At 36.8% G+C, this 144,179-nt stretch overlaps 2 protein-coding genes across 4 annotated transcripts; one reads left to right on the top strand and one right to left on the bottom strand.

Moving 5' to 3' along the window:
* The first annotated feature begins 38,045 nt into the window (after positions 1-38,045).
* Positions 38,046-65,534, top strand: SACS (sacsin molecular chaperone). The gene is made up of 7 exons (XM_018087642.2): positions 38,046-38,141; positions 41,078-41,163; positions 44,786-44,897; positions 45,033-45,179; positions 46,446-47,928; positions 50,837-50,928; positions 53,974-65,534. The coding sequence occupies exons 3-7, from the start codon at positions 44,882-44,884 to the stop codon at positions 65,532-65,534; spliced, it is 13,299 nt and encodes a 4,432-aa protein (XP_017943131.2). The 5' UTR covers positions 38,046-38,141; positions 41,078-41,163; positions 44,786-44,881.
* A 6,173-nt stretch (positions 65,535-71,707) lies between these two features.
* Positions 71,708-141,087, bottom strand: SGCG (sarcoglycan gamma). 3 transcript variants are annotated; one of them, XM_018071285.1, is made up of 8 exons: positions 140,996-141,087; positions 125,586-125,783; positions 115,673-115,774; positions 111,411-111,498; positions 98,391-98,510; positions 92,507-92,579; positions 74,529-74,652; positions 71,708-73,034 (listed from the first exon to the last, which is right to left on the bottom strand). In XM_018071285.1, exons 2-8 carry the CDS (start codon positions 125,778-125,780, stop codon positions 72,861-72,863), a joined length of 876 nt encoding a protein of 291 aa, XP_017926774.1. In that variant the 5' UTR covers positions 125,781-125,783; positions 140,996-141,087; the 3' UTR covers positions 71,708-72,860. The 3 variants fall into 3 exon arrangements, with proteins under 3 accessions (XP_017926774.1, XP_017926776.1, XP_017926775.1); XM_018071287.1 differs by having other exon boundaries at positions 125,586-125,780; XM_018071286.1 differs by lacking the exon at positions 140,996-141,087 and adding an exon at positions 139,098-139,174.
* Positions 141,088-144,179: the final 3,092 nt, after the last annotated feature.

The following is a 144,179-nucleotide window of genomic DNA, read 5'->3' as shown; positions in this document are numbered from 1 at the left end:
AAACACAGTGCAATGCTTCTAGAGGAGACCTAGAAACCTCCCTTGTTCAAATCCATCAGGCATTTGCTGCCTGTGAGGCACAAGAGGGAAAAGTAACTCTGAAGGAATGAAAATATCAGCACACCTATTAGTGGTGGTGCCCCATGAAATAGTTTTTTCTTGTATACCCATCTTAGGTAACTAACACAAAGGAAGCTTTTGGATCTGACATTTTTGATGGGATGAGTCTGCTAGTCTCACTTTGGGTGAAATCACAGGCCGTTAGGAGATATCATGAAGAAGCTAGAGTGCATCTGAGCGCTGGGTCTGAGGCCTGTGAGAGCAACAGAGGTAGGGATGTCAGTACGGTCTTTATTTTATTTATTGCTTTACTTATTATTTTATTTTATCATCGTATTATTTATTTATTTTCTTAGAGAACACTATCTAACATCTACTATCCTAAGAGAGCCTACCCTTCCTCGTAAATAAAAATATTCCATGACAAATGAAAAGGAGACAGATAGCATCACTACAAAATTGTCATGGAAAACTGTCCCTGTGCATGTTTTGACATGCAATGCAGCCAGTTCTCACCCATTTGCTGATGCAGAGGCACTTTGGGCAGTTACATATTGGGAGCAGTAATACCATAGCCAGGCTGTACCAGGCCCTCTGTACTCCTGGCAGAGGTCAGCATGACTTCAGGGCTCTCTGTGGCCCATGGCTATTGTGGCCATTGACTGTCCCTTTCTGTTTTGCCTTCTACATGTTCATGTAGCCAGATAATAGGTAGAAGAAGAGAAAAAGCAAGGCCAGTTAGAATCAAAATCCTAAGAGAAATCCTTCTTAGGGTTGAGGCATTTCTGCCAGTCATGGAGAAATCTGGGCTTCATCCTCTTGGGAACAACCACCTGAAATGACTGTTTTGAGCTGTCTAACTGATTTCAGGGGAAGGGGGAAGGGAAGATGGAGGAGGAAAGGTGAGAGAAGAGCTCCATTTATACTTAATTAGTATGATATACTAGATGTCAGAAATAAAAGGCCGCTGACTTGTTAGTAGAGCCTGAACACACTAAAACATGAGAGAAACTGTAAAATGAGAGGGAGTAGCTCTTGAGCCAGACAAAAAGCACATAAGGGAAGACTCTATGAATAAAATTTTCCCCATGAGTGAGTTGTCTGATAGTGAGGCCAATACACCAGTACATGATGAAATGGGAGGTGAAGACAAAGCTGGTTATCAAGAAGTTTGTGAAAACTGATTTAGGAAAGTTTTTTGAGAGGAAAATTCTTCTTAATTTTTTGCGCAAGGATCTATTTTGCTAAAAAAATGTGAAATGGGGAATAGCCACACGAAAAAGGAAAAAAAAAGCATGAAAAAAATGAGCATTTGTGAATGAGAAATTAATACTATCCAGTAGGTTAAAAACACCTGCTTCCTGGCTATCCATGGCTATTGCTGATGATCGGTCATTTTTCTTTTCACCTTCCTTTGATAAACAAAGGTTTAATGTGTTCAAGGTGAGCATTGTTTTTCTAACCATAGGACTTCTCAGAATCTGTTTTCTGCATTTTCTTTGCATCCTGCTTGACTGGGACTAAATCAGAATCACATAGAATCTGGTAAACAGCTCTCACTAATAACTTCCCATTTTCTGTCCCCTGTTGATCACACTTTCCTTCTTCATGGCTCTACTACACCAGCAGATAATGGTTATCAATAACCTTTATAATAATTATGATTATCAAGATGAGTTGTAGTTTTTGGAAAGAAACATACTTATAAATAAACAGAGAAAATGACATTATATTTATTTATTTATAGAAGAACACATAATATAGGATGATGTGCATTTTATATCATATATCTACTTTATTTATTACAATAATTAATAATATTTTCTCTGACTGCTGGATGGAGGCAGGGTGCACACTGTTGACAGTGCAATGACTCATGCTCCCAGTCTGTCTTCAAAGCCCACTTTGACACCCTTCATTTCACACAGCCTGCTCTTCTGTCCTATCATGATCCCTGGCAAGCAGGTACAAGAGAGAAAGATGAGAGAGCTCTAGAATGTTGTCCGAGTCTTTACTTATATCTGTTGGGGTGTCTGGAAATTATTACATATGGGTCTTTTCATCTTTCTCTGCTGGGTGAGTATTTAAATTGTGAAAAATAATGTGTTAAGCATGACTCTACCCTGAATGTTGATCACAGTGATTAATGCTAGTTCATGTCTACCTTACACTCTGTGTGATATCATGTTTAAGAAGGTGTTAGCTACCACTGCTTAGCTGAAACATCTTCTTATGTAGGAAAATATCATTTATAAATAAATAAACCAAGACTGGGAGTGACATAGCTCTGAGCTGATTACTGAGGAATAACCTACAAAAGCACAAAACTAATTCTACATAGTTTTTCAAACACTTCCCATAAAGCTCTTCCATGGTAAATAAAGAGAATAAGTCCATAGCAGGAAAAGCTGTATCAGTTATTTCCATCTATGTTCGCCAAAAAAGAGAGCAGGAAAATCTCCATGCTTGCATTCTTCCAAATGGAAACTACACAGAGTTGCTGCCTTGGAGTGAAGTATTTGTAGAAGAGGAGAGGAAATGAAGAGTAAAAATTACTAGGGCCTAGACATCTTTAAAAATCAGTTTGTTTAACAACTCTTACATGAAATACCTGAATGACTATCCATGCTTGTAATGTCAAACTCCTTTTTTTCCCACAGGGCTGGAAAGCAACTGATGAGATAATTTTTCAAAAAGAGTTCCAAACAGGGAGCTGAGGACAGGACACTTCCACAAGATTTATAATAAAGAATAAAATTAGAGGACACATGAATGACTGTGACACTGTGAAAAAGTCAACATGAATTTTTTAAGTGCAAATCACACCCCACAAGAATAGAGAGGAACAGCATATAGGGATACTGGAAATCTTGTCTACCTAGAGTTCCACAGGCATTTGTGTTCACTCTCAAGGGTTTTTAAGGAATTTCAAGTGGTCACGGGATAATACTGCATGGATATCTGGAGAGTTGGTTAAAAAATAGAAAATTCAAAGCTGCAGTAAATGGTCAATATGGATATATGAATATATAGAGAGTACATTGAGTGTGTGTGTGTGTATATATATATGTATGTATATGAATGCTACACAGTTTCTAAGAAGCAGTGTAGATGCAATTCTTAGTCGAACACTGATGGTCTGAGCACTACAGCCCAGCTATCTGCTGTGATGTGGCTTCAAACTCCTCTAAGTATCTGCTTCTACAAAACTAGTTCTTCATGGCCTCACCTCTCCTGGTGAGGAGTCTCCACCAGCGAATCTTCCATGGTCCCTCCATCAGTGTTGCCCAGATTAATCATAGAAAAAGCCCATCTTCCGAATTTGAACACTTGGTGTCAAAGCCAACTCTTCACATCAGCTGTTTTCCACCTGCCTCAGAACTCAGGGCTGTGCTGCACTGCAGTAGTTAATGCATCCACTGCCCTGGGCAAACAGGGTCAGCCAGGCTGCACGGCTCTGGCTGCATGCCATGGACTGACTGAGCTGGCATTTAAGTTTTAGTCATAGGGTGAACACATTTCATCCTTGTTTTAATTTCCCTGCTTGGAATTCTTACTTGATAATCCAGTCTTTTTGTGACTCCTCCTACCCAGACAATATCCTAAATTTTCCATTATCATGGCAGCACAAATGCTCCAAAATATATTTTTCTTATGATTACATGAATGTTTGAAATATACATATACATATTTCGATGCTGAAAAGTATAGTTAATGAAAAAGCAGGATGTCAAGATAATCTGAGCCTAAATTAATTATCAAAGGACTATAAAATTCCACACCATTGGTGGTGCTAACACTAATAGCCAGGGCTGGCAACATGCTAATCACTCTGGCTCTAGAAGACCAGACTGGTATTTTAATCACACAAACGCTAATTGCCTGGCCCTGCTGGCATTATAATTGTTATGGCACTAATAGCCTGGGCAAGATGGTATTTTAATCATCCTGGATCACAGCCTAAAAATGTTAATTTATAACATTTCTGTCTTTTTATCAAGGTTAACAAGAGGTCTGCTGTAGATATGATCAATTACAAAATGCAGAAATCACTATTTTAGCTTAAAAGAGAAGCAAATCAGGAGTCTTAGAACTCAGAGTACTGGAGACTTTTCAGTTAGAACACTGCTTTCCCATATTTCTTCTTTTTTTTTTTTTAAACTTCTTTTCCCTGCAGCACCTTTAAACCACATGTGAGTCACTTGAGACAGCTGGAGCAGGCTGTGCTGAAGAGTTTGCTGTTCTAAGGATTACAGTGATCTTACTACAATATCCAGCTAATGCAGTTTCATATATTTAACCTCATAGGATTAAAATCCTCTCACTATTGTTGATATTTTAAGAAATGAATTCAGATTGTCTACAACTCAGCTTATCTTCAAATGTTACTAATTAGTTATCTGTTGTAAATTCATTGACTTCAAAGAGCCTACCTAATCTTTGCTGTTACATAGTGCAGGTCACTAACAGATGGTTTTATGGCTAAGCTTCATTTTTATCCCCTTTAATTGGAGATTGGGTATGCTGGGGGCTGGGGAGACAAATTAAACAGGAAATTTCTGGTTTTCCTCCTACAGCCAAGGAGTGTGATCTTGCAATGCCTGGAAAAATCTAGCAAATTTGTGGAGGAAATAGAGCTTTCTCTATAAAAATTAATTGTGGTCAAGATTTTGAATTTTGTTTTGTATTTCTCATAATGGTTGGGATGTTGGGTCACCTCTTTTGAGATTTTCCACAAAGTTAAAGAGCTCCCTTGTAGCTTCTGGGTCTACTACTTAGATGCAGTACACTGCCACTTGAGTAAGATTTCAGCTTCCCTCATTATGGTGGTGGCGGTGGGCTGCATCTGGATGATGGAACCATTTGTTCATCCTGCAACGTGATATTGGCCCCATGTGTTGCAGGATGAGTAACAGCACGTGTTTTTGGCTGCCTCCAGCTCAGAGTTGCCCACTGGGAGCCCAGCCCTCCTCCCACACTGCCATGGCCACAGTCAGCAAGTGTCCAAGGGACAGCAGGGGACGTACCCTGTGCCTCTTCTCTACAGGCATTGTGCAGAGGCTGCCAACATCAAGGGTGTTGTGTGACATGAGGTGTCCCATTTGAGGAGGAGGGAAGTGAAGTTAAAGAAGTGGAGAATTAAGAAGAATGGTTTTGGCTGAAGGAGGAGGCAGGTGAACTTTATAAGGCATCGGCGACGAGGGCCACCCATTTGAGTAGCTGGGTGCACTTTACTTGTGTCAGCACCAATAAAAGTCATACCAAACTCAGTAGCAACAATGAGCCTTCTAACTATACTTGATTTTCACAGCTGGGATGCTGAATGCATCAGTCAAATACTTCTTTTTGCCTTTGTTTTAAAACGTCCCTTGAGGGGAAATTTGCCCTTCACCTGCTTCCCACATGGGAAGCCCAGCTGCTCTTTCAGGCTCAGTTTCCAAACACAGGGCTGCCCTCAGCTGACATTCTTCCATAAGAAGATTGCTAATAATGCTAGTAGTTCACAATCTATTTTCACTCTAGGAATGGAATTTCAAATGAGGACTTTTTATGCCTGCTGCTTAAAAAGGATTTGAGCTCTTTGTGAGAGGATGCTTTTAAAGAATTCTCATTTCAATGTCCTGTCCCCCATTGCCTCCTATCCTTGTGATGCTTCCTGTGTCATCTGTGGCTTCATTGCCAGCACCTGTGTGGATTTTTTGTCTGCTTTCGTTTAAGCAGGGCTGATGCCACCCTACTGGCCTATGTGGCCAGCATGGCCACGGGCAGTTGCAGCTGACCTGCTCGGAAAGGTTGTTCTCAGCGTGCCACTGCATCGGAGCCAATGCTTTCAGCAGCTAAACTTAGGAGCAACACGACAGCTGTGTGAGATCATTGTGCTGCAGGAGCTTATCCAGCAGGGCAATGTTTTGGAGACTGGCACTGCATGTTTTCCTGGCTAAACAGTCTGCTCTGCCTGGTTACAATGTCCTTCTGTTTACTTCAACTTAGAGAGGATTTCTTACTGTGCCTTGGTTAAAGCTGAGATGTGATGACCAGAAAAATGTGTTTTCCTTGATCTCTGCACAACAAAAAGAAATACTGTAGGGCCAGTATTGTTGCTTACTTATGCTCAGCCGGTCTGGACCTTTCATGACTAAATATAAGGATGGTGGCCTCTTCTGATAAACTGGTTGTGATAACACATATAATTTCGCTTACTAGCAGATGAACTTTAACACGAAACAGGATTCTTTTCCTTTGAAGTTTAATATTTCCTTTTATGCAATGCTGCAGAAACCTTTTAGTGCTTTAACCTTCAACACGAGAGAAGTCAGCCCCAGCTCCTTGGCAGGAAAATAGTTTTTTTTAACCAAAAACAGCAGTGTCATAGTAAAGTCCAGGAATTCTCTGAGTCCTCTGTCTGTACAAAGCTGCAATAGCACTATGTGTTTGCTTTCTCTGCCTCCACAGAAATTAAAAATTTCACAGAATATTCTGAGTTGGAGGGGACCAACAAGGATCATTGTGTCCAACTGTGAAGTGAATGTCCCATACGGGGATCAAATGAGGATTGATACTTTGGTATTATTAGCATCATGCTCTAGCCAACTGAACTTATCTCAGGGTACCCTGTAGAGAACCTGTTTCTAATGCATTACCTGTGCAGCCAAGGACTGCAGAGGGAAAAGAGAGCTCCAGACTTCCTAGAAATCCCTAATCTCACCCTTTCAAGTCCTGAAGCTCTTGTGAAGTGCTATGTTAGTGCAGCATTTTAAATGAAGACTGGCAGGTTGGAAGGATGTATTTCTGGCTGTGGGCTGCTGTATCATGGGAGAAGGACAGCACTGTACACTGACAAGTGAAATTCAAAGAAACACAACTGGCAAGATTAGAAGAGCTCTCAAAGGAAAGGTTTTTTGGTTTTTTGGAGGACAACCTGACAGGTTAACACAGGTGACTAAGGTGAGAGAATGAAATATCTTAGAAATGCCTTAAATTCCGAGGTCTGCTTTATGCAGTAGATCACATGAATAGGAATATGAATGTGAAGTACATAAGGAGATGAGTGTCTAAGTTCTAAAGATAAGTGTGTAAGCACTAACAGCTACCTGTGCCAACTTGGAAAAGAGAAACCAAACTCAGATGCCACTGGTACACACAGATTTCTGAGTCTTGATGTAACCAACACCAACAAAATTAATTTAAGGCCATCCTAAAGAGTGTGAGCATAACATGCTGTTGATAAAGCAGAACAGTAAAGGTATTTACTAAAGCTGCTATACAGACACAAGTTTTCACAGGGGACTTCTTCAAATTGCAAACATTTAAAATGTAAATGTTCTTTGACACAGCAGGGTAGTTGAACCATGAAATAAATAGGTAGAAACCCTGTTATTTCTATTGAATAAGCTGAAAAAAATGCAAAAAGTGAAGAAATATGCAGCAAAAGGAAGTAAATTTGAATTAAACAGAGACAACCACAAAATCGGATCTATTACAGGAAATAGTTCAAATACATGCTATACCTTGAGTAGGCTCTCCTAAAATTGTGTTATTTTGGCCTTCTGTCTCGGTATCCTTACCCGTCTGTTGACTATCCTGTGCCTGCAGTTTGTATTGTGCTCCTGAAATACTGAGGTTAGTCAGGATCATATCACTTTAAAAAAAAACCCAACACACAGACAAAGAAAGAAAAAAACAGGCTGGGAAGGGGGAGCTAAAGCCTCTGCTGCATTGGGCTGTTTGGATACATTGGCTGCAGCAGTGGTCACGCATCCCTCCGCAGTCTGCTGATTTCGCAAAAGAGGGAGGAAAGGGTCGTTTTGCAGTCCAGATGCTGTCAAACACAAGCAATCAATGGAAGAAATGGCACAATGAACAGACAAGCATGTGGAAGCAGTTTATGAAGAAATAGTTAAATACCGAGCTTTGTCCCGGCTGACGCTGTAAGTATGAGCTCAACAGCAGATCCTGTGGTCACTGCAGTTGTTTGTGGGAGATGTTTTAGCACCCCGATGCTTTTAGTTCTCACAAGTAGAGAAAGCATTGACTGTGACATGTTTCATAGTGTATTTAGGCAAATAACTGTATTGTATGTCTCTCTACAGAATTTTTGAGTGACTCACAAGCTGCAGTGCACTGGTAGGGTGGGTAAAGAATAAGCACATGAGCTTATTCTCCTTTCCTGATGGCTTATCTGGGCTCTGCTCTATAGATATGCTAGCAGATTGCTGCAGTACCACCCTCCTTGTGCAAAGGCCTCTCGCTGAATTTCGGCTCTGCCTTCAAGCACTGCTATACACAATGCACTTTTTCACACTCCAATGGCTGACTTAGCTTAAAAAAAATTCCTAGAATTATTTGTTATACAAATTTTCTTCATGCCAACTGTTCTATTTTAAATTCTTCTTATATGTGCAGTTGTAGAAAGCTTATGAAATTCCAGTAGCTTTGTGTGTTACCATCGGGAGACTAGTTCTTAACATAGCTCTCCCAAAGAGAGTGCCAAGCATGATTTATTACTTAAAGGAATGAACACTTTTCTGTCTTTGGTCTGTTGCTAGCTGAAGTAATTGTATGCATTTTTAAATGTAAACATTTTTTCTTGTGGAAATCCAATGTCTTGCTCTCTGGCAAATGCTTTACTGCTTTTTATTCTACATATGCCCTAATGATCTAGTACAGCTTTAAAAACAAGTAAAAAAGCAGAGCTAGAGCAAGTTTACTGCACTGTGTTTCTCAGCAATTTTTTGGTAATCAGACAAAATTTTTTATTGTAGCTAAAACTATGCATGTTGGCAGAGCTAAATAATGAGGTAGTGAGTATTTTTCTTGTTATTTTATAAGAATATTATTTTTGCTCTAAACTGGAGAATATAATCTATTTGATGTCCTCTACAGTTGTACCTTGGTACTTAACGCAGCTTCTGCAGAAACCGCTGGGAGACCTCACTCCAGTGCCAGGGGAGGTAACAGCGGGGTAGTTGTGATGAGCAGCCTGTGCTGGGGTGTTAAGGCGGATGAGTAGTTGTTGCAAGGAGGAGCCCTCTTTTCTGCATTTCTTTTGGGACCTGGCAGAACTGCAGCTCCTGATGCCAAAGGCTGCAAGTCGATACACACTTCTGCCCCTATCACGCTGTTCACCTCACTGGGGATGTAAGGCAGAGCCTTCCTCACACTGAGGAATCCATAGGGAAGTTTTCCCTTCATTGCTTTGGGAGTTGCCCTCACCTTACATTCCCAGAGGTATTAAACTTCCATCAGCTGTCTATTCTATTTGCAAAACAACTTCTTATTGCTTGCTACCAGAAACTCAATTATAAGAGGCCAAATTTATCCCTTAATGAGTTTATAGCAAATTACTGTTACCTAGGGAGCACTGTGGCAGCAAATGTGAATGCTGAGGCTGTGTTATTGTCAATGTTCATTCTTGACCCTTCCTCTCCCATATCAGGACTGTCACCCTCTCAACACGAAGCAGAGTCTCTGGCTGGAAAAAGCCTTTTCAAAGATTAAGAAAGTAATCATTTGCATTGTCATGTGTTATAAGAATACAAAAATAATACAAAACCTCAGTCCAACATAGCTAATTTCTGTTCCCATACTGAAAATATGCAGAACTACAACATAATTTAATTAGATAAAATTGTTTTAAAGGCTGCTTGCTGTTATGTAAAGACAGTGGGAAAAGTTCAGCTCCTGTGTACTTCCATTGTTTTCAGCAGAATTATACTGGGGTGAATTTGGCATTTTAAGGGGCCAACTCAAAAACCTTTTCTTTCTCTGTCTCTCTCTTGATTGTTTTCCTGTTTCTCAGATGTGATTTTGTTATGACCTCCAAGGCAACAGGCCCATATTTATAAAATGTAATTCAGCATATCTAAGATGCCCTAGTTAGGGCCACGTTTGCCTGAGGCTCCCTGTAAAGTAAATGGAGACATAGCAGCACTTCCAGAAAAGCTGATACACCAGATATCTAAAACTAGCCTGTGGTCATTGTACTTCACAATGTTTGGGGCTGCTTGGACTCTACTCTCAAAAATAGAGTTTCTAAAATACAGGATGAGTTTTTATGTTAAAATATACAAAATGGTAGCATTTTCTCGAAGACTTTAAACAGTGTCTAGCTGGCTAGTTTCTATGAACCCTTGGAATAACACACAGAAATGAAAAAATGCATGTCGGATTTTGAAGTATTTGAACTTTCGGCAGACTTAGTCTTTTTTGAAATATGTGTCAATTCATTCAGCAATATTTTTTGTTATACATGCAATTATTCAGCAATTATTTCTGCCTCAGCTAAGGAATATAACAACTTACACATTACTTTGGAACAGTAGGGTCACATTTTTCTTCTAAGTGTGTATTTAATGGATATATTTGCATTTTAGAAGTATTGAGTTAAATCTTTAAATGGGATGGTCTAGTTCATTAGCATTTTTCATCTTCCTTTTGATTAGTTCAAAAGAAGATGGTAATTGTTTGGAATTTTTTAGGAAGTATGTTTGTTGGTTGTGATGGAGATTCACCAGAGCTGTGTGAGAAAGGAAGGTTTTACATTCCCTGCAGAGACCTACATGTGTTTATGCACAAAAAAATGTACAGCCATGAAGGTCAGACTAGAAATAAATGAGGCTTAATTATCTTCCCTAAAATTACCTGTAGAAACTTTCTCCACCCAGGTCAAACCAAAATAAGGTGTAATTTCTGATAGGTGATGATTATTATGGTTATGACATGATGGGGCAGAGGTCCTCTGGTGACCTCTTAGAAGGGCATGAATGTGCCTTGGGCTCCTCTCAGTGGTAAAGTTTAGTTTCTTTTTTCTTACAGCAGAATGATACAGCTGGTTGCATATACCAATCACCACCTACTTGAGATAAGACAGTTGGTGGAAAGTAGTAAAAGTCAAAGCTTTAACCCTCTGGTCTCCCAAAAGGAAGGAAATAACAATGCTAGTACTTAAATCATCAGTTTGTCCCAGTTTTGTCTGGAATTGAGTTAATTTTCTTCCTAGTAGCTGGCACAGTGCTATGTTTTGGATTTAGTATGAGAATAATGTTGATAACACATTGATGTTGTAGCTGTTGCTAAATAGTGCTTACTCTAAATAATGGACTTTTCAGTTTCTCATGCTCTGCCAACAAGGAGGCACACAAGGAAGCTGGGAGGCAGCATGGCAAGGACAGCTGAGCCAAACTAACCAAAGGGATATTCCATATTCATGCCCAGTATATAAACTGGGGGGAGGGGCCAATCACTGCTTAGGAATAAGTTGGCTATTGGTCAGTGGGTGCTGAGCAGTCGTGTTTTGCATCACTTGTTTTGCTTGGGTTTTATTTCTATCTCTATTTTTGTTGTGTTCCTTTGCATAACAATATTATTATTATTAATATTATTATTTCATATTTTAAGCTGTTCTTATCTCAACCCATAGGTTTTACCCTTTTTTCTGATTCTCCTTCCCATCCCACTGGGGGAGGATGGATGAGCAAGCACCTGCATGGTACTTAATTGCCAGCTGGAGTTAAACTATAACAGAGTTTTAGTTAAAGCTTCAGTGAAGCAAAAGGAACAGCTTATACCTTGCTCTTTTAGGACAGGCTAATTTACTTGTCTGTCTCTTCATTAGTTATATATGGTACATTGTGGAGCTCCATAGCATTGACAGCAAAATAATTGTCAGATTTTAACTAACGTAAGCTGAGATCCTGGGGAATGTAATAGTAGCTTCAGAGTGGTCTGATGTGCTTTACAAGCAGGCACCAGCTGTCACCGAATCCTGTTCTGTAAAGTTATTCACACTATGAAAGAAATTGCTAATGTTAGATGTTTGGAGACCTGTTAGGAGAGAAGGGGAATTGGAGGACCCTCAATTCTTGCTTATGCCACTTGCATTTTCCCCATAAAATGCCCACTGTAAACCTTCCCCTTTCTCTTCAAATTTCTCCCTCATTGTTCTTTGTCTCCACCTCAGGGCAATTCCTACATGAATCACCACTTCTGATCAATTCTCACGAGGTTTTTCATAGCAGTACTGTTCCCAGCCTGCCCCAATCCTACAGCAGCATCTTGCATTTCTCCTATTCCCCAGGCCACAGATGCATTGCTAAATAGGAGAGTGAGGGAAGAAGAAACTGCTCAGAAGCGCAGACAAGCTCATGCCTGCATGTGCTGAGCCAGGTTCTCTGTTAGAGCAGTCCATGGATGACATATGGAGCAAGTAGTGCACTGGAGGGCAATTTTTGCAATGTAGAGTGACATGGAGTCTCATTCCAAGTGCTAATAATTTTCAGCTCATTACCTTCATGTTCATATTGGACTGGCATTGGAAACGCTTGCCTGGGTCTTGACATTGGTTTGTGTTATCCCACTCTGTGCCAGGCTGGATCTCAGCATAACGGTGTTGATCCACCACAACAAATTGGATTTAAGAGCTGAAGAACTTAAAGTGCTTTCTGGTTTGCTTTGGTTACTCCTGACAATGCTGAAAAAGATCTCTTTGAAACATACTGATTGTTTGATGTTTATACAATGTATGTATATGCACACAGGGACATCCCCCAAACAGCAGTAGTGTTGTGGAAAGCTCATCACTTCGGGACATACACAATCATATACAATAAATTATTTGTTTGCATATGTTAGTAAACCCTCTCCTGCTGCAGAAAAATGGATCATTAGATCTGAAAAAGCTTTTTGATTTCTTCTGTGAGAGATCCACAAAAATGGATTTATTGCAGTTTCTCATTAGCTGTGACAAGGATGATGTCAGACAAGTTGTGCATGCCCTGTCCTATAAATAATAAATGAGAAGGACCCTGTCTCCTCTTTCTCTAATGGATTAATGTTATAGCTGGATGGAAAAGGCACGAGCTTCCTTTATGGAATGTAATGGAGCAGCAAAATTGTTTAGACTCTGTTGAGTGTATTTATCTCAGGGGCTCCTGCTTGTCCCTTTATCTTGATCTCTGGGCATCTCTCTTAACACGTTGTAAAATTCTATTAAATGGAATAAAAATGAAGTCTTACAGATTTATAAAAACTCCAAGAAATAACACAAAAAAGTGCTTGTTTTTTTTTTAGTCAACACAAACTCTGTAATATAAAAATCTTCCAAATACCCTTTCAGCATGGCTTCCTATATTAATTATTATTGTAGCAACTCCAGTATGAAATGTGCTTCTCATTTCTTTCTTTCTATTGCAGTGCTTGCAAAGAGAGCTTTGTTGTTATAAGCTTCTTATTAATCATAATTATCACTAATAAGGTGCTGTTTAATCAAGTAGTTCAAAATACTCTGCAGACACTCGTGAATGCAACTTTATTTATGCAACCCCTGTTGCTTAATATAGCTCATTGTGAATAATGTTATTGCTGTTTTATTTGTTAAAATGTTCATATTCAGTCCCTTGGTCATTTTCTTTCAGTGTTAATCCACCTTTTTAGCATTTTGAATTGGGGGCAAAAAAAGCGCATTGAAAGAGCTCTTAAGAAAGTAATACCTAGAACTGGGTATATTGTGAAGCAATACAAGAAAAGGAAGAGATGTCAAATCATGGGCACACCAAATCTTGGCAGAGTTCTAAGAATATTTTTCAACAGCAGTTGCTGTTGTGAATGGCACCTGCTAAACAAACAGGTGATATTTCAGTGCTTTCATACTGTTTTGCAACATTTGCAAATGACTTATGTATTCTCAGCTTTTAAAATATTTCCTTTCCACTGTCTTGGTATGCTGATTCAAGGCAAATCTCTGTGTTAATCTCCTTGCTTCTGCAACATTTGGCATTCCTAGATGAAAATATGTCCCAGTTTAGATACAAGGACTCCCACTTATGAAGAAGAAATTAATAGAGATGAATTCCCTGCTTAAGAGCATACTGCTCATAGACAGAAAATGCCATACCATTTGTCATCAATTCTGGCTTACAAAGAGCATAGAGGTAAAACTACTACTGTTCATATCTATCAAATTCTATCCACATGTGTATAAGTATGCAGTGATCATAATAGTCTCTTCCTGCTTTTTTAATTAAAAACTAGGCTTGGAGGAAACGAAGAGAAAAAGAAAACATATTAATTTTTTATTAATATCAGTAAATGGGAAAAAAAATTAACCATGCAGCAAACACATCAGAAGTATTTGTCTCTTGGTCTTAATACCCTTTGCCAGGAAGATGAAAAGCACTCATCAGAGGTCATTTCACTCTTGAGTGTGATGCAGCTCCCTATCCTTTGAAGGAAAGTTTGGCTGGCTGCTATGTGGAATTGTTCTGGAAAAAGAAGATAGCCTGCAAAATATTCCCCACTTCTATCTTATGGACCTGCCTCTCTCCTGGACACGAGTCATGGAGGCACTCAGGATTAAGTCTGTGTCAGTAACTTTATGCTATATAAAAGTTTTATACAATCTAACTAACCATCATCTTTTATGTCTTTTGGCCTAAAATGAACCTTGCTTCCTCTAAGCTCCCACAAATCTCTCAAGACCACTGGAATGTTACAGGGGGCACAGAGGACTGTGAAATGGGTTACCTGAGTGTGTGGCCAAGATCTAGCCTGATTCTGGTCTTGAGCACACACAAGCCAGTATGTATCTGATATGCTGGATTTTGCATCTAGGGTGGAGTGATGCCAGGAACAAGAATAAACTCTGAGAGGAGGGGCTGGAGAGCAGCTCTACAGAGAGGGATGGGGATGCTGGTCAGCAGTGAGCCCTGGCAGCCCGAAGGGCAAACCCCATCCCAGTGTACATCAAACAGCATCGCCATCTGGGCAAAAGAGGGGATTTTCCTGCTCTATTCAGTGTTGATGTGGCCTCACCTCAAGTACTGTGTACAGTTCTGGGCCCTGCAGTTTAAGAAGGATGTGAAGGTACTAAAACGTATCCCTCATGCATGTTCTTCTCCAGCACTGTGAAGCTGATGTCTCTTTTTGGTTGGCTGATAATGACAGTCTCTAATGGTCCCATGTTGTTTTTTCAGGTTAACCTCTCAGAATTTTCTCCCACAGAAGTTCATAGGTTGACACTTGATTCTGATTTGAATCAAGTGAGGATGATGAGGAGGCACTGTGCAGCTTGTGTCTGAAACCACATCACACAACATGGTCATATGCCCCTACCAGCTGGTGCTAATGGGAAGGAAATTGTAGTAACTTTTTTCTCGTCTCTGCCTTTCATTACTGTCCCTTCCAAAAATATCTTAATGAACTCTACTTTCATAATGAAATACTAAACCAGACAATCTTTCAGCTACTTAAGTGTTATGCTAATTCCATGTTCTGCTAACAGGTACTGTAGGTTCTGTTTCTAAGACTGGTTCTGTGTTTGGTACTGGGGTGTTGTGACTGTCATTATTAGTGGAATGGGAACTGGCATGAAGAGAATTTTCTGAGATACCAGGGAAGTCTCCACACTGCAAGCTATCAATTTTTTACTCAAGTACTCTAATAACTAAACATAAAGTGTTAATCACACATGCCAGACAAGCCCTAGATATAAGATATTGTAAATCTGATGCTGCCTGGTTGACCCTGACAGGCACAATATTTTGATGGTTTAGTCTCTGCAGCTGAGATGGCTGGACTTGAGAGTTCTTCAAGGCTGGAAGCTGGAACCAAAGAGGGCTTCTTCTATCTTCCCCAAGTGCTACTGGGTATTGCTGGAGCTTATATACTTTTCCATAGGTCAGGATAAGTCTGGTCCAAAGTAATATTTTCCTTTCTCTCCTCTCCTCACAGGTCTGACGTCTTCATTCAGGCGGCTGTGACATATCTGTAGGTTCCAAATTATGTGATTCCTTCTAATAGTTGCCTTTATTCTAGATTTGATACTACAGTGCTACTATATCAAACAAACAGCTATTACAAAATATTTTGTTCCCTAGCCTAAATCAGACAGTCCGGTGGTATGTCTGGGTGCAAGGCAAAATTGATGTATTTTGCTTTTTTACCTTAAGCTGGGCCCTCTTGTGGTATGCTCAGGTGCAAAACCAGAACAAAATAACCAACATCAACACTGAAATTCCCTACCAGCTGACTGGACAATAGTTAGCTTCTTTTTTAGGAGACCACACTAAAACAGTTTTTGACTTAATGTATCCATTAATTTTTGGTTTATATACTTACACTTAGCAGATCTGAGACGCATGAGTGCACTACCGATGATGCACAAAGGATCTGCAGTTGTCCAGATCACTTTTTCCCAGTATATAGTACTAACCTCTGTTTGATTTAGTAAAGATATTTCCTACTAAACCTGCAATTTCATGTTCCAGAGTTCTTGGACAGAGATAACCTAATTTCTTCCAATTAGAGTGAGTTAACTTTAACTCCTAGCTCATTTAGGGAATTTCAGTTTCTGCACTTTTTTTTCTACTAGCCATGCCATCTTCGTTCCCACGTTGAATGTTAAAAATAAAAGTGAGTGCTACTTGCCTTTGTTACTTAGCCTCTGTAATAGGCTGTGAATGAGGCTTTCTAAGTAAAGAAGCCATATCTCAAATGTGCCTGGAAATCATTTGGAAGCTGCTGCAGAGTAGGAGATGCATATTTTGGTGAAGTAGTACACTGCACATAGTCTGCAGTCCATAAGTGCTTTGAAAGTTTCTGACATGATGAATCAGAGCTCAGTTTCATCAGATGCAGTTATGGCAGCAATACACTCTTGTCTCACCTGGAGATCCCTCAAACCAGGGCTGTCTGTATATCTCATACCTCCTGAAGAACAGAATGACTTGGCAGGCTCATAATGTCATCAAGATCCCTTCATCATAAGCTTTCCATTAATTCAATGTGAAGAAAGGTTCTTTACAAGAGTAATTGAGGACAGGATAAGTATTAGGAAAAGGTTTGGCTTCATTAATGCTCCTTTGAGAGTTGCTAATGAAAGTATTGGGAATATTCTGTAACTGTACACTTGAAATTTTCTCCTCAGGCTTTTGTCAGTCAAACACAGATTTCTGAGTTGTAGTCTAAGAATTTCAATTTACCTCAAACCTTAAAGAACAAGATGCTACAAAACACATTCATACAGTCATTCAACCAATCACATTTATGTATGGCTTACACAGCTTAGTGTTTTGTGGCTATCAAGATTTACTGAATTCAAATATCTGTAAACAAAAGAGGGAACCTCCATACAGTAATACAATAATAAATACTCATTTAACAAAAGAAAAAAAATATTTTGACACTTGAAAAAGCTTTTTTTCTCAGGACTTTCAAATCACTATGACAACAAATTCTTTCCAATCCTCATTGCAATCATAAGAATAATGTTGGAAAAGACCCTGTACTGTCTAGAAGAGAGAAAGTCTCATCTAAGAACACAGCTACTCCTAGCAGCAGGCTAATATCCTTCCTTCCTGGCCATCTGTGCTGCAAGGTGAACAAAGAGGAATATGCTAGGTCAGATACTACATTGATAGCATACAGGGAACAGTGATGCCTAAACCAAACATAAATTCATTTTACTAATTCAAGACAATTTTTTCTAAACTTCTGAACCCATCTGCTCTTAAATGAAATGTTAAAGTAAGATCAATACCAAGATTTGATAGCTAACCCCTTCACTTGAAGGTAAAAACAACAATTACTTTAAATACAATGTGTGAAAAGATAATTTTCCACATATATGTATTAATTGTGATAATTATTTGGAGTTTAATTTACTTAATAAGTCAGAAAATTTCCTAAGTATATTTTTTCTTCTTTAAACATTTGAACATAAACAAAGACTCAATTATTTTTGATTATCTAAAACAACTAACACAGGTATTCTGATTCAGTATACTTCAGTATACCTAAGCCTGAACTGCCTGTTAGTTTACATTGTAGGAGGCCATGCACAAAGAATTCTGATTCGAAGATTAGGTATCCCGAATTTAGGGCATGACTGATCCAACAGTAAATGAATATTTTTTCTAAGTTCATCTTCAGAATAAGTTCATTTACTGTTTCATCTTAAGCGCATGTCTGCAAAGTGCACTTCAGGTGCACTCCAAGACTCTGTGTATCTGTTAAAATGGTTTTCTATATACAGCACAGTGTAGTGCCCTTATCCAACCGAGAAGGGTATTTGGTTTTCCTGGTATTTCAGCCATTAGTAATGTCACAAAACAGTAATCAAGGTGTGAGTTTTCGAGCTTACTCTTGAAGAGAAGTGCTTGAGGGACATATTTTTGTAGCTAAAAGAATGATTTTAGCAATCCAAACAAAATCTATTTAAAAGAAAAACATGGGGAAGAAAATCCATAAAGGTACTCACTTCCCTCCCGGTGGAATCAAATTTTCAGAGCATTAGACCAACTACTTTTCCTTCCAGCCCTGTATCACTTACAGAGACTGACTTCAACAAAACCACTACTGGCGTAATTATTCTGGAATTTTAGTATTTTCTGTATAAGGGCTCAGTTCCTATCTTTTCCTTCATCTGGTTTCTCATCAGGGACTCATGAGACTGACACCCCACTGCTAGATAATTCATAAATTTTTGTATTGGCAAGTCTGGACAGAATAGTGTGTTTCAGATACTAGAAGTTAGTGTTCAGCTTGGACTTAGTGTACCCTGCTTTGGAGCTAGAAGAGCTTATAAATTAAGCTGTATATCTCTAAATTATATCATATTGGGCAGTCAAGTCATAACTCATATTCCTGCTATTTTTTTCTCAGCCTAATAGCCCTATTGTTTATATGTTTGTGACTGCAGAGTTCTTTAGGCTTCTGTATTATGGTTCATAGACAGCGTCACTTTCCCATTTCATTGGAAAGCCTGTTAAATGGTTCAGAACTAACACTAAGCACAATGGTTCTCCTTCTGTTGGTCCTTTTGTGTGGCATCCACTGCTTTCGGTTTCAGAGGAGAGGGCTTAAAATCTCCACATTTCTGGAGAACAGTGGTGAGGTTTTAACCACGTGGCTCTTTCCCTCAGTTTTGTGGGGTTTTTAAAGCCTTTTGCTCCAGCTGCCATGTATTGCTGCATGCAGTCATACTTCTTGAGTCCCCTTTTCCATAAGTGAATTATTGCGGGTCTTGTGTTAAGCACATTTACTTGTTGAGAATTGTGTTTCCTTTGTTCCTCTGAGAAAGAAACGGATGAAGGTGGTACAAGACATTTTATTTTTGTTTCATTTAACTTAGTCTTATTCTTTAGAGCAAGTATTGTACTTTTTTATGCCCCTGAGACTAATTTCCTCAACTTCATGGCTTGTGATAAGAGCCAGCTGATGCACCCATGCAGCACTGAGCTGTGAGGAGATACTGGTTTCATCCTAAGAACAATAGGGCTGTCAGCTCTGCTTGCTGTTATACGGGGTTATTATTGTTCTGCTGCTTCTGGTTTTGGAGCTAGCAGCTGCTCTGTTTGCTCAGGTAACTCTGAACTCTTTTCCAGGTGCATCCATACCAAAACTACTACTTACCATTATGGCCTTACTTCACTGTTTGTTGCTGGAGGCTGTCTTCTCTCTTTCAGTAATAAAGAACTTTTCACAATTAGTACATTGCAGTGACTGTCAGATGACCACCATGCTGTGAGGCAAAGAACAGGAGAGGTGGTTCATTCAGCTTGAGGGCACTACGGAACCTTGCTGCAGATCATAGTCATAGAATGGTTTGGGTTGGAAGATCATCTAGTTCCAACCCTCTGCCACAGGCAATGACACCTTTCACTAGACCAGGTTGCTCAGAGCCCCATCCAACCTGGCCTTGAACACTTCCAGGGATGGAGCATCCACAACTTTTTTTGGGCAATCTGTTCTAATGCCTCACCACCCTCACAGTAAAGAATTTCTTCCTAACATCTAATCTAAACCTACTCTCTTTCAGTTTGAACCTATCCCCCTTGTCCTACAAGACCTACATGGTCTTGTAAAAATCCCTCTCCACGTTTCTTGTACTGGAAGGCCGCAATAAGGTCTCCATGAAGCCTCCTCTTTTCCAGGCTGAAAAATCTCAATTCTCACAGCCTTTCCTCGTAGGAGAGGTGTTCCATCCCTCTAATCATCTTGGTGGCCTTTCTCTGGACTCACTACAACAGACTGATTGTCCTTACTGTGGGGGGGACCCCAGAGCTGGATGCAGAACTCCAGGCAGAGTCTCACAAAAGCAGAGTAGAGGGACAAGATCACTTCCCTCAACCTGCTTTTGATGCAGCCCAGGATACAACTGGCTTTCTGCGCTACAAGTGCACATTGCTGGCTCCTGTCCAGCCTCTCATTCACCAGCACCCCTAAGTCCTTCTCAGCAGGGCTGCTCTTGGTCTGTTCATCTTCCAGCCTATATTGATACTGAGAGTTGCACTGACCCAGGTTCAGCACCTTGCACTTGGTCTTGTTAAACCTCATGGGATTCACATGGGCCCAGCTCTCAAGCTTGTCCAGGTCCCTATGGATGGCATCCTGTAGTTTCAACCCTCCTGCTGTGGGCCAGGGACACCTTCCACCAGGCCAGGTTGCTCAGAGCCCCATTCAACCTGGCCTTGAACACTTTCATGGATGGGACATCCACAGCTTCTCTAGGCAACCTCTTCCAGTGCCTCACCACACTCAGTAAAGAATTTCTTCCTAATATCTAGCCTAAACCCATCCTCCTTCAGTTTAAAGCCTTTCCCTTGTCCTATCAATACACACCCTTGCAGAAAGTCCCTCTCCAGCTTTCTTGTAGGTCTCCTTTAGGTAATGCAAGGCTGCTATAAGGTCTCTCTGGATAACAGACCTTATCATTGTTTTGAACTTGCCTGGGACTCCAGTGTGTGTTCTGATGAGCAATATGTCTGTGCTCTCATCCACACTCATTCTGGTGCAGTTTTTTTCTTCTAAGTCTTGTGGTTTGATTAGGTGCTAAAACTGCCTAAATGTAAACCAGTCGCAATTAATTCCTATTTCCTTAATAAATCACTTTTCTCAAGTATCTGCTTGGGTGCCTGGTTCATGCAGCTAAGGTCAAATACAATGCCGGATTTGTGAATAGCTTGGCAGAGTCTCCTGTGCTTTTTTTTCTTCTCACTCCCCATGTGGCATATAGTTCCCAGCTCAAGGTTAGTTGGGATTTTATTTTGTTTGTCAAACTTACTGCTGTTCTAGGAAACTGTGGCAATTATGGAGTTGCTGGTCAATGATTATATCAGTCTATGCTGCTCTTTCTGTTGCTGGTGTGACCTTGGAAAGAGTAGGCAAAAACTTACTTTCTTCAAAAAGTGACTACATTTGTCCTGATTGTCATCTGTTAAATATTTTTATCTTTGTACATATATTTCTGATGTTTCTTCAAAAAGAAAAGATGCCTATTGTGCAAATGCATCACAATCATCACACTCTAAAGAAAGAATCACTTTTGTGATTCAAAGTTGAATTTGCTACACAAAATCTGTCTAGACAATAAACACATTAAGGACATATCTATTTTACTTCCAACATTTCTAGTTTGCTGGCACATTATTATATTGCACTCTATCAGGTCCATCTCAAATTTCTGCAGAACATCTACCTGAGAAGCAGCTCTTTACATTTGTGTGTTACCTGCAAATGTGTGATAGTCTTGAATTTAATTGGATAGAAATGCATTTTGAACTCAGATAGTATACTTGTGTGCTGACAGGAAAAATTTGTATTTAAGAGGCATCTGTCTTTTCAAAATTTTAATACCTGGACAGTCTTTTTCTTCAAGGTTCAGCTGCTTTCTTTGGACTATGTACCAGTCCTTGTTATATTTGTAGTGAGTCTGGTCTAGGCTCATTCAGACCTACTTCTACTATTGCATGGAGTAGGATCCAAATCATGAGAAATAAACCTGTCATAAGTTCCTGCCTAATAAATCCAGGAGTAAGCTGAATTCAGTGAAATGGGGGAGCCATTCTGTGTTTGTAACGATATATGGGAGTTATCCCTGAGATGACTCCATACTATTTGAGATCAGAGATTAGACCTCAGGCATATTTTATTTCCAGATTGTTCTGCCTCTCTTGGCATTCATTTGTCAACCTTCAGTTCTGCCAGATATCCTTGCTTTTTCCTTTTTAAAGGGACACTTCTCTCATGCTAAGCAGTTTAGCAGAGTGCAAGTTTTATTTTGTGTCACTGACACATATCCCTGTACTTACTGGTAAAACCATTATTGGTAAAACCAAAATTATGTCATATGTATGAGATATGAGTTGTACATTTCCATTCAATTTACAGTTTACTAAGAAAGCAGTTTTGGAGGAGAATGAAATGTCCTATAACAAAATACTTTTGTTCCACCCCATTTACACACGGACTGTTTGTACCTATGGTACTGAAAGGAGCCATGATTAGGGTGAGGTAGTTGTACCACAGCATATCCTTGAACCTTGAAGACAAATGCTAGGTTCAGTCAAGGTTACCCATGAATGCAGCAGATGGATGGGGTATCTTTCGCTGTGCACATCCCACTAGTGACTCAGCTATGCTGCAGCTCTGGTCAGCTCAGCTTGCTCTCATGCTATGCTGTTCACAACTGCTTTCCTGCTTGAGGATATATATACCTCCTGTTGTTGTGGACTTGTTTATTCCAACAGAAGTTACCATAAGCAATAATGTCTTGTGATCAAATTGTGGTTTTAGACTGTATAAAACATCAATTGAGCATTAGCTACTGCTTGCTTTGTACACAATTTTTTTCCTCCAAACTTTGGATTGTGTTCAGTAATTCTGATGGCTCTTGTATGCTTCCCATGCTACTGGATGGACTATTAACAGTTTTGATCTAGTTACTGTGAAGGAAAGAAACTAAGTATATGTTTCATTTAGACTGATCCTAATATTAAAAGGGTGGATGAGGAGTGAACAGATAGATAATTGGACAACCAGTAATAGTTTTAGAACAGAAATTTCTGGAGCAGTATTAATATGCAGCTACCTGATTTGCAGGCAAAATTAGGTATTTTTGTAGCTACATCTGTGGCTCCTACCTAGAACTAATCACAGGTATCCACAAAATTGAAGATTGTTTTTACGGTTTGACTGCTAAACCTCCTCCACCAAAATTCAATTAAAGACAGGCATAAAATCCTGCAGCAAAGGTGTTTTCTTTTAAAAACTAATAAATCCCACAGTAGAAAATTGGTATAGGCAATGGTTGTAACTGGGTTTTTTTCCAGGAGAAATTTATGGTTGACTGTACTCATAAATTCAATGACAGTATGTTCTCAGATGCTGCAGCTCAATATCATATAAAACCATAAGGTAACCTGTGTGACCAGCTCAGGCACAGAAGATGTGTGAGGTCAGCAAGTTAAGTGTGCCAGGATAAATCTGTATCTGGTATCTGACAGCCAAGTTGGCTTTCTTTCTTACCGTGGGAGACGACACAGACGTGACTGTGTTGAAATCTTTCTAGGATTGTAATGTGATCTGGTAGCAAACTGACAACACCTTTTGGTCACATCTATGCTGGCAAGACCAAGTGCCTTCGAGGACTATTGGAATTGTTTGCCACTCTAGAGATGTCATTTCCCACTGTGATGTAACTTGCTCTTCTGCTAGGCAAACTGTTTATTCAATTAATGATTTTTAGGCTGTTTTCAGGTAGTTCGGGCCTATCCATTTTCTGAACAAGGTGTCATTGTCAAAAATTCTAGAAGATATTTTTCTTTTCCTGGATGTGTCACTACCAAGAACAGGTAACATATCAAGGGGCAACATAATAAAGGACAGTGTTTGAGAGGCCAAATCTAGAAATAGAATGGAGTCTGAGAAAGTGTGTCACTCACTAATTGTGGAGGGGCTGTCTCTTAGTCATAATTAGCTTTCTATTATAGCATATTTTTCCTTTATCCTTCTTCAGTGCAACTGAAGCTGCTCAAATAACTTTAAATGTTTTTCATGTGTGATTTTTTAATGATGCTTTAGGGGAATCAGTATAAGATGGCTGGTCTTCCAACTGTGGCTGCACATGTAGTTCCCTTAAGCCTGACTTCCCACTGCTGCCAAAACGCCTATTCTTAGCAGCCTCCTCCCAACTGCAACTCATTATGCAGCAGGGCTGTAACCTTTTTGTTTTCTATGAAATCATTCCTACCTGAGCAAATGGGGCTGGACTTGTAGGCCCTTTGCTTAAGTCTTTATTACTTAAGTGTGACTTCATATGGACTTTTCTTTGGATTACGAGCTAGATATATATCACAGCATCTGCAGAAAAAAAATTAGATTGAAACCATTTAGTTTATTATACTAAGTTAAATTCTTCATGATTCTTACTAGAGTAAGCATGCATTCAGAATTCATATACTTTGACATTTCATTTACTAACTGAGTAGGTAAAATCGTTAAGTATTAAAAAAAAATAGTCAAGTCACAAATTCTACTTCCCTTTCTTTCATACCGGTTGTGTTTCAATATCATACTTACACAGTAAACTAATTCATCTTTTGTCATTTAGCCATAGTTGTTTTCCTTTCTGGGTCAGGAAAGAATGTCAGTGCATTGCTGTTTGAGGAGGGACATACGCAACTGCACACAATGAAAAGACTTGCCAACACTGTCAGAGGCTCAGAGAAGGATTTACATTTGCACAAATGTAGAGCAATAATGGAACACCACTGTTGTCCTCCTAGCTCTCTCAAACATACCTTCCTTGGGTACTAACTTATAAAGTATATTGAGGTATACTGTTTTCTGCAGCTTGACAGCTCATGCCTTGCCTCACTTATACACTGTTCTGGTGCTATAAAACCCAGTGTATCAGCTTGAAAGAAATAGTTACTAAAGGTATGAGCAGCATAGAGCAGATGTTGATTTATATAGCTTAGGAGTGGGGAATTAGCTGGGGAGAGTTTGAATCCTCCCAGTGGAAAGTCATTGCAAGCTAGTTAATCTCTTTCCCTAGCTGCAAGCCATTTGAATAGAAGGGCAGAACTCTTCTCCATAAATATTCTGCTCAGCCAGTTATTTTCCTTGATAGCATAATTTTATGTCAAGACTGTAATATATATCGTAGAGCAACATATATCCTAGAATAATTGCCCACTGTACTGGTTTTAGCTGAGATAGAGTTAATTTTCTCCCTAGTTGCTAGTACAGCACTGTGGTTTTGAATTTAGTATAAGAATAATGTTGATAATACACTGATATTGTAGTTTTTGCTCAGTAGTGCTTACTCTAAATCCAGGACTTTTCAGTTTTCTGTGCTCTGTCAGCGAGGAGGTGCACAAAGGAGCAGAGCTGGGACAGTGGAGCCAAAGTGGACAAAGGGATATTCCATATCATAGAATGTCAGGCTCACCATATAAACTGGGATGTATTGGCCATGAGGGGTGAATCGCTGCATGGGCTGGACATTGGTCAGTGGGCGGTGAGCAATTGTTTTGTGCATCACTTGTTTTCTTGGGTTTTATTTCTGTCTCTCTTTTTGCTGTATTCCTTTGCATTACATTATTATTATTATTATTATTATTATTATTATTATTATTATTATTAAGCTGTTCTTATCTCAGTCCACAGGTTTCGCCTTTTTCCCTAATTCTCTTCCCTATCGCATCGTGGGTGGCTGCGTAGTGCTTAGTTGCCAGCTGGCATTGAACCATGACACCTGTTTAGTCAGTGTACTTACAGCTATGTGTTTGTCATTGTATTGACTGTATATATTAAAGTGGAGGAGAAGCAGAAAATTTCACTGCTCTTTCTCAGTTCTCCATGTGCTTAAAAGTAACACACAAGGCAGTTTATAATTAGTATCATGACTCACTCAATACCACTAACTGCAACTATGCCCTCAAAGGAAATGACTTTTTCATACCGTTCTGTTCAATTCTGTTTTGTATTAATAGCCCTCCCATTTTCTCATGTGTCTCTTCTTCTAGAACTCCTGAGCTGATATTAAGAAGTGTCTTCTAGCAGGTGTGAGTCAGACCTGTGGGCTTCACAAATACCCTTCCAACTGTGCTTGCTTCCAGAAAAAAAGGAAGACGAAGAGGCAGCAGCTTCCAGAATTCCACTCCTTTTCTAGAAGATAAATATAAATCAATTGCACAAGAAGATAGCCTGAATTCAGTTAAAGAAATTAAACTTGCTTTCTGAGATCTGTCCTGCTACGCCTGTTTCTGATTGTAAGACAATGGTCTTCTGTGAGCACTTAAGAAAGTGGCTTTAAAAGAAAACTGGAGAAGTGGCAGGTGGTGAAGCACAGAGACATCTTGGATAGATCAAGGATGAAGTGAACATTGAGTGGACTTTCATATGCTTGGGCTTTCTGCTGTCCACTGAAGACATGCTAAGCAAAAAAGATTAAAAATAACTTTCTAATTAATAAATCCAAGGTCTACTTCATGTTCCTATCAAGAAGATACCAAAGAAAAAGAGACAATGGAGATCGAGGATAAGAACAGGTAAAAAAAAATTAAATTCTGAAAGAATTTACTGTTAGGCTGGTATATTCTTGCTCAACCCTGCATGATCAGAATTTAAAGAATGAGTCTGATACTTGCCTAGTGTTTGTACAAAATTGCTACTTTTAAAGGTGAAATTAATTTCTTAAGTAATAGATAGGTGCCAGGTTCTGCAGCATTTACTTATGAATTATCTCTGAGAAATTAATGAGAACTACTTGAAAAAACTAATCACACTTTTGAGTAATGGATTCATAGTCTAACTTTCAATGTACACATACAGTCTCCACTGAAGCATTTTTTGAAGACAAGTGAAAGTTTCTTTCCTGTATTTGCCTAACTCTGAATTCAACATATTGTTTTACCAGAATGAATCTATAATCTTGTCAACAGCTAAAAAGCAAAGCAAGTTCTTCACATGAACAATGTCTAAACAAATTTTATGAGATAAATGTTTAGTTGTTGTAAGTTACAACATGTTAAGTTGTAATTAGAAGTGTTCTTATTTTCTGTCAGTGGGCTTGCAGGAAGAGGACAGCTTCCACCCTCAGCCTTGCAATCGGCAGAACCCCCACTGATGGGCAGCTCTGTAACCTACAGGCTCCATTTTTTTCCTGTGTGTTAAGAAGGCAGGCTTTGCATTGTGGTACACAATTGTTAGCAACAGCTGGCTACTCTTTCAGGATCTGTTTCACTGGCTTCCTGGGTAATTCTGTGAAAATTCATGGAAATTATGTATTTCCTTTGCCAGATGACTGTGGGATAGAAAATCTGAGGGGTTGAATCTCTCTCTTTTTCTTCTTGTTACTTAACTAGGCCCTTCTAATGCAAATTTTATATATCTGGGAATCTCTGAGGTTTAGGCAAACCATCTGTGCAGCAAGGTCTTCTATAATCCAGTGACATATGAAGACCTTTGTGAAGACCTTTGTAAAGACCTAGTCAGATGGTCAACGTGGTTGGTAGCAAGGACTGAACTGGGACCAGAAACAAAAGTACAGAACTAACATGGACAAGAGCTGGAAAGTATGGAATGTCCCAGATTGAGTCGCAGGGCCAATATTAAAGATGGAGACTGTGCATTGGACAGAGGACAGACTTAATAAATCATCAGAGCTGTTGCCAGCAAGAGGCAAACAGGCTTGACACATATTTGGCTTCTATGTGAGTGGCTCAACCTATTCTGCTAAAAGCAGATTTCTTGCACTGCGAATTATTCTTGTTGCCAACAATTAAAAATTCTATATCAGTATTGACATTCTTGGATACTATTAAATGATGGGCTTTGTTCCACCAAGATCACCAATGACAAATATCCTGTCGTGTCAGTTATGTAGTGATTTTTGCTCATGCAGTTTATGGGGTTTTTTGCAACTCTCAGTTAAACTGAGTTTCCATTAGACTATGTAGTGATATTTCAGAAGCCCTTCACTGTATTTCTTTTTAATTTCAGTATCATTCAATTACAAAAAAAAATAAAAGATTTCAAAAATTTTTGTACAGTACTTTACCTAAGCTTTAATATCGATATCGTACCCAGCTCTTTTTAAAGGTAACCAAGTGTCAGTTTTCAAACTGACAGTTTTCAAACTGCCTCTGCAGGTGTTCTGTTCATTGTGTCACTGTCCTCTAACTTTGCAGAAAACTCCCTTAACTTCTACATTTCCTGCTTCTCTTGTGTGCAAATATGCAGAGATATGCCAAGGGACATAATGTATCTCTTCTGTCACACTGACAGAATTGTAAACAACAATTATAGCATTTATGAAAGCCATTAGCCAGCTAATGTAATTTTGACCACGTATTTCACTAAAATAGTCAGGATGTCTTTATGTCTTATCCTTACTGAAGCTACAGGCTAGCACACACTCCCTTCTGAAAATACCACAGCTGCCTCATGCTTTGTTTCAGCTCCATCAAACTGAGCCAAATTAACTCAGTTCAAATAGTACAATTTTATTAAATTGAGTGATGGCATCAGAACTGGGGTTAGGGGTGAGTGTGGAAGAAGTTCCATCAGTAAATTGGAAAGAAGAGTGAAATGCAGTGAAGCTGTAAGAAGCCTGTAAGTACTTGATGTCTTATCCCATGCTACTTTATGCAGGACAGGACATGTAAACACAGCCTCTGGTTCCCAATGAACAATGCTGCAACTCTTGTGTATGAGGTTAGTGTTTGGAGGAGTATTTACTTGTAGCTATTGCACCTGTATGGTGGGACTTGTCACGCAACCCAGGAATCCCTTTCACTTCCTCTCTGTGTTTTCCCAGAAGAGGATGCCCTTTGTTCTTTCTTCCCCTTTTCCTCCCTTCCTCTCACTAGGCCTTACATATGGCTCATGTTTCTTCTTCTGTGCCACCCGTCCTTCTGTTTCTGAAGGTTAAATTGTTGCTTGTATTTCTGCATGGAACCCTGTTAAGAGGGAGAGAGAACTGATACAGAGGTGGAAAAGAGCTAGGGTTATCTGATGTAGAGACACTTGCAGAGGATCTTGAAGTATCTTTTCATAATTTAAGAAAACTACTTGTATTTCCTTCTGTTTGTATTTCCTTCTGTTTGATATTCTAATTTTCTCTATATACAATGGGGCTCTGTTCACTGCTATCTAGAAAATATTATGAAATTTTGGAGAATGATTAGATGCAGTATTCAGAGGTAATAGGGATCAATAAATACTTCTTAAAATATTTTATACGTCGGTAATCTGGGGCCATTTTAGTTACTGAGTGGATTTTCCTCACTTATATGGAAAGATAATAGCTTCATTAAGTACTCTGGAACTGAAATAAGAAAAATATCTTAAGGTTGTACGGGGAAAACCCCCACCTTTGATAAGCTGATGACTGTGTGTCCTAAATGGAAGCAAAAAACCTAGGCGCCTACATTAGGCACTGAAATCAATTTGCAGATTTAGGCATTGCTTTTTTGATGTTTCAAGGTTAAAGTGGGTGTTCTAAATCTAGCTCTTTTGTTGGCACCAAAGGACAAAATAAAGTACCACCAGTAATTTAACATATTGCCTATTAAAAAATGTATGCCAACAGCAACTCTTGCAACACTGTAGTCCCTCCGAATGCAATTCTCTAAAGATCAACTGAGGAGTTTATTTTTATCATTTGGTTTAATCTTTTGCATAATTTCAAATCCCAAGCATTTTGTGCTGGTATTTTGTTATCTGTACCATCCAGAATAGAAAACTCTGTGATTCTTAGCAATTCAAATTCGTGGAGTAATGGTTACTGTGCTATAGTTAAGAGTAAGTTTAGGCCCTCTCTTCGAGGACTTAACCTAAAGTAGTCTTTTCCTAGAGGTGGATCTAAGAAAAAATTTTATTTCAGTATTTGAGATTTTGAAATCCTATCATTTATTTGTGCCTTCTTGCTCTGCTCTTTATTTGTAAAGAATAAACTGAAACAAGTTTTATAGTTCTTTTAAGTACTTTCCATTAGCATTTGCTTAGTGCCATCAAGGAACTCACTTGAACATTAAAGCAAATAACTGAGAGATCAAAATCCTCAGATGAAAATAAGTGTCTATTCCTGGCCTCTGTGCCCTTTGAACTTTTGCTTGGTTTTAGTAGTATTCAAAAATATCCTGCTCTGTTGATTTTGACATTTAGAAACTCATCAGCTTGAAAAAGGAATAAAATGATACTTTCTTCCAGTTCTTTAATGTTTGATTAAGCCCTGATCTTAACAGATATTTTGCTTAGAAGCTGCCAATAAAGGTTTCACATGAGGAATGCAGAGTAAAAATCTGCAGAGTGCAGATTCAAACTCACCGCAACAATCTAAAATAAAATAATTTCATCAAATTACTTAATTTGTGCAATAAATTTTAGGGAAAAAAACCTAGATATTTTGTTTGAATCAAACACTTCACAGGCCAGAGTTGTGGTTTGTTTTTTGTTTTTTTCTGCTAATGGAGCTATTTGAATATAACAGAAACTGTCCAGTAAGGGGTGGCTTGCCAATGACTGGCACATGTGTCATCAACAAATGGTAGGTTTACTCTCAAACTTCTTGAAAAGGTATTAGTAAGCACAGGCAGAGCAAGTTCCTGGCACTGACTACAGACCAATGCAATCTGTAACTTTTGACTGCCGAGAAATACATACAATGTAATGTTTAGAGCATCTGTTTTTAACACTTAAGGAATTGATTTAAGAATGAAGGCGAGCGCCTGCTGTGTCATGGAACGTTTTGCTTTCATGTTTGGTGTGCACTGCCTCAAATCTAGATGTAGCTGTTGAGTCACTGCTACTTGCTGCCAGCACTGCAGAACACTACTTGCTGTGCTGGAAGCCACTCTGCTGCAGCGGGTTTCCTCTGGTATTACTGACCTAGGCATGTTTGTTTCTTATCACCCCCCACACCTCTTTTGCAGGCTCCATTCCATCTTTCTAAGCATACTGGCAAGGAAGGAAGGGACTTGCATCCATTTTTTTCTACTACTGCAAGCTTATTTTAAACAATTGGAAAGATGAGGTGACTCTGCAACACAGAATTTTCTGTTTTTAAGGAAATGTCACTATGAAAATGGCTTTAATTTCATTTTATAAAAGTACTTTAATGTTGCAGAGACTCTTACAATTTTTTTTTATTCCATGTCCCTACTTTATGAGTTATATGACTTCATTCTGAACCAAAGAGAACTTTTGTTTATAGCCTCAGGAGAATTTTCCTTATGTATTTTTAAATCTAAATGCTGTTCTGCTTGGAAAAGTGATTATAAAAATGTTACTATAGGAATTTTCATATATCATATTAAAAAGTTCTCAAATCAGTACCAACCCTTACATATCTAAAAGTTGGGATTTTTTTCTAACTACCACGCCTCCAAAATTCCTAACTGGTAAGGTCAAATGACTTTTTTTTAGCATTGTCATACAAAATCATTATTAGTAGTTCTGCATAACAAATTTGTATGTGATACCTCTAAACTTCACTAAGATTACTCAGCGTCCATGTTTTCCAAAGGGTTAATTGAAATAAAAAAAAAAGTGTTGGTTTGTTGGTTTTGTTTTGGTTTTGTTTTGATTTTTTTGTTTTTATTGTTGCAAGAATCTGCAAACTGGAATATGTACACTTTTTTCAGTCAGATAGAATAACTTCTATATAGTCAGTTTTCTAGTATATTTTTATTTAGATATCAGGAAAAATAAGGTTTATAAAGGTCACTGTCATAAGCTGTAAAAAGACAGACTTTAGTAATAGATAACAGGATATGTATAAATCACTCTGTAATAAGAAAAAGATTTATGTTCTACTTTTCTTGCCAGATGAATGGCCAGGATGTTACTGACAGAATCAACATGGTAATTAAGGAGTGGCTGTAAAGTCCAATTAAGTTTCTGCAAACAGGTTTCTACTGGAACTGTACTTGGAATACTTCTACTCTCTTCTCCTTTTTTGTAAACTTTGAGAAGAGCTCATTTGCCCCCATTCTTTTGATCTGCTATCAGTATTGGTGTTCATTTTCCTTATCTTTGTTACTGAAATCATCAAATGCTCTTGTTAGGAGACAATGCCACGAAATTGGTAATTTTGGCATCACTGAAACCAGCAGGAGTCTTGCTATCATCAACAGCAACATCTAGACAATAAATAAAATGGGACTGGACGCCAGGGAAGGGGGTAGAATTCTAAGGGTAAGGGACATAGCACATCTATAGGGAAACACAGCATGTCTAAAAGTCTTAACAATCTTTAGCCCCAAACCAAAATGTCCTTGTCTGTTCTGCTCGTGGAGAGTTGTCCCTGGTTTATGAACCTTGCCTGACCATTTTCCTTAAGACTGATAGTTACAGGTATTAGTTATAGTAGTTACAGGTCAAAAGTGTGCCAAGGAGCACGACAACAATTAGTGTGGATGGTCAAAGGGCAACTTCGGAACACATGTCCTAGTCATTCTTATTTTTTTAATACAGTGGTACTAAGAGAAGAAACATCTTGCTTCCATCTGGATGGACAGAAAAAAATACAGATCAAGGACAGAAATTATTAAAAAGTAAAAACAGAATAAAAAACATGCAATAAAGGAGAGGCAAATGAAGTATGTCCAATAGTAAATGGAAATGAGACATTCAATCCTGACAGTGCCAAACAGTCTCTCTTGTAACAAGGGGATCAGATTCATGAGCAGAACAGGTATGGCTATTTTCCAATAGCTCGGGAGTACAACTCCTTTACCCAGAACCTTGAACCTCCAGTTCTGTATCACCAGTTCTTTCCAGCTCTTACCCCTCTATAACAGATGTCACATCCTAGTCAGAATCAGTGGTACACAGTTACTTTTCCTCCAATATTAATGTTAAATCATCACAGGACAGTTTGTGAGTATTGTCTTGTCATGTGATATGACATAGATTGGGGAACTTCAGCCTATCACTGATAGCAGGATTGTCTGTGCCCCTGAATGCATCCCACCATTTGAGAAGTTTCTCACAGAGAGGTGGCTGACAGTTCAGATAGCTCTGTTTTCCTCCTGGGTCCTCTTCAAACCATTGTTCATGCTTCATAAAATGATAAATCACTTCCGTGATCCCAGGCAGAGAAGAGGAATTAAATTTTGCCAGTGTGTCTTGGTGGTTCACAACTGGTCTGGAAACTATTTTAGCAGCTGATATGGATGGAACTGCATTTGGTTTCAACTCCTTCCATCTTGCCCAGTCATCCACGTTTGTGCTACACCCTTCTGCAGGTATCAAGACTTGAAAAGATAAACATTAAGAGATTAGAAGGCAGCCTTCTCATTCCTTTGGTATGAAAAATTCTGTGATGACAAACTCTGAAGGGGATGTAACAAAATGGAAAATTAAAAACATGAAATGATAGAAAAATGAACAAAGTCCTAAACAAAAGCAAAAAGTTAAAACCATCTTGTTTGTGTTAAAATAGTTCTTGTGTTATTTCTGGTGAAAGCAGGATCCACAAAATTTCTAGCATTTTCATATAATCCTGTAGAATTCGATAAACAAATATTACTGATCAATGAAATCATATGTTGCAGTCCTGGAAAAACTGTCTACTAACTGTACTGTATTGGATCCTGATCCATCTGGCTTTTTTAAGCTGCCTTTTTTTCTTAGTTTGATACACTTACTGAAAAGATTCATTCTGTCTTTTCCCTCTTCCACAGAAATTCTGTTACCTTTGGCTGCCAAGTAGCAGTTTTAAATCCCTGTCACCGAGTAAAGTCATAAATGTTTTAGTTTGGTAAGGGACTGGAATTAAGGCCCTGTTGGAATGAAATAGAACTGTTGGCTGTACGTCTGTAGTCTATTTTTTTGCTCAAAGAAGGAGGATCATAAATATTGTTTCAAGTCAGTCATGGCTAAGCCTTCAAATATCCCAATGAAGAGTGCTTCTAGACAACTCATGCTAGTCCTGAGCTCCTCTCTAAGTGGCAGGATTTTTTGCGCTCTCTCATGTGAACCTCCCAAGCTACAGTTTGTTGCCATTGTCCTTTGTTAGTCTTCAGTACTAAGGAGATCTCAGTTCCATTGCCTTTGTAACTGCCCTTCAGATATGAAGGATGTTACCATATGGCACTTTATTCTCCTCATTGGACTTAACTAGCCCAGCTTCCCCCATATACTCCTTGTAGGTCACATGCTAGCCCCCTGACCATGTTAGACTGTCTGGGTTCTGGAACCGAGTAAGCCAAAACCACCACATTCTGGTCACAATATCCAAGATCCAGCCTCAACAGCACTAAGCAGAGGCTCACTTTCCTTGATCTGCAGGTCATTCTTTCAGAGGGAGCACACTGTTGCCTCACACTCAGCCTGGTATTCCCCAGCTCCTTTGAAGCAGGGCTGCTGTTCAGCCCATCACTGATGCACAGCCCATGATGTCAGGCATGGAACTTTGTACACAATGAACTGTGGTATTTCTGCTAGCCCACTCCACAAGTTTCCCAAAGTGCTCTCTTAACTCACTGGGTTCACAGGCAGACTAAGGCTCAGTTTTCAGGACTGAAAGCACATTTCTTAAATCTCAAATGATATGACTTACCATACACCCTGTGAGAATAGGGCAGTGTGTATGTCCTATGACAGGCTCTCCGACAGAGACCAGAAAAAGTATCTTTCCTTCGGTGTTTTGCCTCCTTGATAAACCATGAGGGTTATCAGCTGTAAGTTCTTGTGCTCCATATAGTGGTGCCTGAATGCTGGGAATTACGTGAAATACCAGCGTGCTTCCCTGCCGAAGGAGGGATGCGAAAGCAGTAGCGCCTCATGCAAAGCCGTAGCCTTTCCCTCGCCCTGGGCGAGCGGGCTCTCTCGCCCGAGGGCCCTGGGCACCGGGCCCGCGGGAGCCTGCCGCAGCGCCGGCGGAACCGGAAACCCCTCTGCAGGCCCTCCGCACCCACCCTGCGGCTCTCGGGCGGCACTTCCACCCGCTCCCACCTCCCTCCGCCCGCTCCCTCCTGTCACCGCCTTGCGGGCCCACCCCTTTCCCGTCCGGGGAGCGGCGGCGGGTACGGTCCTTTGTGTGCGCGGTGGCGGGATTGAAGTGCGGGATGTGAGTGGGGCCGGGCGGCCGGGCGGAAGGCTGCGGGACCCGCTCCGCTGCTCCCTCTCGGAGAGCGGGGCGGGACTCTCCGCCCATCCTACACGCCGCGGGTCAGGCGCCCCGTCTCGGGCCTGGGTACCCGAGGGGAACGGCGGGCGGCGGCGCTGCGAGCCTTCTCAGCTGGTGTGTTGCCTAGTTGCCGCACGGCTCGGCCGCGGGTACCGTCCTCCATGACGCTGGGCTGCAGGACCAATTCGAGCTGCCGCGTCCGCGGCCGTGAGGGCACGTGAAGAGCGATCGACGCGGAGGCCGGGCTGCCCCCCGCCGAGCAAGCGGCTGTGGCACCCGCGGCAGAGAGGTGAGCGGGGCGCGGCGGGCCGGGCGGGCGCCCACTCTCCGCGCTGCGGCGCCTCTCGCCCCGCTGTGCTGCGGGAAGTCCCCGCCCGGCTGCTGCCGGTGCCGTGCCGGGGCCTCTGGTGCGTGGGCAGAGCGGGCTGTGCGGGTCACTCGCGGGAAGCAAGGATGTCGAGTGGAGGAGCAGGTGACCCTCACACCGCTCTTGATGGTGCCAGCTTTTATTATCCGAGTTTTTATGTCGTGATTTTTTTTTTTCCCCCTCTGGCATTATCCACGTGTTTTATCCTAATTTCTTTGGGGGGAAAGGGCTGTTGTTAGTGAGAGCAGAAATTTCACCTGAGAGTGCTGATGTGCTTGTTCTGCTTTCCTGTCAGTCTGGCTAGTTTCAAGAGCAGAGCTGACATCACCGTGAGAGGAAACTGGCAAGTTAAAAATTGCGATCTGGGTATAGGAGAGAGAGTCGAATGAATGAAGGAATGAATGACCTTGTTCCGTTGAAGGCATCAGCCTGGTGTCAGCATTTCAGTACTGCTTGGCATGCTTCTAGCCGTGCTCTTGGGAAATGGGAACTTGGAGATCTTGGTGGGATGAAGTGAATAGAGGCAAGAAAGGGAGATAGAGGAGGTTGCAAATTACTGCTAAAATAGGTGTAAGGAGACTTGCAGATGCATAGAGAAGAGAGAGTGGCCTTTCAGTATATAAAGTGGGCTTATAAGAAAGATGGAGAGAGGCTTTCTACCAAGGCCTGTAGTGACAGGACAGGGGACAATGGCTTTCAACTGGAAGAGGGTAGGTTTAGATGGGGCAAAAGGAAGAAATTTTTTAGGATTAGGGTGATGAAACACTGAAGCAGACTACCTGGAGAAGTTGTGGATGCCCCATCATTAGAAATGTTCAAAATCATTGGATGGAACTTTGAGATCTGATCTAGTTGCTGTTGGTGGGGGGTTGTTGTACTGGACTACATGATGTACAAAGGTCCCGTTTCAAGCCAAACCATTCTATGATACAAGGAAGGATATAGATGTTAGTTGTACTGCTCAGAAAGCTTTTAAGAACTATATGGGGAACACAAGTAGTCTTTGAGGGCTCAGGTTTGAAACAAACTGCTTGTGTAGTTTATCTTTTGTTTTCTTGCCTGGTTTTGTGTGTCCTTGATTTGTTCTCTCCAGACCTTCCTGTTTTCGGAGGAAGAACGCTATATCACTTTCTAAAATTTGTCTGGAAGTGAAGATCTGACTGGCACAGAAAACTTATCTTTTGCAGGGAACAGTCAGTAAACAGACTGTAATAACTATTCTGATTTTTTTTTTTTAATAATAATAAACTACAATATATACGGTAATATGTGGTCTGTACTGTAGCAAATTCAAAAATCCTTTATAAACCTTTGGACTCCTGTTTACTGGGATCAAATTATTTTTTAAACTTCTGAGTAGTAGAGTATTCATCAGTAAATCTTTTTTTTTCCATTGAAACTACTATGTGCAATTTGCAGATATTAAGTAAAATCCAGTGTCTCTTTCTCTCATAGTTCCTTGCAGTATTAAACTATTAATTTTAATCTGTCCAATGTCCTGGTGTCTGGTGGTATTTTGGTACAAAAATTGTTCCCGAGAAAATGTGGTTACTCTATCCCTTTAACGCTTGGTGGTGGGTTACAGCATTCTGTGGGGCTGTTTTTTATTTTAGTGAGTCCTGAGTAGCTCGTATACCCAGTGTCAGCTATGTAATGTCTTGAGACAAGACTAGCACAGGTACAATATTTCTGTAGAAACTTACAATAAACACACTGTTGTTGTAACCACTACTTAAAGTGGTGTAAATAAAAAAGAATATATTTTCTTGCTAGTGTTGTTAAATAATGACTACATACTAGGACTGTCTTTTGCTAATTAAATATAATTGGATTGTAAGCATCTACATCTGTATAAACACCAAGTGCTTTCTAGTGATTTGTTTTTACCCATCGAAGTGAGGTAGTAGTCCTGAACTTCGCTGTAAACTGAGACTAATGTAATATAATTTCACATAATAAAATTTTTAATATAGTTTGCTATAAATGGAAACTAATATGATTTGGTTCAGTTTCTAATTAGCACAGTGCAGCTGTTATTATGCATTTGTTGTTGTGGCATGCAGGGTAACATGTCGTATATGACTATTTTAGCAACACTTCGTTTATGACTGGGACATGCATGATACAAAACTAGAATTGCAACAAAACAATTATGTGCTATGATTACTAAGTAGTTTCCTCAATGGCTGTTAAGGAATATGTTTGCCTCAGTTTCTTTATGATGTTCCTGGTGAGTCCATTTGATGTTGGACTACATGACTGTCAGTGGGCCCTTCAGCCTTAACCGTTCTGTGATAGGTCTGCATGTAGAGGTAGTGGGGACATGGGACTTTCGAATTCTTCAGAGGTGTTTCTGTGACATACTTTTGTCTCTACACATTGTGTATTGACAGCTGCTTTGAGCTGATACTGTTTAGCTTACAACCCCTCTGAAACTGCATAACCATATGTACTCCTGTGGTACCCACACTATGTACTTCCTGTATATGTTTGTTTTCTTTATGGGCATGCACCTTAGAACAATAACTGCTTTAGTTGTATGCTTCTAGAACTTCCCAGAACGCAAAACTTTTTCAAACGTAAAAACAGGAGGCCATGGCTTGCTCTTAGTATGCTTCTGTGGGCATTTTTTTCTGCCTGATTTGTTTTGGTCCTGTTACTAACAAACTGAAACTTCTGGTCAAGATATGTCTTATTTTGTATTTCAGTTGTCTGATGGTACCAAGATTGTGGATCTTCAGAAGTCTCAAAATCAAATTTTTTTGAAGCTTCAGTCAAAAGGGTTGAAAGGAGGAGGTATGGAAAATATTTGTGTTTATAAACTGAAAGCTCAAAGCGTTTTCTAACATAATACAAAGTTAATTAAGTTTTTGTCTTCTTTAAATGGGAAGCAATTATTTTTCTGCTTCAGGAAAATTAAACTTCTTTTTATAAATGCCTTGGTATTTAATTTTTTTTCTTTGTAATGTGTAGAATTTAGATTATTACCATCCTTTGGAATCAATAAGACTTGTCTTTCAATAACGTAATAGCTGCCTTATCTCATATAACATAAGCTAAATACCTGAAAGCAAAAGAGATACCAAAAGTATGTCTTTTCAATAGCCACCATGTAAGAAAGCTCTTGATTTCTTGTGTAGTTTTAGGTTTTTTCTTTTTGATTGTTTGTTTTTCTTTTGATTCTGCATGTTTAGTTACATTTTTATTAAAAAAATGCTACAGGTGTATCACTTTGTATGGTGTCTTGTTACCTGATTATCTTCAGAAATGCTCTTATTAAATCTATAATTATTATTTTACTTGATTACTAGCATTACTATTCTTCTAACAATAACTTTATTGTAAGGCAATGAAATAAATACTAATGGGATGGTAGGATGAAGAAAGAAACCCTTCTTTTCCTGCAGATATTTTATTTGTGTCACCAAATGTATTCCTTAGCCTGTGCAAGCCATGAATGTACTGGATTATTATTTTCTAGTGGCAGAGGGAAGTTTGTATATTAGCCAGAAGTTCATGTTCACATTCTTTAGAACTTGAAGTGATTAGAAACCTATGACAATGGACTTCACGGTTCTATGACATCAAACATTTTTCTTTCTGTCGTTCTCAACTGTTTGCTCTGAATATGTTTTGCTATGTGTAGGCTGTGATAGACTAAGTAAAGAGTTTTATTTTCTGCTCAGAGCTGTTTTTTGCCATGCAAGTATATGGAGAATATAGTGTAGTAGCCCTAAGAAATTTTCATGGGAAAGAAAAACTGTTGCTGTTTTTTGTGCCTATGAATGAAGTATTTCGCTGTGAGATTTTCTAAGTGGATAAGCAGTCTGTGTCTAGATAAAGTGCTTGACTTTTTCTGGTCCACAATTCTCATGTAAGTCAATTTAAAAGATCTGAAGGCTTTAGTATCAGCCTTTTGTGTTTATTCTGGAGTCTTTCAGTTCAGAGATTTTTCCCTCCAGCAGATGAATTGAGAAAGGCCCTGAATTTCCAACTTGGAAGTGCATGGTCAGCAGGGCCAAGCACATTGATTGCGGAAGTACTCTGAAGATCACCCATGTCCCCTTTGTGTTCATTCATTGCTGGTGACTGTCAAATAATACATAATCTTTTCATATGATGACAGAATAATTCATGTTGGAAGGGACATCAGGAGGTCTCTAATCCAGCCTTATGCTCAAAGCAGGGTCTTCTCTGAGGTCAGACTGGGTTGCTTGAGTTTGGAAAGCCTCAAAGGATGGAGACTGCACAAACTCTCCAGGCTCCTGTTCCAGTGCTTGACTGTCCTTATGGCGGAAAGAGTTTCTCATTCAAATTTGTGGAACTAGTTTTGTGTTAAATATAACCAGCTCTAATATTTAAGAAAATTCAGTTCAGCCTTTGATTGGATGAAGTAAATCATGATCTCTAGCCAGAGTAATTGTTGTGAACATGCATAGAGCAGCTCTGCTCTTAGACTGAACAGAGAACAAAGTCTACGTTCAGCTCAATCAGTTGAAAATTACTTGTCTGTTTGTGTGGTTCCCATGGTGAAATGTGTTGTTTAAACGCGTCCAGCCTGCCCATCTTAGATTTAGAGAAGATCAGTTTTTTTGATTTTAGATAATTTCTCCTAAGAAAAGAAACACCCAAACTTTCCTACTGTTTATCAGTTCACTTTCTTTCAGAAGTTTGCATATTGCATGGTGACTTTCATATACTTCCGTATACTGTAAAAATAACAAAAGTTATAAAATACTTCACACACTTTCAGCTGTGAGTTGCAATTTCTTGCATTTTTTTCAGTTGATGCTATTAAGGTACCTTAAAGACTGACACTAGAAAATTTTAAAGAAAAAATGTTTGATGTTTTTCTTGTTTCTTTCTCAGCAAATAGAATTCTTTATCTGTCCCCTTTTTTCCACACTACTTTTTTTCCTAGTGTTTTATTCCAGAATATATGTGTGCTTTTGAATCTGTGTAATTCATAAACACATATATATGCAGAAGGGAGGGAAAGAAAGAGAGAGAATAATTACTTGTTAATAACTTCAAAAGGAAGCCTCGTTAGATGCTTTCTGTGTGGGGATTGCATCAGTACTGTTTGTTTGAAGCACATATTTTAGAGGTGTGGTTTAGGGAGGTGCTCCTTAGTCTCAGACTGGAGTTTGAATTGAAGAGTATTGAGCTTTTTGTTTTGTTTTGTCTTGGAGCAGATGTTCATTATGCTTGGACTCTTGTCACTCCAGGGTTAAGCCCAGGCAACACCAAAGCTATCACAAGGCCCATCCTCATGGAGTGTCAGAACAGGAAGTGTATACTAGACTGTGCCTGTATGTAGCTGTCAAATCACTAGAGATAAAAAAGTTAGAGCCACTGCTGCCCTGGAATACTATCATGCTACTTAAAAGTAGTAGTCATTTAGAAATTGCTACCTTTGGACATCAAGCAGTTGGAGATGTGGTGTAACTGTTGCAAAGACTTGGCCCCCAAATTTATTTCATGTAGATATGAAACAGCATGTTGACCATCAGCATCAAGACTGCTATTTTGATTTTTTTAATAGAAAGATTTATAATGTAGTATTTTCACAGTTGGTTTTGGAAAGGCAAGATTTTACAGTAACAGGCCTGGAGCAATTTAAAGAAATTATTTAAGTTCCCAGTAATTGTTTAGGATTTTTTTTTAATCTGATATTAAGTTCATAGTTGCATAATACACAGCTTATTTTTTTTGTTACTTGTTTGTTTTAGGTCGTTTTGGACAAACAACTCCACCACTTGTTGATTTTCTTAAGGATATATTAAGAAGATACCCAGAGGGAGGACAGATTCTTAAGGTATATGACAAATGGTATTTTTAGCAGTCATTTAATATGCATGGCATAATACCATTAGCCATTAGTTTAATGCTTTCCAGTGAGTCTTGACCTTGTTGTATCTCATTACAGTATAGGAGATACATGTTTCTAGTACAGGAGATACATGTTTCCATTTCTGTGGGCAAGGCAAAGAGAGTTATGTGTATTATGTGTGGGCTTGTTTTTGGTTTTGTTTTTTTTTAAATGTTTCTGAATTTTCTTGTCACAGATGCCATTGTAATTTATTTTAAAAAATGAGATAAAACATAGATGTAATTAAATTGGAGACTTCATGGTGTATTTCATATGAGCAAGCTTTCTTAAATTGGAAATGACAACATTGATTTAAGCACTAAAAATTGTGTCAGTGAAAAGAATGGTGAACTGGTAGAGGGGAGTTCCCCTCACTTTACTTTAGACATGGCTGGAGCACCTCTCCTGTGAAGAAGGGCTGAGGGAGTCAGGGTTGTTCAGCCTGGAGAAGGCTCTGGAGAGACTTTGTTTTGGCCTTTCAGCATACAAAGGAGGCTTATAAGAGAGACTTTATATCAAGGTCTGTAGTGACAGGACAAGGGACAATGGTTTTAAAGTGAAAGAGGGCAGGTTTAGATTAATAAGCAAGACAATTTTTAGGATGAGGGTGGTGAGGCACTGGAGCAGATTGCCCAGAGAATTTTTGAATGCCCCATCCCTGGAAGTGTTCAAGGCCCAATCTAGTGGGTGGCATCCCTGCCCATGGAGAGGGAGTTCAAACTAAGATGGTTTCTTAGGTCCCTTCCAAAAAACAAACCATTTTGTGATTCATTCTGTGATTCTGTTATCTTCATAGGTCCCTTCCAACCCACATAATTTTATGATTCTATCGTCTCAAAAAATACACATAATTCCAAATTCATTAAGTCCCTCTGTGGGAAAGTCTAGGACCTGTAGAAGGTGATTTGTGTGATTTATCATAGCTTCCTGTGCTAATGTCTGAAAATAGCAGTTTGATTTTTTGCCTTTTTTAAGAACATCTGGAGTGATTAGTTCATAGCTGGATGTTAAACTTCTCATCTGGCATGCTTTATCACATTGGTGGTAGGAACTTAGTTTCCTTAGTGTATGGGAATACTAGGTTCTAACTAATGGGATTTAGTACAGATATATCTATTTATCTATATGTACATACAAAACACACAAATACAAATGTTGATAGATCATGATAGTTCCTAATGTCTCATCTTCTTTGCAACCATGGAACTGGAAGCTGATTATGTTTAGTGGGAATGCTGAAGATAAGCATATCTTCAATTTTGGCAGACTGCCTCCTGGATATGTTTTGAGCAGTGTCTGTACGTAGGAGGGGTGCTTACATTTTTATTGTTTCCCAGTACTAGGTATATCTGTAAGATGCATTTGAATTGTGAAGGGTTCAGACCTGCTCGACGGTTTAAATCCAAATTTTCATTCCAACATGAAGAAATAAGATAATGTCTTTAGAAATCAGATGGGTAAATCTAGAAGTAGAAATTATCCTATTTTCATGGTTTACAATTTAGAACTAAAAGATTGTTAAGGAGAGATTACTACTGGTAATTTTACTGGTACCTTAAAATTTATTTCACTGTTTCAGTTCTTCAGATACAATGCTGTTACAGCTAGCTGAATGTAGCAGATACCCCGTTTGCCACAGCATGAATACAAGTCTGACTACATGGTGGTTTCCATACTTAGTATTTAATATTTCTGGAGACTTTGGGCTATCTTTCTGTATTTCAATGAATGACTGCCATGATTGTTCTTTTTTAAGAAGAAGAGTTGCATGGGTTTTGTATTTAAATACCTTGTAGTGGTTCTTTAAAAATTTATTATTTACACTCAACTGTGGGTATATTTCTTGCCATCTCATAATGATTCAAATTTATGTAGAATTGACAGTATAAACAAAACCCAGTATATTTTAGTTACTTAAGTGATATGCATTTGTGGTGGCTGGATGCCAGGTGCCCACTTGACTGGGCGCCAGGTGCCCACCCGGCCGCTCTATCACGCCTCTTCCCAGCCAGACAGGGGAGAGAGTAAGATGGAAAACAACTTGTGGGTATGGATAAGGCAGTTTATTAAAGCAGAAGCAAAGCAAAGCGAAAGATAGCAGGGCTTATTCTCTACTTCCCATGAGCAGCGATGGTCGACCACTCCTGAGAAGCAGGGCTTCAGCACACATAATGGTTCCTCAGCAGGCAGCCTTTGCAGGCAATGTGTTCCCTCCCAGGATCTTGCCCTCGATTGAGGAAGGAATATTACAGTGCTGATGCTGTGCTCAGCAGTAGCCAAAACGCTGGTGTGTTATCAACCCTTCTAGCTACCAATGTGAAGCACAGCACTGTGAGGGCTACTATGGGGACATGAACTCAACTCAGCCAGACCCAATACAGCGTTGTAGACTGAACATACTGTCACAAACTGTAAAATCAAAGGGTTATAGCTTTGAAACCAGATAACAGTGAGCTTATTTTACTCTCAACAGTCTATTTGAATGCAACCTAATCTGAAATACCTGCTGCTAGTTGATGCATATTTTAAGTAAAAGTTCATCTTGCTGTGAAGTCTTTTATTTTTTATGCATAATCAAATGAAATTTATGGTTCACAAATACATTGCATGTGATATATCCACATAACTTTTCAATTCAGCTGAAATGCCAAGCTTGCATACACCCACATAAACATACACACAAGTGTGTTGTGTATGCGTGTTTATGTGTCTAGAGCCCTGATACACTGTGATGATTCAATGTAAATTGTGTGAAGCTGTAATCCTGTAGGTATTTATAATCATACTTATGTGTCTGCTATTGATGAAAATAGGACTGGATAGGCATATTTTATTAATAGTCATGTTTACAGAACTAGTTTACTGGCATTTTTGTTTTCCATAGCTGTCACCACTATTAATACCATTTAACAAATACTCAATCTTAATATAAGCCTCTTTCCAGTCTGTGGGTTTCATTTGACAGGTGAGCTGCTCTGTTGGCTCATGACTGAGAGAGTAACTGGTCAGAACTGTTCTGCAGCCCTTTACTTGAGGAGTTTTAGAAGCACTGTGGCTTTTCAGTGGTTGGTTCATACTGTGAAATGTTAACTTGAACGTAATTCATTTGATATAAAGAAGAGTGCTGTGCATTGCCTTCTTATGACTTGTTGCTTCTCTGTTGCTGTACAAGTGTTTTTGTGGGCTTAACAGTGAACTTTGATAAATTAAAAAAAAAAATCTTTTTTTCTTCTCACAAATGTATTGTTTTGAGACTTGTACAGCTCTGATTCAGGATAATATGGTAGTAAAAGTTTAATAGCTTCTCAACTTTGTAGCTGCTTCTGTGTGGTATTTGAGCTCCAAATTCAAATCATATTTATAGTATTTGTCTGAATATTCATTTTATAATGAAGCCTATTGTTGTTCAGATAAACTGAATAAAATTATTTTGGTTGAAAAGTATGAAAATGATTACACTTCAGATAATCGCTTATTATTTTCTACTGTTTAAGTTAGAAAGCCATTGCTATAATATGTACAGCATTACTGCATCATACTTTGTTTTGTTGTTTTTCTTCTGCCTCAGGAACTGATACAGAATGCAGAAGATGCTGGTGCCACAGAGGTTAGGTTTTTATATGACGAAACTCAGTATGGAACAGAAACTTTATGGTCAAAGGACATGGCACAATATCAGGGTAAAAATAATTTTTGTAAAATTTGGCCATTATTCTTCAATATGCATGTCAGTCCTGTGAGTTCATTTCCTAGAAATTTTAAACAGTAAATAGTTTTATTCTGTCATCTTTTTAACACTTGCCTATTTATTAAAGGACCAGCATTTTATGCGTACAATGATGCAATTTTCACCCCGGAGGACTGGCATGGTATACAGGAAATAGCAAGAAGCAGGAAGAAAGATGATCCTCTCAAAGTTGGAAGATTTGGAATTGGCTTTAATTCAGTTTATCATATAACAGGTACTCTCATTAGTTACTTTAAGATGAAAATGTTGAAGTTTTAAATTGTTTAATTACCTTAGATATTCATCAAACATTTAATATTATCTCTATAGTGCATTTTAAAATTAGATCACTGGCTAAATTCTCTTAAGAAGCATTCCTGTTCTAAAATCCTGTAAGATATCATTTTGATTTTGAAGGTTTTTGAAGGAAATTGTTTGTTCTAGTAACGTCATTATGTTATTATGTACTTATACTGAAATGAACATTCCTTTACACTGGTATTTCAGTTATGCACTGCTGCTCATTTTGTAGAGGCCCATAATATGGAGTAGCTATATAAGTAGAAGTGTGAAAGTTCTCCTTACTAGACTGAAATTTTTTTGCAGGTTTGTTGTATAATAAGCAGTGATTTTTATTTAATGTTAGAAAGGATATTATGTAATAGAGGTATATACACATTTACACTTGAAAGAGATAGTACATACTGTTTCACAAGTTGGTAATATTCAGTCTTGAAACCTGTTATTCTCTCAAAATGTTTTACTGCTGTACAGAAGCAGCATAAATTGTGCTTACACTCTACATAGTTATAATAGTATAGGATGAGGCAATTTTTGCTGAAATAACATTTTTAAGTTGCAAAGTGAGTTTGTAAGACACAGGATATTTTTTTAACAATATTTTACTTAGCTGAACATGAAAAAAATTAATACGTTCAGTGGTTTGATAATTCTGGGAATTTATACTTTTAAGTGTACAGGATTACTGTTTGCCAGCCTTTGAGATGTTCAGAGTAGGAATCCAATAGAATACATATTTAGTAAATTAATTTGGTTTTCTTTTTCCTTGAAAATACTGGAAGCATAAAAGTATAGAGTCAAAAGAAATTGTACTTTCCGTTGCTCACTGTCTGCTAGAATTCAAATAGTTGATTGAGTATTTATATATTTAATTGCATAATAGGAGTGTGCTTGTTTTGTCTTTGTCAGTAAGCACTGAGTTATCAGAATGTTATCAGAATGATAGAATCATGTAGATGGGAAAAGACCTCTAAGACCATTGAGTCCAACTGTAAGCCTAATGGTACCAAGGCCACATCTGCCCATCTTTTAAATATGTCCACAGGGATGGTGACTCAGCCACCTCCCTGGGCATTATACTCAGTTCAACACAGTTTTGTAACATTTTTGTCTCGCCCTTTTAAAAATTTGTTCCTTAAGACTGTATTTTTAAAGTATGTTGGTTTAGGATTATTAATAATTGTTGTTTTTATGTATACAGATGTCCCTAGCATTTTCAGCGGTGACCAGATTGGAATGCTTGATCCCCATCAAACCCTTTTTGGACCTCATGAGTCGGGCCAGTGTTGGAATCTAAAAGAAGATAGCAAGGAAATAAATGAACTTACAGACCAGTTTGCACCGTTCATTGGTGTATTTGGCAGCACTAAGGAAACCTTTAAGAATGGAAACTTTCCTGGTACCTTTTTTCGTTTCCCTCTTCGTCTGCAGCCTTCCCAACTGAGCAGCAATGTTTATGACAAACAGAAGGTTTTGGAGCTGTTCGAATCCTTCAGAGCAGATGCAGACACAGTATTGCTTTTCTTGAAGAGTGTTCAAGATGTTTCGTTGCATGTTAGGGAAGCTGATGGAACGGAGAGGCTGGTTTTTAGAGTAACTGCCAGTGAGAACAAGGCCTTGAAACACGAAAGACCCAATTCTATCAAAATCCTGGGAACTGCAATAAATCAGTATTGTAAGAAAGTTCCAAGCAATAGTATAACTTGTGTGACATACCATGTAAATATAGTTGTAGAAGATGAGAGTGTTAAGGACGCACAGAAAACATCTTGGTTAGTATGTAATTGTGTAGGTGGTCGAGGAATGTGTACAGAGCTGGATTGTTTAGCTGATGACTTGAAATTTGTTCCTACTATTGGAATAGCCATGTCTTTATCAACTAATGGGGAGGAAAATGGAGCTGTAGCAGACTTTTCAGGAAGAGCATTTTGTTTTTTGCCTTTGCCTCCAGGTGAGGAAAGCAAAACTGGACTCCCTGTTCATGTTAGTGGTTTCTTTGGTCTCACAGACAATAGGAGGAGTATCAAATGGCGAGAGCTGGATCAGTGGAGAGATCCAGCAGCTTTGTGGAATGATCTTCTTGTGGTAAATATAGTGCCAAAGGCATATACAACCCTTATTTTGGAAGCTATCAAACGAATGGAGACTGAGAAGAATTCGGATTTTCCATTGTCAACTGAAAGAATTTATAGGTTGTGGCCTGATGAGAGCAAAATCAGGGTACCCTGGAAACCAATTGTAGTACCTCTCTTTAAAGAGCTGCTCCAGCATACAGTTATTTACTCAGTGAGTAATCAGTGGATAAAGGTGGAGCAGGTGCATTTTTCTGAAGTAGATGAGAGTTTGGAGTACACACAGTCTGTTCTCAACTACCTCCAGAATTCAGGGAAGCAGATTGCCAAGGTACCAGCAAATATTGCTAGTGCAGTGCATCTTACTATTTCTACTGCTAAAGCTGTGAAAAAAGTCACTCCTGCTGTAGTACGGCAAGTGCTAAGGAAATCTGGACACAGTGGACCTGCTGAAGAAAAGCTTCATCTTTTAGAATTTGTGCTTTCTGATGGAGTCTACAGTGAACTGATTGGATTGGAGCTTTTGCCTTTACAGAATGGGAATTTTATTCCTTTTTCCTCATCTGTGTCAGAACAGGATGTAGTTTACATAACCTCAGAAGAATATCCCAGGTATGCTTAATATTTGTAATACTGTGGGTTGGGTTTTTTTAAATTTGTATGTTAAAACAGCTTCAGACTGTTATTTGCTTATCAACAAACAAGGTATGCAGCAACCTGTATCGTAATGAAATAATGCACAGATAGAACTCAAATTTCTGTGTATATATATATATGTTTGTGTGCATATGTCTCATTTGAAAAGTTTGACAGCTATTTGCCATTATAACTTTATAAAAGAATTGTGTGATCTAGACTTTAAGGGAATATGTCAGGATACATTTCAAGTTTGCTTTCTTCTGGGAATTATAAATAAGAGGAGGCTAGAAACATGGATACTAGAAATTACATTAAATAAGGTAATGATAAGAGCTTTTATTAAACCTAAAGCTTGGGATTACTTCAGGCTTTTTTTTTTTTTTATCACAACACTCTTAATTTCAATGAAGGGCTGGTTTCAGGAATTAAGCAGATACTATGATGAAAAGAAGAGGACTTGTCTTTTACATCTGCTCTCCTTTTGTTCTTTCCAGTCTCTCTCCAATTAGTTTTTTTCCATGCTTATTTCCCACATGCATCAGTGTTCCAATTTAGTTCTCATTTCATTAGACAAAAAAGTTGCACTGACATTGGAGAGGGGATAGCAAAGAGCAGGCTAGCTGGAATAAATGAGCTTGGGGTCACTGAGGAGAAAGCACAACTACTGCTTTTTATGTCTGTACTGGATTATGCAGATATTAAATACTTGTTAAGTCTGGACCAGTCTCCAAGTGATATCTAAAGAAGTACTGCTTGAAGTCACTCAGACACACCAGAGGCCTTATTGTTCCTCCTTACAAAGCGTTGCCCACATGTATGTTCACAATGACCCCTCCTTCTCCTTTATCTCAGAGTTCCACTAATTTCCAAATCCTCTGTTTGAGAGAATGTGACACTTGGTGTGTGTTTTGCTGCTTTTACTGCTCTGTAGACTGTTTATTAGGAAGTAGAGGTGGGCTGGAGTGTGCCCAGATTGGTATTATTAAGGTAAAAAGTACTCCAAGTGAGGTCCTTTTGTAAATGGGAGTTTGAATATATATATAGACAGCAGATCTTCAAGAAAAGCAGTTGGATGTAGGCAACTTGTCTTTCCATGTTGCTTGAGAGAAATTTGATTATATTCAGGTCTGCTTCTGCTCTTTTCCTGCTATATTCTAAACAGAATCACAAAATGAGTAAGGTTGGAAGGGACCACAGTGGGTCATATGGTTCAGCCTCCCTTCTCAAGCAGGGCCATCCTTGAGCACATTGCACAGGATTGTGTCCAGATGGTTCTTGAATATCTCCAGTGAGGGAGACTCCACAACCTCTCTGGGCAATCTGTTGCAGTGCGTGGTCATCTGCACAGTAAAGAAGTTCTTCCTTATGTTTGGGTGGTACTTCCTGTGCATCAGTTTCTGCCTGTTGCATCTTGTCCTATTGCCTGTATCCTTGGCACCACCAAAAAGAGCCTGGGTCCATCCTCTTGGCATCCTCCCTTCAGATGCCTGTATACACTGATGAGGTCCCCTCTCAGTCATCTCTTCTTAAGACTAAACAGACCCAGCTCCCTCAACCTGTCCTCTTCAGAGAGATGCTTCTGTCTCTTAATCATCTTTGTTGCCCTCTGCTGGACTTGCTCCAGAAGCTCCATAATCTTAAACTCATAATCATAACCCCACAATCTTTCTTGCTCTGAACAATTCAGGTTATTTGTCAGGGGATTAAATCTACTCAGAGCCTGTGATTCTAGTGCCTTTCAAAAAAAAAAATAATTCTCTAGCATCCATTGTGAGATGATTTATCTTTTGGTGTTCTTTCACTTTGTTACTCCTTCCAGAAGTTAAGCTAGTATAAACATACCCATAATGAGACTAACAGCTCTGCTTCAGACTAGTCATAAAATACTTTTTTTTGAAACTTAAATGATACCAGTATTTCTTATTCAGTGCATGTTATGTTGGTAATGGACTTGATTTGATTAGTAATGGAAAACTGATAAAAAAGCATGTTATACCAGGCATAAATCTCCTTGCTAGCTATGATAAAACAGAAATTTGAAACAGTAATGCTTTATTTGCCTCTAATCTTGTTTACATTAACTATCTTTAATTCTAATGTTTTAAGTATGATATATTTCTTATGTTAGATGTTTTAAAGCACTTTCAATTTAGGAGATTGGCTCTTTGCTTATTTAAATTTGGAGCCTGCTAAGAAGGTGAAATAAGCTCTTATGAATTTCTTTCTGTTAACACTGTGGAAGGACAAGATTCTGTGTTTGTCTGTGTCTAACGAACATATCTGCTGTCAGAATTAAACTGGATATTTATTTTTGACTTCAGGAATACCAAAGCGCTAAAAACCTATTTAGTTTTAAGTGCTAAAGTTATGGAAGAGCAGGATGAGACTGACTCTTGGCACAATAATTTTAACTATTGACTGCAGATCTTTTGAAATCCACATATCTGTGTGAAATCCTAGAATTATGTTTTGCATTTTTTGTATAGTTTCAAACAGAATTTCTAAGAGACATAGAATAGTAGGTGCTATTTTAGCTTTTCTTGTTTTGTTATTAGAATACAAATGGGTGAAAATAGTTTTCTAATCCCAGTTTTTCTATGAAAAGAAGACTTACTTAGACTTGGTTTGAAAAGAAGAATAATTGGAAAGATTAGTTTCTTACGACTCTCTGCTTCTAAATGTATGATTTTTTCATTTGTCAGAAAACACCTAGTGAAAGCTCTGTTCTGTGTAAGTGATTGCTTTGCATGTTCCTGTTCTACCATGGTGATTCCCATGCTGGTAATGTCTATGCAGTGACATAATAAATGATGCCTTGCTAAAATGTGGGGGGTCTTTTTTTTTCTTTTTCTTTTTTTTTTTTTTTTCCGTGATGTGCTAGATCACTCTTTCCTGGCCTGGAGGGAAGGTTACTCTCTGATGACCTGAAGCCTGAAGTTCTCGCTTCTTTGAAAGAAGCTGCCAAAAGCCGGGGTAAGGTGTCTTTTGTATTCTCTTCTAGTGAAACAGATTTAGTAAAGCATGCGTTCAAGGATTAATAATTATATTTAAATAGTATTCTTCCACTTAAGACAGTCTTAATTCTTTTTTGTATTTGTAGTATTTGCCTTTGCAATGTGTTTCCTGAGTCTTAATTCATAGTTTATGGTTGTGTCAATGTGCAACTACTGAAATGCTTCCAGTCATGATCAAAAGACTTGGTGAACCAGTTTGCTGCATCTATAGATAAGATGCCTCTCTATTTAACTGCCCACACAGTTAAATTTTTTTGGCATCCATTCTGCTCAGTTTGTCTGCATTTACCTTTTCACTCTTGTGATTCATTATGCATTGGATTGGTAAATTTGAAGCCTGAGTCTCAGAAGTCCTTTCACGTAAACACAATTTGCAAACCAAGTTACTCCTCAGCCTATTTTTAAATAATATTAGTATATGGTGAACTATTCTTCAGTGTCTAGAAAATGTGCTTTTCAGGAAAAGATTCTTGTCTTTGGGTTTTTGTTTTTTTTTTTTTTCATTGCTTGATTCTTCAGAATTATTTTTTAGACTGAAGACATTAGAACTAGACACAGAATACTGTAATTCATTGTCTTAATTTGCTTTTCATGATAACTTTTATCATGGTCTTCAGTCATTCAGTCTCTATTTCTTCTGTCTGTGTTCTGACCTTTTTTCCCTTTCAGTTCTTTATGTTTTCTGTTTATCATTCTTCCTGTTCACTTGTAAACCTCCTCCTTTTTCCATGTTTTGATCATTCCTTCATTATCAAAACTAATAGAAAAATAAGGTAATTCTGAGGCAAGACAATAAATTTTTAAAATATGGCAAAGATTCTGTGGAAAAATTAAAGGGATTGAGAGTGACTTGTTGCATAAATTATAATGTGTAAATATTTAAAAAAATATAAAATGTATAGAAGATATGGAATTGATGCTGCAACTTTTATTGAATATGGAAGACAGTAAAGAAAAACTTTCTTTTAAAAAGCAGAATTGCTTGAATACATCTTAAACAGAAAAAGCAGAAATGAAAAAAACCCCTATTAAACCAATTCCTTGCTGAGTTCTTCTAGGACATTCTTCCACTTCCAGGCTTGGTCTCAGAGTTGCAATGAAGTCTATCAGTTACTGGGAAGATTTTTGGTCACATTTAAGGTCTTGCTTTTGTCTCTCCTCTGGCAGATTCTTTGAATGACATTTTTCTAGGGACTTGTTTTTGGTAATATTCCTGTCATTGATTGGAAGATCATAATTTGTAAATAAATATGGCAGTTATTCTTCTAAATCTTCTAGAAATTCTTAAATATTTTTAGTTAATCCTTCGTGAGATTGTAGTGGCCTGCTTTTCTCTTCATTCTATGTCCTCCTAAATTATTCTTCATTCTATTATTTTGCATAATTGTGATGTACAACTGCACTGCCATAAAAGTTGTCTGTTGCAAATAATAAGTATTTTAAGATCACATGTGTAGTTTTTAAAACAGTAATTTAAACTTCTCAAATAAAGGGATTTAGGTTTAGCTTTTAAGTAGATTCTTATTTTTAATCTGTGTACTGTATTTTTCTAGTTAATAACTGTTCGCATTTAGTGTGTTAATGTGTAGCTCACAGGATGTTTTCTAAAAATGGATTTGATTATATTCTAGCCCAACAGCTTCTCTGGGGATTTTCAGGTATGGTTATTAACTGAAGATGTATTGGTTTGGATTGAAGCTTGATATTTGTGTGAATTTGGTGATTAGCTATTCTCGTTACCCCAACTTTCTTGTATACAAAACTTATCAAATAGAGCTGCCAAGAGATAGCAACCAAAGATAATTATAAAAAGAGTTCTAAATACAGTGGAGGGGAAAATGCATATTGATGAAGAAAACCTTATAGTTATGTCACATGGAAGTTACCAATGTTTTCATTGGTTTATTTATATATTTCTTTTAATAAATTCATATGCAGGAAGATTTCCAGTATTTTGAGATCACATGTGTAGTTTTTAAAACAGCATTTTAAACTTCTCAAATAAAGGGATTTAGGTTTTGCTTTTAAGTAGATAGTTATCTTCTTGGGTCACTTCTGCAAGTTTTTCTCACTTTCACAGGGCTGATGTGTTGCCTGTGTTTTCTGTTCAATAGAACTAACAGAACCCATAGCTCTGTAGGCATGAAGTAAAAGGAAAAAATATTTTTCTGAAGGATGTCTCTAATTGATCTTAATCTTTATTTGCACTGTTGCTTTTAAGGAAATGGCAGTGTTATCTAGATGGACAAAATCTGAAATTCAAATAGATGTCTTGCTTCCGTTTCTGTCATTGTTTCTGATGTTGTTGGGAGGTAGTGGTATTTTTATAGCCTGTGCTGTTTTCTTACGCCCTGAAGTCCTGTAGTTTTTAAGTATAAGCTGTTCTAATGATGATTAAGACAGGAATGTAAAGATGTATTTCTTTTAGTGAGGACTTTGATAATAAGAATAAAAGCTTATACATCTAGACTTAGTTTCAGCACTTCCTGCACAACTTGTAAGTTTTAGTGTAAGACCAGCTGCACTTGAGCCAGTCTTTGCTATATCTAATAAATAATCTTTCAAGTCTATTCAAACATTTGCAATTAGAGACAAATAATGATTTTTATTTACCAGTAGGCAAATAAGTAGTGTAAAACATCAACTAAACAAAAAAATGTTTGAAGCTTCAACTTCAGTACTAAATCTCTAGTTGCTATGTATGCCTGAAAACTCTTGTGTTAAACTAACAAATGTAATAACATACTGATAATTTTCAATTTTTTAAATATTTTTATACTAATATGGAATGTATTTGCTTTTAATTAACTCCCGAAAGCAAAGGAAGCTGGTATTTGCAGTCCTATTTAACAAACAGGGTTTTTTCCACAAAAAGGCAGGACACAAGATTTTTTTAGATTTTTTTCTTTTACTTATTTTCCTTTTTCTTCTTCCCCCTGAAGCACTTCGTTATGTAACTCTGCTCTGTGATTTTCACAGCTTTGCCCTTTTGCTGTATTTTCAGGGAGGCCGTGTACTCAGCTGCAGCTTCTGAACCCAGAGAGATTTGCCCGACTCATTAAAGAAGTTATGAATAGTGTGTGGCCTGGGAGAGATGTGGTGGTACAGTGGTATCCAGGTTTGGAAGAAAAAAAGCACCCATCAGTTTCCTGGCTTAAGATGGTCTGGAAGAATCTATATATACATTTTTCTGATGACTTGAGTGTGTTTGATGAAATGCCGCTTATCCCCACGACGCTGCTGGAGGAAAATCAAACATCAGTGGAACTGGTTAGATTTAGGAATCCATCACCTATTGTTCTGGAAGACGAATCTGAGACTCAGCTCCCAGAATATTTAGCTGATATTATTCAGAAAGTCGGTGGAGTTGTACTTAAGAAACTGGATATTTCTATCCAACATCCACTTATAAAAAAATATGTGCATCCACCATTGCCAAGTGCTGTTTTACAAATAATGGAAAAAATGTCCTTACAGAAACTATGCAATCAGGTTGCGTCATTCCCCCCAACACATAAAGATGCTCTTAGGGCATTCTTAGCTAGTTTAACGGATGCAAGTGAAAAAGAGAAAAGAATTATTCAGGAATTGGTAATATTTAAAAAAATCGAGAAATCATCTGATGAAAGTGTCCCTGTTTTTACAGGACTGAAAGGTAGTAAGGTATTGCACCACACTGCCAAAATTCCTCCTGGTCTAAGATTTTCTGTTCCAATAATTGACAGCAGTGATGAAGCAACTATTCGCTTAGCTAATCTACTGAAAATAGAACAGCTAAAAAGCACAGATTGCTTGAAGTTTGTTATAGAAGACATAAGAAGTGATTTTTATTCATATGATGAAACAACACAGATAATGCAATGGGTTCTTGAAAATCTGACTTTTCTTAAAAATGAGAGTACAGATGTGATAGATTGGCTGACACCACTAAAGTTTATTAAGATTTCACCAGAAAAGATAATGTCAGCAAACGAACTTTTTGATCCTGAGGTAGAACTTCTGCAACATTTGTTTTATGCTGAGGAGGAAATTTGCTTCCCTCCTGTTATTTTTACATCATCAGATATTCTTCATTCACTGAGACAAATAGGCTTAAAAAATGAAGCCAATCTTGAGGAAAGTGATATATTGAGAGTGGCAAAAAAAATTGAAAATTTGCATGCTGACTCTAACACTAATCATGATTTACTGTTAAGAAAAGCTAAAACTCTCTTGATGATTTTGAACAAAAACCATATGCTGCTTCACTCATCTGAAACAAAAGCTGCAATGAAAAAGATAAAATGGATTCCTGCATGTAAGGAAAGGCCTCCAAATTATCCCGGATCCTTAGTTTGGAAAGGAGATCAATGTAATCTCTGTTCACCACCAGAAATGTGTGATCTATCACACGCCATTTTAGTTGGTTCCTCAGTTCCTCTTGTGGAAAATGTACTGTTGGATATAGAAAAAGCACTTGGCATCCCCACCAAGCCCAGCATAAAAGCAGTCTTGAAACATTTCAAGGTGGTTGTTGATTGGCATAGTTCTAAAACCTTCAGTGATGAGGACTATTATCAATTTCAACATATCTTGCTTGAGATTTATGGATTTATGCATGATCATCTAGAAGAAGGCAAAGAAGCTTTTAAAGCCCTGAAATTTCCCTGGGTTTGGACAGGTAAAACCTTTTGTTCTCTCACACAAGCAGTAATAAAATCAGTTCCTGATCTTGATCTCCAACCCTATCTACATTATGTGCCAAAAACTATGGCAAAGTTTCACCAGTTGTTTAAATGTTGTGGTTCAATTGAGGAGTTAACCCCAGACCATGTTTCTATGGTTATTCAGAAAATATATCTAAAGAGTGAGCAGTCTCTCTCAGAACAAGAGAGTAAACAAAGTCTTCACATTATGTTGAGCATCATAAGATGGCTGTATAGCAATCAGATTCCTGCAAGTCTGCACACACCCATGCCGCTATACAGTTGCAAACTTCCTTATAAACTTGCAATGAGGCCAATTCATGAGTGCTGTTACTGTGACATCAAAGTTGATGACTTAAACGATTTACTTGAAGATTCTGTTGAACCAATAATTTTGGTGCATGAAGACATACCAATGAAAACCGCGGAGTGGTTAAATGTCCCATGCCTTAGCACAAGACTGATTAATCCAGAGAATATGGGATTTGAGCAATCTGGGCAAAGAGAGCCTCTGACTGTAAGAATTAAAAACATTTTGGAAGAATACCCTTCCATTTCAGATATCTTTAAAGAACTTCTTCAAAATGCTGATGATGCTAATGCAACTGAATGTAATTTCCTGATTGACATGAGACGAAATATGGATATAAGGGAGAATCTTCTGGATCCAGGAATGGCAGCATGTCATGGTCCAGCTTTGTGGTCATTCAATAATTCTGAGTTTTCCGACTCTGATTTCCTAAATATAACTCGCTTAGGAGAGTCTTTAAAAAGGAGTGAAGTTGACAAAGTAGGAAAATTTGGACTGGGATTCAATTCTGTTTATCATATCACTGATGTTCCTATTATTTTGAGCCGTGAGTTCATGATTATGTTTGATCCAAATGTCAACCATATAAGTAAGCACATCAGAGATAAATCTAACCCAGGGATCAAAATCAATTGGAGTAAACAACAGAAAAGACTGCGAAAATTTCCAAATCAGTTTAAGCCATTTATAGGAGTTTTTGGTTGCCAGCTACCACTGACAGTAGAATCTCCCTACAGCTACAAAGGAACACTTTTCAGGCTGTCCTTTAGGACTCAGCAGGAAGCTAAAGTGAGTGAAGTGAGCAGTACATCTTACAATACAGCAGACATTTACTCTCTTGTGGATGAATTTAGCATTTGTGGTCATAGACTGATAATATTTGCTCAGAGTGTAAACTCAATGGTTTTGAAATACTTGAAAATTGAAGCAGATGATCCTGGCGTGGCACAAGATGTTGTCACTATCAGAAAAAATCTGTGTTCTTCTAAAGCCTTGACTGCACCAAATGTAAGTGTTTTAAAGGAAGCGGCTAAACTCATGAAGGTCTGCAGCAGTAGTAACAAAAAGCTTCCCACTGAAACACCAAAGTCGTCATGTATCTTACAGATAGTAGTAGAAGAATTTCATCATGTGTTTAGGCGGATTGCTGATTTACAGTCTCCACTTTTCAGAGGTACTGAAGATGATCCAGCTTCTTTCTTTGAGATGGCTAAATCAGGACAGATGAAAAGATCAGCTGATGAATTGCCACAGAAAACAGTAGATTCAACAACATGGCTTATATGTTCTTGCATGGATGTTGGAGATGCTTTGAAATTTTCTTTACATGAAAGTGGACGAAGACTAGGTCTGGTTCCCTGTGGTGGAGTAGGAGTGTTGCTGTCTGAAACCCAGGATCAAAAGTGGATTGTGAAACCTAATTGCAACACCATAGGAGAAGTATTCTGCTATTTACCTCTGCGAATAAAAACAGGCTTACCTCTTCATATAAATGGCTGCTTTGCAGTTACTTCGAATCGGAAAGAGATATGGAAAACAGACACGAAAGGAAGATGGAATACAGTATTCATGAGGCATGTTATTGTAAAAGCCTACATAGAAGCCCTTTGTGTTTTACGTGACATGGCAATCAATGGTGAGCTAGTTGACTACAGTTACTGTGCAGTGTGGCCAGATCCCGATTCAGTTCATGATGATTTTTCTGTTATTTGTCAAGGATTTTATGAAGACATAGCTCATATGAAAAGCAAAGAAGGGATTAAAGTGTTTTCTGATGGTTTGTCTTGGGTTTCCATGAAGAATGTAAGGTTTTTAGATGACTCTATACTGAAGCGGCCAGATGTTGGGCCGTCAGCCTTTAAGATCTTTCTGAAGTACCTTAAAAAAACTGGTTCCAAAAATCTGTGTGCTGTAGATCTCCCATCCTGGGTAAAGACAGGATTTGAAGAAGCAGGATGCAAATACATATTATTGGAGAACACCTTCACTGAGAAACAGTTCTTTTCTGAGGTATTTTTCCCTAACGTTCAGGAGATTGATGCAGAGCTGCGTGATCCTTTGATGCGTTACGTTCTCAATGAAAAAGTTGAGGAGTTCTCAGGAATTCTTCGTGCTACTCCATGTATTCCCTGTTCATTGGATGGACATTCATTAGTTACACCATCAAGACTGATCCATCCTGAAGGAAGAGTTGCAAAGTTGTATGATGCTGAAGATGGAAGATTTCCTTATGGTACCACTCAGGATTATCTTAACCCTGTTATTTTGGTTAAACTTGTTCAGTTGGGAATGGCTAAAGATGATATTTTATGGGAAGATCTGATAGAACGTGCAGAGTCTGTAGCTGAAATTAACAAGACCGATCATGCTGCAGCTTGTCTCAGAAGCAGTACAATATTGAGTCTTATTGATGAAAAACTAAAATCTAGAGATCCTAGAGCTAAAGAATTTGCTGCAAAATGTCAAACCATTCCTTTCCTTCCTTTCCTTAGCAAACCAGCAGGTTTCTCGCTGCACTGGAAAGGCAGTGATTTTCAGCCTGAAGCGATGTTTTCAGCAACTGATCTTTTCACTGCTGATCATCAGGATATAGTTTGCCTCACACAACCAATTCTTAATGAAAATTCCCACTCTTTTAAAGGCTGTGGTGCTTTGTCATTAGCTGTCAAAGAATATTTGGGTTTACTGAAGAAACCACCTGTTAATTTAGTCATAAGTCAGTTAGAAGAAGTTGCAAAGTCATTTGATGGAATCACATTATATCAAGAAAATATCACTAATGCTTGTTACAAGTATCTACATGAAGCAATGTTAGAGAGCGAATCAACAAAAGCCATGATAATTGAACAGCTGACAAACTGTAGTTTTATTTTGGTTGAGAATGTGTATGCTGATCCAAAAAAAGTGTCTTTTCATTTGAATTTTGAAGCAGCACCCTATCTCTATCAGTTGCCTAACAAATATAAAAATAGTTTCCGTGAGCTGTTTGAAGGTGTGGGTGTCAGACAGGCTTTTACAGTTGAAGATTTTGCTGCAGTTCTTGAATTCATAAATCAGGAAAGAGGGACCAAACAACTAACTGAAGACAGCTTTCAGCTCTGTAGGAGAATAATTAGTGAAGGAATATGGGGCCTCATTAGAGAGAAGAAGCAGGAATTTTGTGAGAAAAAGTATGGTGATATTTTGTTGCCAGATACTCGTCTTGCACTTCTGCCTGCAAAATCGTTGTGTTACAATGACTGCCCATGGATTAAAGTTAAAGACACAACTGTTAAGTATTGTCATGGCGATATTCCAAGAGAAGTTGCAGTGAAGCTTGGAGCAATACCAAAACGCCATAAAGCTTTAGAAAGATACGCATCAAATATCTGTTTTACTACCCTTGGAACAGAATTTGGCCAGAAAGAAAAATTGACAAGTAGAATTAAAAGCATTCTGAATGCATACCCTTCAGAAAAAGAAATGCTGAAAGAGCTCCTTCAGAATGCAGATGATGCAAAAGCTACAGAGATCTGTTTTGTGTTTGATCCTAGACAGCATCCGGCCGATAGAATATTTGATGAGAAATGGGCACCACTTCAGGGACCAGCACTGTGTGTTTACAACAATCAGCCTTTTACAGAAGATGATATTCGGGGAATTCAGAACCTTGGAAAAGGTACAAAAGTAGGAAATCCCTGTAAAACTGGACAATATGGTATAGGTTTCAATTCTGTTTACCATATTACTGATTGCCCGTCTTTCCTGTCTGGCAATGATATACTTTGTATTTTTGATCCTCATGCAAGATATGCACCTGGTTCAACATCAACAAGTCCTGGCCGCATGTTTAGAGATTTAGATGCAGATTTCAGAACACAGTTCTCAGATGTACTGGACCTCTACTTAGGAGATCACTTTAAACTGGATAATTGTACAATGTTTAGGTTTCCTCTTCGAAATGGAGAAATGGCGAAAGTATCAGAAATTTCCTCCGTTCCATGCTCAGATAGAATGGTCCAAAATCTTTTAGATAAGCTGCGTACAGATGGAGCAGAACTCTTAATGTTTTTGAACCATATGGAAAAAATTTCTATTTGTGAGATAGAAAAAACAACAGGAGCACTGAATGTGCTTTATTCTGTACAAGGCAAAATCACTGATGGAGACAGACTGAAACGAAAGCAATTCCATGCATCTGTGATCGACAGTGTAACTAAGAAAAAGCAGCTAAGTGAAATACCTGTGCAACAAATTACTTACACAATGGATACTGAAGACTCTGAAGGAAATCTTACAACTTGGTTAATTTGTAACAGGTCAGGCTTTTCCGCCATGGAAAAGGTATCCAAAAGTGTAGTTTCAGCCCACAAGAATGAGGATATTACTCTTTTTCCTCGTGGTGGAGTAGCAGCTTGCATTACTCATAATTACAAAAAACCCCATAGAGCATTCTGTTTCTTACCTTTATCATTAGAAACTGGATTACCTTTTCATGTGAATGGACACTTTGCTCTGGATTCTGCAAGAAGAAACTTGTGGCGTGATGATAATGGTGTTGGAGTAAGAAGTGACTGGAACAGTAGTCTAATGACAGCACTGATAGCACCGGCCTATGTTGAACTGCTGATTCAGCTGAAGAAACGGTATTTTCCAGGTACTGATCCTACAGTATCAGTGCTGCAAAACACACCTATTCATGCTGTGAAAGACACTTTAAAAAAGTTTTTATCCTTTTTTCCAGTTAATAGACTTGATATTCAGCCAGATTGGTATTGTTTAGTGAAAGCAGTTTACAGTTGCATTTATGAAGATTTGAAGCGTCTCTTACCTGTTATGAGAGCTCCAAATGTTGATGGTTCTGATTTGCATTCTGCCGTTATCATCACATGGGTTAACATGTCTACTGTGAACAAAGGCAGGCCATTCTTTGACAATTTGCTACAAGATGAATTGCAGAACCTCAAAAATACAGAATACAACATCACAACACGGAAGACAGTGGCTGAAAATGTTTACAGACTCAAGCATCTACTCTTAGAAATTGGATTTAATTTGGTATATAACTGTGACGAGACTGCAAATCTTTACCACTGTTTGGTAGATGCAGATATTCCTGTCACCTATGTGACACCTGCTGATGTCCGATTATTTTTGATGACATTTTCTTTTCCAGACTCTAACTGCCACATTGGAAAGTTACCCTGTCGTCTTCAGCAGACAAATTTGAAACTCTTCCATAGTCTAAAACTCCTGGTCGACTACTGTTTTAAAGATACAGAAGAAAATGAAATCCAAATTGAGGGTTTGCCGCTCCTTCTTACGCTTGACAACGTTTTGCAAGTTTTTGATTCAAAGCGACCAAAGTTCTTGACAACATACCATGAACTGATTCCATCTCGCAAGGATCTCTTTATGAACACATTGTATTTGAGATACAACAATATTCTGCTTAGCAGTGAAGTAGCAAAAGTCTTTGATATCAGAAGTTTTGCTGAATTGTTATCATCTGTGTTGCCTAGAGAATATAAAACTAGAAATTGTATGAAATGGAAGGAAAACTTTGCAAGTGAATCTTGGCTTAAAAGTGCCTGGCATTTTATCAGTGAGTCTATAAATATTAAGGAAGAGCAGGAAGATATGCAAGCAAAATTTGACAATGTTGTTGACACTCTGAAAGACTGGACTTTGCTCCCAGGTGTAAAGTTTACTGTCTCAGCCAATCACCTTGTTGTGCCAGAGTGTGATGTTTTACTGCCTCTCAGCATTATGCACATAGCTGTTTTTCCAAATGCTCAAAGTGATAAAGTCTTCCATGCTTTGATGAAAACAGGCTGTATTCAGCTGGCACTGAACAAAATTTGCTCTAAAGACAGTGCTTTAGTGCCTTTGTTGTCAGGACGTACGGCAAATATAGATAATCCTTCAAGCATTCTGAAAGCCATACAATATATGGTACAGACATCAACTTTTAAGACTGAAAAGTTAGTAGAAAGTGACTTCGAGGCTCTTTTAATGTACTTCAATTGCAACTTATGTCATTTGACATCTCAGGATGACATTAAAATTTTAAAGTCTCTTCCATGTTACAAATCCATTAGTGGTCGATACATCAGCATTTCGAAATATGGGACGTGTTATGTCCTCACAAAAAGCATCCCATCAGTAGAAGTAGACAGATGGACACAGTCAACTTCATCAGCTTTTCTTGAAGAGAAAGTGCATTTGAAAGATTTGTATACTATGCTTGGCTGTGTCTCTGTGGATGATCTTGAAGTGTACTTGAAACATCTTTTGCCAAAAATTGAAAGTCTGTCTTATGATGCAAAATTAGAACATTTGATCTACTTAAAGAATAGGCTAACTAGCATTGAAGAAGCCTCAGAAATGAAAGAACAGCTGTTTGAAAAGCTTGAAAGCATTTTGATCATTCATGATGCAAGCAATAGGTTAAAGCCTGCAAAATATTTTTATGACAGGACTGTAAAAGTCTTTGAAGTTATGCTTCCTGAAAAATTCTTTATACCTCAAGATTTTTTTAAGAAGCTAGAGCAACTTACAAAACCAAAAAATCAAGCTGGATTCCTTCCATCATGGGTAACTTTTCTACGACATATTGGATTGAAATTCATCATTTCACAGCAGCAGTTACTACAGTTTGCTAAGGAAATCAGCATGCGAGCAAATACAGAAAACTGGTCTAAAGAAACACTACAGAATACTGTCGATGTCCTCCTTCATCACATATTCCAAGAAAGAACTGACCTCTTTTCAGGAAATTTTCTGAAAGAATTGTCATTAATTCCTTTTCTGTGCCCTGAACGAGCTCCAGCAGAATTTGTTAGATTTCATCCCCAGTATCAAGAAGTTAATGGGACACTTCCTCTTATACGATTCAATGGGGCACAGGTGAATCCTAAATTCAAACAGACTGATGTGTTGCAGTTGCTGTGGACGTCGTGTCCCATTCTTCCTGAGAAAGCAACACCTTTAAGCATCAAAGAGCAAGAGGGAAGTAGTCTTGGTGCACAAGAACAACTTGAGCAAGTTTTAACCATGCTGAATGTTAATTTGGACCCTCCTCTGGACAAAGTTATCAATAACTGCAGGAACATATGCAATATAACAACTTTGGATGAGGACATGGTGAAAACTAGGGCCAAGGTCCTAAGAAGCATTTACGAATTTCTTAGTACAGAGAAGAGGGAATTCCGCTTTCAGCTTCGAGGAGTTTCTTTTGTAATGGTGGAAGAAGGTTGGAAACTCCTTAAGCCTGAAGAGGTGGTAATAAACCTTGAGTATGAATCTGATTTTAAACCTTATCTTTACAAACTTCCTTTAGAACTTGGTACTTTCCATCAGTTATTTAAACATTTGGGCACTGAAGATATTATTTCAACAAAGCAGTATGTTGAAGTTCTAGGGCGCATATATAAGAGCTCAGAGGGAAAACAATTGGATCCTAATGAAATGCGCACAGTTAAAAGAGTAGTTTCAGGCCTGTTCAAAAGTCTTCAGAATGATTCTGTAAAGGTTAGGAATGACCTTGAGAACATGAGAGATTTTGCCCTTTACCTTCCCAGTCAAGATGGTAGGTTGGTAAAGTCTAGTATTTTAGTTTTTGATGATGCACCCCACTACAAAAGCAGAATTCAGGGTAACATTGGTGTGCAGATGCTTGTTGATCTTAGCCAGTGTTACTTAGGCAAAGACCATGGTTTTCACACTAAATTGATAATGTTATTCCCTCAGAAATTGAGGCCCCGCTTACTTAGCAGTATTCTTGAAGAACAGTTGGATGAGGAGTCCCCCAAAATTTGTCAGTTTGGAGCGTTATGTTCCTTGCAAGGAAGGTTACAGTTACTGTTGTCTTCAGAACAATTTATCACGGGACTCATTAGGATTATGAAGCATGAAAATGACAATGCTTTTCTAGCTAATGAAGAAAAAGCAATAAGACTTTGCAAAGCTTTGCGAGAAGGTTTGAAAGTTTCCTGTTTTGAGAAGTTGCAAACAACATTAAGAGTTAAAGGCTTTGCTCCTATTCCCCACAGCAAAAGTGAAACATTTGCTTTCTTGAAGAGATATGGGAACGCAGTAATATTGCTTTACATACAGCATTCAGACAGCAAAGACATAAATTTTCTCTTAGCATTAGCCATGACCTTAAAATCTGCAACCGACAACCTGATTTCTGATACCTCATATTTAATTGCCATGCTGGGTTGTAATGATATTTATCGGATCAGTGAGAAGCTTGACAGTTTAGGAGTGAAGTATGACTCTTCTGAGCCATCAAAACTTGAACTACCAACACCTGGCACTCCTATACCAGCTGAAATTCACTATACACTTCTTATGGATCCAATGAATGTATTTTATCCTGGTGAATATGTTGGTTACCTTGTTGATTCTGAAGGTGGTGATATATATGGATCATATCAGCCAACTTATACCTATGCAATCATTGTACAAGAAGTAGAAAGAGAAGATGATGAAAGTCCTAGTTTTCTAGGGAAGATTTACCAGATTGATATTGGATATAGCGAATATAAAATAGTGAGCTCTCTTGACTTGTACAAATTTTCCAGACCAGAGGAAAGTTCCCAAGGCAGGGATAGTACACCTTCTACCCCAACCAGTCCTACAGAATTTCCAGCACATGGACCAAGGGCAATTCCACCTCTCTTCGCTGGTAGAGAGAGCCACAAAACAATGTCCTCAAAACATCACTCCCCAAAAAAGATGAAGTCAAATTCATTGCCAGAAATATTAAGAGAAGTGACATCTGTGATTGAACAGGCTTGGAAGCTTCCAGAATCTGAAAGAAAGAAGATTATTAGGAGGCTGTATCTTAAATGGCATCCAGATAAAAATGCAGAGAATCTTGATATAGCTAATGAAGTTTTCAAACATTTACAGAATGAGATTAACAGGATGGAAAAACAGGCCTTTATGGATCAAAATATGGATAGAGCCTCAAGAAGACCATTTTCATCCTCTGCTTCTCGATTTCAGTCAGATAAATTTTCATTTCAGAGATTTTACACTTCATGGAATCAGGAAGCAACAAGCCACAAATCTGAAAGGCAACAGTATAAAGAAAAGTGTCCCTCTTCCACGGGGCCATCTTACTCGCAACGCTTTTTTGTCCCGCCTACGTTCAGGTCTGTTGGCAATCCTGTGGAGGCACGGCGATGGCTTAGGCAGGCCCGAGCTAACTTCTCAGCTGCACGAAATGACCTTCATAAAAACGCCAATGAATGGGTATGCTTTAAATGCTACCTTTCTACTAAACTAGCGTTGATTGCAGCTGACTACGCTGTGAAGGGCAAGTCAGACAAAGATGTAAAACCAGCAGCCCTTGCACAAAAAATAGAGGAGTACAGTCAGCAACTTGAAGGGCTTACAAATGATGTTCAGACATTGGAGGCTTATGGAGTAGATAGCTTAAAAACTAGGTATCCTGACTTGCTTCCTTTTCCACAGATTCCCAATGATAGGTTTACTTCAGAAGTTGCTATGAGAGTGATGGAATGTACTGCTTGTATCATAATAAAACTTGAAAACTTTATACAACAAAAAGTATAAATTATTTGAAGAGGTTAGGGAACTGTTTTGTCAAGAGCATAAGCGTTTCATGTGATGGGTTACAAATGCAATTGTACAGATTATGGATTGTCCAAGTAGTTACATGTTGCCAAGCGGTTTAGAAGCGTAGTGCACAAAGGTGTATGGTACTGAAGTACCTAGAATTTAAATTTATTTAAACGGGAATTTTTTCCTAACTGAGCCTGCTGTTAAGCAAACTGTAAAACATGAATATTTTTTAGAATTTGCAAGGAATTTGAGCTGCAGAAATTAGCTGTATTGTACAACATTGTGATTAATTGGCATATTATTGAACTGCACTTTATATAACCAAAGCTGAGCTTTCTGTTAGATGAAGCCTGTAATTATAACTCCTTATTAGATTTATTTCATTTAATATAATGTTTCTGAAAGGCTAATGTCCGTTTTCAATGTATTAGTCTTAAGACTGGACATACAATGAAATGGGAGATTGGATGGAAGTTAAAATAACTTTGGAGGTATTGCTCCAAAGCATTTCTGTATTCTTTTGTGTTCTGTGGAAATTCATGCCACTCACAGTAATACCCTTATCAGCTGGATCTGATTATAAATTTGCTGCAGCATCACATTGTAAACGTTTAAAGGATAGTTTAGTACCGGTAAACTGGTACAGTTATTTTAATACTTGATTTAACATGCAATGTCGTGTCATGCATTGATTGCATTTACCTTATTATAAAATAATGAAGTATTTAATTTACTTTCTTTTTTTTCCTAGAGCTTGTCATCTTTTGTTTAATGAAAAATGCATGTGGATGTTATAAAATCTGTGAACATTATTATATGGTGTTTTATGATTTCTTTGTTTTTTGAACACCAAAACTCAGTTTTCAGATATCTAAATGCTTGAGTTTCTTTCCTCCCCCCTGTGTGTGTGCCTTTGTGTGTGTACATATATATATATTTTTCCACAAACAAACATTGATAATAGTACAACTCAGTAACCCATTTTTGGTGTACACAGAGCACTGTTTTTTGTTACATGTTTAAAGGTGCTGCAATGTAATGCTCTTTTTATTTTGTTATTCACTACAGCCCTAGAGAAACCTTATTTTTAGTTCACACTCTTTCTTTTATAGTTTGTAATACTTTTGGTAATGTCATGCAATATGGTCAACATTAGCTTTTTGTAAAAAATTTTAAAAAATAAATAATGGAAGGATAATGCTAAATGGAAGGATTTTTCTTTGCTGGATCAGCCACATTAAACATAAATGTTACACATTTTCCAGTGACATGCTATTACAGTTGTCTACTTGACAGCACAGTGAAACTGCAACTTAACTTAAAGAATACAAAAGAAAATAAAGAACAGCAAACTTGCACGGCTGATACAGCTGTGATAGTGTTGTAATCTGAAAATAAAAAATCGTGATGAAGACTGCTTCAGTTTTGAGTAAATTATAAGGGCTCATTCTTGAACAAATGTGATGTTTGGAAAATGATACTGCTTCTGATTGTGGAGCCCCATTATTATTTCTGCTGATAAATATTAAGTGCCATAATTTTAATAAAGAAAAATGCAAACATATATTTCAGTCTGATGTGTTTTGGTTTTATAAAATAGGCTAAATTTACCTATTATTTCAAGCTTTCTTTTCTATAGGTAAATACACAATCTCTTTTCAATTAATTCTAAATAATTGTACAAATATTAAAATACTATTGAAAAGGAAATGTGCTTTTTTCTTGCAATGACAAATGTTTGCAATTTTCTCAGAGAAATTGTGCATTTTGCTGATTTTTTGCAATAAACAGCATGTAAGTAAAACACAAGTCCTGGTGTGCCATGAAATAAATCAGTTTAGTTTTTTTCCGTATGTTTTTAAAATAGATTCCTTTGTGGTTCTTGCTTTGTGCAATAAGTCAGATGAATAGCATTGAGGATAAGCAAAATACTTGAAAAGGAAACAGTTCTCACGGTTTTCATTTTAAATGGAGCTAAAACATAAGGTAGCATGGCAGCATGCAAAAGAGTAACAGGAGCACTATGAACACTTCCCTGTTTTTAGGTGACCTTTTGAGAAAGAAATTTTTTTTAAGTATCTAGCTGTGTTTTATAAGCAACTTATGTTGCCTTACCAGTATTATTTTTATGAACTGTTTAACTGGCTGTGAAGAATTACTAAACTATTTTGTTAAAATTTTTGTTTATTTTGTGTATATTGTTAAGTGCTGACACTGTGAGAAAGAAAATGGTCCCAGTTCTTAGGAAGATAATGATCTGAAGCAATTTTAAATATTGAACCAAGATGAGCAAGAAAACCTGAATGACACAGAAAAATTAATTTATTCTATTATAGAAGCTGGATAGAAACTAAAATTTACATACAGATGCAGAGAGGAAGGCAAAAGTGGTGTTTCAACTGGAAGTCTCTTAGTTTCTTTTCTTATTTGCTTAATTCACTGTAACAGCTAGCCTAAATAAAGAGGCCTTGTGAGACCAGGAAACCATATTGTGATAGAAACTGATTTCATAAGTGCCATTTAATTCTTGATTAAAAATAAAAATACATAAATAAAATGCTTAATTGTTACTTCCTTTTAGCTCAGCTGGGATACTTGGCAACGTGCCTGAGTTGGGTGTGGAAGCTTAGAACAGTTAGATGTGATGATTCCTTAGTAAGGGTCTGTAGAAGTAAATGTTAGCATATAGGTTTCACAAAAATATGTTTGACAAGTAATTCTGCACATTACACAAATTCACATTAGAGAAAATGTCTCTTTGTTCTGGTATATGTCCTGTCTTCCACAGGTACCAGCACTGTATCTAGGAAAAGGAGCTTCAGCAGTCTTGCCTCCCAGGATTCTAGCTGAGAAGTTTAGCAAAAAAATCAGTAGTACAGGTGACTGATTTAACTATACATTTGGTAGCTGAAATCTAAGGAACTGCAGTTGTAAGAAGCCTTGACAGGCTTGTTACTAGCTTCCTGTGGGAGCTTTTTTTCCTCTCAAACAGTGGCATACACAGCTGTTTAAAAAAGCACTGAACAATTGCCTCAGCAATTAGAGACATGAAAAATAACGTTTTTTTTCTTGTTAAGGAAATAGATTTTTGTGTATCTGACTACCAAAAGAAAAATAAATGATTTATTGTGTAAAAAATGCAGTTTTGCATGATTTGTACTCATATCATTATCAGTAAAGTTACTGTGGTGATTTGGAAAATAGGATTTAAAAACTTACTATAAGGATTGCATTCACTTGGTACATGGGTTGTTTTAAACAAGGCTGTAATTAAATCTATTGTAATTGCTCCAGTTAAAGTAGAGGGGGGTAGTACCTTTGAGATTTTCTGTTGCTGGACCTGAACACTTGAGAAAGGTTGGATTGGTCTTATGGAACAAAGGCAGAATTAATAGTTCAAAGATAATTAAACTTGACAGCCAAAGTAAATGTTTTCATTTGAAGACATACATTTTTGTCACATGAAGGGATTTGTCAATGAGTTTTTAATCAAAACTGTTTGGTTTGTTTTCTGGATGATTAGTTCAGTACCACTTGAGTAATTTTTTTGTTTACTTTTAATTCTTTGATTAAGACAAAGAATTCTTGATGTCCAGTGTAACCTACTTGTAAAGCATTTTCTAAATTCTGCAAAGTACATTTTTAGTTTGGACCAAGATTTTTGTTCATATTTTTAAATTCTGTACATTTCACATTCTTAGAGTCTTGGGAAGATAATTTTGTTTAAAAATGAAAACATTCATTTAAGCTGTGTTTCATTTGAACACAAAAGGAGAAAGCAGACTTTTCAAAAGGTATAAAGTTTATTCAAGAACTCAGTTTTCAATTCTCGCAATTTCCTTTTGCATAAAGCTATATAAAGATAGACAAGTGTAAACACTAAAGGACTGTAAAATGGAAACAAAAAGGATTGAGTTTGGGCAATCACCAATGAAGTTTTACTATAATTTTTCTGCTGTGTAACAACTGCAACCAGTTACAAGAATTGCTGTAAATAATTCTTTTTGAGGGAGTAAATATTTTTTTCCCCACCACAATAAGGTTCACTATGCTGGTAGTGATTTTTTTCTCTTCTCCATTTGGGTAACACTTTTACAAATAAATTAGAGAACTGCATACTCACACTGCCCTGTGCCATAATTTTCTGTTAATCTGTAACTATTTGCTGAAATTTGATTCAAATAGAAACAGTAATTTTTAAGTATTAATAAGAAAGGGAAAGACATCCATGTGGAGATATCAGAAATGATAATTTAGTGATGTATGAGCTATATTGAGATTAACAATTGAGATTTTAGCATCACCTGATTATAGTGTAGTAATTTTAGTGTAAATTTTGTTTTACCACTAATCACATCTAAAAGAAAAAAGATCCAAAAAAAGTTCTCCAGTGATAGGATGTTGCCATCCATGCTTTAAAAAATGTACACAACTTCTACACTGCAACAATACTTCTGATAACAATGTTGTAGCATAATGATAAGAAGAATGAAATTTAAGCAATGAAAAGGGGCAAGTTGGTTATTTGGGTGATGGCAGCACTGAGGGTACAGCAGACCTGTTTATTTTTCAATAATAATCAGAATCCACCTGTGAACTGAGGCAAGTCCAGAAGGTTTATCTGTACAAGAAAGGTGGTAGTTATTGCAATGTCTAAATGAAGTGCCATTAGTAGTGTTACCAGTCAGGGTAACACTACTGTCTGAGCTGTATACCTCAGTTCTGTAAAAACATTAACTAAAACAGCACAACATCAGTGTAAGAAGTTGCAACAGAAGTGGCTTCCATATACCCAGAAGGTAGAGGTTATTCTTGCGATACATGGAAAGCCTTAGTTCAATCCTTTGTTCTTTGTTAACTGGCAAATAACATTTGAAAATGTGCCTCCAAAACAAAAGCTTAAAATATAACATAAATATAACTTAAAGTGCTGTGCTTCTATTGCTGGCAGGATAGGCAGTTTGTAACTAATTTACAGTGATTAGATTAGGTGAATGATTAGTTTGATACTACATGGAAGTGGACATATGTTCTGTGGTGTCAGAAATTTGGGAAGGGTGACAATTCAAATGCCTTTGAAACTAGACAGTGACTGAAATCTCTAAGCACTTCCCAGTTTTGCTGTTAATACTACATCTTATTATAAGAGACTGTTGACATTACAGCCCTCCAAGCTACTTCTTCTAGGAGGAATTTTTAGGAATATGGCACATGCAAAGGTATTTGCTGATCTTTATTTTAATACTCATACTTTCTATCCAATGAATAAGCTAAGTCTGCTCGTAATTTGGTTTGTAAAAGCTTATGCATGGAGCTGGAACCACCTAAACTGCCTAAGGAATACTGAAGACATGTTTCTGTTAAAGTCTGCCTCAGAAGAGGGCTTAGTTGGAGGGGCAGATATAATCAAGAGATATTGTTGTAGAGATATAAATTCTTCTCTTTATGGCCAGCAGCCTCAGACCTGCTCCTGAAGGTAGGAGCGAGTGAGTCTAAGCCCAGGAAAAGGGAATTTCAGATGTTAAAGAAGTGTGGCTTCCTACTTCTCATTTAGGGAATGTATTAGCAATTGGAGCAGTCTCCAAATAACATGTGAGACCTTGCTTCAATTGCTTAAGCTCAGCTTCAGCGTTTTCTACTTGCCCTGTTGAAGCTCTTCTAGCTTGCATTAATTGTGGGGGCTTTACAATTAATGCCGAAGGGCAGTTTCAGTTTTGTACATCAGACTAGTTAGGTAAATTGCAAAGGCAGCCCTTGAGGCAGGGACTGCCCAGGGCTTTACCGCAATACCAGTGGATACTGTCAACAGGGGACTGTTCCTCAGCTCAGGCTTTTGTGTGTACCAGGCATGTTAACTGAGTGTTGGTTTTCTTCCCTTGTTCAACAGAGCCGAAGTAGCAAGTTTAAAAAAAGCTAGTAACTATTTTGTTCCAATTCTCCTGTTTTAAGGATGATTATTATTTTTTCCAAAGGATGGACATTCTGTGGTTTACTAACAATTATGGGTTAAAATCCTTTTGTAAATAGACACCAAGGCACCATGTGATAGCAGCTCCTTCCTGGATAACAATACCATCAAGTGTATACAAAACAGCATCAAAGGAATTAAAAACCCATGAGGTTTAAACAACAGACTATTAAATACAAATCTTGCTACCCAGAGATGTGCAAACAATTTATTTGTGTTCAGTGCAACACTGTACAGGGGAATGGGTCTGCAGCTGTATTTCTTTACAAGGTTAATAAAGAGTTTGTCAACTCCGGTGAGCACTTATTTTGTAACCCAAGTCCTAATGTAAAAAATAAAGAGCAGTTTTATTCTGTCCATTTGTGATGGAGTCCCACTCTGTCAGGATCAGAAATATCAGTCAACAGCTGCAGACAGAAATAAAATATTCCTGTTAATTGAAACCTGTGGGCTGTGTAAAAGAACTTTTTTCCCCACTGCTAAAACAATTCCTTGTGTCAGACAATCTGAAGCCACACTTTTTTCTTTTTAGTGGTCCAGCTGGCAGAACAAATTGCCTTATTGAATTAGCATGTCCTAAAATAAAAAAGGATTTAAATGAATATGATAGTACAGGCAGTAGAACAAACAACTGCTATTATAAAATTTAATAACGTATTTCTCTGTTGTATAGTGGACAGAAATGAGATGCACGAAGGTATTAATGACTTCTGGAGTTTTTACTATTAGTTATTTTTATATGAATCTCATTAATAAGCAAATCAGCATATACGTTGCCAAATTAAAATAGAAAGCTTTAGCAAATTAACACCTTTTACAGAGAACTTATACAAATATCACATTTTTATATCATGTGTTATTGCAAGAACAAAATTGCATAGACCATTTGCTGGCACTTTCTGAATTCTCCAAATAATGCTTTGTCTTAGCAAATAGTTCAAGTAGTTCCCTCAATCTAAATTCACCCACTCATACAGTAAGTGCTTACAAGTAGTGAGAGAAAAAACCCACGGATCTCAAAAATAGGAACAATGACATAAACATCTGAACTGAATAATAGTTCAGCAAGGAAACATATTAGTTTTATTTTTTTATGCTCTCCATAAGGCTGTTTTCAAAGTGTTACTGACAGAACATGTAATTTGATTCAAGTCATTCTTCTGAAGCTGAAATATCATTTGTGCTCTTCTTCCCCTTACACCCTGTAGTCCAGAACTGTAGATACAAATTTGCTTCCTAAATTGAAGTACTTAGTTTTTTAAATTCTGAAAAATACTCTTTCAGTAATGCTTTTTAGCAGTAATACAAAACTCAGATGCGCAAGGGGGTGTGCGGCCTTTTCTGGTGCCTCATTGGCAGACACGGCTGTACTCTTGGCAGGTGGAGCCCACGCCAGCCACTGACAAGTAGAGCTTTCCATCTGGACACACACAGATTTCATAGAGCCCCTGAGAAATACCGGATCCACCCCTTGTACCCTCAGGCAGTTTGGGCAGTCGCACAGTTTCAGCATCGAGCAAAAGCTGTGTGGGAAAAAGCAGGACAAATGGGCTTGTTAGAGATAATAAAGTAAAGCAATAACATGCCATAAAACAAGCTGAATTTGTCTAGGCAGATATCTAAGAATGGCCTTCTACCCCGACTCTGAGAGCTAGGCTCTTGGCAGACACTGGAACACATGTGGGGATAAGCTGGTGCCCACCATCTATTCCTTAGCAGAGACCTCACGAAGTTCAAGGTCCTGTACCTGGGTTGGGGCAATCTCAAACATAAGCTGGGTGATGAATGTAGATTAAGAGAAGTCCTGAGGAGAAAGATGTGGGGGTATTGATGGATGAAAAATTGAGTATGAGCCAATAATGTGCACCTGCAGCCCAAGAAGTCAATCACACTCTGGGCTGCATCAAAAGCAGTGTGGCCAGCAGGTCAAGGGAGGGGATTCTGCCCCTCTACTATGCCCTGGTATATTGTGTCCAGTTCTGGGATCCTCAGCATAAAAAAGAGATGGACTTGTTGAAGTGAGTCCAGAGGAGGCCACAAAATTGTTCACAGGGATGGAGCACATGTCCTATGAGGAAAGGCTGAGGGAATTGGAGTTGTTCAGCCTGGAGAAGAGAAGGCTCCAGGAAGACCTCAGCCTTCCAGTAATTAAAGGGGGCCTACACTAAAGCTGGAGAGTGACTCTTTTTGTCAGGGATACTGGTTTTAAACTGGAAAAGGTAGATTTAGATTAGGTATAAAAAAGAATTTCTTCCAGCAGTGTGGTAGTGGAACAGGTTGCACAGAGAAGTTGTTGATCACTGAAGTGTTCAAGGCCAGACTGGATGGAGCTTTGAGCAATCTGGCCTAGAGGAAGGTGTCCCTGCCCACGGCAGTGGGGTTGGAACTAGATGGTCTTTAAGGTCTCTTCCAACACAATTCATTCAATGATTCTAAGATAAGAGAGGAGATCCCTGCCCATATACTGAATAACTGGACATGAGGACTGCTGCAGGACCCAGTCTGTCCTGGTTTGAATGCTGAAGCCTCACCACCGAGCCAGCTGGTTAAGGACAGATGTGGGTTCATTTGTAGCTCTTTTGTGGAAGAACTGGCATGGTACAGCCTCGCAGAGGGGATAAATAGGCTGCTGCATGTTGTGTGCTGTTGCTGACAGGGCAGTTCTTAATGATGTCTGAAGAGCTTCACTACTTAATTTAGCCACTCTGGGGCTGAGTGTCTATTTCTGGGCCAGCATTCCCCACTGGGATGCCTGGGGATCACTATGCTCATGGGGAGCCGACTGCTATCCAAGTTTTATTAGAGAGCTTTTCTCTAAGCTAATACAACATTATGTCAATTGGTAGTATTATTTACATAAATAAAAGTGTTATTGTTGGCACTATTAATGTTAATACTCTGTCTCCTAAAACCTGAGGAATTAAAATAACCAGATGTGAAAAAAAGACTTGAAATTATAGTTATATTCAGTCAGGAAGATCAACCATAGTTATGGAAACAGAAGGGCTTGTACTCACCACACCATCACTGCTGTGTAGTTTGATATCCATCTGCGAAAGAGCTTCAATATTCCCAGCTTGTGCTTTGATATTAATTCCTCGTGGTGCATCCATGCTCAAAGATCGTGTTGGTGATTCCAGCCTGAAAGCAGGAGCAGGAAATTGGACAGTAGCACAATCTCATATGTCCCTTTATTTTTGAAAAGTAAGTAAACTTTGAACAAGCCCTTGCAGGCTCTTGCCTGAAGTCACATAAGTCATATAAAAGATGCAGTTTCTTTTTTCTTCAGAAAAAGGAGGTATCTATTTCAAAACTCACCAAAGCATCCCAATTGAAAAATATAGATTAATTCACGATAGAAATGCAAGGTATTAGTTCAGACATAACTACAGATTATTTCAGTATAACAGTAATGTAATCTTTGAAATCCATTTTTACATTATTTAGTTTGAATTTATTTTCATTTTTCACATAATAAGACCTTGAAATTAATACAATTAGTGCAATCTGGAAGTTTTTTTTATCAACGGGAGTTTTGACACTGCTACTAGTCAGACCAAGATTTCGCTCAGCGTATGTGTGTGTGCTGTTTAACTAGATGACAACTGAAACTTAAAAACCATTAACTTAATTTGAAATAAAAATTACTCAACATAACAGAGTTGCAAAACCTGCAGTGCCACAAGATGGCAGGAACGTACTGCATTAGCTGAGTAATCACTTCATCAGGTCACCTGTGTAGGATTAATGATTCCTATTTTCCAAAGAGATAAGGCTTTGTTTCTTCAGAATTTTGGTATCATTTCCATGGTAAGCAGTAGAGATAGATGTACTAACTAAAATTTATGAGAAGGAAAGAAAAAGCCCAAGCTTAGCTACAAACTAGTGACTTTTGACTGTTACCTAGAACTGCTTCATCTGGGGACACTGGGAACACTGCAGAATCAGAATCCATACCTATTAGGTTTTGATCCTGAATATTTGTTCACCCTTCCTGATGACACCAGCCCTAAGTTTATACTATCAGCCAATATTTAACAGGTGAATATGAAGGCTAGAGAAAGTGAGTCAACTGGTGGTCCCTGTTTACTTTACATCTTGTTACCTTTCCTATTCAGTACATTCCCTGGACACATATGAAATATTGTGGGTTTCATCCATAGTGCAGAATGCAGATGCGCGTCCCTGTTCCCAGGTCTGCATGTTCTTTTCCACTGTGTTTTCTAGAAATGTAGAGGAGGCTGTGGGTGTGTGGGTGTGTGCGTGTGCTCACACACATATGCTCACATGATCCTAGCAGATGCTGTGTTGGTTCCACAGCTGCCAATCCGGGTGACTGCTGTGCTCCAGCAGTCCTTTACTAGGTATGCACCAGGTAACGAGTGCAGACCCTGACTGCTAAAGGAATGAGATGATTTTACACACAATCCTGATGTAGCTGTCTGATGGGTTTAATTTACTGAGACTATTTAAATTCTTCCCTTTTTTCCTGTTACTTCATTAAAACTAGAATTTAAAAGAAGTCAGTTTGTGCTTGTGAGAAAGTTCAGTTGTATCTTTGAATTCTTAAGAAGCTAAATCCAGCTGATATCTTAAAACGTAAATCCATGACATCTGAGCACAGTCACTAAACTTCAATTTTTTATCCCCAAATCTGTAAATAAGCAATATTGGCTTATCACTGCTGGCCAGAGGTAGCAGAAGATTCTATCTTCTCTGATCTTCAAAAGTCCTTTCCAACCCAACCCATTCTATGACTTTATGTTTCCATGATCTGCCTCTCCCTGACATCTCCTGGGTTAGTCACCTCCAGTTAGTTTAAGTTCCAGACTGATAATTTAAAATCCTAACAATGGATAACTGCATCATGGTTCCATATTGGGACCATATCCCATGCCTTATCCCATGAGTCTGAGATGGCACAAATTTCTGTCATGACTATGCTGAGTTAAAGGGCATGAGCATGAGCTGTTCTGCATAAGACGACTAACGTAGCAGTGATCTTTATTAAGCAGTGTTTGGGATTTAACAGCTTTTGTATGACTTTTAGTTTTAGATCCCTAGATTTATACTTCTATGAAATGGAAAATCAGTTTTTCCCTGAGTGATTTACGTGGGAAGTCTGCTTCACTGGAATATTTTTCAATGAGCACTTGTATGGATTATATAATGAAAAATTAAACAAAGTTTGTATTTTCAATCCTTAAAATTTAATATATTTTCATAAGTTAGTGTCAAGGTAGTTTAATATAACCTTGCCATAGTTTGTCATCAAAAAGCTATAAATATTGAAATAGCTCATGTTCTTTTGTAAAGTACTTCACCTGTGTAAGCAATCTATATGTAGGCAAAAATTTTTATTTTTAAACTGTATTGAATATCACAAGATGGAGGACTGGGACAGATTTTTGAGAATATATCAGATCTGGAGGCTGAAAAGCAATCAAACACCAGAGAAATATTTCTTACTTTCTACCAATATTAATGCTGGTAAGAAGCCTACAGACTTCAGAAGCATTTTTAGATTTATAACATGACTTACATATAATTTAAATTACATGGCAGAATTACATTTGCTATATTAATCACAATCCTAAATTTCTGCTGTCTATACAGGTCCTATTTCTAGATTAACTAAGGGTGGATTTGCCTAATAAAGCACGTCATTGGAGCTTTCTGGCAATAGATACTGTAGTGAAACAGTGAAGTGGAACTATTATGTGTAAGATTTTAGCAAAGGCAACAGTCAATAACATTAATGATGTATTTCTCTGTACAGCATTCAAAGGTTCAGTGTCTGAAGTCCAGATGTACTAAAAGCAAAACAGGCACCTAGTGTGACTGAGTTGAACCTTGACTTTGAACGTCCCTTCTCAGTCCACACATTGATGTGCATTCCTCAAAAGTCTTGGCAAAACGAGAATTTGGTTTGTTCGCAAATGCTGGAGGGTGCTTGGAGATTCAGAGGGCAGAAATGGATTGTCTTAAGAGTTTTTGGTCATTTTACAGTGTTTGCTCGAATTCGTGCATTAGAATGATGAAGGAATATATTATTACCAGTCACTTTATCTTTTTTTTTTAATTACAGACACATAAATTACATTTAACAGGATGGAGTGAATGGTCTTTACAATCTAGAGGAATTAATCTATGTAATGTGCTGTCCTAAATGAGACATCTATCACAGCCTGTATCTCATTTAGGAAGATTGATTCTGTATGTAGGAGTAGCTTCTAGGTACTGTGGTAGCTGCCAGGGGTCAATTAGCAAGTGGTGTGGTGCAAGACAAATTGATCGTGACAGCACAACATTTGATGCCAAGGACCTGACACCCCATTATATGTGTCCTGAGGAGTACCCTGGAATAGCTGTTGCCTGACTCTGCCAACTGGAAAGGCAACCCAGAAAGGTTGGAGCACATTAGGCATTCTCCAAGAGATCCTAGCTTTCAAGTTAATCCAAATGTCACCCTATTCATGGACCCCAAACAGTTCCAAGAGAGAACCAAGATGTGGAGAGCTCAGGCAAATGGAAGAGTTCCCTCAAAAGCACATTTCTGATTTGAATTAAGATACTCAAGTAGATATATCCACAGAATGTAAATCAAAAGCCAGACTAGGCCAACTTGTGGAGTAGGTATTTTGCCTTGCTCTCCTTTGCCCTGATCCCTGCAGCCAGGAAAACTGCAGTGTCAGCTAATGAAAGGCAGGGAAGAGTGAGGGAATAGGTGATCCCTGTTAATAGTTTATAGCTCTGTCACCTTCTGGCTATTGGTCCTCCATAGTCCATCGCAACTAAAGCAACAGATTACAACAAAGATAATGTTTTCACTGCTGTCTTCTTACTTGTTGGCAAGATAGTTCCAGCAGTTGACTGTACTGTCTTTGCTGGCTGCCAAGGAAGTTTGGTGCTGAGGTGTGCAGAATAATTCGTGAAGGATTGTGGGAAAAGTCTTGAGGGAACCTCGGCAGCATCCACGCTCTGGATCAGAAACAACCCTAACAACCTAAAGGCTTGGAGATTCCCCTTTTCCTACAAGCAAGTTGCTAACTTGTAGAGATAGAAGATCACCAGAAATTGCTCAGTTGGTTGTTAGGGAGGATGTGAGGGCAGTGACAGACTGATGCAGTTGTAGTAAAGAAGCAGCTGATACTGCCTGTTCATGCTGCAGCAATATTGATCTAGTTTTTCATCCTGTTCTGGCAGGCATTAGAAGGATACCTTACTGATCTTTTAAGTGTCACAAGGCACTAGAAAGCTGGTTTTAGCACTGCAGAAAGAGTATCACAATTTTATTAACCCCAAGTTTCCTACTGCAGTTTGGGGTTGCTTGACTCAGAGCAGGAGAGAGGAACCAGCTTGCTCTTGTGAACTTGGAGAATTGTTTAGTCCTTGCTTCCACTTTTTGACCTTTCCAGCTCATGAGTCATCATCTCTTCTGCATTCAATGGAGAGAGAATTCCTTGGTATGACCTTAGGTAGAAGTTCCCCATCTGCATGCATTCTTCCCTACCTGAGGAAGACTACGGTAACTGTGATTGGACTGAACAGGTAGACAGCCTCTAAAATTGTGGTACACCCAACAACTGGTGTGCCCATACTTACAGATAGTAACTCCTCTTTTCCCTCTTTGCTTTTTGGTTAAAATGGCCTGATCAATTTTACCACACAGAGAAGATTTCATAAAATGTATACCTGCCATAAAAGTGATAAAAGCAAGGTAAAGAATTTAGCAGTGCATGGTGTATTAAGTATTTGAGTGAAATATGTTCTTGTACCAGTAAATGAGAAATCTGATTTTTATATTTCATTAGATATGCTAATCTATCACTTCCACTTCTCTAATGCTGTCTTACTTCCATAGTGCTTCAGAATAATTAAAATAAAAGGATCCATGCAAAAGGGACAAATATATATATTAAGGTTTGATTTTTGAAGAAAGTAATATGAGGAGGCAGAAGACAGTGAAAGATCCCACTCCCCTTTTTTTCTGCCATTTAGTCTTTGTAGGACTGAAGATGCTGCTTCACATTTGTTCCTAGGCATTGATATGGGAGCATGCATGGGAAATACAGTATTAGAGGAAAGACTGAAGAATATGAAGAAAAAAGGAGATACAGCATTGTAACTCAGGAGAGCTGGAGCGGGAATACTGGTACTTGTTCCACTGGTGTGTGTTTCCATATTGTTTCCCCTGAACTTCCTTGAAGATGATAAACTCAAACCTGATAAGACTGTCTCCTACTCTTCCAAGTAGACAGCTGTTTGACCCACCTCTTGAGTAAAAAATCTCCATGACTTCTCAGACTCAAAAAACATTTTCAAGAAACAATGTGCTTTGACTAAACTGTTCCAAGGCTAAATAAAGCCATGTCAGTGAGTTCAACAAGGTTGCCAGTTATGACACTGAAGATCTGATCCTGCAAGCTTGCATTCCTGTGAAAGTAAACACTGTGCAACTCTTCCTGTGCATGTGTACTTAAAATACTAAGCTTATCTTTTTATAAGGGCATGCAGTGATAGAAAAAGGGGTAATGGTTTTAAACTGAAAGAGAGTAGGTTTATATTAGATATTATGAAGAAATTTTTTGCTATGAGGATGGTGAGACACTGGGACAAGTTGCTCAAAGAAGCTGTGCATGCCCCATCCCTGGAAGTGTTCAAGGCCACGTTGGATGGGACCCTGAACAACCTGGTTTACTGGAAGGTATCCCTGCCCATGCTGGGGGGGTTGGAACCAGATGATCTTTAAGGTCCCTTCCAACCCAAACCATTTTGTGATTCTATAACCAAAACATCTTTTTCACATTGTTAAGTAAAGAAGAAACCCTCATATGCCTCTGGCATGCTATGAACACCTACCCCAGAGTTCAAATCTGACCTTGGAAAGGTGAAAGGGGAACAAAAATTAAATCAGCCAGTGACTGGAGGTCGTGGAGCAGAGGAAGAATAGAAAAGGTAAGAAAAGAAGGGAAAAAACCCACAAGATAAAAATGGTTAAAAAAGAAAATCTTTAACCTGTCGAGGAACTATTGTTTTGAAAGTCAAAAAAGCAACCTAGAGGATTTTGTGGGCTTAATTGGCCTTGGTTCTCTGTAGGTGTCTGCTTTTAGCCCTGCTTTTTGAATGCATGTTAACCTTTAAAAGGCAATAGGAGTATATTGACTTTTTGATTAGTCTGAAAGCAGTTTAATTCCTCAGCAATGCAGCTAAACATCGTAAGAGAGTAAACCCTAGACAGAGCATACACTAGTAACACAGGAAAAAGAGATTGTCAGTGTTTATTTATGGTCCAGCATACACAATTTCAAACCATATCCTCTCTTTATGAGGAAGCTGGATTCCTGTTGACACGAACTGAGCAAAACTAAGCTGGAGTTCTCGAGGTGGAGAGTGAGCAGCAGGCACAGACTGATGCCAACTGCCAATTCCCACTCATATTTACTTATGTCCCAGCAGCTTGATGTTTTGAGGTCAGGCAAGTGTGTGTGGGGGGCGATGTAGCAAGAAGAATATGATTACCCAAAGCTGAGGATCTTGGAGTTCTGCCTTGTGTCTTTTGGTTGCTTGCCAGAAGGTCCAAAGGCAAAGAAGGACAAAACAACAGAACTGAGATCTCAGTCTTGGTATATGCCTCATTTCTGTTTTGTTTTGTAAGAGTATTTTCTTTGGAATGGCTTCTAATATTACATCTTCTTGCAAAGAGAAACAGCATGTTCCAGCAACTGTGTATATCTTAAGGACATGGAAGTGTCAGTATTCAACAGTAAACTGTGATAGCTCTTCCTGAATGTCAAAAAATAGGAAATACTAATGACTCATTAAATCTTCTTCCCTGATAAGTTTCTGCATATTAATGAAAATATAGCAGTTTTCAGCTATATTTTCTCAGTCAGGCCTTGGCACAAAATTCTGATTTGATGTAACTTCTATAAATCTTTCAAATGCTGGCTGATTTTTCTTTCTAAAATGTCCCATTTTGCATCACACATATTGAATTCCTTCATTTAAAGGTGGAATAATTGCTTCCTACCCGGATGACACTCTTCCATATTTCTTTCATTCACTTTGATATTCTAAGTCTGAGCTTCACTGAGTCAAACTAAATGAAACAATGAAAAAAAATTGACTGAAAAGCTGCATCCATTTTTCCTTGTCAAGCCCATTAGTTGGTCAATGGTCATATTACATTATCCCAATTTTTGTAGCTTGGTTTAAAGAAATAATTTTCCAAGGGTTATTGCCTCCTGGGAGTTGCTTGCACCAGGACAAATATTCTGTTTCAGTAAGATTAATGTCAATATCAACAGCTCCCTTACAATGAATCCTAAGTCAATCTATTATTTATGCCACAATAAAATGTAGTATGCATACCAGTATATTTTTAATTTTAAGTTAAAAAAAGAACTTTCATTAATTTTCTCCCAAGTGAATCTGGCTCTTTCATTGCAGAAAAATTTACAGGTAAACTTATAGTAGCACAAGATACAGCTTAATATTAAAATTGTACTTTCAACTTAACTGTGCTAAAACTAGTAACTCTCCAAAATAAAGTTTTTGTGACAGTAATAAAAAAGATCACCAGTCTGCTGAAAATAAAGAAAAATTGTCTGATAACATCACAAGAAAACAAATAGGGTACAATTGAATTCAGAGAAACATACTATGAGGATGTCTGTTCAGAGGCAAGTGTACATACACATGAACTCCATTAGAGAAATGGCTTGAATAAAACAGCTGTTCATAAAGCAGCTCATTTTCCCAGGAATTCTGCAACTTTTAAAAAAAATCTTCAGTGGTCCTACATTGCAATTGAGAGCCTATAAAATAGTGGAGCAATTAGTTGTAATTTGATTTTAAAAGTCACTTTTCTTCTTGATTCTTCTGCTTATTACTTAAATGTGTTAATGAAAACGGCATTTTGGAGGGTCCATCATTTTGTCTCCAATCACCTAGGAAAGTCTCAAAATATGCTGTGCTTTGCTGACAGCTTGTAACACCTCTGACCACTAAAAATAGACAGAAATGTACATTAAAATGCACATTCCAATATAATTGGGATAATATAATTGTTATAATAAACACCCCAAATACTTCAGTAACAGCAGACCTACTCTGAAATAATTAAGCTATTTGAAATAGTAGGCTCTGCTTTTTCTGGTAGCCTTCTTTCTTCAGACAAAAATATTCTTGATATTTACACTCATACATATACAGACAGTCCTACTCTGTGAAGCACTAGTAAGTTGTTACTAATAGCACTACAGGACTTTTGTAGGGCGTGTATAATATTGCTGCAGGATCATTTCTTTTAAGTTTATTGGATTCCCCTCCCACATGTCTGTATTGGTTAGGGCTAGGGCATTCATTATTCAACCACTTCAGGGTTAAGTTCTCACCTATAGAGGGGAAAAAAGGGACCACTGAACCAGTTTTGCATTTCTCTTTGTGCCAGCTCTCGAAAGGAGTTTTCATCATACACGATACAGCTGGGCTTATTGTGCTTGGCTGGAACACAGGGGAGTGAAATGATAAAATCATGGAACGGAGAAACCAAGAAATTAGATCACAAATACTGACTAGGCTGAACTAAGCAACCTATAGCATATGCATTTTCTAAAGCTAAAACAATCCTGTAATGACCTTACAGAATATTGAGCTCCCGCAGTAATGGATTCTTAGACTCTTAGTGTTTTACATTAGACAATCATTGTATGAAAATAAAATCATAATTAATCAGATTCTATGGTAAATTCATTTTTCCATAGATAAACTAATCCATTTATCCCTATTTATTCATATATTTAAATCATTTTGCCCATGGACTTATTACAAGTTTATAACTCAAAAGAGCTTGGATATGGAGTCAAGTCTGTTATTTGCTCTAATGCTGAATCGTGGTGCCTAAATTTTAAATATTCCAACATCAGAGATGAAGGACCTAGGAAAGTGGGCAATCTGATGACCCAAGATTAGAAGAAGAGACAGATTTTTAAATAAATAAATCTATTGGGTCTTTTAGCTTATTGTGTCTTATGCAAAAAATGAACAAGGATAATGATGAAGGGAAGAACCCTGAGGCACTCTATTACTTCTGGTGCCATTCTTAAATGTTGGGAGTATCTGCTGCTCTTGAAGATGTCAGCTGGTATATTCTTCAGCATATTTTCCTTTCCTTTAAATTAAATTTAAAAAATCTTATCATGGATTTATTTCTTGAGCTAGCCTGTGCTCTAAGTTTGTTCCATATTTATGTTGTAAATCTGAAATGCATGGCAACAGAAGATTCCAGTACAGCTCAGTTATGAGATTCCAGATTCAAGGGAATTGTTCAGGCACTAACGCTGCTTATGGCTTAAGGGGGATCTCTGTTCACAAGCAAAATTACAAAGCCAGATTTGAATAACAGATGTTTCCAGCTCCTGAGGTTTTGGTTAACAGAATTCTTTTTTACATAAGAAACGTAAAAGAACTGTTCAAAGTTCTAGGACAAATGCAGTTAATTACATGTTCTCTTAAAAGGAGAATAAAAGAGTTCCCAGTTTTAATGGTACTTTGAAAAGACTATAAAAGCAATTTAAAAGAACATTTATTCAAAACACATACTCAAAAACATAGCAGATCTGATTATTACAGTGTACTCATTTGTTTACTAGTTTTCCATCCATCTTCAATATTGAGATGTTTTTGCCTGTTTGCCCACTGTCACTCAATGCAAAGTTGTTGAAGGAATGAAGACTGAAGATTAGACTGAGATACGATTAAAATAGAAGCTTCTCTCAAGACTGACAGTTGTGATGAAGAGTGGTAAGCAGAGCTAATTCAAAAGAGGTCTCTTTGATGACCTCAATTTTATGATGTGCTGACTCTCCAGGTAATTAAAAATGGCCAAGCTCTCACTGAATGTGATTGAATCTGGCACATCACAGATGTTTCCAGCATGGCTATAATTTTCAAATTACTTTAATAATATCATAAAATAACGTATTGTATTATAAAATAACGTATAAACTTTAATCTCGTATAATAACAGCATCTGCATCACTGTTGTAAAAAATATTTAGTATTTTCATTATGAGTAGTTTCATAAAATTATCTTCCAGGTTGAAATTTTCCATGCCTTTCTTTTATGTATCTCAAGCAATTTTTTATTTAATGTTTAGAAGCACAGAAAGATTTCAAGTAAATGGAGTTCTTCAGTACCCACTGTTTATAGTGTCCACATGTTCTCCATGAAAAGAAGCACTGAAGTGAAGATGCTTTGCTGACAAGCAGGTCATACCCTTCCCCTCTTGTGATGCGTTAGCACAGTGTCTGAATGTGCCACACTGTCACCAGAGTCCTCACAACTGAATTTTCACAACTGCACACACAGACTGAGGGAGAGGGGAAAGAGTGAGCAGCAAGGGTGCACATGTGCAATGTATCTTGACAGAATTACTGTTACGAGGAAATATTTCCTTTTCTTTTTCCAGTGTTTGCCCCACGCACATCCTTATGGTGAGTGTCTCCTATTTCCTGCCTCCTCCCCAGCTCCCTTGTTGTAAGTGCAGATAGGTATGTTGGTGAAAGATAATGTAAGGGATGATCGGCTCAACTCAACATTACATCTTAGATCAGTGACAGCACAATCACAGACTTACAAACAGGGCTCCAGGTGGTCATCTGCAAGGTGTCTAGAACTGCGACAATCATTAATGAAGTTTTCACGGTGGTTTGTGCTCTGGTGGAATATGTTGTAATCACTGATGACAGTTCACTTTAGCAAACTCACTGAGCAGTCTGACATCGTCAGGGATCCAGTTCAACAGTGTAGGTGCAGAAATCATTACAACTTTACTCTTTGCACTACTGACATAAGCAGCCATGGAAAATACTAAAATGACCATTTTATACAAGCAGCAGAAACAACTCCTATTGATTTTAATGTGTTAAGTGACATCCCTGAAAAACCGAGGCTTTAGGAAGAACATCAACCACATGACTGGCATAAGTGAAATTCATTTATGACAGTGGGCAGAAGCCTGGCATGTGTTGTCAGGGAGATCTTACCTCGCAAAAAGGCCACTAACATCAGTGCGTGGATTTCATCTCCTCCCGTTACTGATGTATCTATCTATTTATCTATCTATCTATCTATCTATCTATCTATCTGTCTATCTGTCTATCTGTCTATCTATCTATCTATCTGTCTATCTATCTATCTATCTATCTATCTGTCTGTCTGTCTGTCTATCTATCTATCTATCTATCTATCTATCTATCTATCTATCTATCTATCTATCTATCTCTATCACTGGTTCCAGAGGCCAGCAGTCCTTTGAAACAGGAAACATGTAGCTGCTTAGGAGAGCAGCTCTGACCGCCAATGCATCTATGTGGAAATAGGCTCACTCAGAGACATAAGTCTGTTTCCAGTGGTCACCAAAGGTCCTTCCTACTTCAGGAGATAAACATCTTCCATGACAGCAGGACAGAGGCCCTTTGCAGACTCAGAATTACAGAAGGCAGGATGATCTAATCAGCAAAGTAAATCTATCTCTTATGAGCTATTTGTCCATATTGTCCATACATAAAATGATACCTTATGCCTTGCAGGTGAAGCACTATAGTTTGTAATCTAAATTGCAATGAACAAGATTTTGCAAGAATATGAGTGCACACAAAATGCTTGTAGGACAAGACAGAGAAAACAGACTGTGCTTGGAAAATTCTTTTCACTTCAGGATTAATATTTACAGGTAAAATCACTGCTTAAAAGACGACCAGATGTGATGTAGTACCCAAGCCTTAGCTGATAGAGTTTTTTCAAATATTCAAGTCAGAAATGCTTCTGAAAGGTGATAAACATGATGTCCTGTATCATCTGATCCTTCTAAACTATGCCTTTTTACACATTTGAGTCCATCAAGTGAATGGAAAGAAATTCTTTAAAGCTTCCAAAAGAAGTACTTGATGGTGTTCTTAGTTAACTTGAGTGCAGTAAAACATATGAATGCAAATTTATATCTAGCAAATTAATGCCAGGGCTCATAAAATTACATTGCAGTACAAATATCTCACTAGTCAGGCAGCAGAGGTGCCTTGCAAACACTGAATCATAACTGTAGTCTTACTTTCTGTTATGTAATTCTTTATCTCCTGAATGACTGGGCTTTTGATTTGCATAATGAATGCAAATAAAAATGACTGTACTTCAATTAGTTAGATGGTATTTTTAGGCAATTAGCATGTAAGCATTAGTATTACAAATATGATTAAGCAATTATTTAGCAAATGCTTTTACCCTGGTTGACTTCTATACATATCTTTCTAGATTTCCTTCATAAGTCTTACTCATACAGCAATAAGACTCCAAAACTTCAGTTTTCAGCTTTCTATCTGTCTTATTACACAGTTTAACAGTAGCAAATACTTCAAGTGCAAAAAGAAATCATATTATCAATGGGGAACGGAAAGGATAAAAGAAAGCCCTCAGAAAGGATCAGGGGGAAGTAGAAGCCAGAACTCCATTAAGTGGAGTTACTGGATGCCATAGAACAGAAGTAAAAATTAGAGGGTATATATTAATTATGAATACATAGATAGGAAGAGCTCTACCATCAGTACAATAATTTACCCTAAACAAATACCTAGAAGATGTATCATTCTGCCCTCAAATTATCAATATTCTATAACATGTTAGTCACAAGCCCATGAATACATATTTTTATGCTTTTAAGCACTGGACATAGGTATTTCACTTCAATATGAAGCAATGCTTCTTAAGTTACATATTTTAAGTTTTAGTTAATGCCAGTATTATACATTTGTTTAGAATACATCTGTTTCCCAGGGGAATGTTGAAATATTTTCAGTATATACCCATAAGACATTAAATATAACCATATTCTGGTAACATATGTATATTTATAATCATACCCTGACAAAAGTTTTTGCTCTGTAATGGTGATATCATTCCTGCTATAGTGCTTTTCAAAATCAAGAATAGTGGAATGATGTAGATAATTCTGAACTTGGATGTAAACCCTCAGTTGAAGGGCTGGCAGAGTACCACAAACTGACTGAACTAAAAGTGATTTCCCAAAAGATTTGTGCTCAGAAGGTACAGTTGCTGGCTGTCAGATAGCCACAAATGGCAAATATGAGAACAAAGATAGTACTCATTCATAAGTATTGTGTTTATTATGCATAGTATACAGTTAGTTAATAAATGGAAAAATGTCATATTTGTCATATTTGTAAGCACACCTCCATAGGTTTAGGAAAGGAAAATGCTCAGTTCAGAAATACTGTTTCGCTATTTAAAGGGTTTTGCTCATCCACTGCTTTCCTTCAGAAAACCACAAGCCATGTAGATCACAAGAAGCAAACAGTATCAAAATGACAAAACTATGTATGAGCTCTGTGTTATTCAAGGATACAAAATTTAGGAGGAACAGAATAATAGGCTAAATAATATTCTAAGTTGCTGTAAATTATCAGAAAGATATGTTAGAATCAGAATGGAAAAATGTCTAAACTTAGACATCAGTTTTCACAGAGATTGTTATTCGATAACAAGGGATATAAAAGGATACATGTGCTAGCATGAAACTCTGGATAATATCAGAAAAGGCTACTTCCAGTACCTGACACAGAACCTGGGGAGAAGATGGCTTTTAGGGAATTGTTACAAATTTCTCTGTCTACGTCATCTAGTTCCATGAGTTGCTGTTACAGATTTCCCATCTACATTTTATGTCATAAGATATGTGTCTGAACATGAGCTTCTCTCATTCTGTTTGAATTCAGACCTTTGGAAGCAAGATACTTGTTTCCATTAAAACTTTGCTGTGATCCAATTATAGGTGGCAGCTAAATAAATTCTAGCGAAGCCCCAGGAGACCTGATTGATGCAAGTTTTCAAGATGGTAAATACACACCAAAGTACAAGGGTTGTGGCCATTTTTATGAAGAGCCATGGAAGAGGCAACACTTTTTATATAGTATTTTAAATAATACACAATATATATAATAGATATTATACGTATAATGCCATATATTACATATTACATAAACCTATTGATTTTACTATTCAGCAAGGAATTCTGAAACATTAGTTCAATTCCCTCTTCATCTTGAGGGGAATGAAACCTGTACCTCTTACCTCTATTTGCCAGACTACAAAACAGCTTGGCAGGAATAAAAAGCTGGATTTCAGCAACCTCTGTGGTGAATGTCAGCCTTTGCACAACCAAGTAATCTGGCAAGACACAGAGCAACTACACAGGGATAATCTTATGCTCAGGACATTCATCTGGTTCTTTTGTCAGGATTATTTTTTATATAAAAACTGAAACTCCCTGGTCTCTTCCTATTCCTTGATGAATGCCCTAAACACAAGAATAACATGTGCTTCCTCTTGTTTGCTCTCCCGTGGTTCCAAGACCATACAGAGGGTCAGATTCTGTCAAAGGGAGGAGATGTGACCCAGCAGATGGGTGTTTGTGGCCAAAGAAGCACTCCTGCAGATAGAAGTCCAGATCTGTTTCTGTTCTCACCTGTTAAAATGGGCTAGTTTCAACAAGGTGCCTCCTCAGTGGTATTCATCTGGGAAGGATATTTCCTGGATATATTCAAATCTCACTGTTGACTATAAACATGCCATTGAGATGTTTGTCGGACACTTATTACACGCAAGACCCTGTTTTTAGGTCTCCACTAGGTCCTAAAGTCTTAACAAATTTTGTAAATGAAAACAATGTATCTTATTTAGATAGAAGTTCATTAAAGGAATTAAAAAGTAGGCAATGTTATTTTAAACTTAGGAAAGCTTCAATCTTGAAATGTAGATTTTGTCGTTATAATTTTTCCTACCAGTTGGAAGTAAGTGCAAGCACGTCTCCTTTTCTTTACGAGTGAGTCATAAATTCAATCTATTAGACTGAAAAGGACCCTATATGTTTCCTTCAAATTACAAAAGAAAAGACAGTTACTGACCACAGTATAATTGTATTGCTCTGTCTCCATTACTTAGCTATAAAAAGATACGTTCTAACACGCTTATCTCTTTGTTTCCAGGATAGCAGTCTATCTTGAAATTCGGCATTTGGACAAGAAAACCAGCAGAATGTGTAATTCAGAGGCCATTTGTGTCAGCTTTGTTTGAAATCCTGCTCTAAATCTGAATGACAGAGAATGAATGTGGCCTCCGTTCACATGACATGAGCTGAAAAGTTATGAGCATTAACAGCTTTACAGTCAGCTCCTTGAAACATGCAACTGCATTTTAGTAGGTTTTCTTGAAACAGTATTCCCTACATTTAATGCTTCATACCATGGCATTTTATACCACATTCATCCAGCATATCATATTCACACGGCACAGCACAACCACCAAAAGAAAAACAGAGGGAAAATAGCAGAAGAAAGTAAAAGTGTAGAGATAAGGCTTGAGGTGAGAAAATATGTTATATTACCCACAGCTTGGTATTCACTACCTTAATCTGGAAAGGAAGCATATTTAAATTTAAAATAGAAAAGTAATACTTAAAATCACATTTTAAATTTTCATATTGAAGTGCTTTTCAGTAGGTAGGTAGGTTCCTGTATTTAACAGTGTAGAATGAAACAGAATATTTATGAAGAATTACAAAATAGCCATTCATTGGTAAACTTATCTGAGCTCCTTCACAACAGAATCCATGAATTTTGTTTACACTGACATTTAAGATTACCCTTGAAAGTAACCTTTTTCCAGCTTGAGCTTTACAAATTGGTCTTCTCTGCCTACATCTTAACTTAGCATCTGCACTGCAGACCAGTGCATTTGCTTCTTAATCCTTCCCAGAAGCCCTCCATGAAAAAATGAGATTATTGCTATCTCTGCTTTCAAACTTGACCCTGATTATGACAGAAAAAAAATGAATAAAGGATGGAGGAATTTTGAACTTCTCTGGGTGAAGGGCTGCCAGGATAAGAGACAGGAGAGGGACATTTTACAAGCAATTAGTGATAAAACAAGGAGGAAAGATTTAGATTAGACATTGGGAAGAAATTCTTTACTGTGAGGGTGGTGAGGCACTGGAACAGGCTGCCTAAAGAAGTTGTGGATGCCCTACCTCTGGAAGTGTTGAAGGACAGGTTGGATGGGGCTTTGAGCAACCTGTCTCATGGGACATGCCCATGGCAGGGGGGTTGGAACTAGATGATCTTTAAGGTCCCTTCCAACCCAAATTATTCTATGATTCTATTACTCTGTGATGACACAAGTGAGTGGTATATACATTGCACAGCTACATACCCTAATACTCAGTTTTCTTAGGCTAACTCAGTTTCTAGCACAGGTGTTTAGCAGCTTTAGATTCATGTCAAATGCCATCACAGTAATTAAAAGAAAACTTCTGTCAATTCTGGAAGAATCTATACTTCCCACTATTTTAAGTTAATTGAAGACAGAACTGAATAGGATTTTAAGTATTACATTTGAGCTCTGCTAACACATCGCACCATTCTAGATTAAAAGGTGTTTATAGCTGACATGGTAAAAATCAGTAAAGAGATAAGCCATGAGGTAAACTCACCCATGCAGGAGAAATTTATGAACACTTTGAATTAAGCTCATTTTTTAAATTTAAATGCTATCCTATTTCAAAAACAGGTGGAAAAATTATAATAACAATAGTTGTATGCAGCCTGAAATAGTGTAACTTATTAAACAAAGTGCAGATAAGAACTTAAAATGTAACATAGCACAACAGATGTAGAATAAAACTACTAGCTTTAAGCCTATTTGAATGTTAATTGATGATGCATTTGAACAACCACAGAAAATAGTGGATATGTAGCCAATTAAAATTTAGGGAGAGCCTCTTGACTTTGCAATCATAAAAGTCCATTTCCTACTTTACTAAAATTGAGATAATCACAGAAAATGACAAATGTACAACACAATGAATCTACTCCCTACAAAACTAGACAATGAACACTTACAATGCAGAACCCTACACACTGATCAAAGTCTTTCACATCAAAGTTCTACCATAACAGAAGAAACACATTTTTGGAAGTGGACATCAACATGTAAAAAGAAAAATGTCTTGAGCTCATACTGTCTTCAAATGCAAACACAAGGTATCTCACCACAAATAAATCTTAAATATAAAAGAGAAAATAAAAATAAGTATCTTAATAGTCTCCCTCTCATTTGCCATTCCCAATGGATTGGCAATCAGCAAGATACAGCGTTTTTGATAGCTTTAATCATCTTCCACTACTCTCTGCTAGTTATCTCTATTGGAGAAGAAAACTTAGAAGAGAAATAATAATAGAAAGTAACAAACTGCCAAGATATGAAAGGACGGAAATATAATTGCTAAGGAAATCCTCTTTCATTTCAAATCTTTCTTTGAACTGGCTTATAAAATGACAGATAACATGTTCATGAAGAGAATATAATTTGAGTTTATTACCTCATCATAACTAGCATACTCAAAATTACATAGAATAATGCACAAAGAAATGCTATCCCACAATTAAGGAGATCTGAATCATATGAAGTACTTCATAATGATTTTCTCAGCCCAAACTGCTCTTTAGTCGTAGAGAGCTTTGCATATTTCCAAATTTTTCTTTTGAGTCTGTTTTTTCAGATTGACACTAGTTTCTAAAAATCTCGACTAATAACAGGTCAATAACCTGCTGCAGACAAGCAACTCATATTGTAACATAGTAGAAAAAGTTGTATTTCAGTGTTTCAAAACTGAAAAACAGAAGTTTACAGGAAATCTTTCCATAGAGTTTTAAATATTCACCATCAGCAATAAATAATTCATAATATATTTCCAAATCACAGAGCAATATATAATTTTCCTTCAAAACAGTAACTTGTCACACAAAACAGAAAAGAAGTTATTAGTAATTCTGTGTTGGAAATCATATGTTCAAAAAATGTGAATATCTACAGCAAATAATATTTACTTGTTAGATTTATGTTTTTACTATAAATTCTTACCTAAGCTGTTTAAAAGCTTCTGCTTTTACAAGTGGTGTTTCTACAGAGTGTTCAAAAAGTGCTCCTTCAGGCCCTGCAAAAAAAAAAAAAAAGAAAAATACTATAATGTAACAGAATGAAAAAAAAAAGTAACGGTTTTGATATGGAAATGTACATTAAATTCTTAAAGTGAAATCTAAAAAGTCTGAAGGTAGAGAAATTTTAAATTACTTGGGACAACAAAATAATAAGATTTGTGCAATGTAACTTCCATTACAGTCAATAGAGATAATTTAAATCCCCAAAAATCTTTGCAAATATTACAGTCCTAAATCATCATATTTATTTTTAGACTATTATATGCATATCAAAAATTCTGGCATATAGCTTCATCAAAGATTTACCTCTATTTATAGGGAGACTTGCTGAATATAAAATGGTATTTATGAACGCAAAATGGTAATGATTTTGGGATCAGACAGTTTACCTCTTGAAATAAGAGTGGTTTCATTCCAATGAGGAAGAAACAGTAGGCACCCAACCTTACTAGGAGCTTCCCCATTGGACCTGAAAATCTTCCAAGAGCATCCATTTCTGCTCTCCTGCTTATTAGCATTATTGTAGTATCACCAACTCAGTGACTATCTCCCACCTAAGCTTCACCAGGATCAGGGAACTTGCTGAAATAGTACAAAAGCCCTTCAGCAAAAGAGATGGCTCAAACAAGCATTGTGAAGATACTCATCAAAAATGGGAGTGGACTTCCTTAGGCTGAGTGATCTCCAGCTTTGAGGATTCCCATATCTGAGCACTTTTCAGGTGAATATGTAGCAAAGCAACATATTTTAATATATTATTATGATTTTATTATAATAACATTATAATATTAATATATTTTAATAGTTAGGATATTATACAAGGTGGCTTGTCTGGCTGCTCTGTCTGTTAGAATAGGATGCTGTTACCCTCCAGAAAGAATTCTGGGCTGTAGAAACCCTAAGTTAGGGATTTAGACTCTATCTAGACAGAGAATGACAATGGATGATTAGAAAGTACGGTGTAGATAGTATAGATGTGGTATTAGGTTGTATTTAATGTAGTATAAAGGGAAAAAGAGAAAAAATCGCTTGAGGCAACTGCAGAGAACACGGCAAAAGGAAAAGAAAAACCATTAAAAATTAATACATTGCTGAGACAGTTGAGAGGAAGACTGTCACTTCATGAGGGCTAGGGGAAAATTCTTAGCATGTCCTAAGGAAGCATGAAAGAATGAAATCTCCTTAGCTTGGATGGAAGTACACAAGATATGAGAATTACCACATTAAATCACTCCACCACTTTGAGGAAGCATCGATTTACTAAACTTGTATTTAAATTTTACTCAGCTGTTGATATCCTCCTCATCAATTTAAATAGATTAATCTTTCTGTAACTACTAACTGCCATAAATATAATACTGGAAAATTCAAAATTCATTAATTCAGACAGAGCTTTAAGCCTTCTTCATTAACATTAAGATTATTCTGCATGATAAAACCCAATGTCTTCATGGACAGTCAATTATTCTCCTGTTCTTGTATTTGTGCTCGTGGGTGTTACAATGTGGCAACCTTACATGTTGAAGATGACAAAAAAACACCCTACACCTTAAGGAATTAAAAATGTTTATCAGAAAATGCTGATTTGGTACAACTAAGATATTTTGCAGGGCTATGTTGATCTGTTGAAAGTGTACATGTGGCTCTTGGGGACACAATTTAGTGGTGGACTTGGCATTGCTGGTTAATGGTTAGACTTGATCTTAAAGGTCTTTTACAGCCTACGTGATACTATGATTCTATGGTTCTATAAAGACATGTAAGTGATAACAGAGACAGTATCACTTTCACGGAAATAGGGGATAATGGAAGAAAGTCAATAGGAAACATCAGTGTCAATGCTCCTGGGGAGAGGGGGTGGGCAGGTGGTGTAAGATGGAATAAAAAGGTTTATTTCCATATTCTAGAGCTATAAACTCTAAGCAGAAATAACCCCTTGCCTTTATGTGAAAAAAAACTTCTTAAGTTTGAACAGTATGACACTAACAAAAAAAACCCCACAGGGCAATATTATTTTGAAATGCACTAAATTGATTTCTTGTCTTCATTTCCTACTTTATCTTTTAAACTGTAAAGAAAGAACATTAATTATTATATGAATATTACTATATTTACTATTTTATAGGCTACTGCTTATTAATATAATGTAATTTAATTCTAAAATACACAAGAATAAGATATTAATTTTCTCAATGAGAGGACTGAAGCCAGCAAGATTCATTAACTTCCCACATACCCTATCAAGCAAGGACAATTCTCCTTCTCAAAGTCTAACAGAATGTTTATTCATACCCTCAGATTGTCTCCTACTTAACTTACCTTCTGAGCAGAAGTGTTAAAATCAAACACACATCCTCACATTGCACTTCAGCATTAGCTAGGCAAACTGAAAACTTTTCCATAGAACAGAGCACTAGAAAATCACAGACAATACTCAGACAATACTTTAGGAAATGTTTATAAATGTCAAACAAGTAGAAGTACAAGTAGTAAACTGCAGAAAGGGTGACATAGTATGTTTGTCCTTAAAAATATTGATCCCCTCTGCCCTGCCAGCTTTCCTTCAAGAAAAAAAAAAATGTGTAGAGGTGGGGACATGGTTTTGTGATGAACACAGCGGTTGGCTGAACTCAATGATCTTAGAGGGTTTTTCTAACCTTAACAATTCTGTTTCTATGAGTCTGCCATGACAACATTGTTAGTTATAAAGCAATCAGCTCTTTGCCAGCCAATAAACTGCTACAAAGTGGGTTTCACTCTCACCAATGCCACCTGAAGGTATAAAACCCTACCAGAACAAAATGCTGATGTTCAGTACCTCTGTAGCAACAATGTCTGCAAAATATGCAGGTGATTTCTGAAATAATATTAAAGAGGATGTAATTGGAGTATGCGTTCTTTCAGGGAGCAGTAGTTGTCACGAAGGGTTAAGCTGAGCTTCAGTTTCATACACTTAAATTTAAGAATTTAGTTGCCTAATCATATTTACTTACTGTCATCTGAAATACCCTTGTACATCCTGCCTGGCCTTCAGCTGCCATGATCAAAGGAAGCATCTCTTGTAGATACAGAGATATCATGTGGTGTCTCACATACCCTAAGGTGTTTCGCATGCAGCTGGATGCTAATGTTTTAGCATGTGAACTCAGCCACTATCCATGGTATTCCATGGAGATGAGTGACCTGTTAAGCTCACCCTACAGCAGACATTTGGTCGGCACAAGAGGTCTCCATGTAGCAGGTCTAGGTGTCCTCTTCATGCTCCAGGATGCATTGGCTGTGGACTGGAAGTTCAATTCAGCCATCTGAACATGAGCATCTAAGACCTGTCAGTGACCCTGTGGGGTATCTGTGGCACTTTGCTGGTTATGGTTTTCCCCAGGCATATGCTCTTCTTAGAGCAGAGAGAGTCTGCTGCTATTTTATTCTACCCCATGGGCCAGAAAATGTCTGACTGAAATAGTGTTGAAACATGCTAAATTGTAGGAAAATGACAATTCTTGAAGTGTTGGATTAGATTAGCTTGTTCTTAGATTTTTTTCCTTTGTCCTGAAATATCATAAATAATAGACTTTGCTCTCTGCTAGATTATATTTTAGTTGAAAACTGTTAGGTTTTCTTACAAATCGTTACTGCACTTTTCATAATTCACATAAGGAGAAATAAAATCAAATAGTTCACTATATTGTACATAAAAAACCACAAAATGTTCTTTGTGTATTTTAAGCCGGGGTCATCTGTTTCTTATCATATGAACTCTTCAAAATTTATTTCACACTGATCTTGTTTTCTATCTAAAATGTTTAAAAATTATCTCAGTATGCAAAGTACTACAAATGTATCCTTCATGCTAATAGTACAATTTAAATCACAATAATTTATCCTTCATGCTAATAGTATCATTTAAATCACAATTTTAATAAATTAATTTGAAGCAAAGTAGGCATGAATCACCTCTCACTTATATTAATTTTACACTGAAATAACCTCAGTGACCTTATGTATTTGCTTTTGAATTGTACTACAGTGTACAAAAGAAACAGGCAATATGTCTTTCTACAATATCTGCTGAAGTAAATAATTATCAATGCAGTGTAAAGATTCACATTGGATGAGTCAGAATACATTCTCTAGCTCATGTATGAATGATTTTTACTTTGAGCAGAGATAGACCTTTTCCAAATCAGTTAACAATTACGCAGTTTTCTATATCTTTGTTAAACATGCTTTTCTATTAAAGTTTAGCATCCCTTGGGCAAACAATAATTATTTGATATGGTTTCCTGGTTAAACAAAGTTGTAATTTCAATTAGGTTAAAAAGTAAAAAAAACTAAGATAAGACCCTCAGGCGTAAACAAAATTTATTAACATAGTTATTATAACTTAACTTTGGCTTTGAAACACTAATCATATAGTTACTGCCATATTTATAGTCTTACACAGTGAAATAATATGAATCTATTCATTAAAATCAAGACCTCAAGATTTCAGAGGACCAATAATTAGCAAAAGCCAAACTTGATAGTTGCAATCTGGTAAAAATATTAAAAATATATTTGAAAACAAGTTACAGAATAATTTTAATATTTCCTTTGATGGACTCTTCTGCTTAAAGAGAAATCACACCTTGATCCATTTTAATGCAACCTTACACCTAGAAAATGAAGGTTGAATTTATCAGGCCATATGAAAGGAAATAGCTTGTCATGTGATAACTTGAACAGGAGCCAGCAGCGTGCCCAGGTGGCCAAGAAGGCCAATGGCATCCTGGCCTGTATTGGGAACAGTGTGGCCAACAGGTCCAGGGAAGTGATTCTTCCCCTGTACTCAGCGCTGGTGAGGTCACACCTGGAGTACTGTGTCTAGTTCTGGGCCCCTCAGTTCAGGAAGGATATTGAGGTGCTGGAGCAGGTTCAGAGAAGAGCAACAAGGCTGGTGAAGGGACTCAAGCACAAGTCCTGTGAGTAGAGGCTGAGGGAGCTGGGCTTGTTCCGTCTGGAGAAGAGGAGGCTCAGGAGAGATTTCATCACTCTCTACAACTCCCTGAAAGGAGGTTGTAGCCAGGTGGGCATCAGTCTCTTCTCCCAGGCAACCAGCAGTAGGACAAGAGGGCACGGTCTTAAACTGTGCCAGAGGAGGTTTAGACTAAACATTAGAAAGAAATTCTTTACAGAGAGAGTGATCAGACATTGGAATGGGCTGCCCAGGGAGGTGGTGGAGTCACTGTCCCTGGAGGTTTTTAAGAAGAGACTGGATGTGGCACTTAGTGACATGGTCTAGTTGACAGGGTGGTGTTGGGTCATGGGTTGGACTCGATGATCTCAGAGGTCTTTTCCAACCTGGTTGATTCTTTAATTCTGTGATATATGCTACACACATAGTAGAAATACAGTGGCTTTCACTTTGTAAGATAAAACCATATAAAAATATCAGAGAGAGCCCAAAGTTTTCACAAATCAAACTCATTACAACTCACACTGGAATATTTAGAATTTTTTCAGCCTCAAACAGTGTGCAACGGAAACATTAAATAATTCAGAAAAAGATGCATCAGTTCCAATCACTAATGGCTTTAAAATAAAATAAACACAGATATATTTACATATTTATATATATATATATTATTTTGCTTTCAAAAGTTCTTACTGATTATTTATTGGAAAAGGTCAGAATATCTTCATATTTCTGTTTCTTAATGAGGTAAAAATGGAGCTTGTATTCACACATAATGATGTATTTAAAAATGCCATTTTTATTGTGCTTTTCTTATGGGTATTATTTGAGCATTTCTGAAATGGTTACAAACCTGTGACTCGAAGCTTATCTGTGCCAATTACAACCTCATTTTCATCCACTGTAAAAAGTGGCTTTCCATCCTTTGAGTTGATCTGAAATTGCTGACCGTGGAATTCTACCATTTTAGGACCTGCAAAGCACAGTAGAATAATGAAATAATGACATCATCTTTCTTCAATTTTCTATATAAATGGCTAATACTTTTAATTGGTGTCTTAATAATTTAGTGACCCATTTAAGTACACTAAAGATCATGAGGCATCCAGATATTCTAAGGATAGTTGCCCTCTAAGTACTGAAATTGGATAAGTCTATTTACATGATCTAATTTGTTGTTCAAAACTGTGCCTGTAGTCATGCTTTATAGTTGGTTTTCCAGGGAATTTAGGAAATCTCTTTCAAATTGATCAAGACAAGCATTCATGTTCTTGGTGTTGAAACAACTTTGATCAGTATGAGTCTAGCATATTTTTCTTTTTTTTGAAACACAGAAACTAATTATCGAAGTCTTTGCAGCATCATCCTTTTTGACTAGGGAGGTTCAAATGATTTAAAATTACAAACGTCCCATGATAAGAGCAGGACGCTCAGCTCTTCAAAACAAATGTCAGTTTAGCTGCACATATCCAGCAAATATTACTGATTATGTTCTTAAAAGAGTTTCAAGAAACTATGAGAGTATTTGCAATTGATTCTGGTACTCCAAAAGTTAAAATAATTGTGCACAAGAGAATCTGCATATTTCGAGATCCTAAATTCACTAAAACATCATGTTCTACACCATTGGCTTGGTAAGTGGATAAAAATCAAACCTGTTATATTCCCTTTTCTAACAACCTGATGAACTAAAAATTCACACCATGTAAGTTTGAATATCTATTTCATGGAGTTGTCATCTAAATCCATGTTCAGAATTAAAATTACAGAGAATGCTCAAAGCAGTTAAGACTCCTTTTCAGCAACTTTTAATAAAGGTATTTCACAGACTATCCATGGAACCAAGAGACATTGAACTGCTTCCTTCCCATTAAGAACCTGTCTTACCATGTCTACTGCCGTAAGTGTTAAATATATTCCAGGCAGTAATTCTCAAAAAAATAGGAATTTTTCTTTTTGTTAGACCTTATGTTAAATTAGATCAGTTGCTTAGAGCATGGTGCTAACAATGCCAAGGTCACGGGTTTGATCCCCATATAGACCACTCACTTAAGAGTTGGACATGATGATCCTTGTGAGTCGCTTCCAACTCAGAATATTCTCTGATTCTCTGGAAATGGCATTAGGTGACAGATGATTGATAGTGCTAAAAAGAACATGCAGGTATTTCACAAAATCTGCATGGTAGCTGGTACAAGAGATGCATACCATAAGGTTCCAAACAAATTCCTTATTGTTTCAGCAGATACAAAGTAATTGCTTTTAATAGCCCACCAAGTATGGAAAGGGTTATAAAAGCCATAATGTCCTAAACCAGGGCAATAATTTTAAGGCGTAAACCCCAATATTGATTCTACTTGAAAATGGTCAGGATAGAGGGCTGAACTCTGCATTATGTTACGCTCTGTTGCACATGTGCACCCAGGCACAGCCTTACGGACCTCATTTTAGCTCTTCTCTAAAGCCACTATGAAGCACATGACTTAATTTCCGAGAAGTATGTTGCAAAAAGTAATATCAGGAAATATCTTCGTTCAGTGATAAGGTATTAAACAGTATTTTTTTTAGAGCAAAAGAAGAAGCTCTGGGCAAGTGAGGCAATTTTGTCAATGCCTTCCTAGAAAATCTTGGCTAAGGTATTTTATTTAAGGTCCCTTCCAACCCAGGCTGTTCTATGATTTTGTGATTGTTCCCGTTTGTGCCCAACAGCATTAACAAAACCGGCTATTTATGTAGTGTAGCCAGATCCTTCTGTATTCAAACAGATCAAAGGCATGAATAAACTGGGCATTACCAACTTTACTGGTGTTGCAGGGGCTGGTTCCTCATTCTTCCCATTCATCTAATTCCATGATTTTTAAAGCCAGACTTAATCAAGGAAAAACTCCACAAGAGAGCACTCACTGAACATTATATACTTTCCAAAGGAGCCTTAACTTGTCTCTCTTTGAAACTACAACTCATGGCTTTGCCCGTGTTGGGTTGCCATCCAGATTTCCTTCCTGTTTGATCCTCGACCTTGCACACTTCAATAAATTTTTAACAAGAATATTCAGGTCCACAGTTTTCTCAAAAAAAATGCCCCTGTAAAGTGGGACAATGACTGTCCTATAGATAACCTTCATTATCAGAGAATAGTATGGATAATAATTGATGTATTTTATATCTTTAGAGGGAATAGTAGGGTAAAAAAAATTCAAGTGTATGTTTTATTCATGCTAGAGATGAGACATCTCAGTACATGTGGAACAAGTTTCAAAAAGGAATAATAGGCTTTTACACAAATGGGAATAAATTTATGTAATGAAAAGTAGCCATTAATCTCTCTTAGTTGTATTCCACAATACACATAGACTAGCTACATTGCAATAACACTAATTGTATTGTGATCCCAGTGAGGTTAATTTTCAACTCATAAACAGCAGCCAAATTCAATATCTGAAACTTTAATCTCCTAATGCCTAAATATGTTTTGTTTGCCATCCTAGTATATTAACTACATGTAAGTCAACTAATACTATATAATCGTATTTATTGATAAAATCCTACAATTAAAAATGCAACCTGACTGAATGCAGGTTATAGAAAAGTATTCGTTTTCCACTTACTGACAGATGTGTCTTCCAAAAACAACTGACATAATACTAAACGGTCTTCCTTTTCATTTTTCCTCCTCACTCTTGACTCCCCTAGGGGTTTTCTAGGGAAGGAAGGTCTTTTATTTACTGAGTCCATTTCAGTTGACAAGCATTTAAATAAACTGCCTTCTACTACTACTCAACCTTTGAATTCCAGGCCAGTACAAGTACAGACGTACAAGACTGAAAAGTATCTTCTATCAAAAACGGGGCTTGCCATAACATACCTATTCACAAATGCTTAATGGCAATGAAATTTGGAGAGCCTGAACTTTGAAGAGCCTGCCTACATGTTACTAGTACGCAGATTCTTCAAATACAGTTAGTTCTGCCAAATATATATTTATATATACTTTAATATATACAAGTAAACTTTTAACATGTCTTCAGATCTTTCAGAAGAAAAGGCTTTCCAACACTGGATTTATTTGTTCGGATCTTTTATTTTCTTACTCTCTCTCGTTATCCATCATTTCTGATAACCTATGGCTGTCAGCTATTCTGTATGCTTTGCTCTTCTCCTACAACCTAGAATCATCAAAGTGATGAATATAAACCAAAATCCTGAGCACTTTGGGGTACTCCTATGCAATTTAATTTTTAAGCTAATTTTTATTAAATTAAAGCACCTTACTTAAAATAAGATATCATTAAAAGTGTATTAAAAATATAATACTCCTACAGATTCAATTCTCATTCCACGAGTAATACAATACAATAGTAATACATGTAAAGTCATTACTTGCAGAAACATAAAATTAGTCATATTTTCATATGGAATGGTATGCAAGTACTTCATTAGTATTGGTATTTCGTTAGAACAAATGCATTATTACAGAAAATACGCAGCATATTGCATATATATATTTTATGTCCATGTCATACATCACTCCTTGCCTTGAAAAACAACTGTAATATATTAATAGAACACTTGCCTCTCCTGTTTCCTCTTTTTCTCTCAGTTCTCCTCTTATGCAATGGATGAAACAATGATGTCCCCTCAGATAAACGTAAGAATGCTTAACTGTCAGTGCTGCTTATACTTTGTTGTTCTCTATGATTGAACACAAGTCTAGAGATCTTAAAAAACTGGTTCTCAATGATGGTTACAAACACTGATCATGTAGACAGTAGCAACCCAACTAATGTTAGGTATGTAGGTGATAGCACTTTCCACTCTCAGAGTGATTTAGCTAATGCAATGTCTTTATCCATCTAGGCATTAGCCATATAGAATACTCTATTTAAATATAGAAACAAGAAACCCATGCAATATTTCATTGTAAAATGGGCTACTGCATGTAGAAACTTCGGCAGGAACAGATCATATTTCTCACACAATGACTTGACAAAAAGGCTATGGTGTCACCTTTTTGCTCAGGCTTAATGAACCCAGAATTTGTTGTATGATATTAACTTCAACAGGAAAAGGTGAAACATACAGTCCTCAGACAGATAAGGTGAAAAGGAAAGTAGTAAAGGAGATGAGGCATGGTAATTTGAAACCCTGTATGAAGAAAGGACAGCTAATGTGAGTCTCTCATTCCTGAGCAAATACTTGAACGACTCTATTTTCAGTATAATGGATATTTTCCCTCCTTTTCTTTAAAAAAAAAAAAAAGAAAGCCATGAGTGCATTTTCATAAGGTCAGCTTCTGCACTGTGATTCATACCTAAGCATATCTACTGGATCTGGGCAGAGGACAATGTGAGAGGATCAGTTAAACAGGTGGGGAATGACTGAGTTGATAACGCAACTGTCTAGTCCATTTACATACTTCTGTGTTCTCTGCCTGGCCTTCAGCTTATTTTTGATGTCCTAGTGTATCCAGGACTTCTACATCAGGTTAGAAAGTCTGACATGGGGTCTGTAAGCAACATGAGCTCTTTCAGAGAGTTAGCTGAAGACTGGGCAAGATGGAACCACAGAAGAATGCAAGCCAGAGGTCACCTCTGGAAGTCACCTGGTCCCACCTACTGATCACATCAAGGTCAGCTTGCTTGGAAGTTAGATAAAGGTTCTCAGGGTCTTGTCCAGACAAAATTTTAATACGTCTGAGGAAGGGAATTTAACAGCCTCCCTGGATAATGTTCCCATAGTTAACCATTCTAACAGTGATATTTCCCCCCACAGTTTATCCAGTTGCATTTTGCTTCCCTGCAACCCATGACCATTATTGTTTTTTGCCCTTTTGTTGTGCACCCCAAGAAGAATCTGGATTCATACTAGTGAAAGGACAAGGTGAAATAGCCTCAAGTAGCACCAAGCGAGGTTCAGGTTTGACATTACAAAAAATTTCTTCACTAAAAGAGTGGTTAAGCATTGGAACAGGTTACCCAGGAAAGTGGGTTCAAAAAAGTGTTCAGAAAATGAGTAGATGTGGCACTGTGTGATATGCTTTAGTTGGCATGGTGGTATTCAGTTGAAGGTTGGACTTGATCTTGAAGGTCTTTTCCAACATTAATAATTCTATGATTCATTTCGTCTCTAGCCCTCCTAGTATCAGGCAGAAGTTGGAAACCCCCTTTAAGCTTTCTTTTCTTGCAGGTTAAACAAACACAACTTCTTCAGACTCTTATACTTCACATGCTTCCACTCCCTGACCATCTTAACAGCACCTTGTGTGCATCTCCTCAGTTTGCTCACAGTTTTGTCATACTGGAGAGGGCTTAACTGTATTCCAGACCTGGCCTCCCAGGTGTGGAATGATGTAGCCCAGCGTGCAATTAGTCCTCGCTGCCACAAGGGTACACTGCAGATACGTGTTCAAACAGTCCATCAGGATGGGGGAGTCTTCTGCAGACCTGCTGCAAAAAGATAGGGATCTAGCTCCTTTTTTTGGCCACTAACTGCCATCGGGATTTGATAGTTACACTTGAATGATTAGGATTTTAGATGTACTTAATTATCCAAATTCTATCACAGATTACAGGCACAGTAAAAGTCAGCTATTTTAACCTAGCCTTTACAGATCCTTCTAGCATTAATCAATGCCAATAATTCAATATTCTTACTACTTTAAGGGAAGGAAGTTGCAGAAACTGTCCTAACCTTTAGCAATAGCTATTATCTTCAAATTATCATCCAATTACTTATGTTAATGATTACTGTACCATAGGAACAAAGATACGCATGGGATTGCAAATTTACTGAGACTGTGGAAGTTGAGAAGGTCATAAAATATTTAATAATCTCCCTTTTTTCCCTTATTTTGAATTATTTTATCCCACTGGAATAAAGAGAGAATGAAGCTATTCAGACAAGTAATTGCTCTCTAATGAGAGACAGGTATCCACAAACTGGTTATTTTCCAAATAAAAAGGGATTTCCTAAACATTAGCCTTTTTTTTCAGAGCAAAACTCTGTAGACTCATGTTCTTTTCTTACAGACTTCGTCAGAAGAGAAGTGACAGCATAGGATTCAAATCCCCTGGGCCAGGTTAAATTTTTCCTTAACTGTGGTGATGTCATAATTAAGCAAGTTGGCAATACACATTATCATAGAATCATTGAATGGTTTGGGTTGGAAGGGACATTAAAGAATGTCTAGTTCCAAACCCCCTGCCATGGGCAGGGACACCTTTCATTGGAACAGGTTGCTTAAAGCCCCCTTCACCCTGGCCTTGAGCACTTCCAGGGATGAGCATCCACAGCTTCGCTGGGCAACCTGTTTCAATGCCTCACCACCCTCACAGTAACTATCTTTTTAACTCTTAAGAGGACGTTTTTAGTCTGGCTTAAATCAGCCCTTCTGACGGTGAACATTATCATACATTTCTTCATAAAGCCTATCATATTTGGGGACAGGGTGTGCACATGGTAAGTACTCTACTATTCATGGTGCTTAGACATCAATGGTACTTTTTTTCAGAAGAAAATATTTCTCATTTGAGTCTAAATACTAAACTGTAGATGTAATGTCCAAATTATTTTTTTCACAAATAAGTTTTCATGGTGATATGTTTAGCTAGCTTTAATTGAATATTACTTATTTTTTTTCTGCTGTTTCTTTTAATTCTTTGCAATGTGATATACAAAATGGTCTCACAAAAGACTAAAAACATATGCATTTAATATAGAACAGGAAAATGTCTGCTATGGATTCAAACAGTGAACTAGAAAAGAGGATAAGTTAAAAAGTCTGTAGGATATTTTTCTCAGCCACCCCTCATTCTCTAAATTTTGCTTGACAACTAAATTTTACTTTTCAATAAAACTAGCATGTATGTCTTGATATGATCAGATTCATTGGCAGTTAAAATTTTTTTATTTAGGAAGTCAGCATCCCTAATTTAATCCCCTTAGAACAAATCTTGTAAATTCTTGATCATAGGAAGACTTAATCACCTCAAAAATACTTCCATGAAGTTTCAAATTTATCTTTCTATTAATTGCTCCTATGTTGTATCTTTCCTTCTTATAACCCAGCTGGACAGCAATTAAAGTTGTGCAAATAATCATCTTCCTGCAGACAAAGATCTTCAAGAAATATGTTCTGGCTTTTATCTTAAAGATAAGAAAGAACTTATTTGGTCAAAAATTGAGTTTTTCGTGAAAGACTTCCTGGAAAAATAAAGAAGGAGAAATGATTTTACAATGTCATTAAGTCAAATTTATGAAACAGACCTCAGGGTTTTCCCTATAAAAACAAGTTACTCTTCTTACATCAAACTCTTCTTACAATCATCATGCTTCCTTAACACTGTTTTCTTCCTCTTATGCCTCTGGTGAAAAAATATCACCACTTGAAAATGAAATATTAAAATACTGATAAGAAAACCGGAAATTATTTGACATTGGAAAGTAATAGTTTCTAAATGACAGTTACTTCTAATAAAGCAATATATTAGGTACTGACACTGATCTGTTTTCTTAGAATGTTGTTCCTGTTTGAAAAAAGCGAGGTGGGATAGCACAAATGCTCTCTTTGCAATAGCTGTTCAGATTAATGTTACAGACATGAAAATAGTCTCAAGGCAGAACATTGATTGTAATTCTGTTTTCACACTGCATAAACCATTCTGACTTTCACCATATTCCCATGCTTTCTGAGTGGAGCTGATTTCATGCTTAACAGTGCAGAACAGCTTCATAATCCAGTTATCTAAATAAATTCCTCAAGCTTTAAATACTTTAAATGGAACCCCTAACCCAAAGCTACTGATGTTACTATTCCTTGGTGTAAGTGATTGAACAAGGAGGAGGACCAGTAATCTATTCTATTGGAATCTGTTCTCACAGATCTTGCACAACTTTGGAAACCTCTTTCCTTTGGTGGTTTTTGTTCATTTGGTTGGTTGGTTTTTTTTAATTTTTTCCTGAAAAAGATATATTACAAGCAGAATTTAGGGTATTCTGTAGGTTGAAGCCTCCTTACATGATCCTTGAAAAATAAATCTTTTAAAAAAACTGGCCCTACTTTTCAGTACTGACAAATGGAAATGTGCTGCTCTTCATTCACATCCTTATTATCCAGCACTGGAATACCACTGCAAAAGCTGACTGTATTATATTCATCTGCTGGTAGGGTGTATATAGAAGCCTATGCTTACTTGGGTGAAACATCATTTACTGTTTGATACCAATGTTGCTCTTAAGTATTTGACAATTGACTATCTAGTTCATGTGTTTCTTTTATATATAATATATTTATTATCACTCATTACTGAAAAAGTTTGACAACTTTTTACACTAAGTTGCTTTATTATGGCTCAGGGTATAAATCAAAGGTGCTACATTGCTTCTTCATTCTAGGACTTAAAAAGGCTTTGAAGTGGTAAGAACAGGAATCTTGGAGACGACAATTAGCAGCTTTCTTGGATTACTAAAGACAGTTCTAGATATTACAGATAATATGACTTATTATTTTGAAGGTTGATAAGCAAGCTGTGACAAAGAAACCTGAATCTTATTCAAAATTTTAAAGACAGGAGCTATTCTAATGAAAATAATTATTATCTGTTCTGCAGATATCCTTGTCTTGCTTATAAGCAACTCTCTCCACAGCTTTTTTAATTCCCTATGACTATCAATCCTGTATTTTCCTACAACTATGCCTTGCTTAGATTCCTTCCTTGCTGTCTGTTGGCCACCATCCTTTGAAGTCCCATTTCTCCTAGAAATATTGCTATAGCAATAATTTTCCCCTAATCCCTTAATTAAAGGTTCTATTTCCTTTTTTTTTATTTTTTTTTGTTATTTACTTGAATTTAATATGAGCTTCTTTGGTCATATATGAGTTTTAAATGATTTTAAAGAGTAATCCAAACAAAATGGGTATTTTTGTCATCCAGAAGGATACTTAAGTAAAAAAAGAGTAAAACACAGAATTGGTTTGGGTTTTTTTAAATTTATGATCTCTATTATTTTGAAAGTGTTCTTTTCGTGGTAAGCAGTAAAAAGTATTTGCATTCAGTGAGGCTTCTGAAAGCAGCTTATTCTAGAACACAGTCCAAACCCCAACATCCACAGCAATGTTTTTTTAAGAGCTCTAATGTCCAGATAACTCCTGCAAGAGGTATGTCATGCAGATGAACTGAGAGGCATGTAGAAACTTTAAAACAGGAGTACTCATGTCGGAAGTTGCTCACATTTTGATGTCCTTTTAGTATACCTGTCATTCATGAGGGAATGCATAATATTGTGCCTTGTTGTCCTCATATGAGTAATTTAACAGAAACTCGTCAAGTAAAGATTTGTTTCAGAACTCTCTTGTGAATTACTTCTATGTAAGACTGGGCATTTAAATCATTCTTAGTAATTTATTATTTTAACAGATCATTTGAATCACAATTTCCATGAGTTAAAAGGTATTTTTGTTATAATCTTATGAGTGATGGTTTATTACATTGCCATCCTCAGAACAATCCCAAACTTATCTATACAGCTCCTTCACAATTGCAACTACTTGCATTTATAAGATGACTAGAGTTTTAAGACACAATTCCAGGATGCCGGCAATTGGACATTAACTCAAGAGTTAATTGGACATTAACTCTTTAGCTAAGGCTTGTGCATATGAAGTAAATAAGCCACACATCTATTTTTCACACTCCTTATACAGGAACAGCATTTTACATACCTGCATTTTATGAGTGACTAAGGACAACGGCTAAAAGTATAAAGCTATGTATTTACTTTAACAGACTGTCACCCCAGTCGACATTGTATGACCATATATTTAGGTATTAACAAAATTCTTTAAAGTATTAAGTTTTTACTGCTCTTCCAACACTTATACATCAGTCAAAAATTACTGTGATTTAATATTTGTAATATTTTATGTTAGTATTTACAATGGTACCAACTACAGCAGACAGCATGTAAGACCAGTTCTTAATGATTAATGAATTTAATAAATAGAATTGCCAATCAAGAGAGATTAGTTAAACATCAAATATTTCAAATAATATGCAAATGCACTTTAGTACTTCTTCTGATGTAGTTGTGATTTCACAGGCTCAAATCACTATTTCACTTTCTTATCTAAGTATTTTTTGTAGAGCAAGCCCCAGTGTTGTCAGAACTTTCCTGCTTCCATGTTGAATTTGATTTGCCTTTGCACACTGAAGACTTTTAAAAGATTTGAGACGCAGGTCTTCCAGTCTACACTCCCCTCCTTTGTACTGGTTTCCTCATATATTGTCTAAGCCAGCTACAGCTTCTCTGCACAGCCAGGCAACTTTTCATCAGGACAACACTAAGTATTTGGCTTTTCCTGAGGAAAAGGTTAAAGAGCAACAAAACATCATAAGGTACAAAATACACTGAACTGTATATTACGAGGATACAGCCAGAAAAAACAGGTGAAGAAAAGCAGAGAAACAGAATTTAACTACCAATAAAAAGGGAAAATACTAAATATGGGTGGTATTAATGAGTCACTACTGACAAGACATTTCCCATCCAGCAGAACTCTCCTCCCCAAATACCACAGTCCATATTCTACACCATGGATTTGTATTGACCATTCTCTATCTATCATGTCTTCATTTTACATGTTTTCTTCAATCTAGATGTCTCTAGCCCAATAGAACAGATCTTTTTAACTTTCTATTTATTTAAGGCAGCACATTTCATCTCACTTTCTGTACTTATCTTTGTGAACACTCTCAGAAGACTAAATCGTTACTGAGAAGGGGTAAAAAAACCTCAAACCAATGACTGAGATTTGTTGTTATTTTTGCCAGGTTTCATTTTCCTAAGGTAACATCTACACACATGGGCTAGCACAACTAAAATACCTTTTCTTTCAGGAAAATGCACTCTTCACACTCTTTCCAGCACTGAAGTTCTCTTTTTAACAGGAAAGATATACTTTGGGTGAATATCTCAGACTGCTCATTTATGGACCTCAGTAACATTACAGGTGCTGAAGTCTGAACAAGCAATTGATTTATACCACTATTAAGTGCCGACATTCTTTTCCCCAACAAAGTTTAACTGTTCGTGCAGAAGCATTGCCTCATAATCAATACACCTTCCACCTGCCAAAGGTATCTCATGTTTCCAGCTTGAAATATGGAGGTGCCTTATTTGCATTGGGACAAAGTTCCTGCAGTGTATCATGAGTACATTAAAATACAACAACTGAATTGAGTTCGGCAGAAATCAGAGCCACCTTTTTCACTTTCATGCAAAAGCACCTATTAAAGATGGAGCCACTCATATGACAACTGCCTAAACTAAATACAGGACAAAACTTTTATGGATGTCTTTATAGCAGACTTTCCTTCTCAACAGCTCTAGGTGATGCAGGTTGGACACTGTCAAACAATTCATCCTTTGACCTACTGTCTGACATGTAACTTTCTCAGACTTCAGCAGGGTTCTGGCTGGACAAATTAGTGTGGGGGTCAGTGATCTGCTTTGTAGTCTGCCCTTCCCAAAGGACATCCTCATAACTTCTGGTCATTAGGCACAAAGGACACAACTACAGTGCTGATACACATGGTGGTCTCATGATGGGCAACCACAAACAGTATGCAGCAGACAGAACTCAATAGCAGATGTATCATGTCACAGAAATTTTGACCATGGACGTGTTTGGTTTTGATCATATGGTCACTGAATTGTTAATTACTGCAAACTGATTTAATAACTTTACTAATAATATGAAAATGTACATTTCATACTCTTGATTATGAACAAAATGAGATATAGCTGCTACTATCAGGTTTTGATAAATATTTAGGGGCATTTTCTTAAGAGAAATCATGCAGACCTTTATGATAGACTGAATTACAAAGAAAGGAATTTGAAAACATTTAAAGGCCAAATTGTGATTTATTGTATAATTATATATTTTAAGGGGAATAGCAGGCTCCTTTATACATTTCAAATTATTTTTTTCTTTTGTTTGAAAACAGTTTGTTTGAAAATAGTGAAGCTTGCAAACTGTTCAATGAATTGAAATGATAATTCTTCAAGTAGGAATTTTCAAGAAGTTACATCATTTCAAGAGCATGGAAATGTTGCTCATCAATGCTCATCTGGGTCCCAGTCTAGAAAACTATTTAAACATATCAGGTTAGCCTACAGTTAAATAAGCGGGAATTTATGCTTTACTGCCTGAGAACCTGGTAAGAAATGAGTTAATAAATTGTTACATTTTTCTCCAAAGTCAAATAAAGGTTGAAAAATATTAACAAAGCTAAGAAAAGTTCCATTTTATCTGACACACATTGTTGCCATTCTTGCCTTAAAAATATGATTTAAGGAGTAAGGTCTGCTTATTCTTTCTGCCAAGGTCTCTCACATCTGTCTAGATCTACTGATTTCACTCAGTAAACCAATATATTTTACTGCTATCATACATAGTAAACGAGGTACATTTCTGAGTTTTGAATTTGAATTTTTTTAAGGACATCTGCTTAAATGTTTTAGTCTCTGGAATACTAGGAAATGCAGAGAAACTCTAGCCATGTTCTCCTGTTGCATTTTCTTACAAAATGATTTGCAACTATCAATAGCTATTGACACAAGAAAAAAAAGTAACTTTTGCAGAGACCTTTGCATAACTCTGCAATAAAAAAGAGCTTCAAATATACAAAAAACTAATGAGAAATTGAAACTATACTGCTGCCACTTACCAATCTACAGCTGGACTATTCAGATATGGCCATAACAGTAATAAATAATCATCTGTTTAATACTTTATATTCCCAAAGCTCTTTACAAATATTCATTACAATGTTTCCAGAACAGTGAACAAGGAATAGTCACTTAGACTTACCCACATTTAATCTGCCTGTGACTTCCCCATTCGAATTGCGAGCATTCACAGTCACATTGTGAGTAGACTGGAGAAGCAGTGATGAGTCCTGAAATACAGAGAAAGCAAACATTATGTTAGGCAGAACATAATTAACAATAATTACAATTGTTAACAATTTTCAAAATTTAGTCTAGTGTTGATATCAACTCGGTCACCACAAGATTTTTGTACCTACAAAACTATCCACAAATGTCATCAAATAATGCAGGCAGATATTTCTGATTACTTAACTATATTAGATTTAAAATAAGAAAAAAAATTATAGGGAATAATTCAGGTGAACAAAATCTGTGTTACTGGACCAACGAACATGGCTGCTAACATTTTAGCTTTTGGAAAAAATGCTTAAGTACTGGATCTTCTAGATCTACAAGATAGCCATTTAATTAAGTGGGAGCATTCCACTTCATGAATTCATACTGTTGTATTAACTTGACGAGAAACATGCATGTGCATTCTGTTTCCTCAATGGTCCATGCAGTCTCTAGGCTGTTGCTTAATTTTGGCACCTGGCACTGACTCTCCTGGCAAGGAAGTTCCAATAGTGAGTGATGGAAAAAGTGGCAGGTTGACTAGATCAATGCTGACTTTAACAGATGACAGTACAAATAAGACTGTTCGTCTAACTTAAATTGTCCCCCAATCTGCCACTCTGAAGGATAACAGAAGCATATCAGTGGAATGAACAGCATCACCTTGTCCACATCCCTGAATCACAACTTGATCTGGGGCATTTGCTGAACAACCAGAGCCTCATGCCTACCCATCATTCTGTGCTACCGAAGGAAGTCAGGGCACGCCAAGCAGGTGTAATTGGTATCTTCATTCATGCCAAGCACTACAATCCACAGTAGCTATTGTAGGCAATTCAAAATTTCATGTCATTCTTAGACTGCAGCCAGAATGGAATTACTTCACCAATGCCAAAACATCCCGCTGTGTTAACTCATGGCTTCTTGTTGTGCTTGTTGAACTCCTCCCAGGTGATGTACCATTTCCATTACTTATTCCCAGACCTTGCACTCTATCTGTACTTCAGGCCTGTTGGAGCTTCCCTAAGGTACTCCTTGCCTTGAACAGCAGACGAACAACTGTTTTGAAAGACCTAGCTGCTCACTGTGCCCCACCAAATTAGATATACAGACAGGAATGAAACTGGTTCATAGCAAGAGACCTTGCTATGGGGTATTTGAAGGGGGCATTTAGAAACATCCCAAAAATTTGTGAGGAAGGCACAGAGTGGGTTCTTCTTATGTTTTTACTTAATTTATCACCTGAAATGCAGCTGATTTTCAGGGGGATCATAGTGGCCACTGTCTTTATTTGACCTTAACTATTAGAAAATCATCTGGGGACAGAAGGTCTGATCATGCTCATGTGGATCAACAAATTGCAGATACACTGGTAGACTTTAAAAGATGGGAGGAAGTTTTTTGCAGTACAGGTGCTTTCATACTAAAGCACGCTTTTTGTCTGAAGGACAAGAACTTAGTAACTGATAAGAGTGTCTAAGCAGGTCTCAGCTGCCAAATTATCAGGGAATACATGATATGAAGAGGGTATTAGCAAGCTGCCTGCTTGTGACCTCAGAGGAGATACTCATTCCTAGATAAATGAGTTTGTAATTACTGTAATATTGTTAAAGATCAGTCTCTTTCACAGCTATGGCTTCTGGTACTTTTCCTGGACAAGAGAGCCTATGTGGCACCTTGAAGGGCTAACCCCTGAAAATAACTCCCAAGTCATGTTCTCATTGTAATTTAATATTTAAGAGTATGAGATAACCTCAGAATTTTGAACACATTTTACATGATGAATTTTAGTACAAACACTTATCTAGTAACAGTGGTAGAAGCAATACAGAGTTTGCAGTCAATCTTGCACTTTTTTAAAAAACCAAAACCCCAGTATCTTACAAGTAGGAAGACAGACTCTCTCAAAAGAAGTCACTAAGTGAGCAAAATGAAAGAATCTCATTTTGTAAATTATATCAGGAAAAAGTGAAAGATAACAAAACTAATAAAAATAACGAAAATGTCTTACGAAAAAGTTAAGCCATGTGTTAGAATGAACATTAATGGTAACAAGTTAGTATGAAGTGGAAAAAGAAGGTCAACAAAGACTGGAGATTGGATAAATATAGTACCTTTAAGTAGATGTCTAAATGACCCACAAATCTGGGCGTCTTTACTACATTTATTTGATTGACACTAGTTGATTTAAAAAATAAGTTAGTAATTTGTAATATCAAATGTAAGTGCGAATAAACTGTATTCTAGACCTGTAGCTGCCACATATGTGGTTTTGACTAATTAAAATCTAGTAACATATTTAAAAAACCCTCATCTTTTATCTTTCCTTGAAAATGTATTATCAAAGATGCAATGGTGTTGTCTACAACTCTGTCTTGGACTCATAATGAAGGCATAAAGTTATAATAGGCTCCAGAGATGATGCACAGCAAGTAGACTTTCTGCTACATATTTTCTTAGCACTTTGAAGATCTCATTAGGTGAGAAAAGCTGTTAGGAGACTGCAAGGAGAAAACTATTAAGGAAAGGGAGAAAGCTCCTACGATAGCTGTGACGGGCCCAATTCTGTAAGACAAACTTAGAAAAAGAAAGCATAACAAATAAGTAACTTTACGAGAATAAATATATAGATTGCACCCAGGAGATCAAGCTACAGGCAATTAAGCCTCTAGAGAGTTTAAATATTTAAAAAAGCAAGGAAACAAACAAACAGAAAACCTCTGATGAACTATCAGTGGGCCAAGACAAGCAGTAGCCTGAAGGCTCTAATTAATGCATACTACTAATGATCATGATGGGTCATTAGCCAGCTAAGCTTATATTAGATGCTGCCACACCTCTTTCTTCCAACGTTGTACTAAATGTATTAAGAGCTGAAAGGAATATTAAGAGAGCACAAATGGTAGCTTAATGTTGCATAACAATGTTTGGGAGTAGAGAGAGTTCTTAAGTATTAGCTATGCTGGTCTTACAAAGTTACATGTCTTACTGATAAACAACCTCAAGGGAAATTCATTTAAGCACATAGTTTTCCCACTGCCTGTCAAGCAGAATAGCATAAGAAATAAAATGGAAATACAGATTCAGTAATGGAATTTCACTGTAATTAAGAGCTGTTCCTGATACTGGAAATACTTGTTGCAGAAAAAGAGAAAAAGAAAGGCTTAATACAAGTAAAATATATTGGCATTACTTAAATTCTAGTAATCAAGTATTTTAACAACCTCATTCTGAAATATTTATTTACATTTTCTCTTGCTGTAGCAATACAAACGGTTTTTCTGTAGGTTCAGAAAAGTGGCTATTTCTTCTCATTTGAAGATATGAAAGAATCATATTTGGCTTTTACTGTCACTGAATAGTACTTTATTGAATGAAATGTCCCATTGGTTGCTGATAATGTTCATAAAACAAGGCTTTATTTTGTGAGAGTTTAGATTATGGTCAGTAGATCTGAAAAATATTCATTTTACTGGCCAGAGGCAGATAACCCTCTAAAAAAAAAAATCACTGGAATAAGTTTCAGAGTCCCCCTGGATAATTAAAAAACAATTCAGATTCTCTCTTTGTTTTTCTAAACCTACTACTGCCACACAAATGTTTCATAACATTCCCATTCTTGGTAACATTTTAAAGTCAATCTGTTTGTATTTTCTTTGATTATGTTATTCCTTTTTTTACCTCAACAATAATAACAAACCAAACTTTTCTGTCTGTGTAAACAAGACTAAATCTTAAATCTTTCCATTTAGACTTGTAGACCTTATGTACACAAATATACAAACATATCATACGTTTGATAGCATTGTGCTAGAAGTGACAAAACCTGAATTTATTAGAGAAATCATAACTTTTCCAATGGGGTCCACTAATTTTAGAGATACTGAAGCTATTCTGTAGTGGAAGAATAAACAAAACAAACAGTTTAATAGAGAAGCCTATGTTTTAAAATAATCTCAGTAAAAATGATGAAAATCTTTCCACACACTCTTAAATTTTTAGCATTACTTATATATGACAACATTTATAAATCCTTTTTGAGCTACTGCTTATCACGTGTCTAAGAGATAAATGCCATAGCATCATTGCAACATAGCACCATTGCAATATCTGCCATAGCAACACTGACCTTGTAAAATATGCAGAATTATGTGGGTATATAGCATTACTGAAAGATTATCCGCTTACCACTCTAGAATGGATTTCTTTGGCATAAAGAGGGAATAAGAATTCAGATTCCCCTTCCAGACGAAGACCTTCTTTTGTAACACGCAGGTGTCCCATTCCAGTCTAAGGAGAAGATGGAAGAATTATGCACATTTTTTTACTGTTACTGTATTTATTTTGTGTTTTTTTCACAAATTAAACACTTCTAGAGCTGCCTGCCTCCAGTCTCTTGATAAAGATACAAACAGCAATTCGTTCAAAATTTTAAGAATTCCTTATTTCTTCCATGAGTAATTTTTTTTTGAGAAACTGCACGTTTCAAGAAGTTATTAAACTTGGTGATTATTTTTCCTTTTTTTTTTTGGCAAAGGGAGGGGGCAGTGGGCAGGAATAGAGTATTACAGTCATTACCTTAAAAAGAAGTACATCTGTATCTGCTGTGCTGAAATAGCTTTTGTACTCGCCTTCTAAAAATGTCATGAACAATAAACTTCTACATATAAGTACTTACGTAAAACAAATCTTATATTAACATCTCAAGGTTTATTTATCAATAATATATTTTACAAAGAATGTAATACTTCTAAGCCTACTGAAGAGGCAAAGAGAGATTTTTATTTGCTTCCCTTTTCAGTAACTACCTCCTTCTTTTTAATTAATTTTTAATCTATTGGTTTAGGTTTTTTCTCCTCTAATTGTAGGTCAAGGCTCTCTCTCTCACATTATCATGTACCTTTTTCTCTATCATTTCCTTCTTAGATTTTGTACCTTTGTCTTTCTCTTTTAGTCACTCCCTCCTGAGTTCTGCCCAATTGTGCTTTCCAGTTGATACCTTATTTAATTCTTTTTACTTTCTTTCATCATTATCATATTACTGATAATGTGAAAAACGAGTGAGGAATTACTTCAGTAAGTACATCTGAGGACTTCCAGGCTTCAGCTGCAAGGTATTTTACAGGTATTTAGCTAATTTGTAAAGGATTCACCCCTTTCCCTGCCATAAAAAGTGACAGAAAACATGACAAAAAAAGTGTAGCTTTTCAGCTTGGCCACATGTGAAAATATTTCAAGCCAACTGCCCCAAACTACAAAGAATAAGTGGGAGGGCTAAATAAAAAACAATAAATCCAAAAAGTATTCCCACCCAAAATAGTTTTCATGTTGCTCTCCACATAAGCAGAAAAGATACATAGTAGGCTACTGATGATACATTAATAACCTGTTCATCTAATGAATTATGCTTACCACCGATAAAAGTTATAACTTGAAGAGACTGTAATTCTTTTTAAATATATGATCTGTCTAATCAGATTATGTATTATATCTATACACAATGCTAAATAACATGTCAAACCAGCTTTCAAAGAAAAACCAGAGCTATTTTTTTTTGAGCAGGTTTGAAAAGAGACAAAGAAACAAGCTTTGCTTAAATTCCATAAGGTAAGAAATATTCATCCACTCCACTGAAAAGTACAACTGCAATTCTTCCTCAGCAAGGATTTGTTTCAGGAAAGAGGCTTTCAGGATAGCTATATATAGGATCTATTTTTCAGGGTCAAATATTTTACTGCTTCAAAATATATAATGTATGGACTTTTCTCAGCGGAAGTAGACACAACTTCTAAATTCTACCCCATTGCGAAGCTTTTAAAAGTACCTAGGATAAACAACCACCTTAATGCACTGAGATTCAGTGCTAAGTTCCTTGAATAGGCAGAGCCCAATAGTTATACATATGTTCTCTCAACAATCACTCTGCTTCTTATATTACCATTTAGGAGAAGCCAAATATTATTTATTGTGACTTCTTCAGTGATAAACAAACTAGTGCTTTCAGTTTCAAAGATTTGATTCTGTTCCTATTCAAATAATTGAATAAAAATATTTCTATTGACTTGATTAAGGGGTCCAAACATCAGTGACATGTAGACTTTGATGCACTTATACAACAAGATATTGATAAGGGTGGGAGAAAAAAAAGTGCTTCATTAAACATAGCAGATGCACGGCAAATTTGGATTCTGGTTATCCTGAGGCTGGTGACTGTCACTGCATGAGTGTGCTGGCCCTGAGCTGTAACACGGTGTTGTACCCATAGCTGCGACTCACATTTTCTAATTACTCAAAGTCCTAAGTGAGGCAGGGACTCAGCTGTACAGAAGAGAAGGATGAAATGGCATCTCTGTAAGACAGTAAGCAGATTTTGTTATTGCTGCAAGGAGTTGATTAGTGTGGAAACTGCTGGCACCTGCCAAATTCTTATGCACCAAAGATGCAATTTAGCATTAGTGTTCACAAAGGTGTGACCAGTTTTCATTTCAGAACTGCTAGGCATATTCTAATTGAAGCAACAGGATGTCTTTATCCACAGTACAGGCTTTTTAATAATTTCAAAATGCTCCCAAGCAGGTAAGTGCTTGTAGAAACAGAGACAAGGCCTTCTACAAAAATTCAAGCTCTGAATGGATTCAAGCCTCATAAAAGCTCATCAAAAGCCTCCTTGATTGAGAAATCCTAGTCTAAAAGACATTTGACAGCTATTCAGTGAGCTACTTACACAGGGATGCTCCAAACCACCTGAAATAAATAGCCACCACTACAGAGTCCAAGACATATTGTGTTATGGAACATCTGGATGGAAGGACCATCTTGGATGTGTTATCATTCTCTCAGACTCTAAACGCAGACTGTGGACTATTAGGAGCGAAAACAAGCAGATGAAGCTTTAGGGCCCTTGCAGTCATAGTGACTTGCTCTCAGGTAGCTAAGCTGCATGCTGTCTATGACATAGGGAATTGAAAGAGCATCAGATGATTTATTTGGGATTTATCTCCCAATAATATGACAATGTAGGTCTGCTGCTGCAGGCATGTGGCCCTTAGAAATGAGCATGAGGCATGGGGGGCATTGATTCAGTTTACAATGACTATTTCTAGTGTCACCTACATTCAATCAATAACTGTAAATTGTATTTTCCTACCAACACAGAAACTGATACACACATGGGCTCACTATATGTAGGCAGCCACTCTTCATATCATATGTCATATCATGCCATATCATATCATCATTTTGGCACCTTCCCAGCATTAGACTCAAATGCAGTCCTCAGACTCCTCTAGACAAGAGAAATTAAACTTCTGGTCATGTATCAGCTAATAGCTGCACAGGAAGATATGTATTTTCTTCTTCGGGGGAGAAATCAAATATTGGAAAGACAGACCAACACATGTGTTAGCATGGTTACAACAAAAAATTCACAAAGTTGATTCAAACATTAGCTTTAACACACATTCAATTCAAATCAAGTAGCTTCTGTCTGAGGAGTTAATAGCATGTTTGATTTGCAGTATCTGCTCCCTGAATATTCAACTTTTCCAGATATTAAAAGTCCTCACATGCTGTAGTGGTTGAATGGAACTGATAATGATATTAACTTCAGAGTACAGAGGATGCAGCATTTCCACTCAGTTAATACCTTTTCTTATAGGTTATTTACATCCTACTTCTAGGTCAGACCAGGGAAAGCCCTTGGCAAGTTCAGGCCAAGACATCAATTGTTGTGCCCCAAAGCTAGTTCAATTAATGGCTTTATAGATCCAGCTTTCACTGCAGTACTTCTTGCAGCAATTGCTATTTCGAGAACTTGCTTTGCAAACAAGAGTGTACTGTTTCATTGAGATAATAGGACTATGGGTAGAGATTGTTAAAGAGCAATCAGCAAAACAGGACTGGTAATGAATCTGATGAAACTCTCTGTTTGACTTACAATATCAATTTTGGAGCTAAGTACGTGCTTGGTATAATAATAGCCTCATCTCATTTTCTGTTGCAAGGACTCTACTTGCTGGGCTCAGACGGAGAAGGTTCTCATACTCATCTGCTTAGACGACAGTGGAATCTTTGACAAAAAATACAGTGGTCAAAATCAGAGCAAGCACTCCCGGTATAGAACTTGTCTCACAAGTTTTAGGGCTGGATATAGACTAAACATCCTTTATAGATGAGACTAAAAAGTGGGTTGATAATATTTCATGATCTAGAAAAGTAGATGGTCACTTTGTACTCAACAGTTTTGTAAGAAAACAGCTATGAATTATGCAAATTCACCATACCATTGAGAGTTGCTTATTTTTTACAAGATTTCTGTCATAAAATAGGATTAATACTTAAGATGCATACTTTCAACACATTTTCAGGTCCTCTTTGTCCTGATATACAGAATAACAAAGTTCCTTACATAAAGAAAGGTATTAATTAAAACAGGTGTTACTCAAGAGGAAAAAGTATCTTCTCAAAACAGATTCAGTTCCACCTCAATTTCCTTGTTTAGCAAGGACCAAATTCTGTGTTTGGTTCTATACTGCCCAGATATTTAAAAGCTGGATAATAATCAGATACTAAAAATGCTATTACATCTGGCATTACATCTCCTGTGTTAGAAAAACAGACTTAAAAATAGACTGCTACTCCCACTGCTATATATATTTATTCAGGAATTAAGTTTTTGTAAGTTGGCTAATTAATTTTATTATATTAACATTTGTAATTATGCAACTTAGCTAAAGAAATGGAATTAAAATTTTCCTTTGATTTGTAAAGGTTGTCAAAAGGATATCCTTAAATCAAGTTGTTAAACTTGCACTGTACTCAGATTTTTTATAACTCTTTATCAATATTATAAATTATTCCAACAATACATTTTAAACAAGTGTTCTTCCACACTCTTACATACACATAATTTGATTCATAATATAATTCAGATTAATCAAATGCTTTAAGAAAATACATTCTATATATATGTAAACAGGTATCACTACTGAGAAGCCTTACTTTCTTTGGTAACAGCTTTTCTGCAGTAAGTGTCTCAATATCTTTCTATTCAACTATTAATCTTTGCACAAAGTATTTACATATTCACTATCTGATAGAGACAATGGTAAAGACTGTAGGCAAATTGTTTTTAATTTAATAGAAAAATAGCAAAATAGAGCTGTTCAGAATTATTCAGGGTAGAAACTATGGAATATTTATGTTCTGACACGATGAATTAGGATGAGAATTTGTGAATAATTAAATAATTTATTTCATTTGAGCATTAAAATAATGTAACATTCTCAAAATGGCAACTAATTCCATGGAGCATCCACTGTTAATCAAAAAATGCATGGAAAAGCTGTACAAGTTCACTAGTATATGTCTTTGTAGTGAAGGAGAACTCTTGTTGTGAATAAGTGTTCTCTACTTTACATTTTCATTGCTGTCTGGTCTGATTTTAAATGTTTCAAACAATTGAACATCTCCAATGTAATAAGGCATGATATTACACAGTGTAGTAAGTCTCACTGTCAGAAAGTGTTACCTGTTAAAATTTTGCTTTCTTAATTAATCACATTCCTAGTTTCGTATTTTATATTTCTTTAAGTAATTCCCTCCGTCTTTGTTGCCTGAATTTGTCAATTGTTTAAATACTTGTTTACACAAGTATTTGATTATAAAATCAGTTATTTTATTTCAAAATACATATGGTATTTGTAGATTTAGTCCAGCATCATTATCAGCCAACCAATATGTATATATTATACAAGCAAGATTATACATAGTTTCCTTTTCAACATTTCTTATTAAATGAAATATTAACAAATTGTTATTGCTGAAATATCAAGAAATTGTTATTGCCTTACAGAAAACTTTGGAAAATAATTAAAAAATAATTTTTAATACTTTGTCTATATTCATTGTTAATTGCTTATCAGAAACCAAAAAGATTAAAAGGTGCTATTTCTGGGAATAGCTACACAGGTAGAAGACTCACTAATTACAAGTAAGCTACAAGAAGAAACCACCTGTGAATAATATTTAGAAAACCCTGTAATTTTTTGTTTAACTGTAGCAATTTTCCTTTTTACTCCAGTGCCAGACATTTATGTGCATAAAAGTGAAGTCCATACTCTAGCTTAAATGTGCAGAGACCCTCCCAATTCTTGTAGCCTATGTCTCTATGTCCCGCTGAAGTGCAGACACAAGAGCAGGTTCAACATTTGTCCTGTTCTCAGGAAAAGCCATGCTTAGAATATGCACTGATGGACTGGATATTGTGTGCTTGTCCCTCCATATACCTAGTTAATTCCTGTCCTGATGGCTTGTGGTGTTCTAAGGCTTAGTATTGGGACTTGACTTTCTTCTTGTTAGTGACTCAAACCCAAGTAAGGTTTAACATGGATGGCAGGAAAACTTGGGATTGAGTGCAAATTCAAATCATATTTGACTGACAGTGCATCTAAAACTATCAAAACCTGTTTACTTCTCTTACACTGTGCTTAAAGTTTTTGCCAGAGAAAAGCTGGTGCTATGTGCCAAGCTCCACGCTGAAGGAAGGCAACTAGTTACCCTGGGGAATACTCTAGTTGCATTACTATCTGTCCTTATCAACATAAAAGAGTACAAGTACCTTTCTTATTCCAGGAGACTATGACAGCTAGGGCATCTACTAAAATCCATGGAAAGCATGGGTTTCTCCATCAGAGGATAACACATGTTAGGAATAATCTTTGACACACAACTGTTCCTGGTGTTATGATAATGTAGAAGAACCTAAATAATATAACAACTGAATTAATCAGGGGTTTCTGAATAAGATTTGCTAGAGCATCAGAAGTGGTAATCGTCTGCCCGGGTGCATTTTTCACACCTGAGTTTTAGAGCACTAGACAATCCTGGACTAGGACTAGCATACCTCCAGCCTGTCTAAGCTGCTCTGAATAGCAGCCTGAGCCTTGAAAGTATTGAATGGTACACCCAAATTGGTATAATCTGAAAACTTAGTGAGCAAGCATTCTGTCACCTCTTCCAAGTAATTGATAAAGTTGTTGAAAAGGACCAGTGACAAGACAACTGCAGTGCTTATTACTGGCCTCCATGTAGACTACAATACATTACTATCTACCTTCCAAGCCTGACTATCCAAGCAGTTTATTTTTTATACTTAGCTGTTTGTCCACTTTTCATGGCTGTAATCTCCTAACTAGGGTTCAAGGATATTGTGAGAGAGAGAGTCAAAACCCTTGGTGAAATCAGGGTAAATGATATCTCATGCCCTCCCTAACTTCAGACATTTTATCATAGAAGGTAATCACATTGGTCAGGCATCATTCACCCTTAGTAAATCCATGGCCTCCCTTTTTGAACACAAGTGCAACACTAGCACACCCCCAGTCATCGAGGATTTCCCCAGTCTCCAAAACCTGTCAAACATTGCAGAGGGTGACTTTGCAACAGAATCAGACAGTTCTCTCTGCACCTGTGGACGCAGACCACCTTCTTGCCATTTGCTCTTTGTAATTCTTAACTGAGGCTGAGTTTTGGCTTTCCTGGACAGAGGCCTGACACATTTCCTGGCCCAGACAATGTTTCTAAATTTCTTCTTTGTAGACTGTCTTTGCTTCCAACTCTTCTATACCCTGAGATCAGCTCAGCTGGTTAGAGCATGATGCTAATAACACCAAGGTTGTGGGGTCAATCCCTCTACAGGCCATTCACTCGAGTTGAACTCTATGGTGCTTCCCTTCCAACTCAGAATATTCTCTAATACTGCTTTTTGCATTGAAGCCCCATCACAAGTAACCTGCCTATCTAAGCCAGGCTACTTATCTTCCTGAATATCAGGACAGGTCATTCATACATTTGGAAGATATTGTCCTTAAATTTCATCAAGCTTTTCTGATTAACTTAGGAGATCTGGGTCCCATGGGATCCCACAAGTAGCAGAGCCAGCTGTGTGCCACCTTCAACTGTCCTATCGAGAAACTACTACTGACACCTTCTAGAAATCTTCACTGTTTCGATCCTGCCATGCTTGTCCTTTCAGCAGACATGAGAGACATTAAAGTTCCCCTCTTTCAGACTTACCGGACCCTTCAGAATTTTCCACAGGACTTCTGACATCCTTACCTTGTTGTAGCCCTAAATCCCTTATCATTCTCAGTTTCTAAACTTTCACAGCTAGCAGTCCCCTTTAGTTCTCAGAAAGCTTCATTATGTTAAGAACAGAATGTGGAATTTCCATTACAGCAAAATTCAACAAGTTCAAGGTATAATTATTTGATTCTTTTTTCTCTGAAACAACTGAATATAATGAATTTACAGGTTTCTTCTCTCACTTGCACAAAAAAACTTGAGACTCTGTCCCCCTGAACTCCGAGAGAGAAAAGGAAAAGAAGAATGAGAGATATCTGATACCTGTGAATCAATGTGCGCAATCTGGAGATGCTCACATGTTTTGTAATTGGGGCAGTATGAGAAAAAGAATATATTCTCTGTTCAGGTTGTTCTCTTTTAGTCTAGATTTTATGAAATGGAATGAATTTCTCTTCAACTTATCTTCATTTAATGCTGAAGGCTTCTCAAACAATGGGGCTTAGAAAATTTTCTGTCTTTTATCATTCTTCCAAATGGAAGATCTCCAAGGAGATCAAAATCTATTCCTCTTGCAGCATATCTGTGTCTGGTTCATGTTCTCCTTTATCAGCTTAGCTTCTTGGCTAGTATTTATCAAACTGTCTGATTTTTTTGGGTTTCAGATGGGACATGTGTGCATAGATTAATTCTAGGCCAGAGCTTGTTGAAGCTCTGTTTATAATTTCATCATTATTTTAATTTGGATATAGACATAGCATGTTATTTTTGTATACTGCAAGTTATTATTTAATGAAAGATTTAAGGATGCTTTACAGAAAAAGAGAACAATTTTCATACTATAAAAGAAACTTCAATGTCAAAATAAGTTGGTCAACTTTGAGTAGGCTAATGAAAGGGCTGTGCTATAGAACCAGGTTGATCAATCATTAAAGCACAATACTGAAAAAGTGTTTTCCTAATTATACTTCTAGACTTGGAACATGCAGATAACATCTACACTCTTAGCAGCTAGCAGTGCTTCTCTATGATTGTCTGGGTACCTTCAGAGTTAATTCTTGTATTGACAGATGTAGTTATTAAAACAATACTCAGTAAAAAGTTCTCAGTGACGTTTGTAATGGTGTCATGTACTTTTTCTGAGGATTGTGACATACACATGTACTTTGCACAAAAGTATTTATAGTTGATATTTACCTGAAACTTAGTTATTTCCTTAGAACTGGTCTTCATTTAGTGACAGAAGTGTAATAACAATAGATAATGGAAACTTTAGCTAGTTTCTTCAATAGCCAGGGCAGAATGTAGAAATTTGTTATTATTGTTTTTCTTGTAACAAGTCTACTCAAATCATCTATGTATCACAGCTGCATGTTCGGAACAAATTAGCTTAGCTTCAATATTCACTGATGCATTTTATTGCATAACTAAAGCCATATTTTGCAGACTTCTAAAACTTATCCTTTAACCTACTACATGCAAAATTATATTATATGACAGTGGAAAGCTATGAAATTTATTTCCGAATTATATAGCTGCTTAGCTTTAAGTGTGATGTAGTGATAATTACTTCTGAGTTGTAATTAACTGAGCAAATAAATTGTTAAATTTTAGATGCTGATAAATAGGAGAAGCTAAATAACCATAAACTGTCTGCAATATTTTAACACTAAGGAATTCTGTATGAGATAAAATTACAGCAAACACGTTTATAAAATATCAACTAAGCAGAGACTATTAGACAGCAGTAAAACACATTCTCATAGAATGGTTAGAATTCATTGCAATATAAGGTATCAACAACCTCAGTATTTCAAAAATTATTGTCAGTACAGAAATTACATATGAGGAAATTTGTTCAAAGATAGATATTTCTGAAATACAAAGTACAAATCACAGTTGAGAAGAAAGAAAAAAGAAACATCTATTACATACAGAGAAGCTGATGTACATACAAAATAGGTGAGGCAGGGAAAGGAAGAGAAAATGAGAATAATGGAAAATTAAAAAGGACACTTACTGGGGAAAACCACATCACTTTAAGAATCCAAATTGTCAAAGAAAAATTCACAACTAGGATGATAAGCAGGAGGAGAACAAATAGGTAGAGGCAACGCTTTCTCCAGCCATAAATTCCAATTTTGTAGACATATTCATTCTTCGGCCTCTCTAGGCTAGTGCCTGGTGTTGTCGTAGTGTATTGTTCACGTACCATCTGCTATGTAAAGGAAAAAAAAGGACTGCTTAGTTTCTTGATTTAAATGAAAATATTTGTATAATACTCCAAGGAAATATGAAGATATAATTGTAAATAGCAAGTTACTAGAAACTGGAAACTCGTATGAAGTTTTACCCGGAAAGCATTTTCATCATGTTCCACTCAACTTACATCTTGGTTTTTTGGTACACACAACCTGATGTTTTAATATATTAACTGCATCAACTGCTGTTTTCAGGAGGCTTAAATCCTATGAAGAATGGCAACACTTTCCTCCCATTTGTCATAATATTCTAATTCTTCCATCACAAAATATTTCATGGGATCGTATCATAATCTGTGGCTCACAGAACAATATTACTGTAAAAATAGTTACAAGTGGTAACAGTACCTTGGAAACACATGTTCAAAAAGAATTCTCCGTACTCTATCCTTGACTCTAATAAAATGCATTCTCTGTGTTGCCAAACTTAACTGTGTATCAGTTAGAATGCCAGTATATATTAAGCTTCAGAATATGCATGTAAAGAAATGAAATGGTTCTTAGCAATGTACAAGAAATAATGATTTCTCAATTCAGCAGATATTCTTATTTTAAGATATATCAACAATAAAAACATTACTTACTGGATTTAAACAACTTCACTTTATACTATAGTTCTTAAAGAAGCATTCTTTGAATTTAAAGGAATCTTAAAAGATTGCATTTTCTTAAAACATGAGTATATTTACTAAGTTCCACCTTTACAGTACAGAGATCACCAACAATTCAAAACATTCATTAAAGCTTATGGTTTCAGCCAAAAGAATAAAAACTCAGCAGCTGAAGCTGCTTATCAAGAAAAACACTGGGCAATATCTGCTAATTCACACTGATAGAAAGCAAAAAAAAGCCCAATCCAGTCATGGATGTCAAAAAGAACATAGGTACTGTAAGATCAAACCCTTCTCATGAGCCAGGTATGTCCACAGGCATCTTACATCCAAAACCTGGTCCACTTTACTACAATAAAATGCTCCCAAATGAAAGTGCCTTCAGAAAGGTTTCATACAAGGTCTCCTCTCAAGTCTGAATTTTCTCCTATCAATGAGATCACCATGCTCTGCTCACACAACTTTCAAAATATGATCAAATTACATCCTTTCTCTGCTGCTGAATTACTTTAAGTAAAGTTACAGAAGCTCTTTTCAAGTTTTCTGCAGAGCCATTCTGTATCTGTAACAAGCTTGTGGCTCTCAGTTCTAACCCTGTCATCTTTTGTTCCTGTAGCTTCCTAGCAAGACAGAGATTGCAATGTAAGTTTACAATTGAACAGTTCATGTATTATCTCTTTATATATATCTGCAGTAGTCATCTTATTTCTGCACTTCCACTAAAAAAAAATAATTTAATTTGCTGTTTATTTGCATCCAAAAACTAGACAAAATCATTGGCAGTTCATAATGTAACTTTGCTACAGGCATTATGGTACAATAATGTACCAGATATTGTAATTAATTTTTTTCTGTTACCAGTCTCAGTTGCTCATGGACTGTCTATATAAATCTTTTCATTGCTGAAAACAGTATAATGATTTAATAGTGAAGAATCATAAGTTCTGAAATAACTTGGCTTAATATTACTGCAAAACATTGTAGTTTTACAAGATGTTACTTAATATTCACCACTTGAACTGTGTTTGCTTAAAACAGATTTTGTATTTCAGCTCTGGGTATTACTCAAGCACATAGTACTTATTACAGAATACAGCATAAACTTGAGATGATACTATTTTTTTTTGTTTTCCATGTAATTGTTGTATCATAAACCATATTACTCACATAGAAGTTGACCCTTTTCTTAAACCTCCGTTACCATGCTCTTCCATGACATATTGGGATATTTATACATACAATGCTTAGACAAACCTTTACTCTTACTTCCACACAGACCTCTTCTCAACACATAACTTAACTGTTACCTGGTAACACCAAGAGATATACTTTGAGAAATAACCTGTGCAGTTCTTGCTCACGTATAGTACAACTATGTCCTGGTTCTGGCCAATTTTTGCAGTATCCAGGAGGGGCATGGTTAGGACCCTGAGGTTATTCTATACCACCTCACATCATTGCCAGTGGTGGCAAGGAGGGGAGACAGGGTCATGCTGCGCATGCTGGGCACAGGGTATTGCTGGTTTCCCCGTGGTGAGCACTTGCATGTGGATCGTTCACCTTTCTTGTACACTGTTACTAGTATTATTGCTGTTACTGTTAGTTTCTTGTCTCATTCTTGTTTCTAGTAAATTGTTCTTATCTCAATTCATGATTTTTACCTTTTGTACCTCCAGTTCTCCTCTCCAGCCTGCTGCAAGGGGAGGAGGAGAGGGAGTGAGCAAGCAGTGCGTGGTTTGGAGTGTATCAGTGGGAACACTAAACTGGAGAATGCCATTCCTAAACCATGACAAATTACATACACCCTAATACAGGGTACCCAGCTTCTTACTGTTTTCTTCACTACACATACTTGTTAAGTGTCAGTTGAACAAAAAATAAGATAGATGACAGCTACAGAAATTTCTGTAGTAAGAGAAGCCCTCATCACAAGACAGACTGCTTTGCCTCTTCCTTGTGTTGCTGTTTCTTACATCTTCAAGGTAAATTTTGCAGTAGAAGCACCATTTGCCAAAGAATTTGCCAATTTATTTTCACGTCTTCCAGTTTTATGCAGCCTCATCACAATGGTCTCTAACACTGGAATTCATCTCACAATTCAGCATTGAATATCTGAGCCAGTCAACCTGGGGACTCCCTTTATGGTCAATGGAGATAGATAAACCTGCTGGGAATTATTTGTCTGACTTATTTTAGAGGTGAATTTTAGACATGCAATGAACTGCACCTTCGATGGGTTTAACTTCTCTTCATCAAAAGAGAAAGAAAGAAAGCATGGGATGACTTTGTCATATGTATATACCTGCATGTTTTAGACATTTCAATCAGAATGATTTCCAGAAGCATGTAATTTAACAATAAGATAGGATTCCTGTTCTTCTCTGTTCCATTTTTACACTGTTGTAAAATGTTTATTTTGTGAGTTGAGGGTTTTAAACATAATGCACTGCTGCTTAATGAGGTGAGGTCAAAATCCATTACACATTTTACCAAAAAGCCTATGAGTTTTGCAATTGTCTTCAGCCCTTGAGAAATTCCACAGGGGACATCTCCCAGCACAGCATCGTTCCCTGCATGAATTATTTTTTCCTAACAGAAAACAGTTCTGCTGTTCCTGAGCATTATTAATACTGCCAAAAATTGCTTTGGTCCTAGTAAATGGGCAATGCTGGCCTAGACAACTGAATGCTTTGAAAAGGATTAAGCTTTTCTCCTTAATATAATATTTCATGATTTTTAAGAGAATTAGTGGCCCAGTAACAAGTAATTACAGCAGAAATCCTATAAGAATTGATGCTGTTGGACTGCTTCTTTTGGGAGAATCAGCTTTCCACATTACTGACTTACATGTTCATGAGCTGAAATCACACAGGAAAAATAATCTCAGACCTGTCTGGAGAAGTCAGAGAGAAATAATTTTATATGTTTGGGATGTTTTACAAAGCTGAGCTGAAAGGAAAGCCTTAGATAGTCAGATCTCATAGTTGGCTTGTGAAGTCTGCCAGGATTCAAGATAGACTCTCAGAACAAAAACAACAGATATTTAGCACTGTGATGAAAAATGTGATTTGTAAATGGAAAAACCATGAAACTGTAAGTTGGTTGTGTAGGAGCAAAGTAAACACATGCCAAGAAGGAAGTGGCTACTTAGACACCTGGATGTACACAAGTTAGTTGAAGAAGCAAGAAATCTGCAGTATGAACAATGACTTTGGTAACTGTTACCTTTAGATTATTTTACAAGGAAGCAGCCCACAGTGACTAAGAGTAAGAACAGTACTGAAAACTTACAGTGAAGATAAAATAGCAATTTAGTTTCAGAATGAAAATTCTTACACCTTTCAAATGGGCCATGAAAACATCTCATTTGCATAAGGCTAGCAGTACCACAATAAACAAAAGTCTGCTACTTCATTGGAAGAGGAATTTCTTGGTGTTCCTGTTCAAGGGCCCCCACAATCAGAAGTCAAATAAGATTAAGGTCGATTACTTGCATATTTCTTATGTATTTTTGTATATTTGGCCATAATTCATGGAATTGAGTTCTATCATGATAGTTTACTATTTAAAAGTATTTTCTAATTGTCAAAATCAATTTTACTGGAATCCATTTAAATCCAATTACTTCTTGCCTCTTTGCTGATTTAAACCAGATACTGAATGCTAATCAGCTGTCAAAAGATTTGTTAAAGATTTTAAATGACAGATAAAACACTGTAGGTGTTGAGACCACGTGAGATTTCTCATGTGTTCAGGTATTACTTGTATGTATTGTATGTAAGGCACGAAATTCATGCCTACAGTAATACATATAAGCCACTGATGAAAGAGCTGTATGTTCTTTACATTGTGCTATTAAAGCTGCCCTCTAAAAGTATGTAGCCATGATAGTACATTTCCTCAGCTCTATTCCACCCTTTTTCATGCAAGACTTAGAAACTGGCCTGTGTCATTTGCATGAATTAGAGGTCCAGATTTTTTTTTTATTAATACTGAGATATTGAAAAACTGCCCATCAATGATGTTACTGTTGGACGTAGCTTAGGTCGGGCATCAAGTTCAAACAGCTATTCTGACAGCTCTGGAATATTCATTTAAGACAGCTTTGTTTTGAAAAAGGAATTTGCAAACTTATCTGTAAGCCTGTTTGGGAAAGCAGGCCTGAGTAGAAGCTCGTTAATCATATTTTCAGGAATGACTTATTTGTAGGAAATACTGAAGACCGAATACTATTTCAATTAAAATAAGCAATCTCAGTTTAATTCAACTGTAAAAATATGTTTTCACCATTTTTGTTCATAAATTGTTATATTATTTTCATGAACTTTAATAAAATTCTCCTTAATACACAGTTCAGAACTGTATTGCTCAAATACTTTGTCATTTTGTCATATTTCTAATCTAATAATAATACTAGATTAGAAAACATAATTTAAATATAAAACCACTTAGTTGGTTAATTCTAATAACTATCTGTTATACCATTAATGATTAAATAATTATTAGCATTTTATATTTTTGGACTGTTTCCAACTGTGTTGGGATTTTCATCAAAGAGACACAAACCTTAGCGCTCAATAGAACCTTTTCAAATCAGAACTAAGAAGAGCTGGTGAGATTTCATGGAGAAATTTGCACTACTGGTGCTCATACTACATATGTTCTTCTGAACAGTCATCAGTGTTTCTACTCTTCTCTCCTTACACGAAATATATTTATTCACATGCAAGAAAATTCACAGTGAAAGAGGTGATAGAGCTAAAATAAAACAGACCAGTAGAAAGACCATTTTAAACACTAAAACTAAATTCTTGTGCCATTATAAACAAACTGTAAACTGAAATTAATCTGTCAACTCAGCCAAGTGAGAACTCCTTTTACGATCTGCATATGGTATCTTCATGGAACATTGTGTTCATTAATGGTATTATTATATAGTATGAACATCAGAAGTACACTAAGACTTCACACTTTGGGGGCATTCAGGCACGCACACTTTTGTCTTTGGGGAATCAGTCAAGTGATTAACCAACAGAAAAGAGGTGCAATTGGAGTATTTTCCTGACAGATGAAATACAGTTGGAGCAATCCCATTGTTCAAAGAAAAAGATGGAAAACCTTTGGAATCCAAATGGAAAAGTTTTCAAGACAAAAACAGAAAGGCAGGGAAAACTCAAACTCTCATGACTAGACGAAAATTTTCCAATTCCTTTCAACCCTCTCTCATTCCATCGTATTGTACTTCATTTTGCCCAACCTTGCTTTGCTGAAATTTTTGTATTATATGGAATATTACAGTTTGAATTGTAAACTAGTGTCATCAGCTAAAAAGAGCTGGGTCCCTGCAGCATAACTTGAGGAAAACAGCAAAGAAATTCATATGGCCTAGTTAACTGTTTGTATACCCTGCAGTGCACATTTACATAATAACTATCACATAGCCACAACAAACAGCTTTGCACATTTTAAGTGCCACTGCAACAGCTGAGAGGTAGTCACGGACAGCATAGGATTATTTATATATTATATTAATATTATATAACTATATAAAACAATTATATAACAATTATATCATTATTATTATATTAATAATATAAATTTAATATGCTATATTAAAATTATTATTTGTCTAATATCTGTTTATTTTTGAATCTCATTTACAGTAAAAATGTTTTTTAAACTTTGTTTTTTATCTCTTATATTTTCCTCTTTAACATATTCCCAAAACATTAATCAGGTCGAATAAAAAATAAATTACTCCCACCAGAATCAAAAGACCAAGTAAAAATACTAGACAGATTTTTTTGCAAATTATTTCTAATTTTTGTGTACTTTACTAATATTTTAAGAAGTAGGTAGTTGCTGGTATGAGAAATCCCACGTCTTTCATAAAAAATGCCTGAAAGTGTTTTCATTAAAAAAAAAAAAGTGAGTCTTCTCCCTCTGAAATTCAGTCACCATTACAGATAAGTTTCCTTGAGTACTGCAATGTAAAAGAAAAATTAAAATCTCACAATTACTTTCCTCAGATTTCCAACATATTTGTTACTCTGTCTTGTAAAACAAACAGTGTTTTCATGAACACAAAGAACTTAGAATAGCTGATGTAGAACTGATTGGATCACAATGTTGGTGAGGCTACTGGTTAGACATCATGGAGCTCTTATTACTGTTACAAGATTTTTGAAATTATCCTTTAAGAAGAGAGAAAAGAGTAGTCTGTACAGCCATTGTTTTCACTTAACAATGAAAGACTAAGATCCATTAATGGTGTCAAGGTCATTTATGTGTTTCCTTATTTACTGTTCTTTGTGTAATGAACTTCCATAGTTTCAGTGTGCAAAACACTGTCTTCTCCTGTTGAATGTCATTCATTGTTTTGCAACAGAGTATATTACTACAAAGACATTTTAAAATGTTAAACCTACATCAGATAATTAATCTCTTCTTAGTTATGAAGTTTTTATTCTCCAAGTCCTTTGAGTAGGGGCCTTGAGTAGGTGATAAAACTGCAATAGTGACCAATTTGCTTTGATGAACCTGATTGTGAAATAAATTTTGCCCCCTGAAGTCCAATACATTTTTCCCCCATAGAAGTTGCTCTTCAAGGTATTTATTTTTTCCTTGAAGGACTGCAAGTGCACCAGATACATAATGTACTGCAGTCACTATCAGAACAGAAATCATTGCAGAGCCTTCTGCCTCTAAGGTTTCTCTCTCTAAAGCAGAAGACAGAGTAGATTCATTCCACTAGACCCCTCTTTTTCTTTAATTGTGCCTTTAGCAAAGTGTTTATAATTAGGCTAGGTATAAATTAAATTACTCAAAATATGAGTCATTAAAGTCTTAGTTAAGGCTTTCAACTAATATAAACAGAGAAAGTAGAAAGAGACTGCTTAATCTGCATTTTTGATCCTCTACAATGACAGAAGACAGGAGTTTGTCATGAAACAATGGTGTGCCCATGTTACTGCATTCAATTCTTCATGAGGTGATGCTAGATAAGTCTCTGATTCATCATATAACAATTTTCCCAGAACAGAATCACGGAATCAAAAAACATGAAAGTTGGAAGGTACCTCTGGAGATCATCTAGTCCTATTCCCTGTCCAAAGTGTGTTTAACTGACATGAGAATTGGTTACTTATTCAAAATAAAGGTGCAACCATACTTTATTAGGAATAAATTTTCTTCAAAAACTCCTTAGCTCAGCATACAGTAATAGCTCAACTGAAAACGTGAATTCCAGTGAACTCCCAAACTTCAAACTGCTTTCAGGTTTTCCACTCTACAGTAGCTACACACAATGGGTTCAGAAGTCATGCAAATACTGATAGCAGTGAGCACTTGAGGACTGACAATGCTGTAATTTTCAGCCTTCACTCCCTGACTTGGTGCATGTTCTTCCCTCTCTTACTCATAATGATGAACAAGTCCACAAGGAAAGAATTAAGATTTCTGCTGCAGAAGAAAGAAAGATGGTGAGAGAATGGTGTGACACAGCAGGGTAAGAGTAAAAGGCAACTCCTATTGCTTATTCTGGGAATGTATGCTTGAAATTAAGTGAAGGATTCCCTTAGTCAGTACCTCAGGAATACCTTATCCACAAACTGAAGCCTGAAAGTTAAACATAGTAATTCACATATGTATATTACTTTAGTTTATAAGAATTGCAACAGTTCTGCACCTTAGCAGTATCTTTCAAATACTAGAATGAATTATAGAGGGATGACTATCCATTGCTTTTACATTACTTTTTCTCATATATGAGCAGAAATAAGAATGAGGAGAAATAGGAATGCAGAAAATGCCATTGTTAAAAAAAATCATCTTTCTTTTTAGAGTCTTACTCATTTACCATACAAACTGTTCACTGTTCTTCAAACATTTTTTCCCAGTGGTACTGGTTTTGGATTTAACGTGCCTGAGCTCACGACCTTTTCTGTTTTGTTAATTTGCACACAACTTCAGATTTAGGAAATTCTTCAGCTGATTTGCCATGCTGAGTTACTTTTGCCTTCTCAAACTTTTTTTCATAGAGAGCATATATCCTGATCTGTCCTTCCACCATAATTCTCTTAAATATTTTCTGGGATGCTTTCAGCTTACTTTTTTGCAAACACCTTCATTCTTATATAGTTATCTTTGAACCTAAGCACGATTTACATGTGGATTTTTGACTTCAAATGTACACACTGAATACATTTTACATTCTTGACATGCATAATCAAATACCTTATTCTGTGTTGGAAAGAGAATGAACCTAAGTTAAATGTTAGATTAAGTTTTGCCAATATTAAATATTGGTAATTTTGTATTGCAATAACATCTTTTCTTGAAGAACAGGTAATCTGCATTAAACGTGATTTCACAAAAATTATTTTGCCTCTAAACTTCAGTTCACTTATTTTTCCAAACGACAAACGGAATCTGCTGTGTTTTTGACTGCAATTTAGTGTTGCAAAGGAGCTAACCAGTTCTGATATGCATCACTGTAGTATTTCTAATAATAGTTAACCCCCCCTGTCTTCTCTAGATAAACACAGTAAAGTCACACTAATTTCAACTGAAAAAATATTCCTTCATAAAAGGAGAAATAAAAACAATGTCATAATTTTAAGAAATAGGAAATCTGGATGAATAGATCAAAGAATAAATCAATACACTTTTGCATGGTATATAGTTTTAATTTTTTTTAGGAGTATTTATTAAGCACACAGTTTATCTGGAAAGAACATTTAGGAACTCCTTTAAGTCATCACATTCTACCTTTTATTATATCAGGTCAGCAGTAATCCCCCTAACCTGGGTGATTAAGCAGAATTTTGTCTCTTTTAGAATGGTTTCTATGTCTCTGTGTGCCATGGACATTAAGAAAAATTTATTTGAGTATTTGACAAAATGGATACATCTCAAGTTTGTATTGCCATTTAAATTGCTGCTCTCAATTACTTGTTTTGTTTTGGTCTGTTACTTATGTCTTGGATGCTCTCTGTTACTTTTCATTCCTCCTTTATTGTCAATGTACAGTATCGTAAGAAAAGAAAGAACCATAAAATTTTACTTTAACACATGCTAAAGTTAAACTTGGCAGACAACAGGATCTGGTAGTTTGTCAGTTTGAGTTGCAGCAGAAATTAGGTTTCTGTTTACAAATGGCCCATTTCTTAAGGGCCATTAAATACAAATAAGAATTGTTTTTGCGGCCCTCAATTTTCCTTCCCTGGAGACAACACCAGAAATCTGAAAACACTGGCAGGCATACTTTTAAAAAATTTTTTTGTCATGCTTCTTCTGGTTGTTTATATACTTAGAAGTGTGACACATAGGCCAGAATTGCAAAGCTAACTCAGGGGAGGAATGGGAAAATAATCTTCATTGGTGTTGCTGAACACATCAAAAGACTTGAAATTCTTTATAAAAGTGAAGAAAAAGCAATCCCTCTGATGGAGATAAATCATGAAAGAATCTCTGCTGTCATAATCTTGTGTAGATGTTTACTAGACAAAAAATAACTTCTGATACTTTTAAACAAAAAAAGGCAACTACATATTTTTGTTTAAAAACACTTTTTTAAGTAAAAAAGATATTTTTATTTTCTATGTGTCTGATAGACGAGCTTTCCGATCACAGAGCAATGATTACCCCTAGTAGGGCCAAAATTTATCTTGTAGAAATCTTGTTCCTAATGCAAGTCCTGCTATGAGAAAGCTTTTTGCAAAAGTCCTTTAACGTTATCCTCAATGTTGTTCACAGCAAAAGTATTTCATGTTGTGAGTGCTGGCTGGAGGTACTCTGTGAGAGCAAAAAGAAACAGCTCTATTTAAGTACATAAAGTCATATGCATTGGCATATTCTCTTTTTCTTCATTTTGCTGCTACTTTTATGAAAGTGTTACTTCCAGGTAGAATGCTGTTGTGTCTTTAGAGGGATACTTCCAGTTCATACAGTAGACTTCAGCCCAACTACAAAAGAGATAACTCCTTTTTGTGGTGTTTTCCTATGTTGATTGTGGACCTTGAAAGTAGCTTATTTAGCCTCAATAAATGATTTCACATAATAAATGGAGTTACACTCTTATTCTGTGAAGCTTCTTTTTTTTTTTTGAATAGTGAAATAAAAATACACAAAAGAAATAAGGAATAGAACTAGATGTAGAGGCTAGAGATGAAAAGTAATCCTCATGCTTTCCCCTCCTAATTCCTGTGATGGATCACATGTATGCTTTAAAAAATATGATAGTTTGACCTTGTATCTAGAAAGTAACAATTGTACCTTTTTTTGAAAAGTCACTTGGAAGTAAACTAAGAATTCAAATTCACTTTCCTTTTCTGTAGAAGGGAAGCAAAATGCTTTCCTATGTATGCTGTGTCTCATTACATACTTTAAACCTCTGCCCTATTCTGATGAATTTTAAATGTCAAAGACTACAAACTGATGTGATTCTGCTGCACTGCAGTCCTGCTCATAACAACTTTATTACTCATTTTGACTTACACAGGGGAAAACCCAGTTAATTTAAATGTGTATTAGACACATAAGGAAATCATCAAAAGACATGTACTACAGAAGCCTTTTTTGGTGATGTTGACTCGAGCTGTTTAGGTAGCAACCAATTCTAAGTTTCTTCAGCAACCATGACAAAGTAATAATGCAATGCAAGAAACACAGAAGATGAAGAACATGGAAAAATGTATAAACACTGGTTTTGACCAGTCTCTCCACTGAGAGACTACAATGGTCGAGAAGACCTTATATCAGAAAGCCTGTACAAGAGAAAGACCTTGTAAATGTCTCTGTAACAAAACCCCTTCAGTCAGCACTCATCAAACATGTAAGACAATCAACTCTGAGAAGTAAGTCCAAAGGAAATCCAGCTTACTTAATTCCAAGTCATGAAAATAATTAAAAACTGTAAGAAGTCAGGACCTGGGATTTGTATCTCATGTAAAACGCGTTACTTTCCACAGGAACGAATAAATCTCACAAGGCTATTTAGGTAAGAGGGTCTTTGCACATCCAACTTTCTGTGCCATTTCTTTCTTTCAACTGTTTCTCCAAAACTCTTTTGTCTTAGCTTAAAACATACATTTTGCCTCAGTATTCTCAACACTAAGTATAATCACACAAATCTGTATAATTACAAACCTATTACAGTAGGTATGAATATTGTATCTTCACATTGTTAATAAAGCCTTATGATTATGAATAAAACTCAAAATATAATGCCCTTTAAACCACTGATTTTTCAACTGCATGCTATTAGCAAAAGTATAAAGGTTTAGAAAAGATATTTTAATTGTTTCTCTCTAATGGTGGGCTTAATTTAGGTCCTTTTATTTTAATTTAACTCCATACAGTGGTTCTTACCCTTTGGTAGTATCCTAGGACCATTTTTTTCTTCAATACATAATTGAAAGGAGGTCTGTAACTAATAGCAAATTTGTTTAGAAGATAAATAGACATTCATCTCAGCCTAAATGGCATAATTTGTGACTGCATCACAACCAAAACCTCTAAAATCTTAACGGACTACAAACTTTCAGAACCCTATGGCACAAAGTTAATACAGTTCACTCAAATGGATTACTAATTTGGAAGTGGCTATGCAGGTTAGAATTCATCTCTTCAAATACAGACAGCATCAGCCATATTTACCTATGCCCCCTCCACAGAAAATGGAGATAGACGGACACTTCTGGGACATGAATCACCTCTTCCTCAAGCAGGAGGAGATTTAAGACAGAAATAGTAAAAACACCTAGACCTCTATAAAAGGAGCCTCGCTGACTGGTGTTGATTAGGTAAAATCATATTCCCACTCTTTTGCAATATCCTGTTTTAGGAACTTATGTTCTGATTCATGATTAAGTATGCAGTGCAAGCACCTGTTGGTGGCAAGACACCAAGTATCGTCCAACAAATCATTTGATAATGAGTCAGTAATCCACTGATACGCAGTTAGTAATTTTCTTTCAGGCAGTAAAATTATGCAAGAGAAAATGTATTTGAATTCAAGGAGATTACAGAATTGTAAAAGGAGTTCTGTATACACATAATTATATGCCCTATATTAATTCAAGTATGCTTCACAGAAGTTAGAACTGATTTTGGTCACAATTCCTCAGGTGGAAGGTTATTATCACACTATCAAGCCAAAAAGAAGTGTTCAGCAGAAGCATGGATACATTCTTGACTAAATTTAACTTTCAGTATGTGATAGATACACTGAGAAAAATTTATAGCCCCAAACATCAGAAGTTTACTACTGCAAATGATATATTTATATAAGCACAGTAATATGATATTGTAAAAGATTTAAAAAGTACTAAGAGTTAGCTTCTTAATATTATAAAAGTGCAGGTTTAAACTATGCAACTTAATACTGCATTTAATTGTAAAAACCAGTAAAATTAAAGTATCAGAATTGAAAATAATTGTAATTAAACATGAATGCATAATTTAGGTTCTAAAATAAATCACATAAGCATCAAAAATGAGCCTTAAATAAGGACAAAATCAGCCTGAAGTGTTGCACAGAAAATCAGATGGGGAGAAGCTCAATACAACCATGTAATGAACAAACAAAACCAAACTCAATTATTAACATGCTAATATTTTACAGATATAAAAACAAATATTAAAAAAATTGTTACGTACCGTAGGGATTTGAAACAATGTGGTCTTCTGAATACACTACAATCAGTCTCTTTCCAAGAGAGAATTGCCTAACTTTTCCACTACTTTCAAATCTGGAGTGGAAGATATTTTAGGCCTGGCCAAATATCACTGGAAATAAATTCGTTCACATGTTTGGCTGTGTTTTGCATTCCATCTTGTTGCTCTGGCACAAAGATGTAGCTAATTATAATCTGTGACATAAGCGGCTAATTCTACTGCTAAAAGGGTTGTGTACTGATTCCAGAAATGAACTGCCCCACTGTAAGACATAACCAATCCATAACGTGCACTGAAATGGCTCAACCTGTCACGTAATGTCAACTGCTTTATTAGAATCCAAGAATATGCAGCACTTCATACAATCTGCATGTAAAAACTATTATCGGAGTTTGCTGCTAAAGCACATAATGCAAAATTAGAAACAAAAAAGCTTCTGCTTTCTTCTCTGAATCCATATGTAACTTTCAACTGAATTTTAACAGCTGACTTTTTGAAAATTTTTCATTTTCTTGCTAACATAATTCTAAATCTAATTCTATAATCTAAACTGGCTGGCATATAAAAAGTCTCTTTAAAAGAAGAAAATACATATATTATAATATACCTATAATAGTACATATAAATTTTATACAAGAACTACACTAACAATTATGAATTTTTCCAAAAAGTTAAGCCTGTCTTGGTATAAAAGACAGATGCACATAAATACTAAGAGCTATATATAAAAGCAACATATATTATATATTTTAAGATGAAATTATAGAAATTATGACACATATTTTTTCAGTATCATTTAAGCTTTGAGTTCTCAAACACAGAAACAAGGATTCCAGGCCACCACTACTTATATTAGACTGACTACACAACACTAACCAACAATTCTGTTCAACCTACAATATTTTAGAATCTGTGCTGGTAGATGTCCGCAATTTAAAAAGCATTAAACCATACATTTGTAAGATTTACAAAACAAAAGTTTTGTGCTATATAAAGCATTGCAATCATTGTCCAAATGTTTGGACAATTTCATTTCTCAAAGCACGTTTCCTTTTTTCCAGCCATGCCCTCGCACCGTTTTCGTGCTTCAGAAGATGAAGCTCCTATCAGACATTTAACACCTGCAGATCATAAATTTAGGACTGACACAAATCCAACTGATCACAGGCTTACAATATAGTTTTTTCCCTTTATGAATTCAATGGCCATTGCTCCTTTATCAGACTCTGTTTACATATACAAATGGAGAAGTTCTTTTCTATACAAAGGAATTAATTCACCGATATCTGACAAAAAAGACAAATATTTTTCATAATAAAATATTTAACAATAGCTTTGAAACTGCTTTTATATTTAATCTTGGGGATTTATAAAAGATAAAGTGTGAGGAAAGCCTTTGTATGTTGTGTTAACACCAAAGCTCCTTGAAATTCCTTGTAAGTATTAGAGGAAGAAATCTATAAATGATAGATAGTCTTGAAAGGTTCATTATTTAGTCATTATTTAGGTGAATGGGATTCATTCTAGGGATTTCCTGCAAAATCTTTTGCTCATTCTTGGAGAAAATCAGAGAATCAGTTAAAACTGGATACATGACCCTCAAAAAAGCAACATTTTAAATGACATTTTAATATGTCTCCTTTTGGTATATTTGTAATTATTTGATTTCTGAACTTATAAAAAAATATGGACTAACATAGTGCCCAGCTATAGAATGATTAGATTGTATCACCCAGTAGCTCTCTTTATGGACAGAACTTTGTGTTATTTTCTGTATATGATTACTCTTCTTGGTCTAGATTCATGATATCCTTTGTCTTGCTCTTCTACACATCTACTTTCTGAAAAGTAAAAATTCTAAAAATGAAAAAAACAAATACCTCAGTTAGTATCTTCTGAAGTTCTCATGAAGTAGGACTGAAGCAAGAGCAACTGTCAGTGAGTTCTGTATCATCTGAAGGCAGCTGTCTTCCTATTTAAATGCAAAAAAGGGAAAGAGAAAGCAAAATTTTTCATGAGAATGGAGAAAGAATAAGATATATTCCTGAACTGCTCTCCTGACTACTTTAACTGACAACATCTTACAAGGGATAGACCAAAATTCACTGAGTTTAAAATTGTGGAACACAAATGAAACACTAGACTCCCAACACCTGTTTGGACTCTAAATATTCATGACAGTAGAGTTTACAATAAATGAGAAATAAACATTAGTAAAAAATCTATGTGCAAAATAATAAAAAATATTTCTGTTGCAAGCATAAGATTAGAATACATTAGTATAATGAACAGTAACTTTAATTATGGAGTTACATTGCATTTGTACAAAAACTAAATCTTTCACTATTCACAGTTCAAAAATGCTGATGTCCCATTCCTCACCAAAACCTGCCAACTTCCTTTCCAACTGGAGTTCGAAAGTCAATGACTGATGACGTAGTCCTGTAAAGGTAACTAAGCAAACATATTTATCTTCCACATTGTCAGAGTCCACTCATACTTGACTAACTAGAAGTACTTGCAAACTTACAGCATGAAAAAGCTATGGAAAAAGATAGGTAAACTGTGGTTTGAATATTCTGCCATTTTTATCCATCTGTGAGATGTTTAAAGATCGTGATAAGGATTTAGTACCCAAAGGGTATTTAAGGAACAACAATACTCTAGCCAGTATGGTAAACTGAATTTATCCAAAATACTGTAATTATGTGGTAAACAGTAAAAATAGCTAAAATTAGGTTGCATGGATGTGCAACTCCAGATGATATCAGAGGTCATTTACAACCTAAATGATCCTATGAAACAGAAGTTTTGCCATATGAAATATTAAAAGATACCTTGCTAATGGTTCAGAAAGGTCAAGTAGTGTAGTAAAAGTAAATTTACATTAATGATAAAATGGTACATACTTTGGGAAAAAAGTATGAATGCAAAAATGCAAACTAACCAAATTCCCAACCAATTAAAGTGGAGTATAATTTTATTAATGGTCAGAAAATATAAAAACTAAGTATTTACTGGACATCTCTGTCCATCTCTGTTCCAAGAACAGAGGGGAAATATCCGAGTCTCCTTGATTCTCGTTCTTTTGCATTTTAGTTACTTATGAACTTGAAATGATGCAACAGAAAAATCACATTTTCAAAAACTATTTTTTCCAGTTCTCCTGTCTTCCCACTGCTGTTAGAGGATCAAATATGATATAAAACAAGAACTGTTGGAATCAACTTTTTTTGTGTTTCCTTCCAAAGAATTTGAATTGGCCATGTTTGATGTGCTTTTTAAATTTGTAAGGGGTAGGACAGCCAGTCATTTATTGATAGATCATGACCCTGCCTCTTCCTAAGAACAGGGCTACAGTGAATATTCAGAAAGGGATGTAATCTAAACGTGAGCAAAACAGTGAGCCAAAAGAGGATTATATCTTTCCAATACAAACAGAAGCAAACATTTGAAAGTTACTCTTGCACCTTCTAAAGCTATAAAAATGCAACTGTTTTAAACAATTACAAAGTGGAAAATATTTCAACAGGAACCTTTTGAAATATAAACACACGACCCACAAATACAAGGCTTTAAGGGAGATCTGTTTAGACTGTTTCATTACCTGATATCTATAAGGAGGTTCAAAACAGCTTTGAAACTCAGAATATTTATGTTTTGTTTAAGAACGAACAAGAATAAACTAAAAGAGAAAAATCTCAAAATTACTATGCAAGACAATATAAAAATAAAAGAATTAATTCATAAGTGTCCAACTGCCCCGTGTGTCAGTGCACAGCAGGTCCTTCTGTCTGGTTTCTAGAAGTTTTTTCCATGTGTGAGCATGAACAGTTGGTTGTGGGTCTATGGCCTGATTCTCCTATCAGTATTCAATCTCTGCTTCAGCTGTTATCTCTCTGTTCCTTGCTGCCACACCCATCTTCTCTATCCCTTTTTTTGCCACATTCAGTCACCTGGACTTTCCTCCCCAGTACACTCAGTGGCTCTAGAAAAGGAATCTTTTTCACTTACTGTTCACCAGCTCAACTCAATCTCTTCTCAAATTAACATAGACACAAAATTAATTTATATAAAACCAATTCAAACTGTCACAGAGGGCTAGTTAACGGGTTTTTTTGGGTGAGGATGTGTTCAGTGGTATCTTCTGCTTGGATTGCATCTTCACACAATCTGATTAAAAACTATTTAATTTCTGTGGGTTTAATTCTGCATGAATCTTTAAAGAGATTAAGCAGTGAAGCAACAAGTAAAAAGCTGCATGGGTACTCTGTGCTCAGTGCTGTACTCTGTGCAAAGACGAGCCTGACAGGTGCCTTGGAATAGAGGTAAAATGGGATAAATTTCTTTTCTAAGAGCAAACAAGCAAGCTCATTTTGTAGACCCTTTCAAAGAGTCCAGTTGAGGGAGCAAATACTAATTTGAGTCTGCAGCTTGTGCAGACTGGAAGACAATGGAGGGACCTTGCTATAGTACCAAAAAAAGTACTTAAAAGCAGAAAATGTTGCCTGACAATATTAGGGAGGAAATAAAAACATCAAACATTAAATATCAAAGCAGATTTGGAATTAATTTGTCTGTTGCATTGTTGGTATGCTTTAAGCATTCTTCTAAGCACAAAATTCAAATACTGTGGCTTGAGGAAGTTAATTGTTAGCTTTTTTCAGGAAGAAAACAAGAAATGTATACTTTTGGTTTATATGAAACTCTCTAATATACTGTATCGGAGAGTGGAGCAAAGCATTTTTTCATAGGTTCACTGTTTTGTGCATTTGGATTTTTATTTTAGGATATGAGTCATTGCACACCTACTCACAGCTCCATCTGCAAGCACTCTGGGACAGGTACAATAGTGTATTCACAGGTCTATTTCATACAGTATGTCAAATCACTTCTACAACAGATGTCAAAAGCACTGACAATGAACAGAGAATGTTTCATGTTCTTTGATGATAACATTTCCTCTTACATCATCTGACCTTTACTAAAAACAAAAGCAAAACCCCCGTCTGTCCCTCCATGGTAGATTGACTGTCCCTCCATGGTAGAATAGGTTTAATAGGT

This window comes from Manacus vitellinus, unplaced genomic scaffold, assembly GCF_001715985.3.
Source record: "Manacus vitellinus isolate BGI_N305 unplaced genomic scaffold, ASM171598v3 scaffold_2_pilon, whole genome shotgun sequence".
Taxonomy (NCBI): Eukaryota; Metazoa; Chordata; class Aves; order Passeriformes; family Pipridae; genus Manacus; species Manacus vitellinus.
The sequence above is the reverse complement of the archived record's forward strand: the minus strand, read 5'-3'. Positions and strand labels throughout refer to the sequence as shown.

What these genes read in the sequence shown, in the direction of transcription:
- SACS (XM_018087642.2), top strand. An exon ending in TTCAGTTTATCATATAACAG is followed by an intron (nt 45,180 to 46,445) that starts GTACTCTCATTA and finishes TTATGTATACAG; the next exon opens with ATGTCCCTAGCATTTTCAGC. An exon ending in ACCTCAGAAGAATATCCCAG is followed by an intron (nt 47,929 to 50,836) that starts GTATGCTTAATA and finishes GTGATGTGCTAG; the next exon opens with ATCACTCTTTCCTGGCCTGG.
- SGCG (XM_018071285.1), bottom strand. Translation starts at nt 125,780, where the DNA reads ATGGTACGTGAACAATACACTACGACAACACCAGGCACTAGCCTAGAG. An exon ending in AGATAAGCTTCGAGTCACAG is followed by an intron (nt 92,580 to 98,390) that starts GTTTGTAACCAT and finishes TTTTTTTTGCAG; the next exon opens with GGCCTGAAGGAGCACTTTTT. An exon ending in GAAGCTTTTAAACAGCTTAG is followed by an intron (nt 74,653 to 92,506) that starts GTAAGAATTTAT and finishes TCCTGCTTTCAG; the next exon opens with GCTGGAATCACCAACACGAT.